The sequence below is a fragment of the Pteronotus mesoamericanus genome, unplaced genomic scaffold, assembly GCF_021234165.1.
Source record: "Pteronotus mesoamericanus isolate MK-2021 breed Mesoamerican mustached bat unplaced genomic scaffold, CSHL_Meso_final contig_164, whole genome shotgun sequence".
Taxonomy (NCBI): Eukaryota; Metazoa; Chordata; class Mammalia; order Chiroptera; family Mormoopidae; genus Pteronotus; species Pteronotus mesoamericanus.
Window position 1 is genome coordinate 17,687,481 of NW_026555065.1, and position 125,049 is coordinate 17,812,529.

At 37.4% G+C, this 125,049-nt stretch overlaps 2 protein-coding genes across 3 annotated transcripts; both read right to left on the reverse strand.

The window, feature by feature from the left end:
• Window positions 1-16,141: 16,141 nt before the first annotated feature.
• SLC12A1 (solute carrier family 12 member 1) lies at window positions 16,142-96,954 on the reverse strand. 2 transcript variants are annotated; one of them, XM_054564873.1, is made up of 26 exons: window positions 96,538-96,954; window positions 86,275-86,409; window positions 86,048-86,123; window positions 81,039-81,134; window positions 78,391-78,530; window positions 76,535-76,645; window positions 74,506-74,617; window positions 72,855-72,982; window positions 67,204-67,288; window positions 65,677-65,828; window positions 64,400-64,507; window positions 63,954-64,077; window positions 61,818-61,919; window positions 59,681-59,836; window positions 54,765-54,864; window positions 53,904-54,015; window positions 47,027-47,167; window positions 44,467-44,573; window positions 40,671-40,753; window positions 30,767-30,910; window positions 28,188-28,319; window positions 27,839-27,950; window positions 25,311-25,397; window positions 18,718-18,853; window positions 17,272-17,339; window positions 16,142-16,277 (listed from the first exon to the last, which is right to left on the reverse strand). In XM_054564873.1, exons 1-26 carry the CDS (start codon window positions 96,952-96,954, stop codon window positions 16,142-16,144), a joined length of 3,300 nt encoding a protein of 1,099 aa, XP_054420848.1. The 2 variants fall into 2 exon arrangements, with proteins under 2 accessions (XP_054420848.1, XP_054420854.1); XM_054564879.1 differs by lacking the exon at window positions 81,039-81,134 and adding an exon at window positions 81,665-81,760.
• Window positions 96,955-104,932: 7,978 nt separating this feature from the next.
• Window positions 104,933-105,178, reverse strand: CTXN2 (cortexin 2). Its single transcript, XM_054564892.1, has one exon. The coding sequence runs from the start codon at window positions 105,176-105,178 to the stop codon at window positions 104,933-104,935; it is 246 nt and encodes an 81-aa protein (XP_054420867.1).
• Window positions 105,179-125,049: the final 19,871 nt, after the last annotated feature.

A 125,049-nucleotide genomic window follows, 5' to 3' on the forward strand; every position in this document is an offset into this window, starting at 1 on the left:
GTGGAAAGGGGGTTATATGAACTAGAAAGCTATTCAAGATCTAAGTGCTAGAATTCTGCTGTCCTAGCTCATATGATCCCTCTCAAATTGTATCTTCCTCTTTCATCTTTGAAAAGCATCTGATTGGACTGGAAAATTAGCCATATAATGTATTATAGTGTAACCATCCTTACTGACTGGTCCCTGGTTGAGAGGTTAATTATGTGATCTATTCTGGACAGAGTGGCAGAGCTGGTTTTCCTCCAGCATACTGTTTATCAGCAGGGCAGTGTAACTAGCAAACACTGTGAGACTTTGTAAACCATCCAGTGTATTCCTACTGTTAAACATGTTTGGTGATGAAACTCCTGGAAAATTCTGTTGGCTGATCTCTCCCAGGAGTCTTTTCAGGTCATCTTCAGCAATATTCACTAACCTCCCAGCCTGACCCTTGGCAGGTCCAGAGGAGGTACCTCAGATCTTCTGGTATTCAGAGGAACTTAGTTTGAAAAAAAAATGCCATTTGAAGTCTCTTGAACAGAGAAGTCAAATGAATAGAATGATCTTTGACAAGTGTGTTTGGAGCAAGAGTTTCTAAGATGGCCTGGAGATTAGAGAAGCTGGAGAAACTGGAAATTTTCTATGGTGCTAATTCAAGCTTAAGGTGATGGAGACTGTGTAAGTTTCCTATCGCTGCTATAACAACTGACTACATCATATCACCTTAGTACTTAAGCAATATACATTTATCTTACAGTTCTTTAGGTCAGAAGTTGGACACAGGTCATACTGGGCTAAAAGCAAGGTGTTGCCAAGGTTTTGGTCCTTTCTGGAGTCTCTAAGAGATAATCCATTTTCTTGCCTTTTGCCTCTTCTGGAGGCTGACCACATTCCCTGCCTTGTGACTGTCAAAGTCAGCTACTGCAGGTTGAGTCCTTCCTTCTTATGCTGCCATCTCTCAGGGTCTCCAACCATTGCTGGAAAGCGTCTCCTCCTTTAAGGACTCACGTAATTAGGTTGTGTCTACCCAGATAATCCAGGAGAATCTCTCTAACTAAAGGCCAGAAATCTTAATCATATCTGCAAAGTCCCTTTTACTATGTAAGGTAATATATTCACAGGTTCCATAGATGTCTTTGTTTTGGGGGGTGGGGGGTGGGGCGCGTTACTCTGTCTACCATAAGCCCCTAGAACAGATATTTTAAGCAATCAATAGGACTTCCCTTTTAGCTGGGTTGATGGCCCATAAAGTCAGTTTGGTATGAAAATGAGGTGGAAGAGGTGGAAGAAGCTACTGAGATCAAGCATTATTCATCTGGGCAATGGCACCCCTTTCGACCATTCTAAGACACAAGAAGCTCTCTCTGCTGCCTTTTAGAGGAAAATACTGGAAGTTATGAACCAATGGCTATCTTGGGGAGAAGCTTCTAGATCTAGGATCAACAAGCCTTACAAAAGCAGTCCTGGTCTGCTCACGAGTGTTTTCGGGGATGGGCTTATTTTCTCACCTTCCCTGGGAGCATTGGCGCCTCTCCCACTGGCTCCCACCTGCTGGGGCCACGGCCCTTTTCTGTTCTCCTCTTCTCATATGGGCCCCCGCTCACTCAGGCCACTTCCTGGATGGAGCAAGCGGGACCCGGGAGCGGGGTATGGAGAATGACTGTGAAAACAAAAGAAGATAGGGCCACATGGAATCGGTTACAGGAGTGGGACCCAGTGGCGGTTGATTTGGGTGAGGTGAATGTGGTGACAATGATTCTGGGCAGAATGTGAGCATGAGAATCTTTCGGTACCATTGAGGATGGTGCCAGGAGAAAGACGCCTGGTTAAGGCACTACCTCAGACAGTTTTGATCTCTTTATTTCTGAATCTTGTGGGTTGCGCCAGATTTTCTCCATGACATTGAACAATGGTTGTATGGTTTTTCTGTTGGTAGTACACAATTTTTCCAAATTAAAAAAAAAAAAGAGGAACCAAAAAGTTATGCTTTTCATGTATGTCTGTGTAAATAAAGGCAGTAATTACCAAAACTCAAATTGCTGCTGAAATTCTCCATATTTTAATGTGCGCACTGCAATTCTTGCTGCTAAATCTCTGCACATATCCTGCAAAGTTAATCTTGAATTGGGAAACAGAAAAACTGATTAAAATAAAATTGGACCAAGTTCACGATTTTTATATTCATAAGATTCAAAATTTCTGTGAGGAGATATGCAATGTTAATTGACTTATCTTCCAGAGTAATAACAAAAAACAAAATAAAACAAAGAAGAAACCAAAATAGTGGTACAACATGGGTACCTGTGCATAGAGATGTATGAATTAGGCTTGCTGTGGTTTCAGTTGGTTGTGATTCAATACTCTGCGCCTGTCAAACAACCTTTACTTACTAGGCTGCACAAACTCCATTCTCTCCAGTCTAAAGTAGATATTATCCATTTTTCACAGAGCAGTATTCCTTCAAATTTTACACTTTCAATAAAAGAGGTTTTTCACTGAACTTTGAAGATAGTGTTAGTAGTCCTTATGATGTTTTAATCACTGTCTTTTTTTATTGCCTTTAGGACAAAAGAGCAGTTATAAATGTTCCAAGAAAAGTCAGGAAGGCGAAAGGCCATTGTTTTTGTGCCTGTAGGCATGAGCTAAGTGAAATTGAGTATTAAGGAAATAATGTAGGAAATTCAAGTCTCTACATTTTCTTTTAATAAATTGGACTAATTGGAATGTCTTTGCAACATATCTTTTTTTTTCCTTCCAGACCCACTCTCTGTCCCTGTCTCCCTTGCTCTCTGCCCAGGGGCCTGACCTGTGCTGACCTCACCAATAAGATCTCTTGTCCTTGGTTTGCTTTTGGGTTTGACTATAGAGAGCCTCAGCGGGAGGTCTAAGGGAGAGGGGAGGGTAAGGTCAGGGTCCCCTCTGCATGGCCCCACCCTTCTCTGGAAGACCAGAAGACTGCTGCTCTCGTTAACGTTGCCCTTTCTTCCAGGCTCTGGAAACTGCGTCCCCCTACTCCCCCTTCAGGCCTGGCACGGATGGAAGCTTCAGGAGAGTGCACTCTCTTCTGTGGTTTTGACTTCCCATATCTTGCCCACACCTGTATAAATACCCTCTTTAGTAAACCTTCCTTCAGTTATCCTACCTGGACTGGACTGTTTCATATTATGACCCTTGCAGAAACACAGTGGTTCATTTAGTTCCACATCTAAATTCTTCCCACATCCTGGAGCTGCCGTCATCTCTTACCTGGACTGATTAATGATCTCCCTGCATCTGCTCTTCATGGCGCAAAATCTTCTCAAGATGTCCCATCACAAATATAGTAAAATCCAAATTCCCTACCATGGCTCAAGGCCCTGTATGATCAGGCTCCTATCATTCCACTTCATCATCTTGAGTCACACTTATCTTTTGGGATCTAGGACACACCAAGTTCTCTTTTGCCTGAGGAACTTTGTCCACGTTATTCACTCTGTCTGGGCTCTTCTGCTCCCCGCTTTTCATTTGGTGAGCACCATCAAAGAAAAAAACAAGAAACTAAGAAGATAGATTTTATTCAGACTATTGCAATAGGGAAAGCACTCCAGATCTCAAGAATAGAGCATTGACTTTCTATGGTTGCTGTAACAACGACAAAATTAGTGGTTTAAAACAATGGAAGATTATTCTCACATAGTTCTGGAGTCCAGAAGTCCAAAATGAGTCCTAATGGGCTGCGCTGCCTGTGGAGGATCTGGGGGAGAGTCTGTTTTTTTTGCTTTTCCCCTCAACTGGAGCTGAATTCCTTAGCTCATGGTCCTTTCTCTGTCTTCAGAAGCAGTGGTATAACATCTTCTCTGACTCTGTTTCTCTCCACTTCCATTCCATGGCTGCCTGCTCTTCTGTCTGTAGTCAAGTCTCCTTCTGTGTCCTTCTTACAAGGATGATTGTAATTATATTTGGGGTCCACCCAGACAATCCAGGTTAATTCCCACATCTCAAGCTTTTCAATCTCATTTTTAAAAGCTCCTTTTCCACATACGGTAACATTCATAGATTCCAGGGATTAGGACCTGGAAATCTTTTTAGGGGCCATTATTCAGCCTACTTTAGTGTGTCTCAGCAGGGTGGATTTGCCTTAGATTTTTATAGGGAGGAGTAGGCAAGTTATAGTTTGAGTTATTTACGGTTAGGATTGTATTTCAATTAAACGAAGTTTCAGTGAAACAGGAAATGTTTGTTTCTGTGTCTAACTAGTTTCAGGGAACAAACAATTCAATTCTTTGCTGATCATCCATGAGACAACAGAGTCAGGCAAAAAGGGACCTGTCTGGGCTTGGTTTTGTCACAGGTAAACACAGATGTCTTCTATAAGTCTTGTGGGAATCATGGGAAAGAGAGGACAGCAAATCTTACCTACATCATGTAGGGAATAGTTGTTCATTGCAGTTAGCAGTTTTCTAGAACACAAAAGGATGGGAAATTGGGGAGAAAAGAAAGATTGGGGAGATCTCTTAATTACCAATGTCTTCTAAGAATATAGGGCTCAACTAAGGTTCCTCATTGTCAGTACTTTCTCATCAAATATTTTTTTCACAGATGCCTTCCCCCAAAACCTTATCTAAATCCTACCTTTTCCATTTTTCCCTGTCATCATTTCCTCTTTATTTCCTTCACAGTATTTTCAATAATCCATAATTCTTTTGTGGACTTGTTTACTCATCTATTTAGACCATAACCTTTTTGAGGTCAAGGAACATGATTATCTTATATCTTAAGAGTTTAGAACAATGTATCTTTATATCTTTAGAGCCTGGCCCATTTTAATTGAATTGACAAAAGAAGGCATACCAGATGGCCAAAAAACTCTTGAGATATTGTCTAGTCATTACCTCATTGGCAGTGAAATAAATGAGAATTAAAATAACAGAATTAAAATAAGCAGGAAAGAGTCAGAGATCCCCAGCGGGACGACCCACATGTTCAGAGACACACAGAGGGGTGTGTAGAATGTAGGGCATGACTGGTGTGATCTGAGCTGGTGGGGTCAAGTTCCAGATAATCAAGAGCAGCCCCAAAGGAAGTTGGGCTTTATACTTCCTGTTCCCACCGTGGTCCTGACTTATTCATTCTTTCAACAAATATTTTGTTGAATGCATTTCATGTGCTAGGCACTGGCCTAGACTTGGGGATCACAGCAGGGAACAGACCAGACAAAAATAAGCCTGACAGTAAATAGAAGTGATTAAAATAGTGCTGAGTGTTAAGAAGAAAAGCAAAGCAGGAGAGTGAGACGTGGAATGAAGGCTTGTGATTTATAGAGAGGGGCCAGGGAAGGCCTCAGTGAGAATATGCCATCCGTCAGGTGTGGGGATGGAGGAGCAGGAGGTGTTTAACCAAACTTGAAGGAGGTGCTGTCTGGGGGAAAGACATTCCAGGCAGAGGGCAGAGCAAGCACTCAAGTGCTGAGGTGCATACTCACCTGTAAGAAGTCTGGTCTAAACAGAGTGACAGAGAGGTCACACAGTTGTAGGAGATGAGGTCACAGATGTGGGGGAAGAAAGTTGCAGTTGTAGGGCGTTGTAATCTTTCGTAGGGACGGGCTTTTCCCCTGAATGAGATGGGAAGCCATTGGAAGATATTGACAAGAGGCGGGATGCGCTTTATTTCATTTAAAAAGATTTTAATTTATTTAAAGGCACGCCTGAGCTACTCTGCTAAACTGAGACAGAAAAGGATCGAGGACCGAGGCAGTGATCCAGGTGAGCAGTGATGGTGGTCACACAGGTCAGGGAGGTAGCAGTGGAAATGGTGAAAAGTGATTAGACTGTGGACATATTCTGAAGCCAGTAGGATTGGCTGATGGGTCAGATATGAGGTGAGGGAAAGAAGTCAAAGATGATTCCAAGATTTATGGCAAGGATGGGGTTGCCATTTATTGAGATTTGGAGAGTGCTGAAAGAGTTGCTTTGGGAAAGAAAAGCAAGAGCAAAGTTTTGGACATGAAGTTCAAAGTGCACAGGTAATACATTTTTTAAAATAGAATTCATTTTGTAAACGTACCTGTGAGCATTAGGAAATCATAGAACTGAGGATTATATCTTTCCAATGTGATGGTTACATTAGCAGCTAGAGTAGTTTAACATCTTTCAGGACGTGATATTGCTTACTTCTCTGAACTTTTCACCTTCCCTGAGAGTAATTCTACCATTTCTTTGTTGGGAGAAGTGCAAAAGGAATATTAGAAAATTTTGGAAATAATAGCTGAGAAGCTATATGTGAAATATCTCTGTTTCTTGCTCTCCTGGGCATCGAAAAGCAGATGAAGTGTGTGCAGGAGCTCAGGAGAGTCCCCTGCTCTGGAGAAAGAGCTGCAACAGAATAGAAGCCTGTGCTTTGGCCCCCTGGGCTCTGCAGCTGAGTCCACACACAGCTTGGTAGTTAGTCATGTTTTTGAAAAAGTTGGCTGCTTAACTTTGTCCCCAAACAACCTTCTGCTGCAGGATGTTCCAGGCTGAGAAAGAAAGCCGTCTCCTTGCTCCAGATGTCATTGTTAGTCACCTTCTCTGAAGCAATGACATTCATTACCTGGATCTTGACCTCAGCCTCTTGAGGTCCTTCTACATTCTTCATCTGGAACTACCCAACCTGAAAATACGCTCTTTAAGTCTTAACCAAGGGCGCCATACGTGCTGCCTTACCGCAGAGTCAATCCATGTAAATTAATTTTCCAGATAGCTGAAGCTTAGCTGTCCTACGATGTCAATCAAGGGAAGGAGAATTTTTCTGAGGATGAACTACACATATTATTGCTTTCATAACCATAGCATATGGAACAAAAATCAATTTTTTCTGCCATTAGGCAGTCCTCTCACAAAGTGATGATGTCCTCAGCCTCTAGTGAGGTATGTAGAGTCTGTGTCCCCTACATGTATGGCCGCAGACTAATGTGTCTGAGGCTTGTATTTGCTTTTTAAAAATGTTTTTGATGTTTTGCGGCATCATCCCTGCTGTTATTTATTGCTAGTTACTGCTCATTTTAATGGGGGAAAATACTGACTGCAAAACCATGTAAATGGATTGTGTACAAGTATTTTGTCTGAGAACCCCATTTTAGTAGCAGAGGATCTTTGATGTCCTCCTCAGTTTTAACTTACTTTTCTGGTTGTAGATTTCCTGAAAAATGGGCATGATATATTGTGCATAGATAGTGGAGCATTTACTTGGCTACTTCACAGGCCATTTTTAACTTACTATCCGATTCCCAGCTTGACTCTTAGTAGCCGAGATACGATCTTCAGAAATGTCAGATGGCACCTGCAGGAGGTGATGGTCCCCATCACCTCCTGCCCGCGTCATGTTCTTACTCTGTGTAGCCTTCTCCCCTGAGCTGAGGAGGGACCTACTGAATACGAGCAGATACCACCAGAATGATTAAGTTGGTTACCTTATATGTTTAGCAAAGGTGAAAAGATTTTGAATATGTCATTAAAGCCCCTAATCATTTGACTTTAAGCCAAACAAAAGGAAGGCGGACTTAAGTGGGCCTGACTGAATCAGGCAAGTCCTTTAAAAGAGGGGCTAGAAGTAAGAGGTTTCTTCTCCTGCTGGCCTGAAGGAGCAAGCTACCATGAGTTCTACAGCAGCAAAGAAAAGAGTTTGACCAAACCCCGTGAGCTTGGAGAAAGGCCCCGACCTTAGATGAGGCCACAGCGCCAGTCGTACCTTCGCCGCAGTGTAGTGAAACTCTGAGCAAAGGGCCCGGTTAGGCTATGTCTGTACTTTCAACCCATGGAAACCATAAGATAATAAGTTCGTGTTGTTTTCAGCTGATGCGTTTGTGATAATTTATTATGCATTAATAGAAAATTAATTCCGCATCCTCTTTGAATTTTGTGTTGAAAAGTGCAAAAGAACACATTGGACTTGCAATGAATGCAGGGGTTCTCACAAACTTTATTACATTATACAGTTAGCCCATCCTCCTATGCATAATATTTCTGGGTTTTATTCAGCCCAGGAAATAAAAAGCCCCAGAACCCATTAAGGTTAGACTTGTCATTCCTGAGTTTCAGAAAATAAAATATGCAGAACTTTAGTGGTAAATCCAACCCAATATTTCTCTTCTCTATCACTTTTTCACACAGGAATCATAATTTAAAAAAAAACCTTGATGTTTTGTAAAATAACCAAAATGAACTAAAACTAAACTCATCAGTAGGCATATGGTGGGTTCAACTTCTTTTCTTTACAGTGATATTTCAGTTGCTTACTTATTTTATAAATAAGTGCAACAGAATATAATATCTTATATTTTTAAGAGATTTATAAACTTTTAAAAGTTTATTATATACAACCTTTATAGTAAATGTCATCTCAAACATGAGTTAATAATTAAACAGTCTAGCAGACAAGTAGTTTGTTTATTTAATTTTTAAAATATTATTTTGAGGAATTATTATCAGTGTATGGTAAAAAGTAAATCTCTGTGCTCACATTCTTGTCCTTTATTAATCTCATTTTCTTCTCCAGAGCTAACCCTTACCAGTTTCTTCTGTATTCGACAGGTATTTTATACAATTACAAATAAATATTCAAATAATTATGAATATTAATTGTTAATTACTACTTAATGTTATAGATTAACTGATTTCCTAACAATAAGATCTTTCTGTATTCCTATATCTGTATTCCCAATTATGGTGATTATTTGAATATATTGACAAAATTGACTATATTATTAAAAATAAAGTACTTTATTTTGGCCTTTTACATAATTCTTCATATAAGAAAGTAATTTGTACTTTCTGGTTTTGTTAGTCTATCATGTTTTGGTATCGAGTCTATGCTAGTTTCACAGAGTAACTGAGGAAGGGAAAGAAAGTGTTATTTTGCTCTGTTCAGCAATAGCTTAAAAACAATGGTAATTATCTTTTCTTTGAACGTTTAAAATTAGCTACCTAGAAAAAAGTCCTATCAATCGATGCCTTTTTAGAGCTAATTCTTTGACAATCTTTGTGTTTTATTCTGAAGTATTAGAGTTTTATTCTGAAGAATTAGAGTTTATTGGGTATTCTATGTCTTGTGTTAATTTTACTAATTTATATTTTACTAGAAATTGATACATTTATTTTTTAATTTATAAAATATTTTAAATTGTTGTTCAATTGTCCCCATTTTCTCCCATTACTCTCCTCTGCCCTACCCGCTCCCCACCTCCCACATTCAGTCCTCCTCTCCCTTCCCTCTCACCCCATTGTCTTTGTCCGTGGGTCTTTACACCTGTTCCCTGACGACCCTTCCCCTTCTTTCCTCCATTACCCCTCTCCCCCATCCCTCTCTGGTCACTGTCAGTTTGTTCTTTATTTCCATGTCTCTGGTTCTGTTTTGCTCGCTTGTTTGTTTTGTTGATTAGGTTCCACTTTTAGGTGAGATCACATGGTATTTGTCTTTCACCCCCTGGCTTATATCACTTGGCATAATGTTCTCCAGTTCCATCCATGCTGTCGTGAAGGGTAGGAGCTCCTTCGATCTTTCTGCTGCGTAGTATTCCATTGTGTAAATGTACCATAGTTTTTTGATCTGCTCAAGAAATTGATACATTTAACTGGAACTTAATAACTTACCACTCTAGAGATTTAAAGAGCATTCTTCTCCAAATTTGTACCCAGCAGTCCCTTGCTCATTTGTAAAGTTTGTATTTCTATTTTATCCTTTGGCATTTTTTCTTTCTTTTTTACCATAGCAACAAACAGCACTTGTTTTTATCAGCAGTCCTGTTTTTTGTCTTCTCCAAAAATAATAAAGTCTAGCCCTGGCTGGTGTGGCTCAGAGGATTGAGCACTGGCCTGAGAACCAAAGGGTCACCAGTTTGATTCCCAGTCAGGGCACATGCCTGGGTTGTGGGCCAGGTCCCCAGTGGGGGCGCATGAGAAACAACCACACATTGATGTTTCTCTCCCTCTCTTTCTCCCTCCCTTCCTCTCTCTAAAAATAAATAAATAAAATCTTTTAAAAAAACCCACAAAAATAATAAAGTCTAACGTTTCATTATCATTAAGTGCTCAGCCAGGTACTGTGTTCAGCTATTAATACTTTTGATCTTACTTCCTTACAACAACCCTCAAAGGCAGATTCTTTTAATAATCCTCATGTTACATATGAGAAAATAGATTTTTTAAAAAAGTATGTTTTATTGATTATGCTATTAACATCTGTCCTGATTTTTCTCCTTTTGCCCCCCTCCACCCAGTGCCCCGCACTGCCTCAGGCAGTCCCCAGACCACTGTTCATGTCCATGGGTGTTGTGTATAAGTTCTTTGGCTGCTCCGTGGCTATTCTGTAACTACCAATATTTACTTCTTAATCCCCTCACCTTTTAGAAGGCTTGGTAATGATCACTCCACTAATGAGTGGGGAAACAGATTCAACTCTTTTTTCTGTGACTCTAGCACCTCAGCTTTTAATTTTACTTCTCTTCTTTCTTCCTTAGTTTCTTCTTTATATTTTCTTTTAGTTACCTGGCACCAATTCCAGCTTCTTGAGTGGAATGTAAACTTGCATTTTTCTTATTAATAAATGTTTTTATAGGTATAAATTGACCTCTGAGTACTGCTTAATGAGTGTAAAATACATTTTGTTATGTGCAATTTTCAATTTCTTTTTGGCCAGAGTCCAAAATTATATTTTTAAACCTGCCTTATTTAGAAGAATTTCCTTTTCCCAGTGAGTGAGGTTTTTGATATTATTGTTTATATACTTGTAAATAATGTTAGTTTTATTACATTGTGATATAAATGTGATATTTACTACTTCTACATTTTGTAATTTACTCAGTTATCTAATATATAAATTGTTTTTATAAGCACTCTATAGATTTTTAAAACATGGTGTATTCTCTATGGGTGAGCACTATTGTACCTGTTAAATCCATTTTGTTATATAGTTTGAATTCTCCTATATTTGATCTGTCAAAGGTGGTGATATAGGTGAGCTGTTTCCTAAGGAAATTGACTTTCTGTGACTCTCTTCTTATATTTCAAGCAATTCTTGTATTATTTATGTCAATGCCATGCTGTTTATTTACCTAAAGCTCTATTATTATTATAGCGATATTGTGCCTATGTATATTTTATAAATATAAAATGATACTCTTCTGTCCTTTCTAATTCTTTTTGTGTGTGTGTGTGTATGTGCATAATTCTTTTAGTCTTACACTTTGAATAATATTGCCAACTTTATTCCTTTTGTCTGAATATTTCTATATATTTTTCTTTATTTTTTTGTTTTTAATCTTTTGATATATAATTTGATATGAAGGTAGAGAGAATTTGATTTTGTTTATTTTTATTAAATTTGAGTCTTTAAGAAAGATAAACACATTTGTTTTTTGCTTATTTCTTATATGTACAGTCCTTATTCTACTGTGTGATCCTATTATGTTGTATAATTTCTTTCTTTTTAATGAGGGTTTTTTCTGACTTTCTAAGACTTTTTTTCTTGTTTTTATGCTCTTTGTGGATTGGGATTTACACACGATTTTAAAATTCCATTAGAAGACACATTTAAGCTATTTAAAAAAAATCATACTCTAATCTATAATTATGCAAATTATTGCCAATAATAAAATAGTGTCTGTTGGTTTGTCCTTGTAAGAAAGTCTGTGTCACCAGCACTGCTGGCCGCACAAGGTCCTGTAATGTGGAAGCATGCGGACACTGCACCTAAAAGCCTTTAAAAGGCACCTCAATTAATACAACAGAAATGCTAGCTGATAGAGTATTTTGTCATGGTTTAAATGACAGAGATTTTTCTTCCCTAGTGGGACCTAAAATAATGGTGTGTTTAGGATGTGTCACAGATGAGATGAAATCTTTTATGTTCTCTTTGAAAACACTTTTTCTGCACAAGGACAGGAAGACTCAAATTATTGTTTTCAACATCAGGATTTCTGAAAGCAGTAAGGTCGAGCTACACACCTTGCCATGGAGAAGAGGTTCCACCTGCCGACCAGGGCTGGCGCGGGGCGGGAGAGCTGCGGCTCTGTGAGAGGGCCGGGTCAGGTGCTGGGGCCTGCGGCATGGCTTTGTCCTTGTGGCCCTTCCTGCAGCTGATGGGGACGCCACGATCTGTCAGCAACTGGGACGTCTCAGCACCTGAGTCTCACCCAAAGAGGAATCTCCCCCTCCTCCCCTTGTGGAGTCCAGACAGATCTCATCCTTATGTCAGCATGTCCCCAAAATCTCTGCCCAGGAAAACGTTAGAAATATCTTAAGTGAATTGGCTTTAAGTGACCTCTACAGTGACATCCAGCCAGCAAGGCCCCTGCAGGTGCCAAGTCTTGTACACCACACTGCCAACAAGCAGACGTGGCTGGTCTTCTGTGAGTGGCACAGGGACCTCCACCCACCACCCGGCTTGGTAAGATTAGTCCCCCTGTTTAATCTTAGCTAGAGGCCTGGTTAGTATCAACTTGCAGCATGGCTTTAGTACCCCAGCAACCTGAGAGCGGTGAGATGCAGGGACAGGATTGTTCACCCCTGCAAATGTTCTTCTCTGTGTTAGGATAAGTCATGTGCTGAGAGCGGACTGTCTTTGGCTCAGCCTCTGTGGCAGGCAGCTGTCTCTCTGGGATCTTTCAAGGGCACACATAAGATGTCCCACTGCAACACCCAACTGCTTCATGGGCCCACCAAGCACATGGTTTGGCCTCTCTGAGGAGCCATCTCTGAACACTTGGCGCATTTGGCAAAAGGGATCCCACTCAGTGTTGCACTCTCCTACCTCGGGCTTCTCTCTTTCAGCTGCAGGTTGAGGGAGGAGTTAGTGCAATTCTCCCACGGTCTCCTGCAGTGATCTTCTGTGACATGTTTTTTTTTCCTCAGGAGCATTAGTTGCAAACTGACCTTTGACAGCTTCTTTCAACCTCTCCCAAGTAAACTATTTTTAAAAATGCTTCCCCATGGATGTCATCCTTCCTTAGCATCTTACTGTGATGCCAATTTTCCTAGTTTTATGTTTGTTCATTTCAGGGGGATCCAATAGACAACAGAGAAACAGAATTAGATGCTTTTGCTCCAGCTGTGTGATGTGAGGTGTTTTTTTGTTTGTTTGTTTGTTTTTAAACAGAAGTTGGGTCATCCTGCATTTAGGGTGTCTACAGGACTTACAAAGAGAAACACTACAAAAATTAGTGGTTGAATACTTTAATCTGAGATGCAGGGGTGGTCTGGGATGAAAATAGAAATTTGGGAGACACCAGCCTTCGGTGGCAGTCAGATGGTCACCGGAACAGGAAAGACTGGCTAGAGCAGCAGTTTCAGAAGCTCATCAGTCCCTGTCCCAGAGATCCTGATTTAGCAGGCCTATGGGAATCTCCAAGAATCCACAATCTTTTTTTTTTAAACTTCCATTGAAAGATTCCTAAAATTGAAAAAAAAAAAGAAAGAAAGAAAAAGAAAGAAAGATCTCTAAAATTGAGTATTAAGAAAAGAACTTGTAAGAGAATTCTTCCAGCCTGGCTCTATCCGTGTAGGAAAGTTCGATGTCTAAACTCACATAGACATGGCTATGTGTTAGGAATGGTAGCAGGGTCACCACTAAAAAAGTGAAGACTTTGAAAAGTCTTTGTGGGGGAAGCTGATGAGAAACTTAAACAAGGTGAGACGACAGAGATTGTTAGTTGGACGTTGGTGCGCATGCCTGTGCAGCTTTCCCCTTCTTGCTGAGCAAGCTGAGTGCGGACTTGGAGACGGTGGGCGGTTGAGGTAAGGGAGTTGGGTGGAGCAAAGGGTAAGGACAGGACACCCAGGGCTGCCAAAATCTGCTGATGCCTGTCCACCACGCTAACCTATTCCCAACATAGCTGCTCTTGACCTTAAAATCATCAGTCCCTTATCGCCACCCATCCCTTTTCTCTCAGTCCATGTCCTTCTCCTTTGTTAACTTCGAAACCAAAGGGCATTATTTTAGTCACCTTCTTGCCAGTAACCCACAGAAACTTAAATAACTAGTTTAAGGTCAAACCACTAATAAATGGTGAGATCAGTCTGAAGGGTGTGTGTGTGTGTGTGTGTGTGTGTGTGTGTGTGTGTGTGTGGTGTTGCTGTTGTTTACCTACTACTTTATATGGCCCTTTCGGTTGGCATGGTGATGGTCCACCCAGACCCTGTTTAGTGAAGGACTCAGTGCCCCAGCCGCTGGGAGTGCGGTCAGCAGGCAGACCTCCGCTCCCAGGCCCTGCAGGCTTACTGCAGCCGCAGAGAGTGCCGCACCCGTGTTCACACCCCTGCCTGGCTTGCTATATCCAATGACTGATTGGTGAGGGAGACAAAGGCCTAGCCCTCTCAGCCCTGCTTGGGGCTACTCTGAAGGGATCCTCTGTCTCCAGAGCATCCAGCAGGGTCAACTGAGGCTGTCTTTGGGCCTGGACCACCGCTCACCTTTTCCTCCACCCTTCCTGCTTCCTCCTCCTCCTCTCTTCCATGGGTGTTGATCCCAAGGGCACTCCTCACCAGACATGCTCCACACTCAACTCCCTCTGAGTCTGTTTCCCAGGGGACCCAAACCGAAAGAGTCTCTCAAAGAAATAAGAGTCAGACTGTGCTATTATAGAAGTCATTACTTCTCACCTTTCCCAGAGAGCCTCCCAAGTGTTTCAGAGAGCATCCAGCCCAGATGAGGCTGGGCACACCTGCCCCTCGTCACCATGTGTAGTCATTTGGGTTTCAGGTGCATAGGGCTCAAGAGAGAGGGTCTAATCAGGGCTGAGCTAAGTCAAATGCTCCCACACTTGGAATGGGGATAGCCTGCTGCTGAAGCTTTGCTGACTCTTTTGCTTCCCTTGTCATCCTCCTGAGCCAAGTCTGGGCTTAGAAGTCCTAATCTTAAACCCCAATTTTAAACAACCTTCAGATGAGGCAAATGATATATAGAAATTTTCAGGCTCACATCTGCTCCGTCATTGCACTGTGATCTTAGTGACTGAAAAATAAAAGCATGACCTAGGCCAAAGTCAATGAATTTCAGTGCTTTTATTTCAGGTTTATTGTTTCCCTTATATTTTATCAGTTAGAACAAACAGCTAAAACATGTCAGGAAAAAAATCATATCATTCATCAGAAAATAAAATTTTGTTGGTTTTTTTCAATGCGATTAAGTATTATAGGAATACTAACAAAAATGGGAAAAAAATCAGTACTTATATATTTCAAATTTTGCAAGTTTCTCCACATTTTAATTGCTCTCTTAAATCCATATAATCACTATATAAAGAAACTAAGTAAATGATTCAGGATATATTTCTTTATGGTGTTTAAAAATTTGTGGTTGTTGGTTCAATTCCTAGACAGCTATGAAGATTTCATCTGTGCTAACCACTTAATTAGAAAAATATGCAAAGTAATACTCTGATGGAAATTTCAAAATATTTAGTAGGGAGGAAAGTTAAGTTTATATATTAATAATGGAATATATTTCATTTAATTAGAATATATATTGCCTTCTAATCCAACTAATATGCATTTCAGTCAGCAGCAAATTGAAGCCGTATGTTATCTTCAATGACCGCTCAGATCACTCTAAGTATATAATCTGTGTTACATTAAATAACCTTATTTAGGTAACTGCTTTAAACATTTTGTAGACTCAAGTGCTTCTTAAAGTTTTCAGTTATTGATTTTCAAATCTTCTTTGTAGGTATAAGCCTCTCAGAAGGGCAAGCGTAATCACGTTTCCTGCCCAGCTGGTCTTTTCCTTTGATAACCACCCATGTTACTCTACCAGCCTGTCAATAAGCATTTAGTGAGAACCTGCTGTGGGGCTGAAGCCTCCATGGGGGCCTAGGAGCAAACAAAAGGTTAGTTTTGCCTGGAGAAGCTTACAATCAAGTTGCTGCTGCTTTTCATGAGCATAAACCAGGATGAGTTTGCTTAATTTTCTGGTTCATCAACAGCAACGACAAAGATGTTTTTCTTAGGTGTACCAGTAGCTTTGACACTGCTCTTAAGCTGATAGAAAAAAAAAAGCTTCTATTTACTAATAAAAACAATAATGACAAAGTTTATGTAGAATCCTTTAGCATAGTCTCCAGAGGTTGCATAACTGCAGATCAGATTTATAATATCAAGTAGTGGACTGGTTCTTAATTATTCATATGTTAAAATGTGCTCTAATTTTTCATGGTTTAAGAGTAAAATGTCAGGACATTTTTGTGGTTTCCTCTAACTAGTAAGACAGGAGGGAGGTTCTTCGTGAGGATTTCCAACCAAGCCATGTACAGCCAATCTGATATAGATCCTTTTCTTGCCACTGGAAGGCTCCTGACAATGTGGAAGAAAAATAGAAAACAAAGGTGAGAATTATTACTTGTAGTCAGTAACATCACTAGTTATCTGAGCTATTTAATAAGCAGTGGCCTGAAACTTTTATACTCCTTCTCCCAAAAATGAAAGCACTTAAATTATTTTGAATATAGGTATTATATATATAGGTATTATATTTCTCAGATAGTACAAATATCTGCAAACCAGGGAATTAGGCTTAAGCATTGTAGAGACAAAACACAGCTATAAATTTTCACTCCTCTTTAAATGGAAAATTTTTTATCAACCAATACTTCTTCCCATTTTTTGGCAGGCATAATTTTTCCCAATAGTTTAAAGCTCTTATATTTGGGAGAAGCCTCAGAAACCAGCTATTTGAACCATTCAATTCAGGAGACCATTTTACATCTGTGTTGGATAGGAGTCCAGGAGACCTTGCTTGAAGACATATAATCTTTGTACATAGGAGTCAGTTCATGAGCTACCAATGTGAGATAGTTGGAGGTTTTCATATTTAGTTATCAATCTTAGGTAAACAAACATTAATATTTTCAGCAGGTGCACCCCTAACACTCGTGGGGTGGAGGGTCTCCCCTTGGCCTCTCGCAAATGGAAAGGAGCCTTGTGGACACGTAGCAGACTCCACATCTCAGGAGCGCCTGTCTAGCAAATGGGCCTGTGAGCCTCGTTGGCCAACTTGAATGCTGTTAGGCAGGGAATTCCAGGCTCGGGCTCCTGGAGCATGGTCTGGGGGGGCCGGTGGGGTCACAGGTGGGCACTGCCCTGGAGCAATATGCTTGTGGGCCTTCTAAAGCCCATGGGCCCCAGTTTTCTAAGTCTCAGGGTGACAAATATTTTTTTTCATTGTCTAAAATCCCATAAGTTGCAATTTTTTTAAGTTTCCATCTGAATAAGCATGAGCTTTTAAATTGATTAACCATTTACCTAAGATTTCTCTGGAATATTCTTAAATATCTGCAGTGATACTTACAGGACTATGAGATTAGCAGCTCTTGAGTGCTCCTGTAAGAGTTCATTCAGTCGAACTTGGCGGTAACTCTGTGGACAACATTCAGATTTTGTTGAGAGCAGTTTTCCCAGAATTATGAATAAGAATTTCTCTTCTTACCTCAAATTATAGACAAGTAGAAAAACCTCACTCTTAAAAAATATTACAATGATTTCATTCAGGTTTGGAAACACACAGTGTTTTTAAAAACTCATGAGAAGTTTTAGAAATATAAAGTATAGAACCAAATTGTCAATGCGTGATAGTGGCTTGTTAAATTCTAGAAGGAAAAAACAAGCAAACAAAATGGGCAACAGTAGAAAGAAGATGACAATGACAATTCTGGGGACAGGGTTTGTGGTTGAAAAAAACTAACCTAATCTTGATACAAATTTGATATCTCAGGAATATCGATTATATCCTAATTTATCTTTCTTTAAACTCTTTGCATATTTGATCAGCATAGGGCACTGGTTTCAACTAAAAAGGCACCAAAAAACTAACTTGGGAAAATAATTACACTTAACTATTTTTGCAGTGATAAGAGAAATAATATATATTATTATATTTCACTGGTTTCAGAAATGTGATTCCAGATATGTGATTTGCTTAATTGTATGAAAAGTCTTAGAACTGGGTGGTTTGTTATGCACAGAGTTCATGATTCTTAGTAATTTTTCCACTAACTTTGAAACGCTTTTATTATCTCTTGCTCTAATTTGTTCTAACTTCAGCTCCTAATGCAATTTATTTAAATTTTGTAGTTTAGAGGTTTTTGTGGTCCTTCTCCTTGAATGTTCAATCCAATTCAAATGTCAGTTCTACTTTACTCCTATGTCCCTGCTTTTTTAAGCATCCTCATCATCACAGCTTCATTCAGTGCAAGCCACATGGGGGGTAACTCCCATCTTGTGTTTCCTAGAAAAGCTCACCATTTTACACCCATCCTGCCACGTGTGCCTTATCCAACTTTCATCTTCATTATTCCAATTTCGTATTTTCTCAGATCCCTGTTAGGTTTCACAGCTATCTTTATCAGCTTGAAATTATTTGTCATTGCATCAAATTATGAGTCAATCTATTGTTATCTACTTTGCATACACATTGACTTGACTTAATTATTTTAGACTGATGGGTCTGTCTCCTGTTCTATAAAATTAAACTTGAGAGGAGTTTTCATAATACGTGTCAATAACCTGTGTTTTTTTAACTTTTAAAAGGAATCGATTTTATACTAAATAAATAAAAACTTTTCTAAACCCTCCTATCCGGTAATATAATAGAAAAGCACTTGAAAAACTCAGGAATCCTGGATCTTAATGAAATTCTATAATAGATTCATTACTTACTGATTTTTAAATCAACCACTGTTTTCTTTTTTTGGCTAGTTAGACAGCACAGTAAAAATTAAGGAAGACAACTCTTTACCTTTTCCTTGACTGCTTCCAGTTCAGCATCTGTAATTTTCCATGGAGCTTCCCTCTTTAATTTCTCAGCAGTTGTTAAATCTTTGCAGCTTTCATGGAGCCGATATTGTTCTATCATCTCTTCAAAGACTTTCCAGCTGAAAATGGAATTATAAAGGAGGCCTCACAGTGAGAAACTAACTCATTATTTTACAGATACTCCAGGTTTGACTGGGCGGCTAGCTGGCTGCAGAATCAGAGCTGAATGTCATGCAAATCTTTTAAGAGTTATCTTTGCAAGAGATGTACTGGGAGTAAAATCACAACTACAGTATCAGCTTCTTATCCAAGGAAAGGCATTAACATGTTTGAGGACTTGTTCACCTTTTAGCTATTAAATCCTTAATATAACTACATGAACACATAAATAGTAATTTTTCTGGAAATACATTTTCTATATAGTATAGTCAAAGACACAGTTGTAATGTAGACACTTTAGCTCAGAAATGAATTTCCATCAGCTTAATTTACAGATTACATCAAAGACATGCATGAACCAATGTAAGAGATCAACCAGGTTCTTTGGGGGTTGGGATCCTCCTCGCCTTCAGTTCACGTGACAACTCCCACTCACGGCAGGCAGGAGGGGTGGGCAGGTGGGAGAACAGCAAGGGCTGCCACAAGTTCAATGGCCATAGAACAATTTGAATGTTTGATGCTAATAAGGCAGCCTTTGTCCTTCTGCTGTTATTGCCTGAGCTTTTCAAATGACTATTTTTCAGGTGCATGTTAGAAGAAAGGACAAAAATCAATAATGTCTAAAATTCTGAGGCCATTTTAGAGTAATTAAGGAGAAATTTAGAAGAGAACTGGGAGCAGCAGTATGTCAGTGCTGTGGAACATTAAAAAAATTGCTGAAAGATCTCACACTTGTCCTTCAAAACAATCTCACAAGATATATATATTTTAAAATGATAGCACAAAACAAAGCTTATGATTTATGAGAGTCGTTGTCTTTGGTATGCTACTCTAACAATCTCAAATATAAATAATTTTCCTTGGTTTTATATAATTTAGTTTGCATGTAATTTAGTAACTTTGGAATGAGTGATAATTAGATTCAATGTGCTATTAGGCTAAGAAATTAAAATATGAAGCCACCAGTTCAATGATCTCATCAGTTAGCATAATTTAGGATTTGCAGATCCAAGTGCATAGATTACAAATGAGTAGAATGTTCCTACCGTGTGCCTTTGTTAAGGGATTGGAAATATACTTCATGCAGTAGATTTCTGACACTTGGACTTATTTAGAACTGTAGACAATGACAGGGAAGAAATAAGACTGATATGCCCTATTGTTCTTTCAACTGCACAGTACTTGTATTCGCAGCTTGTTACCAAAGTGTCGGGCTCTCAGAGACCTTGGGCAGTAATGAGTGCAAAGGGGCTGGCCTCCGAGAGAAGAGCCTGCGTTCCCCCTCCGGCTCCTCCATCCCCCTCCACAACAGGATGGCGTCACCTTTAAAAGGGGGTGATGACAGCTGCTGGCATGGGGATTGGTAGGAGGGTCAGTATGATAATTTTGGTGACAGTGCTATGGAAAGAATGCAGTGCCCTGGAAAAGCAAGGAATTCATTCTGTTTAAGCTCCCCATATACTTATTTTGATCAGGATAAGAGTTTTCTTTGTATCTTAGTGGGCTTATTAGAAAGTCCAGTTCAAAAATAGTTTCCTAAGAAATAGAAGGTGGAATGGAGGTTGCTGGTTGTCTCCCAAGCGTTTACGCTACGCTTCCCCACTTTGGTCTGGGTGGGAATGACTGCATCCCCAGCCTCAGCCAATCCACACAATTCTATCCTTTCTGCCAGAGTGGCTGGCCAAGATGGGCACAGGACCCAGGTAAGCTTGACGAATAGGCACCTAGCATTCCACTGGACCATGGTGAGCAGTGCAGCAGCGTAGGTCGGAACTGCCTAAATAGTGCCCCTGCCCTGAATTCAGTGACTGGGGAAGAGACAAACTTTCTTACTGAACATTGTTAGCAATTATATAGGCCTGGTTGCTATGGACAGTCATCTTGTTTTTATTAGCAAAGTCAACTTAACTGATGGTATCATAATGGAAGGTAAAGTAGAGAGAATGAAAGAGGATCAGTCCTTGATTGCAAAAATTAACTTTCTAGATGAAGTTTTGCCTGAAAACCAAAATACGAGGAGGGACTCCCCGAAGAATGCAATTTATTAATAAGAAATTGTGTATTTATTCTTACATGTGTAAACTTCAGTGACCTTCAAAGTACTCTCCATTTGATGCAATAAACCTATCAATGTTTTTTCCACTGCTCAGAACAGTTTTTGTAAAAGGTGTAAGATTTATATGATCTGAAGAGAAATGAGTATCAAAACACTTTTTGAATTTGTAAATTTTGATGCCTTTTAGTACTTCTGTCGTTTTTTTTTTTTTTTTTGTTTCACCTTTTCCACATTGGCAAGACATTTCTCTTTGAGGACTTTTTTCTATCCAGGGAAACAAAGTCATTTGGGGTGAGATCAGGTGAATAGGGAGGGCGGGGTATGGGGGTCATATCATTTTTGGTCAAAAACTGTTGAGCCCTCAGTGGGGTGTGTGCAGGTGCATCTGTAAATCATCCATTGTGAAATGGGCAAATGCATTGAAAGAGTCTTCAAAAAAAATTCATTGAAGCTGAATGCAGCCTCTCACAACAACGCCACCTGGTACACGGATACCGATGGGTTCCTAGAGCACTCACCTAGCCGGGGAAGCCTGTAATACAGGGGGCCTGCTTGCCAGAAGATAATTCCATTTTTTTTTGGTGCCCCCATGTACACTTGTATTTTTAAGTCATGTTTGACAATAGTTTCTATTACTTAAGTCACTATGTTTTCTTTTACTTGCAATTGAAATATGATAAAGTGACACAAAAGGTTATCATGGGGTTGTATTTGCCCATTTGTTTCTCTGAACTCTTACTACTCCTTGACTATGCTCACCTTTGATTTCTTCATCTTAAGGCTCACCCTGAGCTGGTCATTTTCTATCTCCTAGCTGGGTAATACAGAGTTAGCTGAAGATTTTTATTTTAATTCTCATTAAATGTGATTTTTCTTATAAGTAGTTTTTTAAATGACTCAAGAAGAGGCCAAGCATTACATGCTATTAAAAATAAATGACATTTAATTCAATTAAAATATTACCTCTAGCTGCCCTGCCTTCTCCATCCTGTTCTTCATAATAACAAAGTTTAAAATGTTTTAATTCTATAAAATTTCCCCCTTAATTTATGTAAGATTTCTTCTTTCCAATTAATGTACTAGTTATTTTTATGACCACTCTAGCATCTTTAAGCTAAATTATCTAGTTAATTGCTTCTAGTTTCTCTTGATTTCTATATAAAGACTGTTGTCCTTTTGGCCTATGACTTTTAATTCAGTTACACAATAAAAAAATGAAATCCAGCCAATAGAGCTTTTCAGTTTTTCCTAGCTCAATTAGTTTCTCATTAACTTTGCTTTTGTACTCCCTCTCACCCTTGCTCTATCATATTATAGATAATGTTTCTATGATCAAATGTCCCCACCATGACTTACTGATGTTTTATGGTAGCTGAAAGATTTATTAAGCACAATTTAAGAACATTTAACATTAACCTCCAACACGGAAATCATTGACAAACTTTCTTGGACATTCTGCATCACCTGGTGACCAAAAACAGAAACAAAAAACCAGTGACCAGGCAACAGTTGTTAACATTAGATAAGGGCTGCTGGGCCCAGAAAGCCCAGGAGGGAGCTGAAGCTGAGCCTGTGTTCCAAGCTTTGGGCCCTGGGCCCAGGGCTGTGTCAGCCCATAGGAGGGGCTCTCTCTCCCATTGAACCACTCAGAGGTGCTGCCTTTAAAAAATTACCACAAAGGTATGATGTGCTACCAGCGGCCATATATGAGATTTACTGAATGACCATTCTCTGTTTTATAAAGTAACATGGCATCAGTTACAGCAGAAGCTGAAGAGCATAGGATAGCGCTTCTAGCTCACCTCCTCTTGGTGGCCTCCTGTCTTTGTGCCAGGGTAATTACTGCAAAAATTCCCTAATTCCAGTGAGAAATTTAATTTTAATTCCTCCCCTGCATCTTCCTCAAGACCTTGAAATATCAGAAAAAAAAAATCTCAGAGATTGTGAAAACTAGTTCATTATTTTTCCTGAGAAAGGGAAATAGATCTTTTCATTGCAGGATGAGGAGGATATGTAAGAAACACACAATTAAATTTGGTGTCTGAAATTAAATTTGGATACCATGAGACAAACAGAAATGCCTGGGTCTCTGCTTCTTACTACTGTTCATAGAGTTCAGTCCCTGAAAAGAAGAAACCATGGTACAAAGGGCAGAGTTAGTAAGATGAAGAGCAGCTAAACTATGCTGGGCAATGAAAGAATGTAGAGGCATGGTTAATGGAAATAGTACATCGACATTCTTGGTAATAGGACATAAATGATGGGTATCAGGGGATGACCATGGCATAGACTAGCATGAAAGAAGGGGAAGGAACCCTGGCCAGTATGGCTCAGATTGTTGGAGAGTCATCCTGTAAACCAAAAGGTTGCAGGTTCGATTCCTGCTCAGGGCACATGCCTAGGTGGTGGGTTCTGTCCCCGGTCAAGGTGTGTATGAGAGGCAACCCATCAATAGAGAGACAACCCAAGGGAGAGAGTTCCTTTCTCTCTCCCTCCCTTACTCTCTCTCTAAAATCAATAAGCATGTTCTTGGGTAAGGATAAAAAAAAAAAAAGAAAGGGAAGAAAACAAGGACTTGGGTAGAGAAAACCATATTGACCAGTGAGGAGGCAAAGATACAGGTATGAATTGATTATCAAGCATAGACTGTCCTTAGCTGCTAATAAGACAAATAACAACAAGAAGAATTCAGCCTCAGGTAGGTGACTAATTTGTGCCAGGACTGAACCAAGGCTTATAGAAAATTCAAAGGCAGCAGGGCATGTTGTGACTACCCTCTAGACAACAGCAAATGGCCCTGTGCTTGCAGAGCATTGCCAGACTCTGGCCTGTTGCTAAGTGGCACATACTAGGGAATCATTGGACCTGCCATGTTATGAAAGAGAATGCGTTTCCACCAATTAAAGCCATAAGATGAGCTCATTTGATCACATCATTGCAAATGCCAAGAGGCAAAGACTTAGACATTAAAATTCTTCCAATGAAATGTGGAAGGCTACCAGAGATTATTGCATGACAACCCAGTTCATATCAAAATATTAACTCCACTTACCAAGGAAAAATCTGTTAATTTTACTTAAGTACTTATAACTGTAGAAATACAGGAATGCAAGGAATTTGTGGAATACATGGTGTGAGGAAATATCCCATAGTAATAACCTATGTCTACCTCGACAATTTTAGCTTATCACAGTTAAGGTGTTTGTAAAGCCATTTTGAGTGACCCGTAGCCTTGGAGGGATCATGAATACCCTCCAATAGCATGAAGTTCAAAGTTGTTCTTCAGTAAATAAGAGTGCACCCGAAATTTGGATGATTTCCAGTTATTGATCTCATATAGGATAACAATGAATCAAAATAGAGAAGAGCAAGAAGACCTGAAGAATGTGGAATGGCAATCCAACAAGAACCGCAGGAGGAAGGAGAAAGGATGGTCAGCAGAAACGAGAAGAGGCCCAACAGGCAGGTGAAGACATAAGCCATTCCTTTGTGACTCTCTCTAACCTTACAAGCCCCCTTGCATGCCAAAGCAAACATGTCAAATTACATTCAGATACAGTAATAAACACGATTTTGGACCATAAACAATTGAAAACATTTTATAATTGTTAACTTATTGCTCTAAGTAGTTGACTTATAATCAGCTATAATTTCCATATAATCTTGCACCCCTGGGAAGTCCTGTGAAGATCTAACCTACAAATTGTTTTTAAATATCCTTGACAATTTAATAATTAAAGAGGGTTAAAATGATGTCATATTTTGAAGATATTTAAACAATTATTTCAGTTTTGCTATTTTTAAATTTTGGAGCCGATACATATTCTTGGCTGGCTTCAGGTAGTTTTAAAGACCCCCCTTTTGGGGCCCTCATAGACTCTAAGTGTTGAATCCTTCATGCCTAAAAGCTACAATGGCCACAGAGCGCTGGTACTGTCATTGTGCCAAGAAGACACAAGCTGTTTCCAAGTCTTCCCCACTGGAGCTCTCCATCCAGGATGCCCCACCAGTAACTTTAAATAACGGAAACTTGCCCTGACTGCTCAGGTCAGAATCCTCTCAGCTTATGCTTCCTGCTATCTTGCCACCATAGACACCAAGAACATGAAGGGCAGCTCTAAAATGCTAAGTGAACTGTTTCAACAATTCTGCCTCTCAGGCTCATCTTCACCATAGGACTTTTCCTTCCATTAGAATGTACTTGATAGTACTATGTCATGATTACTGGAAGTCCCTTTTTATTGTATCTTATAAGGAAGTCACTGCAATAAGTGCATAACATTTTTACCCTTTTAATAATCAATACAAAAGAGATGAGAGTATCACAGATTAAAAAATGGACCTTGTTAAATGTTTCATACCTCTCTTTGTTTGGCTTAATGTTGATGTCACCAATGATATGGATGTCTGCGAATTTTATCCTAAATTTGCTCAGAAGGGAAGCCATTCTGAAAATAAAAGGGAAAAAAAACCCCTTTGTCATTCCATATTTAGCTATGTTTCAATCAAAGAGTTTTGTGTTTAAGATATCAAAAGCAATCATGTCTTATTTTCACTTAGTTTTCAGACAAAGTCATTGGTTAGTGTTTGATTTTCATTATCTTGCTTGATGGATATATTAAGTGTGGACCAAGCAGGAAAAAAAAAAAAAATCCTAAAGGTGCAGACACTGGAAATAGCAAACCCAGCTCTGCATTATGTTTCAAGGAAAATAATGTTGAGCTGCTGAAATGCTTTTATCATTTAAAAAAAGAACACATTTTAATACTTTTTAACTGTTATTTTGCTGATAATTTTTAGAGTTTATTGTCAAAATAATGACAAACTAATAATTATAGTGTGGACCCCGAGAAAGAAGATAACCTATGGAGAAGGACTTCTGGTGGCTAACTGCACTCAAATTTAAAAGCAGAGCCAAGTAGCTCTTTGTAAATAGGGGCCTCTCACACAAACTGCACTTCGGGGAGAGGCCTGCACTAAACTGCCTGTCTGCACTGTGTTCCTGCCATCTGAGCCTGCTCTCACAAAGAAATTCTTGGAATTTTATTTTAACCAATAAGACTGAGACTTTCTCAGTCCAATTAGAGCTGTACAACGATAGTTGTAGCAGCATCTTCTCTGACCAATCAGAGTGGCTCCATTCTGACCAATCAAAATAGTGCTCTCCGGACCACTCAAACTGCAACTATTTGTAGTCTTCATTTGCATGAAACAGACCAGTCAGGGACCAGGGGTGGAGACTTCTTCTATAAATGTCCTCTCCTTTCTGATGTGGAGAGCGCACTCTCCCTTTCCGCCAAAGACGGAGACTGCCTTTCCCAGCTGGAGCTGAAGGAGTCTCCCTGAGGCAGAGGTGGAGCAGAATGGGGCAGAGCAGGGCCCCCTTGCCCCAGGGCCACCTTACAATTACGCTGCTTCACAGCTGTGCTGCTTCATAACTGAGCTGCGACACTATTGAACTGTTTCACAGCTGTGCTGCTCTTACAGTTGCGCTGTATCACAACTGAGCTGTTTGAACTGATTAGAGTTTCCTTCTTCACCACACCCCAAACTGGGGATTCCTGTTGGTGCTGAATTGATGCCAATGACCATTGGTTGACATATGTTATTATAGATTGGAGTTTTTTTTTTTCTCCCCAGCAATGGAAAATTTTGATATAATTTCAAAGTTGCAAAAAAATTGCAGGGATAGTGCAAAGAAATTCCAGATTCCTTAATTATTTATGTTCTGCCCCATTTGATTTATCATTCTCTTTTACTCTTGTTATACGTTTACATCTATCTGCATCTTTTTCTCCTCTTTTCTTTTTTTACTTGCTTTTTTGCTTTCTGCTTATCTGCCCACCTACCTACCAAAGACATTCTCTTACATAGAGTACAATTTTTGAAATCAGAAAATTTAACATTCATAACATGTTGTCATCTAATCCACTGACCATTTTCAGCTTTTATCAGTTGTCCCAGTAAGCCACTTTAAGAAAATATAGTTATTGTGGACATCATGTTTGTTTTCATTTTAATATGATCCTTTTTAAGAGAAATTAAATATACCTTGTAAGAAGGGGGAGAACATATAAAAAGGCATTACTGAATAAGAGCCCACTGTTATTTCGTGATTTCTGGACGTAGGTTCCAGAAGGGCTCAGGACTCAGACATGCCGTGAGGAACTGAACGCTCCTGAAGGCCCTTCTTCAGAGTCCCGCCAGGGACGTTGCGATGCACCACATTCTTGCTCGGCGCTCTTGTTCTCACAGCTACACTCGTCATGAGTACATTAATAAAGATACAGACTTATACTGTGAGACTGTCTTTGTTTTTATTTTTTAATTAGAAGAGTTCTCAACAGTTATCCATGTAAACTCTTCCAAACTACAAACAGAAGGTGGGGGCCGAGATAGGTGTGGTGCCTGTTGCAAAGCCCCACCGCTCGTTGGTGGCAGGGCTGGGACTAGGCCCAGGTGCAGCCTCTCAGTTCTCTTGTAAGTGAGCTGTGCAGAGTGACTGCTGGGAATTAACAAGTTTGAACCTCCCAGAAGAAGCTGTTGGACACAAATTCCTTCAGGCTCTTCCTTTCTCGGATACACTTACTAGTCAGAACACAATAAACTTTATACAAGATAATGATACTTTCATTCAAGACAAGATGAGTCTTCTGTGCCAAAGTCCTTTTTGAAAGCATTTGCGGCAGAGGATAAAAGGACCTGAAGACAGTGATTAGAAAACCTACACAGATAATATATTGACTGGAAAACCAAGTACCTATGAGGCCTGATGTGGTGGCTTTTTCTTTAAGTCTATTGTATCTCAAAGTCACTTAAAGTTCTTATAATTAAACCATTAGAACAACAAACATCCAAAATATTCTAACACAAGTGATAAGTTGCTTACGCAATTTTTTCTTCTTCAATGCGGTTAACCTTCCCTCCGACATAGATTCTTAATTTACAGTCTTTCCATTTTTTTCTGAGAGTCAAGATATAGGGGATAAGAAGTGTTAACCCTGAAAAAAAGAGTAAGTTACGACAGAAAAAATGAGTATATCTTACTGAAAGGAAATGAATGGCTTTTCATCCTTTTTCATTCCCACATTCACAGCTCCTAAATAATTTAAAGTCTTTGGAGAACACAGAAATGTTAATCTTTAACTGCTATCTTTTTCATATACCTTCCCATGCTGTTTGTTAAATTTATCAACACAGAAATTCTGCTTCCTAGTGTATATTCCAGAAAATTTTACCTCCATCATCAAACAGCCACCAAACATCAATTGTGCCTTTTCCTTGCTTCTTTTTAAATTGGGTGCTGGCTTCTACCAGCTTCTGGTTGAACTCCCCCACGTGCATAGACTGGATTGTGTTAATGCTGCTGTCTGTAATGAAAGAGAAAGCAGTATATCCATTTGTCTTTTCTAATAAATCTATTCAGAAAAATGGAGGAAGGGTCATGAATTAAAAGTTTTTTTTACTTATAGGTGAATAGTGAACTCTGTTCTCCAAAAAGGGGAAATAAAGGTTGAACACACAGTAATTTATATCACCATTAGTAGTTAAAAAAAAGAATGTTTTAACCTTTACTTGAGAATACATTTCAGAGAGAGGAAGGGGGGAGGGGAGAGAGACATCCATGTGAGAAAGAGACATCCATCAGTTGCCTCCCGTATGCTCCCCGACCAGGGATGAAACCCCAACCGAGGCATGTGCTCTGACCTGGAATCTTACCTGCAACCTTTTGATGTATGGGGCGATACTCCAACCAAGTGAGACACCCGGCCAGGGCCAAAAATTTTTGATATTGGTTTTATGGATTATTTTGAGGTCCTTAGTAATTGGTCTCAGAGTGAAATTATTACTTAGACATCGAACAATGCTAAATTAGCTAGGAAAAAAAATCCTGAGTTTCAAAAATTTCAGATATAACTCAATTCAATCATATTTTCAGATTTACTTGACAGTAGAACAAATGGTGATCAGTTTTTTTCTGGGAAGAAGCAACTGAATCAGGAGCATTCCTTCGTTGAACGATTCAATGATGTAAATCCCATGAGTGCAACTTGCCCAGGTGGCCAGGGATGATGTGCATCCTGACTGTGTGACCCTGTGGGCCTAGTGTCAGCCCGTTTTACTCCCCTGCTTTCTATTCAAGGAGTTTTGTGAAGCTAAAAAGAAAGCCATTTGAGCTACTTAAATCTCTGTGAATGAGATGAAAAACCCAAGAAATATGGAAAGACACATTTTTTTTACTTGAGTTATAATTAAGGGTGCACATAAAATACTTTAAAAATTTTTAATGCAATTTCCAATCTAACATGGACACAATGAAAGTGTTCCAGGGAACTAGGCCAGTGTTTGAATTGGACCCTTGTTTCCATTTGCCAGTAGGGATTTCTTTGCTACACTGTATATATTATTTCTTATTTTCATGTCTTTCAAAGTTGTGACTTTATTGCTTATTTCAAAGAGATGGTGTCACTGTAGAGCTTAGAGGAGAGCTGACAGCCGCTCAGAGCTTCCCTCTGATCTAAGAGGTTCTAAAGAGGCTTTGTTCTGTCTTTTGCTGTTTTCATGTTTTGGGCCTGTCCGTTCTGAAGCAATTATCTTATATTGTTTTTATCTCTCTAGGACTGCTGAGGGAGAAAGTAAGTGCATTTACAAAATGGACCAAACTCTGCCCCCACTTATGCGCACATCAAAGTGTCTAGAGGACTCAAGCATGAGCACCTGGAGGCAAAGTTGGTCTTGCTCTAGAGCTCAAAAGAGCTGTTAACCAACAGAAGCCCAGGGCAGTGCAGGGGCCTACATTAGAGCTGTGTCTGAAATTTTAGGTGTTGGGTGTAATATACAACATTATTTTGCTTTTCCAAACAATGAGACTTGTTGACTTTCAGAGGAGAACACTTTTGCCAAAAGTATTGTGATGCAGATGCAGGCTTCTAGAATAAATAACCAGTCCCCCTTCATTAATAAGGACATTAATGCCGCCCTTCTCACTGTCAGCTAAATAGTATTGGGCTATGACTTCTAAATTTTCCATTGCTTTTCCAGACCGCACTATTGAATAAAGCAGATTCAATGGCTAGTTAACTTGTCTCACAAATAAAACAAATATTGGGAAAGAAAAAAGATAATAGTTAGCATCCAGATCTTACTCTAATGTTACAGCCTTAAAGTCCTGATAATACCATCAATTTTAGATTTAAACATGTCATTTTCCTAGAAAATGGCATTTTCAGGGTAATAATACACAGTTGGCTTTCTTAATTGCCCATGCAATATTCCACATACTTAAGGGTATCTCTGGTATTTGAAGGAGTATATAAAAAATATATACATGTTATATATGTATATGTTAATTTCATCCTTGGGTTATAGTAGGAAAACAAGGAAACAAAACCAAATCTTTCCCAAGGTAGGAGATAGCCTCTTAAAAAGTCTGGATTCTGTCAGCCTAGCCCAGAAGTCTGCTAAATCTCAGTTTGATCTTGATATTTGACTTCAAGACCCTCCTACAGAAATCATCTTTCGTGGGCTGCAACACCAGTGAATGACTTCAGTAACTAGGATTATTTGTACCCAACAGAAATAAATGGTATTCTAATTTTATACCAGCAGAGGTCGCCGTGGACCTCATTAAACACAAAACTGCAGTGTTTCTGGAAAGAGCAATTTTCAAAAAAACAAAAACAACCCCCCCCCCCGCCCCCGAGACATTTGAATCAACTGTTTATGAAATTTATAGCAATACTTTTTTCATTTTCCAGTCTTCCATTCCTTGGATGTATACCTTATATTTAGATATGAGTGCTACTCAGCCACTTACCTTTTTTAGAAGTTGGTTTGGTAATGTTCAGTTTGCCAGCTTTTTTAAACAAGCCTCGGATGCCTCCACTTCCTTCCTCACTTTCATTGTCTTTGATAGTGGCTTCCAAAGCCAGCCTCTCCTGTTCTAATTTCTCTAACTCATCTGAAGAGAGAAGACAAAATCACATATTAAACTCAGAGAGAGAAAGTTTTTAGGAACACTCGTAAACTATTTTACTATTAAAATGGCATATCTGCAGTAAAATGATTATCAAAATATGATTTTTTCCTGAATGATTATTAAAAAGTAATGTAATGTCTGTAAATTATATTCAGAAAGTACATAACTACTCCCAATATAGCTCTATGTGTTAAATATAATATATGAAAGTTACTATGATTTTTTTTTGTAAGGGCTGATTAATGTCATCTTTGTTCACTTCATGCAAAACCCTAAAAGCCAGATCCACTGTACATAAGATGTTATACACTGAGAGCCACTGATTTACTGACCTGAGCTACTGAGTCAGATATTTTACCAGTGGAAGTGACAGAATTACAGAAATATACTAGTAATAGATCAGGCACACAACAATGCCTCCTGAATTGAAACACAAAATGAGAGAACAGGAATTAAGGAAAGATAATCACATCTTGTAATAAACTTTATGGGATCTGAATACAAATGACAGTGACAAATACCCACCAACGATTCTTCCCAATAAACAAAATACTTTCTGGAGTGCATGACCAAAGCGAAAGCAATAAAAGCGAAGTATATGCCTGTCTGAGTTCGAATTGCTAAAAAAGGCCTCATGACACTCGAGTCTGGAATAACAGTCAGGCTGTGCAGAATTTCCTGTCCATGGCTCAGACCCACTATCCAAACTCTGATGTTGTGTCTGGCTGCCTTGTATCTTTTGGGGATTCTGGTTGTGATGAAAAATTCCTAGCTGCTATGCAATGTGTTACATCGTTCTCTGACCTCGGCCTGCATTGGAGCAGGGAAAATAAAGACTGTAAGGGCTGTCATAGGGTGGTGCTAGAGTGATGGGCTTCCTGGCTTACAGGTAGCAAGGTGGCCCTCTTGCCAGGTCCCCTTGTCTTCTTGCCTGCTGAGAACAGAGCCTTAGAAAATGAGCAATGTTCTGAGACAGAGAGCGGAAAACCTAGATTCAATGTTACAAAACACTGGTAAGGCTCCTGCAAATGTCAACCCTTGGAGCCTGTTGCCTTATCTGTCTGGGAAGCAAAGCTATACAAACTCTAGATTTATCAATTATGCACTAACTAAATCTGTCAGGACAGTCACATCCCTAGACAGTGCTGTTATTCAGCTACGCAGAATTGTCTGGCCCCTTTCCAGGTCTTAGCAATTAATCTTTTGCCAGTGGCATGAGATGTAAGGTCAAATCACCCATGTGATTTCCCCAAAGCTTCAAAGGTTCTCAAGATCAGCAGCTATAGAAGATCTGAGAGATTAGACTGATGGTATTAAAGCTCATAGAGGAGTTTCTTACCCCTGACTTTTGAAAGGTGAACACAAGCTGCATTGCACTCGGGGTCATGACCGATTATAGCTCTGCTGCTGGCTTTCTGTGACATTAAGCAAGTCATTGACTTTTTCTATGCCTCTGATTTCCTATCTGTGAAATGGAAAACCGTAACCCTTCCCCCTTTTCCTAGCATTGCGAAAAGAATAAACAGCTCTTGCACAGTGCTTTGGAGCTCCTTAAAGAGCAAGGCAACCAGTACATTCTATGGGCAGTGCATTTATGCGGTTCCTGGAAATAGGCTTAGTTATGCAAAGCAAATTGAGTATTTTGGAAAGCCCGGGGGTTATTTTAGCAGTTACTATTTCTTACACACTCTCTAGGTGCCAGGGACTGTGTGCATGTTACTCCTCAGCAAACAACTCTGAGATAGTTACTGTGATTATCCTCATTTTGTGGAGGAAGGAACGGAGGCTCAGAAAGGCTGAGTAACCTGTTTGGTGTCACCCCGTACAAAGCGGTCTGCTTGATTCCAAATTGAGCATGCTTCCAGCATGGAAGACCTTTTGCTTTCAGCTTATTGTTGTTACTTTAGATTTGTCTTACTAACCTCCAACTCTTCCTCATCGGAGGAACCTGAACACTCCCAAGCACATGGCATAATGCCAAGTTAATTCCCCCAAACTATAGCCCCTCAAACATATCATTGTAAAAGGAGGGACCCTAAAGACTCAGGTTGCCAGAGTGGCAACATCAGCAGCATCCTAGCCCTGGGTGACAGCCCCCCAGCTACTATTACCTACACTTTGGGGTGCTGCAGGGGCAAGCTGTAGAGTAACCGTTCTTTGCAGGCATCTGGAAGGTGCGTATTTGGGAGCTTCTTTTGGGGCAACTATAAGGATAGGTGGGGAGGGGGTTCCTTTGCTTTCCTTTTTTTGGCTGGCTCCAGCACACCTTGTGATTAGCCAGTTAGTTGCCATGTTCTCTGTCCTCTCGTTCAGACAAAGGAGAACAGAAGATAAATACTCCTTTGTAACAGAGTCAGCTGGCCGGCTGCACTGGGAGCTGCTCCAATACTTTGCTTGAAGAAAGGTACACAGTCCCTTCTGGACAGAGCAAACTGCAGACTCCCAGGCCTGAGAGACAAAACCAGACTTTGCTTGAATGAGTCAGCGTCGACAGTTCCCTCAAAGATGACAGAGACCGAGTCTACTCTAAAGGCTAAAATCTGCTTGCTTGGTTGGCCATCTGGAATTTTCAGATCCACACAGTGGTGTGATCTTTGACACAGTGATTTTGCAAGTTTTCATTAGAGAGGATTCTTAATTATTCACTTTGTAGGTGATCTAAGCCCTCCTTCTGCGTACTCCCTCCTCGTCTCATTTCAGCACCAAGTAGAAGGGATGTTTTGATGCTCTGTTCTGAATTACCTATCTGGCGCACTGCTTGCCTATGTTTGCATAAGAAATCAAGAACAGACTGTCAACCATTTCTTTCAATGGGAGTGGGCAAGCTGACCATTAGGCACAGGCGGGTGAGCAAGGTAGAATGAATGGAGAAATATAAACTCATTTCCACAAGGCTGACAATTAAAATGCCTCATTTCATCACTGTGACCATCACTATCATTACTACTTTTGTGATCTTCAGGGTTCGCAGAGCCCTTTCCACATGGTATCTTATTTGACCCCCACGCCAATACTGGGATGCAGGCAGAGCTAGTACTATTCTCCCCCTTTTAATGTAAAGGAAATTTGGGTTTAGACAGTTTAAGTGACTTGTCCAAGACTGTACAGCTGGCAACCCGAGCCTTCTGCTTCCAATTATGGTATTCATCCCTCTTTACCATCGTTCTTCAGTGATATGCTCTGACTGCCAGTATCTCCTGTTGAAGGAATACCCAAACTGCTTTTTTTTAAGAAACCACCTCCAAATTCCCCAATCAGAGAAATTTATGTAATGTTCTACATTTCCATAATAGGCTGCCTCAAACTTTATCACTGGGGGAGACAGAATAGTTTTAAGATACATGTCTGTTTTACTTCCACTAGACTGCAAACTCCTGAAGGGTAGCTTAGGTTCTATTTTATTACCACCATTTACTGAGAGTTTATTTTGTGCCAAGTATGGTCATACTTCAGTACTCATTGGTTTCAGAACTTGTTAAACCCTGTACTTGTCACATTTTGAAGAGAAAAAACTGTTCTAGCACTCAGGACTTGTGCAGGACTCAATTGCACTTGTTAGAGCTTGTATTGTATGAGTCACGACATCGTCCTGCAAGAGGAAATGCTTCATCACTCGATGAGTACTGAGGTACCACTGCAAAATGTCAAACACTTGGCCACTGTTGTATCTTCTAATGCAAAATAATAAATCTATAAGGTAGGTATTATAATTATTCTAATTTGAAAATGTGTGAAGTAAATGTGAAGTAAAACACAGAGGATAAATAATTTGACTAAGGTCACACAGCCGAAGAGTGTCAAGCTGGGATTTGAACCCAGGCCTGTCAGATTCCAAAGCCTATGTTTAGACTTCACATACTCCCTCTCTCACGTTCTTAGTTGTACCTGCACTTCTTTGCTAGTGCCTACCACCATAACAAGTACTCAAGAATAGTTTGTTGAAATAAAAGGACAGGTCATTGCTATTAATACAGTTCAAAAACATTTGAAAGTATTTTCTCCAAAAAGGGAGAAAAATAAGGGAATAGTTGTCAGGGATGGGGTGTGTAATGTGTGTGTATGGTGGGGTAGGTACAAAAGACAATGTTGGAAAAAAGTGGAGTTAATGCTGTACACAGAGGTATAAAAAGAGGTGCTAACAGGGGTTAATGGTATAAACCAAGCTAAACAGTGACCAAAAGTGGGATTAATCAGAAGAATGAGAGGCAAGGAAAGGGTTACCACCTGAACATCAGATGGGAATTTTAATCTTCCACGTGAGGTAATTCCATACTCCATCATAATTTGCAAAGCCACAATACTAGAGAGAGAGTGTAAAATCCTGCCCTTTTCTCAAGCCAAGATTAAGAAAACCCCTGAGGTTGGATAAAAAAGTTTAGGCTTTAGATTCTCTCTGTTGAGTGAGTTTCTAATCAATTGTTCATACATAACCCCAAACAGTTCTTATAGTAAAAACACAGAGTGAATCCTGAGCTGCATCTTCATGAAAATGCCAAACCACTTGAATAGTAGTTATTTTATTTTCAAGTGCTTTGTAAGTTGATGATATGGTAAATAGCTGGAGTGACCATATTTTGAAATTCAGTTTAGTTGCCAAGATTGCCTCAAGTGTTCCATCCTCAGTCTTTTTTTTTTTTTTTTTTTTTAAAGATGCCCTTTGGAAATAGGCAGGAGTCTACACAGCACAATTCACTTTGAATCTTAAGGCGAGAGAGTAGTCAGTTATCTCACAACAGAAGGGAGAACAGGGAAACTCCTTGAGGAATTGCATCCCCTCCCACTTTGCGGCATTTTTTTCTTTATTAATTATTAAATCATGCCTCTTCCTTTGGTCAATCATCTCAAAGCTGTAAATGCTCACATGAATCAACATGCCATCGCACGGGCGAAGTCTAGTTGCACCAAAGGCAGGAAGCAACCCTGCAGCGGTCACCTCCCAATGAAGTAATTATTTACTACACTGCCATCTGTCTCTATTTTGCTAAGCCACTTCCTCAGACACAGCAGAATCCCTGTGCTCTGAGATGGCCATAAATTGTGCAGTTCTTACATGGACTACTTGACCGCAATTATCGCAAATCACATGTCATCACTTGATTTCCTACCAGAATAATTTGAACTCTGTGTTGAAGTTGGCAAACTTGCTAAATACCTCTGGGAAGTGAACAATATGAAATGCCAAGATTTTTATGTTGTTGGGCAATAAATTAATTTATTAAGAGACACTATCAGTCACCCGTATTGGATGAGTTGCTGCAGAGTACAAGTTAGAATGTTATGAGTATCGATCTTATTTATACAAAAAGTTATTCTCTTCATATAAGCCTGTGGCACAGAATAGAAATAATTGTCATTAGCAAGCAAATTACCTTTGAAGTTGATTTCTATTCACTGCTTTATTAACTACAGTGTATGGGCACTCTGAATTGCTAATATTTCCTTTAAATTATAATCTGTGATGACACGTTGGTGCCTGTGTTGGAAAAGCTATGATGATAATCATTAACATAGTGTAATGCAATACTTAAGATTTATCAGGCTTTTATTAAGCCTTATATTACAGTATAATATAATGAAACACAAGCTTATTTCTCCCAATTCAAAATCTAATATGAGGGTTGTGCTATAAATTAAATAAACTTCAAAACAATGTATGGAAATTTAGCGTAAAGTTAATTTCTATCATTATGCTGTTGTTTTTCTGCATGTTCTTCATGTATTTGTGTAATATTGTTTTTTTAACCTATGTAATTGGTACTTATAATTATTTTATTAGCATCCAACTGTACTTTCCCTTTCTTGACTAAGAAAGCAGAAATATTTCAAACATCAAAGTTGATATAAATCAGATGCTTCCCTTGGGAAATTAAAAGGGGATGCAGTTCATTGCCAGGATTCCTTCAGAAATACTACATGCAGAATGAGCTTCTGTATTGCTTTACAGAGCTAAATTGGTGGTGATCTTGGTGGATGGAGTAGTGAGGGGTGGGAGCAATATTTTTAAGCTACATCACACCTTTCAGTTTGAAGAGATCCACATAACATACAAAGCAAAGATGTAATCTAAACACAATTCTTTGTTGTATTCTCACTGTTTAGATGGAAAGACATTACAGCACAAAAGGCAGACAAAATTAAATAAAATATAGAAATTTAACAACACAACAAGTCTCAATAGTAGGTTCTTATACTTGTCCTCAATGTGATGTCTGTCTTAACACAGACAGGCTGCCCCTCTGTAGGGTTTTTGAAGAAATAGGTGGAAATAGCCTTGTTCCACTCCCATACCTCAGATTTTATCATTGTCTCTCATTCTGTATGTTGCTGTCTTCTCTAGCCTTGCTTTTTAAAAGGTAGAATAGTGCTTCAGACAGACATGTTTGAATCTCAGCTCTACCAACTACTAATATTCTTGTGAATCTTGGGTAAGTTTCAATTTCATTGGTTGTAAAATGGGGCTAATGATCGGACTTTTCTCACAGGGTAGTGGGATGACAGATGTCATACGTGTGAACATGAGACATAATACATAGCACATAGTAAATACTCAAAATTTTAGATATTGTTGCTACTAGTATATTAAATTCAGCTAGGAAGGAATATATATATATGTATGTATGTGTACATACCGAGAGGGAGTTAGTATATCTGGTCTCTAAATGTATTTTAAAAGGTTCATAAAAACAAAAAGGGGTCATGGAAAAGGAAGACTGAAGGTACCACAGATAACCTTTATGCTACAATTTTGCATAGGATGGACTCTATTCTCAATTTTTTAAAGCTTTTTGTACATAATCATAGAGCATACATATCACATGGTGATTCTTTATCCTATATAAACTGTTAATTCCTAGTTACTTCTTCCATCTCCGCTTCGCCCCTCACAATACACCAGATGGTTGCATGAGAAATTCACCTAATCCACTCGTTTCCTTCTGTGGTGATAGAGACAATCGTGAAATGGCCAAACAGAATCTGGACCCATCAGGCACCAGCACTCACAAATCCCTGGCAGGCTTTTCCTCTGTATTGGACCTACCCAGCAAAATCATGATCCTCTTGTACCCTGGAGGCCAAATGCTTCTAAATGGTAACTGAACAATGAGAGAAATTGCTCCAACTTCAAAAAAGGAATCGAGACTAATGTGCACAATCTTCCTCAAAACCACTCGTCCAAAACCACATATTCCATGAAGCATTGTTCTTCTGTCTCAGGTCAAATTCCATCCATGCCTTTCCCCTAATTCCTCCTGCTCCTCCAGGATTTTACTCCATGGGTCATCTCCCTCCCTCCCACACACGTTTTTTACCTTCATCTTCAACCTTTCCTACTCTGTTGGGCCTATTTTCTCAGCCTGAAAACATGGCTCTCTCTCTTATCCCAAGGTATATAGGTCTCTCTATAGTAAATCTCCTCAACATCTAAACTTCTTAGAATGGCTGCCCACATCCATATTCTCTGCTTCATCATCTCATATTCTCACCTCAACCCATTGTAATCTGGATTCTGTCAACACTGGTCTACAGGAATTATCCTCATTAAGATTATCTGTGCTGTGTCAATTACATTTTATTCATTAACCTTTCTGGTGTATTTGGCAATGTTGATGATTCTCATTTTGAGCGCTCTGCTGCCATGACACCGCAGACTTCTGGTAGCTCCTGGGAGCCTCTCTGATAGCTCCTTTCCTGACCCTTCTATAGGGCTCTTTTTCTGTGCCTTGGGGCTCTTGACTACACACACTCTTTTGGCTATATTTTCCAATGTCATAGTTTCAATTTTCACCTTCACTATGATGTCTCCTGTATTAATTTAGTAGGGCTGCCATAACACACACCACTGACGTGGTGGCTTAAACAACATACATTTTTTAATCTCTTTTTATAGGGACATCAGTCCTATTGGATTAGGGCCCACCCTAACAGTGTTATTTTACCTTACCTCTTTAAAGATCCTATCTCCAAATACAGTCACATCTGAGGTTAGGACTTCAACATACAAATTCTTGGGGGGTACAATATGGCCCATACTATCTCCTAAATCTACAGCTCCAGCTCACGCTTCTTCTTTAAGACCAGGACTGTCTCATTGCCTATTGGACATTTCCAATAGAATTTCCCACAGGAGATTGTTTCAAACTGAACCAGGCATCCCTTTATTAAACCTACTCTTCCAGTGTTTCCCATTTCCATTGATAGAGCCACAAGGAATCTTTTTTTACTCCTTTCTCTCCCATGTCCTATCCATCCAACCAACCAACCCCCAAATGCTTCTCTTTGTACCCCCAAAGTACTTCTGTTCTTCTCTCTCTCCATCCCTAACTCTAGTTCAGTCTGTCTTTGATTAATATGAAAATTTTTTTTTATTTCTATCTCTGTTTCCATTCACAGTCCTTATTGAATCCATGCCAATGTAATTGAAAGGATATAAGATTTAAAACCTAAATTTGACCACATTACTCTTTCACTTAAATCTCCTCAACAGTTCCTCATTGCTTATGGATTATGATCCACATTTTTTAATATGGCAAATGAGGTCTTTTAAAATCAGGACCTTATATCAACAGCCTCATATTTCATTGTTGTCTGCTTCAAATTTTCACTTAATTAACACTAATCTCCTTTTGGCTCTTCATACAGTGCATTCTTCCATATTGCCATGTCTTCACACCTTTGCTAATGCTCTCCTTTTTGCCAGGAATGCTGGTACCCAAACTCATTTTTTTCTATCCCAACATTGCGTAGTTAACTCCTACTCATCCACTAGATCTCAAAACCAAGGTAATTTCTTCCAGGAAGACTTCTTGGAGTCAGATACCTCTTTTCTTTTTCCCGCAATACCCTATTATACCCATCATCACACTCATCATATACTCATTTCCAGTACTAGGCTGTGAGTCTATTGAGGACAGAGACATAGGTATCCATACCCAGGACTGATACCTATGTCATGGCTGCTTCATAAGAGGCACCCCCCAAAATCTTTTGTTTTAGTGCCATGTCATCAGTGGACTGTGCTGTGAAGTTAAGTAAAAGAAATAAGCCATGGATTATTGTCCTATCCTAATATCTCAGTGACTTTTTAGATGTGTTTTTTATTCTATACACAAGAGAGTATATATTTAAGACTACACAAGTATAGTATAGTTGACCCTTGAACTACCCAGGTCAATTGAATTGTGAGATTCAGATGAACCATGGTCAATTGGACTGTGCAGGTCAATTAAAAAAAAAGAACCCTTTATAAGTGGACCTGCTATCCTCTGTAGAGAATCTGAATTAGTGTTTTTTCCTCTAATTTAGATTAGTGATTCATGGCATGATGCATTCAGGCTCATTTCCATGTTTGTTGTAAACTAGATCATAGACTCTTAAAAACAAAATACATGGTTTTCCAAGGAAAGAATTAATCTTCATTTTCTGAAACATCTTGTAGTTTAATTTACCAAAGGTGTTTATAGTAAGTGCTGCTGGCTTTGTGGTTTTGTGATAAGAAAAATAATTGATGACAGCTATGGATTATTCTATATTTCTGGTTAGCAGGACTAAGGCTACTTATGTTAGCAATGGGAAAAACACTGGGAAGCATACAAACCTCAAATCAGCACAAGAGGGTAAACTCCGTTGTTAGAGGGGTTTGTCTATACTGTGCCCTGCTCTATCCCTAGCACCTGGTACTCCATGCCAGCCACTAAGCAGGGGCTCAATAAATATTTGTTGATTGAATAAAGAAAATACCTACCTTGTACCTGAAGAACCTGAGAGATGTCAAACCCTTGGCTGATTCTGACTATGACCACACCAATCTCAAAATCAAATGCATCACTGAAAGTGGAAGCAAAGTGGTTAGTGATTTAAATGACTCTTTAATCCTCAAATTCTGGACAAATACTGAACTTGCTTCTAGGATTTTAATGTAATTGACCTAAGAAAATTTACTTTAGAATACAACCAAGAGCTGATGACTTTCCTTTTTAGTCTGTTCTCCTTTTATACCTTTTTAAAAAATACATTCTGGGTAAAGATAATTAACTCTTTTCCTCTGGAACCAATTTATTGAAATATACTATCAACTAGAATTCTGGTTAAGAGCTTGTAACACACTTTAAAAAACTGATTGTTTTCTACTGTAAACAAAACAATCATTGAAATATTTAAATCAGAAATTTTCCAGACTGCAGAACATCCTTTGAAATTATCAACCAAATCTCTTCACCCATTGAGGAGAAATCCTACAACATTCTGACATCAAGGTCCCAGTTAAAAATGTCTCCAGTTCCTCTAAGGAACTTTCCCCACTGCCTTGGGACAGACACAATGACAGAGCAATGCTTTTTCATGGCAACCCTATGCTGGTGCAGTTGATGGTTGTGCCTTCTCTACACCCAATCCCATAGAATTAGATTATTTAGATGGGAAAAAAAGGCTTGCTTTCTTTTGTCTCCATTCTTGTAGAATTTTTTTTCTCTGCCTATAAATATGGGGCAAACCAATTAGTACTTTGAGTTAATTTACAGTTCTCTCCTTGGGAGTTCCTTTGTTCACTCTCTAAGGATCTGCGCCCAGAACCATTTCCACTGGGTCGCCATCCTCCCTGCCCCCAGAAACAATGCAGTTTGTGATGAACTCACTACATACAAACAAAATTCCAATAGCTAACGTAAACCTGTATTTTCAAATAATGATAGAAAGATGTTCAGTATAATATGAATATGCATGTAAAATTCAAACCATTAAGTGATGTTCCCTTCACACAATAGACCCATTCTAGCAAAAGTTGCCACTAATTCTTGATAAACCTTGTTTCTAATCATCCTAGATTATAAAACGTAGACAGTGTGTTCCTCAAAAAAACAAAAACAAACAAAAAAAATTGGATGCTGTGTTAGGTGGAATAATTTCAGACCTCCAAAGACATTCACATTTTAATTCTTGGAGTCTGTGAATATATTATTTCACAAAAGGGACTTGGCAGATGTGATCAGGGTAAGAACCTTGAGGTGGGGAGGGTAGCCTGGATTGCCTGGTGGGTAAAGTGTAATCACCAGTGTCCTAGAAAGTGAAATTGGGAGGCTGAGGAGGAAGTTAGAGTAATGTGATGTGAGAACGATTTGACCCTTCAAGGGCTTTGAAGATGGAGGAAGAGAGCCAAGAGCAATGGGCAGCCTTTAGACCCTAGAAAAGGCAAGGCCATGAATTCTCCCCTAGAGTCTCCGGAAAGTAATACAGCCCAGCTTGTACCTCGAGATTAGCCCAGTGAGTTAGTGTCAGCCTTTTAACCCACACAACTGTAATCTAATAAATATATGTTAAGTCACTAAGTTGGAGATAACTTGTTAATGCAGCCAACCAAAATTAGTACAGATTCTCATTAAAATTAATCCATACTTAAGAATAATACAGGCACTTAAAACCTTTTATTCAAGGAAAAATTGTAAAATACTAAACTATTGTAAAAATATCCTTATGATAACAATAATACTGTGCTTGCTTTAAGTCATAAAACGAAACAAAACCAACATGTTTAAAGAGGAATCCAATGCAATATGGTTGTATGGTTGTCTTCCTTCTATATCAACACCATTGCTGTGTAGGAAGGCCATTTAACTTTACCAAGCCAGCTAAATTTTACACTATTACAAATTTGAACCACTTTAACACTGAACTTTATTATCAAGAAGACCAATTAGAATTTGATGTAAGTCAGAAGTATCTTTGGATTAATATTACTAGGTTTAATTATTTTGCTCCCTTACAAACTCTAGACTGGGATGGTGTGGAGGTTGGAAGACGATTCCAGTTAATTTTGTATCAAATAATGGACTCTATGGCGATAGAGTTACATATTTCTTCTCATAGGCTCCACCTTTTTTTCATTCCCAAACGGGAAGATAAAATATTTTCCCCTCCACCCCTTCCCCTCTGCCCAAAGGTAAAAATGAAATTGTACAGAAGAATCTGGATAACAGAGAGCAGATCTCAATCCATTTCCAAGAATGTCAGGTCAGCAGCTGACTGTGATTCTAAACGTATCAAAATGCTATTTGCTGAGCCTGGAAAAATTCTCACCCTGACCACCTGATTAAGGCTTAACCTACTTAACCTGGAGCACCAGCAGAAGCCAAATGGCAGTATGTGTGTTTGGACTTCATATGTTTGCAGAACACAATTGAGGAGTATGCATGTAATGCATAGGTTCCCTGTGTTGGGAAGAGTAAGTGAATTTATGTTTGATCAAGTAATGCATACACTTTCAGAAGATAAAAATTATTTTCTTACGCTTCTTTTTAGTAGCACTAATATTAGAATGTGCCTATCATGTTGCCTAAATCTCCCTCAACTGATGATAAACGTGGTGCTCATTCTAGCAGCGGCCAGAGGACATAGAGTCACTGAATATGTGCTTGTTTGATGAGTGAGGATTTTTTTTCTTGTGTGTTCTAGACTTTTCAGACCTCTCAGGGCATGTTCTTTACCCTGTGATATAAAATCAGAGTGAAATCAGCCCCGGACCAAGAAAATCTTCCATTTTCAGAGTTGTCGACACAAGAGATGGCTCCTGGCAGAACTAATTTTGCTTCCCTTGAGGTGGATCTGGTTATTTTCAAGCCTGGAAGAAAGGATCAATTTCCTAGAATGGTGACTGAGGGCACTCTGTGCCTCTCGGTAACTGTATCATTTGTTTTCTCTTATGCAAAGGGAGGAACCAAACCAGGTAATACTTAGGGATTATATGTACTTCTGGAGACAACATAACATATGGTCAGGAGTGTAAATTTTGAATTCAGATGGTCCGGGGGTGAAGTTCCGGTTTTGTCACTTACACAATTTGGTCATTTTCTGCACTTAATTTTTAATGTCTGTGCCTTTACTTATAAAATGCGAACGATAGTAGTACTCACTTCAAAGTCTTCTTGTGAGAATTAAATGGGAAAACTCACGTTGAGGACATGAGGCTGGGGGCTGCTCATCCTTTAATGGTAATTGTTATTGCCTTTACCCCAAATCTCTTCCAATACTTAAGCATAAGATGTCATGTACCACAGCATTGACAACTCACTTTAATTGCATAAACTAACACCGCCATGTGGCAGAGACAACTGGTATATGGGACCCTCGTATCAACAAAGGGAAATCTGAGGCTTTGGGCTAGCAACTCTGTTACCCAAGACCCAGAAGAAGATGATGACTGAATTGGGCACACCAGCTAATCCAAGATTCCAGTTGCTTTAAAAGAAAAAAAAATCCTTTCTTACCTAGCTGTCCTTTGCTTTTAATCTCATAAATAGGTTATAAGATTGTAACTCTCAATATTTACCTTTTTTTTGGACATCCAATTTCCCCCACTGTCCTTCCACTGACACTATGATTCTTTCAAGTTCTATTATTGGCAGTGTGTTTTCACTTGGGTAAAGAACTCAGAGTGCCAGGGGAATGCCCTCCTGTCAGGCAATTTAATCTAGCATACCAGTGTCTGTTAGGTGCCGTCCTGGTTGATGCTTTATAAACAAGAACACGTCTTGGAAGCCATCACTTACTGTATGATTCCCACGTAGTTCTCAATCTCTTCTAAGGGAGCCTTCCTCCAGTTTTTTTTATATCCAATCACCAGGGTGTTGGGTTTCATTCTTCCTAAGCCTGAGGCCTAAATACAGGAGATAAACACATGGGTAATCCTTACCACACCAGAGAACCACCACTGCAAATGAAAAATACTATGTCGAAGAGCACTGAAGTAATGTTCTGATGATTCTGAAGATTAGATTACACTTTAGTGCATGTCCTTCACGCCCATACCCAAGCATAAAATAGAAATACTAGTTCTAAATCATCTCAGCCATAAATGTAGTTTTTCTAAATTAGCAGTCATTTGCATTTCTTCTGACACAGTCATTAAAATGGTTCAATAATTTAAAATCAAGTGAGAGCTGGCTTAACGGTTGGCATGCGTGTTGTAACTTACTGGTTCAAAGCTCATTTCTACCTGTTATATCCATAATGTCTTTAGCAATAAAATCCATGTTTAGAAAATTCTTATATACAAAAAATCACTGAAACTTCTACTTACATTATTTATTGAAGACTAGCTGGGCTATGTTTCCAGAACCTAACTCTTTTATATGATAGTATCATTAATAGCCATCTTCCATATCAGAAAGTTTCATTCCCTCATTAAATGACAGGATATGGCTTCCAGTTAATTAACTTTAATCCAGCAAAGTACTATGCTAGGTGCTGTGGGCAAGAGTGAGGCATGTTTTTTGGCCTTAAGAAGCTTAGAATAAGGTGGAAGAAATAAGATATACACAAATCATTTTAATTCAAGTACAAATGCAGCAGGAACTCATCTGGAAGCATAAAGGAAGAAACCTTGAATTCCAGATGAGGATTCATGAGGAGAGGTGGCATTTGTTCTGGGTCTTGCGGGTTGGTTAGATATTGACAAGTCAAGATAAGGAGAGCAGTGGGAGTACAGGAAGGACATCCTGGGTCATGGGAACAGTGAAACAAATGATCAGAAGAGGAAATTTTAGAGAGGACAGGAGCAAGTGGAAGAAGACAGACACTGATGGAGGGTTCCTAAAATAAGTCCTGCTTCTACCGCATTTGGTGTATTGCTCTTAGAAACGTTCAGGTAACAGAACAACTTGTTTGGCCCTTGGCAGATGTATGGCACTAAGGATGGAGACTTTTCCGTAACTCCAGTTTGGAAATGTAACTCATACCATACTTTCTTAGATGCAAAGAAGGCCTTATCCCAAATGGTATCATTGGCAGTATTCCCCTTTATTACCATTCCGTCCTTCCCTTTGTCATGACCCCTCTGTTCACTTTTCTTTGAAAAACTCACGAGAACAAATTTATGCATTGTCATTTTTTTAAACAATTTCTTCTGGATTAGCATATGAATTGTTTTTCATACGTATGTCTTTTCTCTCCCTGATCTTATTCTATGTCTGTCCTATTCCCAGTGGAAATTTTTATTATTTTTCCAATCTCCTGTGATAATTTTACATTAAATGTGTAACCTTCCCAGCACATTTAACCAAAGAGCTACTGAAAATTAGCTCAGTAATGAAGGAAAACTCAGCATCTTGCAATGACCTCTATTTCTGTGGTTTAGCCAATTAATAACAGATGAAAAGAGGCTCATTGGGGGTAATAGGACCTTCAGAAACTGTTTCTCTGCATATGCAGCCACTTTACAAGTGTTCATCAGGGATATTAGTGACAAGAATACATCAAAGACTCTGAATCTCCAAAATATTACAATTTAATCGATAGTTTTCTTTTCTGCCTTCATATACATCAGAGTTACCTGGATGGAGTTTGGAATTTTGAGTCGCTTGTGTATGGCGTCTCTGAAAGCTAAATAATTCATTTGGTATGTGTTGAATAGATTCAGGGCTTTTCAACCATGTTAATGCCAAAATGATTAGAAACCCAATCTTTTGGATTATTTTAAGGAAACTCTGGCATTCTAAATTATGAAGATCAGAACATGGGAATGGTTTTATGTACTTACTATAGGCAGGGAAGAAAAATGAAAGAATAAGTGAGAAAAGATGGGAGAACTGTGGGCTTTAGTGTTGATCCACACAGATTATTACATTTTGTTCCACATTCTGGAAATAATTTAGAAGGACAGAGAGATTTTTTGTGTCCAGATCATGATGATGCACTTATTTAGCCCAGCAGCTGCCCTTACACCATTTGCAAAAGAAAAAAGATAGAGAATGCCTGATTCGAGCATTTCTAGATGCAGAAATAGTTTGATGTTTTAATAAGATGCCGAATGTCATCAACCATCAGGACAAATTGCATTTCAATAACTACAGGGACAGAATGTATGCTGTTGGCTAAAAGCAACGTCATTTTCCATTTCCAGTGTATCACTCATAGTTCATGGTAACAGAACCTCCTTGCTTTTGTTTCAGCTTTGACTGTCCCCAGGAATTCCAAACGAATTCCTTAACCATCTGCAGTGAGCTCTCATGTTGGAATGCCTCAGTAGAGCCACTTGCTCTGGGAACTTCATTAACATGCAGTGCTAATTGTCTTTTGCCTCTGTACTCATTCCCTCAATGCTAGCCTTACCTGAAGGAGACTTCGGACGCCATCCCTGAAACAGTCTGCTGCCACTGCAGCATAAAAAGCCTTGATTTTGTTCTTTATAAGCCAGGCCTGCTTCTTCGCCATGCCACTGTTCATCTCTTTAACACACAGCTTGCGCGGTCCCTGGATGACACAGTGAAGTATTGGTTAGAAGCCCTGTTCTTATACATCACTCCGCTGTTGCTCTCTAAAAGGCAAAAGTAGCTGGCAATGCCCCACTGGGTTAAGAAATGGGGAAAAGGGAAAACACCGCAATAAGTGGGGTTCACGCAGATTGAGCTTTTTGGAGAGGATCTGTGCTACTCCCATTACTCACTGTCTACCTAGAATGTCTAGATGTATTAATATCTGCTTAATTAACGGCTTCATGTGGAATGACAGAAAGCCAATTAAGTGAAAAGAAACAGGTAAAGTTAATTTTAATAATATATGTTATTTAATGTAATATATTCAGAATATTAGGTAAATAGTAAAACCATGATTGAAGAAGTTCAGAATAAATATAAAATAAACCTTGGCCTCAATAGTGAGAACCACTTTTAAAAACACCAAATTAGAGTTAGAGCCCAATTGCAAGAAATGGATGGCCATCTTGGGAACCAGAGCATGATGATTTGCAAATCCTGCCATGGACTACTATGTCTTGACAATTTCATTAGGTTCATCAGTTGCTTTTTGTGTGTGATAAGGATACCCTTGTATCACTTTTTCCTGTGTAATTTTAACAATCTCCCACTCAGATAAATCAGCATTTCCCATTCAATGAATTTGGTGGGAACAAAAGCTCACATACCTACAGCATAGAAAGAATAGAAGAGATTAAGAGAGAAGGAGGCAGGTCCTGTCCTAGTAGATGAAGCATTTTATAATTTCAAAGTTTGAGTTCTGGAAACTCATTTTTAATTAAAAATTTTATTCTTGTTTCTTCTACCTTAAAGGTCCAAGCTGGCTTTTCCTTGCATGTTTCACATCAATCCAAAAGATATTTCTGATTATTTACTATGTACTGACAGGGTACAAATCCATTATTTTCCTGGGAAATTATTTCAATTCATGGGGAGATTTCGAATTTTGTTGACTTGTTTTAGATTTCTTACAATCCACCTGGAATCTTGATAAAATGCAGTGTGTATATCTGGAATGGGGCTCAAAATTCTGCATTTCTAATAACTCCCAGGTAACATGGATCCTGCTGGTCCTCAGACCGCACTTGGAGTTGTAGTCGTAGGGGGTCTTTGATTTGAGAGGAAGGGCTTTGGATGGATGAAAAAGCTAGCAGTTTTTGTGGCCAGACAGAACTGATTTAAAATCTAAGCTTGGCCATGCTGGAGGTAATTGATGATTTCTGAGTTTTTAGATACTACTCTGAAAACAGGGATAAAAATCTTTATTCTGCAAAGTTGTTTTAAGTAATCATGGTAAGTCCTGAGTCCAAGGTGGATTTTCATTATCTTAACTGAGTGCTCACAACCTCATTGAAGCCCTTGACCTAATTCTACAACAGAGATGAAAGAGGGCTGAGCTGGGAACCAGAGTGTTGGATTGAGGCGTGGCTCTGGCACTGACTAGCTGATACCCTGGATATGCCATTTGTCCTCTCTTGATGTGGGCTATATGTTTAAAAGAATAAGGAAATTATCTAAGTTATCACTGCCCACAATGATAGCCCTTATCTACACGTTATTATTGAGCATTTGAAATGTGGCTGGTCCACATTGAGATATGTTGGAAATGTAAAATGCATACTGAATTTTGAAGCCTTAGTATGAAAAATAAAGTAGAATATTTCATTTATAATTTTATATTGATTGCACTTTGCATAGAGAGAAAGAGCATGATGACAGATATGGGGGAAGGTAAGAGGTGGAGGGATTGAGTGAAAAGGACAAAGGACTCAAGGACACGGACAACGGTGTGGTGCCCGGGGGAAGACGGTCTAAGGGGACCAAATGGGAGTCAAAGACTTAATATCCTGAATACATTATTTTAAATAAAATATATTATTAAAATTAACTTACCTGTTTATTTTTACTTTTTAAAATTGGCTACTAGAAAATTTGAAACTGTACTGTAGTATATATTAACTTTCCATTACACAATGCTAGATGATCTCTGGGTAACATCTACTTCATTATTCTATTTAAATTGGATCAGATCCTTTATGTACTTATTTTTACCAGGATATTTTCTAGAACATATGACAACTTTTCAAGACTGTTTGAATGACTTACACTAAAGTTAAAAAACAAGACCCTTTAATGAAGATGCGGAAGGTAAAGCTATGGAAAGGGCAGTTATTAAACCAGAAAACAGTCTAAGGAAAGATATGTCATTATTGGTCAAATTTTGCTCTAGGTTCTAGGCTGTCAATGTGTTTTGAACCACTAGTCCTTCTGGGCATTCTAGACTCTGTCAACTTCGAAAGAAAGAAGGAATATTATATTCACATAAGCTCAATGAGAACAACAGCCATGAAATAGAAGAAAAACCAACCGCTAGGAAAGGTATTGGACCTTCAGTGTATTGAGTTGTGCCACAATGACTGTGAACCCCTGGGGAAACTCATATTTATTTAAATAAATACAGTGTAACAGATGTCTATTTGTAACACAGAAATCCATATTAAACATTAATTGTGACAGAGAGATTTACTTTAATGCCTAAATTTGCCATATTGAGAAGTCATAAAAATACTTCATGTAGAATCTCTCTTGGCTAAAAAATATTATAATATCCTTTTAGCACACTTGTTAATGTGAGGCAAGGCTTGCAATACAAATGTAAGCAAAAAGCAAACTAACAGAGGGAAGACATACTAGAAAATAATTATTAAGCATTCAAATATGTAATGGTCATAAAAATGAATTTTACCACTCTGTTAATATATTATAGAGATTAGCTTAGTTAGGATCCAAGTATGAGTACATAATTAACCCAGGATTTGAACAAAGAAGCTCTACAAATCTTAAATATATTATAACTGTGACATCTATTGAGAAAAGGGTAAAGAAACTGTACTTATTTAGTCTGGAAGTTGAAGTGATACTACAAATAAGTGAATATTATGAAAAAGAATTTGCAAAGAAATTTCAATATCATTAGGATTAAACAGAGGAATTTGGGCCAAGTGCAGTGCCTTTTCAAACTTTTATTTTTCAAAACATTAAGAGTCCTATTGCTCTGTTTATGTTTTTATTGCCACTCTGCTTAAAACTGTGGGAAAGAGAGTTTTTCTTGAAAAGGTTGAAGATAGAAGAAAAATGAGAATTTTAGTTTTCCCTGGGTTATCTATGCTTGAACTGCGCTCCCTTACAATGAGAGGAAAGGACAGGACATCAAAGGTTTAAAGAATATTAAAGAGAAAAAAATTAATCAAAATAAATTTACATCTTGGTAGACATATGTGAAATCGCTAGGAGAATACCAACAAAGTTTGTATCACACTCCTTTTGGAGAGGCAGAATTGCCATGGGGCTAAGGGGTTATAAAGGGAACTTTAGCTTGATCTGTAATGGTTTATTTCATTCAAAAAATGAGTGGAAAGATCTATGACAAAAAAATAAACGGTTGTTTATTAGGAAAAATAGAGTATAAAGCTTCTTAGGATATAAGTATGTCGCTGACATACTACATGGTAATTCAAAGGAGAAAAGTAGGCAGCATTTTAAATCACCACGCTGGATTCCTTAAATAGGATCCCCAAATTTGTCTCGATGAAGGGTCCCTCATTTGAAATCTTTAGGCTGTGTAGGAAAAAGGCATGAGAGAAGGAAGAAGCTCTGACAGGAGAGTGTAAGACTGGGATAGCTGGAAAGGTACAGTGTAATAATAATTCTCTTCATATCAGTTTCAGCAGCGTCGAGGGCTATGACATGATGTCCTTTAAAAATGCCTTGGTTGTGGGAAATGGCAGCTGTCGCCACATGCTTCCATCTACCCACCAGCACCGAAATGCCAGTGAGGTCTGAATCTTGTCCCTTCCTTGTAGTGTACCTGCACCTCAAGCTGGCACTTCAAATACTGAAGGCCTCCAGAGGGACAGAGCACAGAGCCTTCTGTACTCTGATTAGTCATGTGGGAGCATATTATCTCCTTCTGTCGTTATCAAGCTGTTGGTACCTAAAAAGTCCAAGATCCAGTGCCTGGACCTGGTTTGTTTAAGAGAGGATGTTTTAGGTTTTTGTTGAAGGGGATATCCTCACCCAAGGATGTATTTATTGATTTTAGAAAGAGAGCAGGGGTGGGGAGAGAGGGAAACATTGATAACATTGATATGAGAGGAGCATTGATTGGTTGCCTCCCATACATGACACAACCAGGGATAAAACTGGATATGTGCCCTGACTGGGGATTGAACCCATAACCACATGAACCAATTGAGCCACCCAGCCAGGGCAAAGGGGATATATTTTTGAAATGTAAAAGACAACTATGGTATATATAAAAAATAATGATAATGATAATAACATCAACCAAAGTTAATTGAGCATTTGTTATTTGACAGAAACTCAGTTGAGTGCTAGAAAGCTTATCTTATATCTTATACAATTCACAAAACAACCCTGAGGAAATTGAGGCATAGGGAGACTAAATTATGTGGCTAAAGGACCCACAGCTAAAGGATGGCAAAACAGTGATTCAGATCTTGACTGCGTGTCTCAAAAGTCCATGAGCACTAGCTTCCTAGCATTAAACATTCAATTGTCATTCCTTAACATCGCTATTACTATTTAACCTTTTCTTCAAGGTTGGCCTAACCACCAACCACTGTGCTTTTGGAAAAATTTTTCTAATGGTGTGTCAACTTTCCCCACATCCAGCTTCCATCTGTTTCTTTGTAGAGATGATTGACGACTGAATGTGGAGTTGGAAAATGCTGACAGCATCTGCAGCCACAGGAGCTCCCAGAAAGTAACTAACTGGAAAGTCATTAACTGAAGCAATAACTGTGTCTTGTCCCAAAGAGAACCTCAGTACCTGGGAGTAAGTAAGACTCTTGGGCCTTACTCAAAGACACCAGCACAGTAATGTATAATGTGGTCAAATATATATGCCAAACAACCAAGGCTGTTGGTATATGGCCCAGATGCACAGATTTAGGTACCTACCTCACATGAAATGATATTCCAGAATCATACTTTTTTATTATAGTTAAAGCAGCAAAGGGTTAATTAAAAGCAATATCTTTTGTCTCTATAAAAAGACCTTTTCTCCCTTGCCAATATGTGTCTGTTTATACTCTCAGTTCATTTCTTCTGCCCTAAAGGTATCTTATTGCCTGCTAAACTAAGTTTTCTCTAAATTGCTGAAGAAGAAAAACACCCCAAACTGCTTATTTCATCAAAACCCACTCCTATATTATATTGGCCAAAATGAAATCCACTCATCCAGGGCACCAAAGTTGATAATATGAGAAAACGGTGCTTGATGAGATTGTTTAAAATCCTCTGGAGTTACAGTTGGTCATTACTTAACCTGTCAATCTTATGTAGTCAGTAGGATCCCCTTTACCTTCTACTGGATAATTGCACTGAGTCATATTGTTTGAGTTACTATCATATAAGCACCGAGAGGAAAGAGAATATGACCAACTGGCTTCATCTAGTGTTCAGAGTTCTGCCAAGTGTAAAAAGATGCTTAAGAGCTGGTCATGATGATGTGACAGATTAACCCCTGTATGATGGCACAGCTAACTGGCCCCAGGGTTGCACCGCTTCCTGACTGGTCCTGTTATTCTCCGGCAGGCATTGGGTGTTGAGGTAATGGTGCTTGATTCTAATAATGCCGTCAGGATGCAAGTCTGCTAAGGCTTTCCCCTCGTGATGTAACACAAAGCACAATTGGGTGACCTAGACTGACATCCCGGCTCTGTTGCTTTCTTGTCATTTGACTCTGTGCAGTAACTTACTTTCCTGAATCTCACTTTTCCAATCAGTAAAGTGAGAACAAGCCTTCTTTTCATTTCTGCCTCACTAGGCTGTTATGTAAATCAAATAAAAACTGTAGGAAAATGCCTTGAAGAATAGGTAACTTTTATAAAAACACGTTGAAGTAGCTAAGAATTTTGAGTGTGTGTGTGAGAGTGAGTTATGGGAATACAAGCTACAAGTAGAGGTAGACTGGTTTGGAGGACTTAGATTTGTTTTTTTGCTATAATTTTATGCTTTCTCCTCACTTTAGAGATTGGTTATCAAGCAATAATTATGGTTAAATTTTTAGCATCTCCTTTGATACCTCTTGGAAAAACCACTTAAAAGTTATTAGTCTATTACCTACTTCCTGAATAAAAAGGAATTCATTTATCTCTGAATGTTGATCTAAGACATGGGAAACCTGGTTTAATTCCCTAGATATCTATAGTATCATCAAGTTTGTCCAAATATTCAATCTAAATTCTATGTGCTCTCATTTAAGGCCATTATGTCTGGCTCTGTCCTCATCAGATAATCTATATAAGAGCACCCTCTGGCTCATTTCATCCATTTATATTTCTGTGGGCAGTTATGACCCCAAATGCCTTCATTTTATTTATTTACTTCTGTGCCAAAAGGCCATCATTTGGAAATATTTATCACTTTTAGTTGGTCTCTGATGAAATCAGAAACACATATTTTCTGCTAATTTAAATGCAGAACCACGGGCTCTTGCTAGTTCTTGCTATATGAATCAAGGAAAAGGGCTCTTGTCCAAACTGCCTTGCCATTGCTGACTCAAAGGCCATCATTTGGAAATATTTATCACTTTTAGCTGGTCTCTGATTTACATTCTCCTATCACTGCATGTACCTGTTTGGCTTGCCTAAAAATAAAACAAGGAACAGGGAGGGAAAAGCTCGTTGCTGGGATGAAGTGGCTCTTACCACAAAGACTTCACAGCATATACAAAGGCCACTGTTCTTGGTAAAGGCATGAGTTATGTCCAAGAGAGCCGGTCTTGTCATGGGTCCCCCTGTTAAGACAATGCATTGGGGCCTGGAAGTAGAAAAAAGAAGAGGTGAGAACTGATCATTGCAAGAAGCCTATGAGCTCAGAACCACTCTACTGGAAATGGCAGGTATAGGAGGCATGGGAAATGGAACCAACTCTCCCCTAAATATTTCTTGGGTTTCTCAACAGAAGTCTTGAATTATCCTACCTGTCCATCTTGCCTTCTTTGCATTCTTAGTTTAGTTAGAGACCACAAAAATGTTAACTAAGGAAAGGTGGTCTTGGGTTCCCCCCACCTTTTGTCCTCTGGACATGACCTTATTCCAAATTCCAACACAGCCTGTCCTTTTACACCCAGTATTTTCCTTCATCCTCTTTGCAAAACTTGTGTTTTTAGGGTCCAATCAAAACAAGATATAACTAATAAAGAGCTTAAATGTTACTTCTGAGAGAATTCAGTAAGCCACAGAGCATTCAGTTGAATGGAGATAGCACCAAGGAGTAAGGATTGTTGGGCATTTGGGGACATCTCTCTAAAATCATGTCACTTAGATCACCTCTTTTTCCCTATGCATGGGAGGTGATCCTTGGCACTATGAGGGTTTATAGTTGGAGGTGGGCATAGCTCAGAGTGGAAGAGAAGAAGCACTATTTATAGAAGGTAATGTCATGAAAATGTGGTTGTTTGTATGACTCCCTATCCTAGACCATACCCATAGACCATTTGTCCCCCATAAAGAAAAGCAACTTCTAATTTCAAAAAAATACCAGGATATCCAAGGAGCCAATTTTACCTGAAATTTTTTACATGGTCTTCCACTGTGGTTAATTCCAAAGCATTGTCTAAAGCACTCACGTAGGAAAGAGCCTGTGTGGAGGAGCCCCAGTTCACATCTGTGGACAAAAGAGGAATATGGCATTAAAAAAAAAGTATTGACCTTTCCTCTGTATACAGTGAATAATTTTTATAAGCAGTCACCTTCTATGATTTTCCCTTGCTATGCCAGCAGTGATGAGTACCCAAATTAGAGAATATATAATGTATTGCCTAGAAAGAGCATTGTTCTTCTAGGACGCTGTGAATTCTTAGAAGTGAGGTCTCTCTTTCTAGCTAAAGATCAGACTTGAAAGCTGCAGCCCCACAAATCCTGCTTTGTAGAGAGGTTGGGTGGTAACCAACTTGCAGATGACAGACTTGGGAACATGATCAGCCCCTGAATAAATTCAAGGGTTCTTCACAAACTCTTAAGTTGAAAAAAAAAGAGTCATTTGTATGCACAGATAGTGTGTAGCAATCTTTATACTTGGAATCCTAAAACTAAACAGCTCAGCAATTCTTACTTCTGGGTGTCCACAAATAGGGTTAATCTTTATTAAGCATTTTAGTTTGATCTTTTGGGACCTAATCTTTTTAATAAGGGAGGTAAGCACTATCATACTTTGCCTTTTTTTGAACAAATTAAATATTAGATAGATTTTTCTAAATTTTATAAGAGAAAGTCCCAGATGGGAATGTACATATTCAACCCAGATGGCAGACAGGGCCATCTCTCCAGTCTTGTTCAGGAGAGTGAAGGAAAGAGTTGGAGATCATTGTCTTGAGATAAAGAAGATTAAAACTGATTAAATGTTGACTAGACATCAAGCATTTAGCATACTTTGAGTTAATTTGTTCTTATAAAAATATTACTAGCCAATTGGATATTTATATGCAAAAAACTTGAAATGTTACTCATATACAAAAAAAACTCAAAATAAATAATAAACATAAGTTTAAAATCTAAAGCATTAAAACTTGTAGAAGTTTGTGTCCTTAAATTAGGGAAGGATATCTTGATTAGAAGCAAAAAGCCAAACCATAAAAGAAATTGGTAATTTAGACTTTATAGAAATTAAAACTGTCTACTCTTTAAAACAAACTATAAGAAAAATAAAGAGACAAGTCAGAAACCTATAGGTAATATTTGCAAAACACATACTGTAAAGGATTTGCACTCAGAATTTATAAAAAACTTTTACAACTGAATAGTAAGAAAACAACTCAAAAGTGGGCAAAGCAATTAAAGAGACACTTAGCTAAAGAAAATGTATGAATGGCAAATAAGGTGTTCAGCATCATTAGTCATCGAGAAAATGCAAACTAAGGCACAGTAAGATAGTACTTCACATCTATTTGATTTTTTTTTTAAATCAACTGACAATACTGAGTGCTGACAAGGACATGGAACAACTATGACAGTCATTTATTTCTGATAAGAATGGAAAATGATACTGCTACTGTGGAAAACAGTTTGGCAGTTTCTTATAAAGTTACATCTACATTTATTACATAATCAGAAATTTCACTCTAAGAGAAATGAAAACATATGTCCACATGAAGTCTGGTGTGTGAATGTTTATGCAGCTTTATATATAATCATTCCAAGATGGAACCAACCCAATGTCCATCAACTGGTGAATCCATTTTTTTAAAATTGAGACAGACAATGAACTACTACTCAGCAACATAAAAAACAATTACTTATACATATAACAACATGGGTAAACCTAAAAGCATCATGTCAAGTGAAAGGAAGCACACACAAAAGTGATATAATGTATGATTCCAAATAATATTCTGGAAAAGGCAATGAATGTCCTTATCAGGACAGGAATCAGAAAAGTGGTTGCCAGAGGCTATGACTACACAGGAGTGTCAAGAAAATTATAAGGATGATAGAAATGTCCTCTGCCTTGATTGTGGTGGTGCTTACAAGACTGTGAGTTTGTCAAAAGTTATAGGCTACATGGAAAAGGGGTGAGTTGGAGCAAGTATCACTCAAGTTCATTAGGATTCCAATTACAAAATACTTAATCTAAGGTGGGAAACTGTGAGGGAAAGGCTCCATCCAGTTTATAATGAATGCTGTCATTTCAAAATATTCTCTTTAATTAGATATCAAATAGTAAAATACATGTCAACATTAACCTGACACATCAAGAGCATGGTGACTATCTTGCTAATTGTATATTATCAAGATTTTTATATCTGAATTTGACTGAAAAGAAAAGAAATAATGAGAGCCATGTTTCTATAATACTTCAATAAAGGTAGATTTACTTGAACTCCAGAAAAATAAAAATAAATAAATAAATAAATAAATAAATAAATAAGTTTTGCCATATATAAATTATACTCAATGTTAAAAAAAATCCCATTTGCTATAGCAACAAGAAAAATAAAGTATCTAGGAATAAATTTAACCAAGGAGGCAAAAGACCTATATGCAGAAAATTATACAACACTGAAGAAAGAAATTAAGGAAGGCACATATAAGTGGAAGCATATACCGTGTTCATGGATTGGAAGAGTTAACATCCTCAAAATGTCCATACTACCCAAAGCAATTTATAGATTCAATGCAATCCTTATTAAAATGCCAATGATGTATTTCACAGACATAGAACAGACATTTCAAAAATTTATATGGAACCATAAAAGACCCTGAATAGCAGCAGCAATTTTGAGAAAGAAACAAAGCAGGAGGGATCACAATACTGGACATAAAACTATATTACAAGGCCACTGTAATTAAAACAGTTTGGTACTGGCACAAGGACAGACACATAGACCAGTGGAACAGAATAGTAAGCCCAGAAATAAACCTATGTCTCTATGGTCAATTAATATCTGACAAAGGGGGCAGAAGCATAAATTGGAGTAAAAATAGCCTTTTCAACAAATGGTGTTGGGAGAGCTGGACAGCCACATGCAAAAAATCTAAATTTGATCACCAACTGACACCATACACAAAAATAAACTCAAGATGGATAAAAGACTTAAATATAAGTCACAACACCATAAAAGTCCTAGAGGAGAACATAGGCAGGAAACTCTCAGATATATTTTCACCGATATGTCCCCTAAAGCAAGGGACATAAAAGAAAGAATAAATAAGTGGGGCCTCATCAAAATAAGAAGGTTCTGCATGGCTAAAGAAAATATCAGCAAAATGAAAAGGGAATCAACCATATGGGAAAATATATTTGCCAATGATATCTCAGGCAGGGGTTTGATCTCCATAATATATAAAGAACTCATGTGACTCCACTCCAAGAAGACAAACAATCCAATTAAAAAATGGGCAAAGGACCTGAACAGATACTTCTCCAAGGAGGACATACACAGGGCCCAGGGACATATTAAAGGATGTTCAGCATCACTAGCCATCAGAGAGATGCAAATTAAAACCACAATGAGATACCACTTCACACCAGTCAGAATGGCCATCATAATCAAATCGACAAACAACAAGTGCTGGCGAGGTTGTGGAGAAAAGGGAACCCTAGTGCACTGTTGGGGGGAATGCAGACTGGTGCAGCCACTGTGGAATACAGTACGGAATTTCCTCAAAAAGCTAAAAATGGAACTGCCTTTTGACCCAGTGATTCCACTGCTGGGATTATACCCTAAGAATCCCAAAACGCCAATTCAAAAGAACCTCTGCACCCCAATGTTCATAGCAGCACACTTTACAATAGCCAAGTGCTAGAAGCAACCTAAGTGCCCATCAGTAAACGAGTGGATCCAAAAACTATGGTACATTTACACAATAGAATACCATGCAGCAGAAAGAAAGAAAGAGCTACTACCCTTCACGACAGCATGGATGGAACTGGAGAGCATTATGCTAACTGAAATAAGCAAGGGGGCAAAAGACAAACACCATATGATCTCACCTATAAGTGGAACCTAACCAACAAAACAAACAAGCAAGAAAAATATAACCAGCAACATTGAAAGAAAAAAGAAACCAACAGAATCAAGAGGGGAGGGGCGTTGGGGAGAGGGAAGGGAACGGTCAAGTCAAGGGACATGTGTCGGGGACCCATGGACAAAGCCAAAGTGGGAAAGGATTGAGGGAAGGAGGTGGGAGAGGGAGGCAGGGGAAAGTGGTGGGGGGAAGGTGGAGACAAATGTATTTGAACAATAAAAATTAAAAAAAAAGTAATTGAACTGTAAAAAAAGTACATGAAGTAATAAAGATAAACAACAAACACACACCTCCAAGGTAGTTGCTACCTCCTCTGCTTTAACTGTGGAGTAAGGGTAAGGTGAATGTGGGGTGATTCAGGCCCCTGAGACAGGACCTCTCAGTACCTGACACTGTGGTCTCCAGCCTCTCCCATCTGCAGTCTCTCCATTTCTCTCCCTTTCTCAGCAATTCATTCATGACAGTCTTGTTTTATCTACTCTTATAATTATAATATTTATAATTATGAATTATATTATTATATTATTCATTGCTTATGTGTGGATCTGTGAACTCCTTGAAGACAGGGTCTATATCTCATTTATCAGGACATTAGAAGGGGACATAATGGAAAGCTCATGGGGTTTGGCATCATACACACTGTAGTTAAACTGTCAGCTCCATTGCATCCTGACTGTTACCTTGGCAAGTGGTCAACTCTTTGAACTCCCATTTCTTTGTCAGTAAAATAGGTCTAATAATACTTAATGTACAGCATTATTGTGAGGATTAAATGAGCGCATGACACATAATAGAGGCTCAACAAGGTTAACTATTGTATCATATTATATTATTAATATATACCATATACATACACACCTAAGAACATAAGAGCTGCTCAATAATACTTTGTTGAATAAATGGGTAGTTACAGCTTGCTTTGTAAACCCATTTTTACACATTCCTTCTTATCTTACCTGGCTTCTTATAGGTCACATAGATGTAGAGGAAGAACTCAATGACATAGGTGATGACAGCTGCCCACCAGTTGATGACAAACATGACTGCACAGCACAAAACAGCTCCAAAGAGAGATACCCACATGTTGTAAATTCTATATGCAGGTCTCCATCCTAAAAGTAAAACAACAACAAAAAATGTATGTGCAGAAGAAAAACTTCCACATTATCACCATCATGCCACTATGTATTATTAGAATATAGGTAACATGTTTTTTTTTTTCCTAGCATAAAAATCAGAACTTCTAGATTAAGTTTGTGTTATTAGTTTTTTGTGATCTTGCGTCCCTGGCCTATGAAGGTGTAATCATATCAAATAAGGATGCTGTGAAATACAGAAAAATGTGTTTCTCATGGCCCCTCCCTAATTCTGCATGCCTCGTGATTGTCTTTCCAAACTACGAAACCTTAAGCATCTGATATCTATGCCATTAGGAATTTAAAGGAGGCAAGAGGGATGGAAAAGGGGGGTCTTGTGGGAGAGAGGTGGGAGGAATGGCTTGGTGGACCAAGAAAGAGAAGTTTAAGGCAATGGCTTATTTTCCCATGAAGAAGGCAGAACAGTCATCAATGGACTTCCCGCTAGCTCTTCCTTTACCCTAAGGGGATACTGCTTGCCCTTTCAGAAATAATAATCGATGGGTTGAGAGGGAGGAATTTGTCTGCAAGTCTCCATAAACCTGATGCATTAATATGTTTTGCATTTGCAATGAAAATATTTCTCATGATTCATACATGTTTTCCCATGTTTTGTTAGTTCCTTGAAATTAAAGAAGTTGAGAGACAGTACGGTCAGGATGGGGAAACTCTGATTTGAAGGGTACATTTGGTCTATGGATAAAGTGCATTTTAAATTTGGAGTTGCCAAAGCACAACAGAGCTTTCAAAGTCTGCTAGAGCAAATCCCTAAATGGCTACAAGATGGATATAGAACTTTGAGAACATCACTGAAAATGCCCTTATTTTTCTGAGTTTGGCTGCGTACGTGTGAGCATGTGTGCACATGTGTGTGAAACTAACAGAGGGAGGCAGAGAGCGAGGTTGGGAATGGTGTCAGTTTCTGAGCCTGTGTATTGACGTGTCCCCCTCTATGTGCTTTTCTATTTTCTTCTCTTTTTCTCTCCTCTTCTTTCCTTCCTATTCAATCTTCCTTCTGCCTATCTCTGTTACTTCACCTTATTTTTCAAAAATGAACCTAACAGGGCATGGAGGCACGCATTTCTGGGATTTGTTGTACTCTCTAACTAGGGCTTTTTGTTCTCTGCTTAAAAGGAGACAACAAAACAGAAACAGAAAAATCCTCAGTGTTTTCTGGAGCCCAGCGGCCTTGGGAGAAACGAAGGTTCCCTTTTTTTAAGTCTACCTTTTGTTTTATTGGCAGCAGCTTTTCCAAAGGAGGTTTGATTATGGCAGGCCCTAAAAAGTGGAAGTGTGTTTATATCCCTGATCTAAGTCCTCATGGAGAAAAACTTTCTGAAGGTTGATAAAGACAAGTCTTTCTTCTGGTAGAAAGGCAGAAGAAATCCTATTGGCCAGTGTAAGCAAAGACGAGGTGAGGGATGACTGGACACGGGAAGGCTCTTTGGAGTGAAATTTTGCACCACTTTAAACCACAGTCTGAGAGGGCAGGGATGTCAGCAGCTTCACTGTGAATCTGCATTGACTATACTCAGCAGGTAATTATGGGAGCTACTCATCCTTCTCTTTTGCACCATGGGCAGGAAACAAATTGATAGTAAGGAAGTTTCAAATATATACATTTATTCCACTTCTGTGGTCACTTTCACCCTGGAAATAAATAGTGGTGTTTTTCTACTGCTGAAATAAATGTGGTTTCTCTTGCAATGAATAATTTATTGCCGCAGGAGAAAATTGACTTTACGCTTGGTCAAAAAGGCCATTGCTCAAATGATTCTTTTTCCATTTCAGAAGTCATCCCCCAACTCACGAAAACAAAGTGGATTACACTGCCCACTAGGATAGATATATATATAAAAGCAGATAAAAACAAATTAAGCACTTCCCCTGACTTATTTCATTTTATTGACACTAACTGTTGGCTTAGGCTTATTTCAGTTTTGAAAAGTCCACTTACCTGGCGATTTGGCATAAGAGGCATGGAAGCAGGAGAAATTAATAAGTGCGTACGAGGCCAGGAAAAAGTTGGAGATGATGGGGGCGATGGTGTTCAGTTCCGCTGTGAACAAAGCAGAATTGAGCACGTACATATGAGTGATGAGACCAGGGCCTGAAACAGCTGTTGCAGCCTGGAAGCTTGACTTCATTTGGAAATTGAAAACATAGCTAGAATCTGTCAAAGTTTAAGAAGTTAGTGATTCTTCTTTGGGGCCGTACTCATTTTAAATCCTATTCTTAGACAGCTTCTTCTCCATAAAGAAGCCAGAAAACCACCCTGGCTGGTGTGGCTCAGAGGACTAAGTGCCGGCCTGAGAACCAAAGGGTCACTAGTTCGATTCCCAGTCTCAGGGCACATGTCTGGGTTGAGGGTCAGGTCCCCAGGAGGGGGCCCATGAGAGACAATTACACATCATTGTTTCTCTCCCTCTCTTTCTCGTTCCCTTCCCTTCTCTCTAAAAATAAAGAAATAAAATCTTTAAAAAAATAGAGAAGCAAGAAAACCTACCGATCAGAAAATAGGCAATCAAAATATCTACGTGAAAAAAATTTTTTTTGTGGGAATGGATAGAGGGTTTGAGGAATGGGCAGATGATAAACTCCCCTGTAAGTATTTCAGAGGTGCCAAATCCTGTGTTCTTTATCTGCTATGCATGCCAGGGCTCTGTGGGGTAACAGATAAGTTAAATACCAGTGCAGCAGAAATGCCTACTTGGAAAGCTCTCTGCATACACCCAACTTGCTCTCTCTGACTTTTAGAACTCTTGTTCGTCATTTGTACTTTTCTATATCTCTAGAGAGATCTACCTCTCAAGATTTGTCAAAAATGTTTTACTGCAGTAGCTAAATATCCAGCATGATTTAATTCCAGCTGACTTGTTTACTTTGTGATAGAAGTAATAATTTAGAGATAGTTCTACTTCTCTGAATGTCAGGTGTCTATCAATCTCAGTGATGCAAATGCAGGTGGCAGCTGGGTGTGTTTCTAGAACATGGAGACCAGCAAGGAAGCAGGCAAAACAGCTGCCACAAAGCTGGTGCTGTGAAGCTGCGCTGCATTGTTCTGAAAGAGTGATTTTTAAGGATATTATTTAATTCATACCATTTTTAAAACTTTGTCTGTTTAATCACTTAAAGGCAGTATAGGGCCATGATTGGAAGTCTTAAAGCTTACATTACATAATTGAAACATCTATACAGAATCACTTTTTTGGTATAATTTTTAAAAAAACCTAACAAACCTTATTAGCTGTAACAAATATCTTCAGCCTTGTGGAAATCTCATGAGGATTCATGTATTACAGTCACTTGCTGAGCTCATGTGATGAGGAGGAGCCCTCATTGTCTGGCCGCTCTGTGCTGAGGCAGGCTCTGCTCACCTATGCACAGTTGCCATCATCCTTACCTCTCGCTCCCTTTCCTCCGCTATGCTCCCTGGCAAAACCAATGCCTCAGGGAGCAGTGAGGAATGTGCTGGCTACACTGATACATGTGCCTCTTCAGGATTATGTAATTGTTTCTATATTGTTTAGGGAGAAAGAGAGAAGATTAAATTCTAGGTTAAGTGATTCTTAAATTTTAATGGTTTACGAATCTCTCGAGGAACTTGTAAAAATGCCGATTCCTTGTCATCGGAGATTCTGATTCTAACTCTTGGGTTGTGCCTAAAAAATCTGCACTTTAACAAACCCACAGGTGGTTCTGATCCTGGCACAGGTGGTCAACAGACCACACTTGGGGAACAGACACTTCAACTCTCCTGCTCCCTACCAGACTAGGAGATGTAAAGACCAGTGGCAACTGGAGGAGACTCTGGGATTAGACAATAATGGGGAGGTTGGAGGATGGATTCAGTTACACTTGGTTGGATAGATTTCCAACACTCAGATTCAAAGAGGAGCTTAGAGTCCAAAGAACAGCTCAAGTCTTCAAAGGCTTGGTTTGTACAAGGATTTCTCATTTCCTTCTTAAATAGACTCTAATATTCCCAAATGGAATATTAAACATAAAACAGGTAACTTCTCAAGCTAAAAGGAAAACTTAGGAGTATCAGAAGAATTATTTGGTTTTCAGTAAGAACAAGGACTCTACAAACCGATAAGAATGAATGCCATGGCTATAACAAAAGTGAGAATGTATCCTCTCAGTGGCTCATTGTTTTTCCCATAGCCTTTTGCAAAGAACTGCAGGGCTTTGTAGATGTTGTCCTTGCACAGAGCCTAATGGGAAAAAAAGAGGAGATATTCGTCATTTATATCTATGTATGATCATTTTCCCTGGGTGATTCAAACAAGAAGATAAGGCAAAAGATGGAGTAATACACAATACGAGGCACAAGTTAATACTGCAGTTCATCATTCTTTATATTATTTGAATCGATCTTGACCATGTGGCAGACATAGCATTTGAGCCAGATGCAAACATTAAACTGCTTCGGAAAATGATGGAAAATTATTGTTGGTGAGAATGAATATTTCAGCTTGATCCATGTTCAGTGGCAACAGCAGGAGGGAGAAACGCATGCTCTTACGCCCGCATTACCTGGAACACTTTGGGGGCGCTGACGAGGGAGGCCAGGGCCGAGGAGAGGGTTGCGGAGAAGATGCCAGCTGTGATGAGCGGGCCAAAGCCTGACACCATGCTCATGACCTTGAGAAGAGAGGTTCAAGTAAGGACACACATCCAACAGACAGTAAAAACTAACAAACCAACAAATAAAAATAAACAGTCACATTTTTATTTGAATGCTTCCCTTTCCACTTCTGTGATTTGGAATCTCCTTTATAAGGTAAATGCTTCTAACTAAAATCCCCTCCTCACTTTCTCCACCCATTTCATTTCCGAGTTCTTAAGAGTTGTTTTTTTTTTTTTTAATGGAAATGGACTTTTTGTTGATTATAAAAATAATCAATGCTCAATATGATGCTTTCAGAAGATATTATAAAGAGTAAAGTAAGAGGTTTCAAGGATTTTGACATTTCCCCTCTTGCCTTTTTGAGTATATGTTTCTTTCAAAATAGGAAATTCTATCTTACAGAAAGTGGTATTTTAATAAGGTTTGGGGAAGGACTCAGCTGTTTACTGGTCTATTTATAGGCATTGGACATTCTTGTTCTTCTTGCATGTAGAGGCTTTTAAAACCTTTGGTTTTTATTGTGCTCATTAAAAATAATTTTAGATCTGAGACATGATGAGATTCTATCATTTAAGTCATATTTTGGAATAATGACTTCAGCTGAGTTAATTTCTTTCTGTTGGTTGTTAAAAATAGATGAATAAAGCCTCCATGACAAATTTGCCTCTCCCTCTGCTCATCAGTTGTTCAGACAAATTAATATGTTTCAAGCTCTACAGTTTTCCCAACTTCCCTGTTCTTTCCCCCTTACCTACCCTTCTGACACTCAAATTTCCCTCTTGGCCTTGTGTTCCAGGCACTCCAGGTCCACCGCATTGGTTGTTCTTAGGCCAAGGCCTAGGTGTGAAATGCATTCCAATGCTAACTAATCTCTAAGTCTCTCCTCCCCTCCATGAAACCTTGCACAACGATTGGAAGATGCACAATGTTGGGTGGTGACCCTTCCTTGGTGGAACAAGTTGTACAAGTGCCTGTTCTCTCCTCAGCACAGTAAATGCAACCACAGCATTTGCTACGACTCAATGTCTGTGTGATTCCCTTCCGTCCCACACTATGTGTTCCTTGCTGAATTCAAATTAATCAACTATCAATAAGTTGCAGCATCATAAGTTTCATTAAACACGATGTTATAAAAATGGAAACAATGGCAATAAGCATCATTGCAATTACTGCGGTTTCGAACCTGGAAATTGTTCATCAGTCCATACTGACACGGCTCGTGTCGACATCTTGAGAAGTCATAGCCCAACCCGCAGGCTGCTGAGCCGTTGCAATTCATCCCGGAAATGATGGTGTCATTCATGTTCCCAGTGGCATCTCGGACCACGCAGGCCCCTGAGGAAGCAATAGTGGCTGGTCATTTCTTTACATGAAGAGTACTCTTCCCTTAGGGGTTTCTTCTGAGAACACACTTAGTTTACTTGGAGTCTGAGCAGGTCCATTGACTCTCCTGTCTTCACTGTCAGTGCTTCCTGGGATGTGGAAGCTGAAGGCTCCTAATCCCTGAAGCCTGGGAGCATCCTTTGTGTCTAACAGGCTGCCACTTCTACTCTCTTGGGGAGTTTCGGTCCTAGCTCTCACCTGCTTCTGTAAGACACTTGGATATTAGAAATACCTTACTTTCTGATCCCCTAAAATGCACATACAGTTCAAGTTTCATAATATTCAATTCAGATTCCTGGCTCAGTACTACTGATTTCAGTGTTTTTCAAGTATGATTTATTGCCTCACGTGTGAGAGAACCAAGAGATGGCCTTATTGAATTTGGATAATTAAGGGAACCAAGGCCCTGCCTTCAACTAATGATATTCCTTGTGTAATTTTTTAACAGTTGTAATTCTACTTGACATACAATTTTAATAGTTTAAATAATAAAATACTTTGGGATAAAATATTAAGATTTCTTAAGTAATACTAATGGTCAAAAATACTCTATCAAATATTTGCTTCAGTTTATTCCATTTTTCATACATTTAGGTGTTTCTGTTATTTTCTATTATAAATGTTCTATGAACATTCTTGTGCATACATTTTTCCCTGTATATCAAATATTTCTCTAGGATAGGTTCCCAGAAATGGAGTTATCAACTTTCCAAAGCTCTTGGATATATATTTTAATCACCAACACACCTTATGAATTTTTCTAACTGTATTCTCTGACCATATACGTTTAGTAGGATTATTGAAATATATGAACATGAGTGTGAAATATATATAAACTCTTCTGAACTACCTGAAGGATAAATACTTTACAAACTAATGCCAACCAATAAAACTGTTCATTTTGCTTTTCAAACTCCAGCTGAGTTCTCACTCCTTGCTAACAACTATCAGAGAGGTACCAGTGATATTTAGGTACTAATGAGAACCCTTAATTTTAGCCACAAATTCATAGTCTTTAAATCTAGGAAAGACTTAAGAATTATAGAATTTTCAAATTGAAAGAACCACTTACAATAGTCAGTGCAGGAATTTTTCTCATAAAGCCCTGAGTGGTGGCCTGGTTGATTACCTTTACTCTGTCCCTGGCCCAGAGACACCTGTGTTACAGTTTAATTGCTTTCAAACCCTAGAGCAACTCAGAAGGGAATTAAAATTGTTGCCTTTTAAAAAATGTTCTGCTTATGTTCCCCTGAAAGTTCATTGGACATAAAACCCCATTAAACCCTTTGTAAATCTGGCATTCCAGCACCAGAGGCACAGTACTTACCTACACAGATAGCAACTCCTATGTAGGCGACAGTGGTGATGAAAATGGCTAGCATGGTTCCTCTGGGGATGGCATCTTGGGGGTCCTTTCAAATAATAATGGGGAGGTACAAGGAGACAGGGTGCAATCAGAAACAGAGGTCACTTGGAGTTATTTCTGTGTTTCCAAACTTTTAGGCTACTCTTCCTGAGGCAAGTTCTAAAGAAAAGATCAAGCTGATAGAAAAATGGTGAACTCAAATTCTTTTGGTACAAAGACAAAGTGCTTGGAGTGAATAAGGAAATATGTGAAATTTTGTGCTGAACAGAAGAGATCTCCAACTGTCCAGGAGAGAGTTTTTATAGAAAAGTATACTATTTAGTTCACTCACTAATGCCTCTCTCTCCTTTATCTCTGTGAATTTCCTGCTGATTTATTAAACCTTAAATTATTAGGAGAAATATCCAACCATACTTGGCACATTGATGATATCAGTGTCTCTGTGTGATTGTTTGATACTAAGCTTAAGCTTGCCTTAAAAAAAAAATCACTTTAGACTAAGCAAAAAGGATGATCTGCTAAATTCTCCAATCTTTCATATTTCCCATTTGGAGTCTCGTTCAGGAATGACTGAAGTGGGAGATACTTAATTTCCATAAGCAGGCATAAAGAAAGAGGCAAATTTAAGCTTATACCAAAAAGTGGGCTTTTCTCTTGCTTGTAAATGTATATAAATTCACTGAGCTGAACCCACATCATATATAATATACCCTTTTATATCCTATTTGGGGAACTAAATCATATCATAATCAACTCCAAGCAGCGTAACTTCTAAATAATTAAAATCAACTTAACGTGGATTATTAAATAGATATTTTAATATATTTATTGATTTTACAGGACAGTGCCTGGCAGGTAGTAGGGGTCAATAAATATTGAATCGAAGGAAATGCAGTCTCAGTAGGCTGGTTCTTCCACCAGAGGACATGAGACTCATCAATACAAATAAGCAATCAATGCAGTTAAAGTATGAAGTTGTTTTTTTGCTTATTTTGGTTTTTTAGCTTAAATTTGCTGATCAAATTCATCAGAAAAGTAAACTCATGGTGAATGTAGACTCAATCTGACAGCTGCATAGTCAAGCAAATCTGTCCCCACATAGGAGTGCGCCATCTCTGTGGAGTCACTTTGTGATCATTAATTCCTTCCCACTCTTCAGGAATATCTCCACACTTGCTTTGTCTAATACAATGATTTTCAATGTTTTTCCTCTCATGGCACTAATAAACTAATTAAATAATTAGTTTAATAAACTAATTATTAAAATTCTATGGCACACCAAAAATATATGCATTTGCCTATCTGACAAAAAATAGGTATAATTTTGATTCATTCATACTGGATGGCTGTTGTTGCGTTGGTGGTTGTCATTTTTTAATCTGACAATCTAAGGGAAAAGAAATCAGTGCTTCTGACTAAATAGTCAGGTATTACATGCTTTAAAAATTCTTGTAGCACATTGGTTGAAAATCACTGGTCTAATACATACATAGGCAGCCTCTTCCTCATAAGCTATTGTCTCTAAAAAGGAATGTGGCAAGTGTGTGCAGTTGAGAAGCATGTACAAGGAAGAAGATTATTGTGGCTGAAATGGGCCCCACTCAATCTCCTAATTCATGTTATGTTTCAACATTTATTTTACTGATTAAGGATTTCATGAGATTTAAGTGAAATGCAAAGAACTGATTTAAGTGGGAAGAAAGGAAATATATGTAAGAATTAAGAGATATGAAGATGGAAGGCAGTCTTGTACCTAAAACACAAAAACTTAGTTTTTATTTAGAACAACCTGCTACAAACTCTAAAATTACTTATTTAGAACTTACATGAGGGTCAAACTAGACCCGAATGCCAATATATTAACGTATGATCATATGCTTACATTGTCTGGCCTGGCTACATTTCTTCTAGACAGGGCTGAGGACTTGGACAAATGCTTAGTTTTCATACTAAATCTTAGTTTCCATCTCCTTGGCAGTAAACCCAAATTTACTTCCCTTCACCTTTCTTTGTTAAATATTATATATAATGTATATATGTATACAGAATACAAACATTTTATTAGATTGCTGTTTTTGGAGTACATCAACCATATCCTAATCTTGCATCTCTGATGCTGCACCCTAACTCTTTTGATTTGACTTAGATGCCTCCCAAATCTTCTCCCAGGCACACATTTACAGATTATCAATTAATATGCTAACAAACAGGAAGTTCAGGCTGGAACGTCATGCTAACTCTCATTGACCGCCATCTTCAGAAGAATGCTGGGTTGTGAGCAGAGGCAGCATCTTGCATATTCTTATAGTGCGTGAAAAATGAATGTTTACCAAGTTGAATTGAATCCATTATGTTTTGATTATTTAGTTTCACCCTCAGAGAGAAATATGTACAGAAGTGTCCTTCCCACTTCCCAATATGCTGTCACTTCTCAGTCCTTAATATGCTTGACCACTCTGGCTTTTGACCATAAAGTATTACTTCTCAAAGCATTCTTTCCCTTGGCTTTCAGGACCCCACACTGCCTTGGGTTCTCCTATGTCCTAGGCAGTTTTTTCTCTTTCTTCTTCAAAGACTCCTTTTCCACCATCTGTACTTTCCTATGCACAGACTCGGAGGAACTCATGTACACAATGCCTTCTGGCCTTGCACTAGCTCGTCTTCAGAGCTCCCGACCCCTAAGTCTAGCTACACACCTAGACATTGCCACCCTGATGTCCTTCTACCAGATCAACCTCAATGGCCAAATATGAGCTAATTTTTCCTCATTTATTATGCCATGGAATTAATTCAGTAGGTTGCAACCAGCATGAAACAAATGCAGTGGAATAGAACTGATGTGGAAATAATCAGAAGACATCATTTTTAGTAAAGAACTGCTTGGGGAAAATTTTGTATGCATACCAGTTGGTTGTGATGGAAATGTTTTCTTACAGCAAATCATAGTAAAATAAAATGTGCTTTTTACTTCCTCTTCTAACTCTAACAAAAGCTGACCATTTTGATCCATTTCCCCTGCCACAGCCTTAATTCAAGCCCATGTCACCTCTTGCCTCAACTTCTGTTACATCTCCTAATTGATCTTTTTGCCTCTAGTCTCCCTATCACACCCCTCCACCCCAACCGCCTCTCAATACGCACACCAATGTGCGTGCGTGGGCGTGCGAACACATACACACACACACACAGACACACACAACACCTACCCTTCACAATCAGCTAGGGGGCTCTCTCCAAAACATGTATCTTAGATAGTGATTTTTTTTTTAGTTCATTGCTTACTCAGTGCCCAGGACACAGAGAAGTTCCTTTATAAATATGTTTATTACTATAATGATGAAAAGATTTTACTTGTGTGCCCCATTCCACATGTAAAATCATTTCCATCAGCAACATCTACCTCTGCGCCTTCTTACATTTCATTTCTTCTGTCCCAAATATCCCTCTCTTCTTTGTTCTGTCGATGAATCTGGATAGAATGTCCCTCCTCCGAAAGCCTTCCCTTACTTCTTTACAGACAGCAGTTATTATTTCTTCTTTTCCCTGAATGTGATGTTTTTGCTTCATATGACTCCATTGGAGTTAAGTCTATCTCTCCAGTAGACCAAGAGCTCTGGAGGGAAGGACTGAGTTTTGCTTTGCCTCCCCACTGCCTGGTATAAGTGATGGATGAGCTGAACTGACCAGAAAGCATCTCATACAAAACTGTCTTTAACGAGTCTTAAAAAAGCACAGTATTCTTTAATTCAGATGTGTACTCACAGTTGACAGAAACTTAAATAAGTGGTACCTGATACTTTTCCAAATCTGAGAAACTGGAAGGTCAACATCCATAGCTAAATTTCACTAAGCAGTGATACTTACTACTTGAATCATTTTGAAAAAGTTACTTAATTTTTCTGAGCCTCAGCCTAATCTTTTTTTGTGCTATATCTCTGCTCAGGAATTTACCCTGACACTATGGTTCTTAATATAACAAATGCAGAAGCCTTTATTCATTCACTCAATAAATATTTATGGAAGCTTTACTAGCTCTGAGGATACAGCAATGAACAAAACCAAAGGCGAAGGCTTCACTTTCACAGAGTTATATTCTAGGGTGAGCACTTCTGGCTCAGGTCGCTCTGACACTGACACCTGCTTCTCCTCACCTTACAAGGTTATCCAGCCTCATGAGGGCTTCTTCAGCTAAACTGGGGGAGATGCTTCCTGTCCCTAGCTTTCCCCAGGCCTTACTGTTCTTTTGTCTTCGCTGCCTGTAATACATTCTTCTCACCAATAGTCAGTACTTAGCCTTTCCTTTCAGTTCACACTTCAATGCTGTTGCTGTGAGGATATCATCCTTACCTTAATCGTTATTTGTTCATTATTTTATCTCACAATCCATTTGGACAGTGCATATCGTTTTAATTTACACATGTCTCTCTTTTTAAATATATTTCATGGATTATGCTACTACAGGTGTCCCAATTTTCCCTCTTTGCCCCACTCCACCCAGCACTCTCCACTCCCTCCAGCAACCCCCTCTCCCTCAGTTCATGTCTATGGGTCGTGCATTTAAGTTTTTTGTATACATATCTCTTGATGGCCCTTATAAATATTTCTTGTCTTCCAAAGTAAATTATAGATTAATTGAGGTAAAACTTGTGTCTTTTCCTTTGTGTGTGTGTGTGTGGTAGATACTGTTTACTGCCTCATGTTCTATCTCACCTTCTTCCTTTTATTATTAGAACCCTGCAAAATTTTATCTGGACACACGGCAACCCATCTAGAGATTACATTTCCCAGCCTTCTTTACAACTATGTAAGGCCTCAGACTAACTTCTGGCCAATGGAATGTCAGCAGAAGTGATCCACTGAAGGTCCAGGAATTGCTTGTCTTCTGCTTCCTTATTCCCCTTCCTATGGACTGGAATGTGACCTTGGAAACAAACAGTCATCTTTGGCCTTGCAGATGAGGGCAACCCCCAAGGGAACAATAAAACAAGGGAGGTTATCTGAGTTTCTGGACTACATTTTGGGACATTCCACTGGGTGGCTATGAGCTCAAATTTTTATTCACTAGAAAAACTTCTATCTTTTTTAGGTCAAAATTACTGGTCTTTTATAAAATATACAAACCAATATCCTGACTAATACAGTGCTCCTTACAGTAGTTAACATAGAAAATATGAATGAGCATAAAATAAACACCTATTAAATGAGTGACTATGTCCCTGAATTTCATATCAGCATTTAGCAATAAAGTAATTTGTCTTTGGTTTTTGTTCTTTTTCTTAAGCATTACATGTTCTTACACATTATATGTTTAAAAGAGAAAATGGTAGTTCCGGTATTTGTTTCACTGAGCTGTATCTATTTTGTTGGAAATGTGACATACGGTCATAATCTGTCCTTCTGATATCACTGAATAAGACTTTTGGAAGGGCTATCAGGAATAGGATAGTTTGGCATTACAAGATAATTTTTAAATAATGAGGAAAACTTACGGAAATTTTACGGTTTGAGAGCTTTAGAGAAGCATGATTACTTTCGATCTCTACAGCTCTTTGTTCTGCCTGCCAGCTTCACCACCACCTCCCAGGACTATACAAGCAGAGAAAACAACATACCTCCAAATCTCCTGAGATATTGGCACCTGCAAGAATCCCAGTAGCTGCTGGGAAAAAAATGGCAAAGACAGAGAAGAAGCCTTCGCCTTTTGTGAAGCTCGGCCCAAAGTTTTCTGCAAATATTGATGCTGCAACACAAATAATAAGAAAATGATCATGTAGACCTTCTTCACAGAGTGGGAGATCAAGCTACCTTTGGCTTCTATAGCCCTAAATGCAAACGAGTGCCCGTAATCTAAATGAAACTCAAAGATGTTGGTGTTCTCCTGATGAACCTCATGTTTCTATTTGTCAAAGGTCAAATACACATCACAAGGTTATAGATCTCTAGGACAGAGCTCTGAAAAATCCATCAATTTTGTACCAACCAAGGCACCTGAATTCTTTGCATCTAGAAGACTGAAAAATGAGGAAATGGAGAGTTCTATCATGGTACTACAGGCATACTCACAAATATACCACACGTACACACAGTACACATATACAACTACATCCTTACATGCATAAATACCTTAATCAACACACTGCTTTTCCATGTCTTTCTTTTTTGATTGCAGAAACTTGTGGGTAAGGCTACCTTACACTTTTGCTATTAAGGTTCTACCCTACCCACCCCTTGCTGAGACTGAATTTTAAATTCTTATACCAAATTCTCACATATAGGAGAATAATATCATGAGGAGTTTTGATCATAAAATAATACCATCCCACAGATTGTCACCAAATTACTTAAATGAAAAGAATAATCTAAAAGAAATAATGGAAAAGGAAAGAAAGAAAGAAAAGGAAGATAAATGTGAATGAAAGAATCTAGAATAATGCAAAAATAAGAAAAGAAGATTTATAGCATGAGAAAAAAATATAGCAGGAGCTGGAGGGGAAAAAAAAGAATAAAAAGGAAAAGGATGTTAACATGCAAAGCAAACAAGACAGTTTTTACAAAGAAAAATAATCAGAAAGAAAGAGTTGATATGATATAAAAAGGAAATGAATACTGGCAACTGAAAAATGAAGAAAAATATTTTTAAAATCTCAGCAGTGGATTCTTGGGTAAGTTAGAGTGGAAAGTTAGGAGAGAGTAGATAGGTGAAGCCAAGTAGGGGAAAGAAGTAAAATTCTACTCTCAGTGACTTTATCACAGGATGCTACCCTAAGTACCTCCTACAGTCATTTATGTTTGAAAACCTGACAGTGATGCTTAACTAGGTAATGCTGTTAAAGACCAAGGTGCAAAAAAGCCTAGCAGGAAAAAAATGACTATGTCTGACTTTAGTGCTCTCAGTGGTTGAACAAATGGTCTGAGCTTTCCTCTCTTTCTCTGTATGTGCCTTTTTCTACTTTTTTGACAGCTACAAGTTGTCTTGTACCTTAAGGTTTTCAAAATGCTTTTACATCCACTGTCTTATTTGATTTTTAAAAATCCCCTCAGGAAGTTATTACCACTCACACCCAACGAGGAACATCTGAGACCTGAACAGGTTAGTGAGGCCATCTAGCTGTAAGGAGGAGGGCTGAGACTCACTCTGGCTCTCCTGAACCCAACCTCTGGCTCCCCCTTGGATCACAAGGCTGGAGTGGGGGTCACAGGGACGGTGATGGAGGTGGGCAACGGAGGACCATTTACTGCAAAGCCACTCACTGTCACACATACCTTGGTAATTAAAGAAACCTCTGGACTTTTTCTCATTGTTGGACGGAATGACGGTTCCAATGAAGAAGTTTGCAATAGCAATAAGAAGAATGACCAGAAGGATCACTTGAGCCTGGAATGGCAAAGAAAAAAAAAGCCAAACTACATTTATTTAACATCTTTTCACATAATCATAAAAGTTATGTGTCCACTGAAGAAAGACTATATCTGGTTATTCCAGTTAAGACTCTATTACCCAGATTAGGTAGTAAGTGGGCCCTTACAAAATGGCATCTTATTGAGCCTTATTTGGCCTGACTAGAGATATGACATTTTCAATGGGACTATGTGATTGGGCACTTGAAGTTGACATTGCAAGAACATTCTAAGTACTAGGAAGGTACCTTACTGCAGTGTCTTCAGGAGTATAAATGGAGCCCAAAGTTTTAACACTGATAGAGTTTATTTCCTTTTTAAGCAGAGCAGCACAGATTCCTCTTATTCCCAGTGCTAACTGCAGGAGTATGAGAACACAGAATGACCCAGAATCACCCTGACACTTAGTGCATTTGATATTAGGCTGCCAGTGTGTGTCTAGCACAAGCAGCCTGCAAGGTTGACCAGCCAAATTTTCTTCTTCTTTTTTTTAAGTTTCCCATACATTTAGAGGTATTTATTGGCTTGGCATTTCCATGTACTGCCCACTCTGCTAAGAAAGCATTTCCACTCTTTGCAAAACTGTTTCCTTCTTCTCATCTTTTCAGTCTTAGTTACCTCCTCGGACAGGCCTTTCTTGATCACTGAATCTACATGACAGCTAACGCTCACCAAGGGCTTTCAAATAACAGCTGCAGGTTCAACTTTACCAGTATTCTTTCAGATAAATAATACTACCAATAACTGTGTGAAGTCAGTAATGTTATCATCATTTAAAGATAAAGAAACTGAGGCACAGATAAGTTAAGCAATTTACTAAAGGTCATATGAATATAAACTAGATTCAGATCCAGGCATTCTGAAGGAAGAGCTGGAGCTCTAAATTCTACCCTTTGCTCTATGGAACTGCATTGCCTCCCTCAGGGAACAAAGTCAATGAAAGTAGATTCCCCACTTTTTCTATCTCAGTGCCTTGTTCATTGCTTTTATAGTACTTTTACAATTTACCATTTTTTTATGTACTTGTTATCTCCTTGATTATTACTCATATCCTCATAGAGCATGTACTCAGCTAGGGTAGAAATTGTGCCTGTTTTATTCACAATGAAATATCCAGTGCCTAGCAGAAGCCTGAACACATGTAAGCACTTAATCCACTTTTGTTTAAGGTGTGAATGTATAATCCACAGATAAGTACTGTACAGGAATGTTTCCTATTGCCTTATGTAGGTGGAAAGCTTAGGCCATCTTTCCATTGCTAGTGACCATGAGAAGTCTAGTCCTGCATCTCCAGGCATAAAGGTTCATTTTCAGTTGTACCAGTCACTGTACAGAATTACAAAGTGCGCAAAAAAAACATGCTTCCGTCATTTAGAAATTTATTAACCGTTTCTTTACTATTTAAATACAGGTATTCACTAGTTCCAAGGCCTGTGTTGTCCTCCAACTTTTGCTGAAGGACTGGATTTCAGAGAATGACAGTCTCTGCCTCTATTACCTTCTCTGAACACGTCTGCCATTTCTTTTGGTTTCGGCACCGACAACCACTTTGAAAGGAGTTATGAATGAGAGACACAAGCTTCCAGCCTGTGCTATTGCTACTATCATAAGGCGATCTGTGCATAAAGATGGCACCACCCTTGGTGGCCGTGTCACTATGGTGAGAACATAAAGAAGGACAGAAGACAGGGCCGATCATGTCTCACGTGAGCTGTGAGTCAGCACTGCTTGGACTCTTGCTCTGCGGGCTTGGCGCTCCACGTGGTGCTAACCTGCAAATTCTCCATAGCAAGTGATAACAGTAATTCTTTCTAAATATGGGGTCCCGTCTATCCCTGCAATTTATTAAGGGCCTGACCAGCAGTTGTGGATAACCTCATTTGGAGAAATTCACCTTTGCTTCCCATTCCATTCCAGCTACTGAAATTCCTAAAAGAATCACCACCGTGATTGAGCCAATTATCCGGATATCATTGGTTGGATCCACCATCATTGAATCACTCTCCTGGGGGAAAAATCACAAAAATGGTTAGAGTTGGAGCCTTTTTTTTTTTGGTATATTTTATGGTATCATTTAATAGTAAGATGAACATTAATATACTAATGTCTGGGGCCATATAGGATAATAGAAAAATGAAGTGTTCATACACCTGAGAAGATAAAAAACTTAATATTATTTTTTTCCTATAATAATAGGCTTTTGATAGCCAAGGTTAGGAGTCAGAAATTTTAGAGATTCATTCTAGTCAGAGCTTTAGAAGCTATTATAGCACTAAGTAAAAGTATGTGCATATACACATATCATGTTTTGATTCAGAAGAATGACTAGTTATTTTTGTGTGTCGGGGATATCCTAGAGGTATAAAAATGAGTGGTTTCCAATGTCTATATTGGAGAGTGTTATTCAATTAAAGAACAAACTACACAAAGCAGATAATGCATCTCCTGAAGATAACATACCTGATGAGCTATATAACCCACTCATTTATTCATCTAGTTTTTAAATAGAGGTACGGTTAACAATTAAATTCAGTGAGTACTACCATTACCACAAAGGAGGACAGAAGTGAGTTCATATGCCAGCTAATTCATGTTCTCACATATGCACCATCTATTACAGATGGGGCACCTCATCTAGGAAATGCCTAGTTTCCTGTGGTGAGTTATTCTAATATTTGAACTTCCTTTCTGTTTGGAAATCTATAATCATAATGGTAATACAGTAGTTTCTCCCTTACTGGCGGTTTTGCTCTCAGTGATTTCAGTTACCCACCGTCAACCATAGTCCAAAAATATTAAATGGAAACTTTCAGAAATAAACCATCCATAAGCTTTACATTAACTGCCATTCTGAGGAGCGTGACGAAATCTTGTGTTGTCCTGCTCTGTCCCACCTGGTATGTGAGTCATCCCTTTGTCCAGTGTGTCCATGCTGTAGATGCCACCTGCCTGCCTGTTGTTACCCAGGAGCCACCTGGGTTATCAGAGCAACTATCACGATAACTTGGTGCTTGTATTCAATAACCTGATTTCACTTAATGACTGCAAGGAGCAAGGGCAGTGATGCTGGCAGTCCAGGTACGCCAAAGTCAGAGAGAGCTTCCTTTAAGTGAAAAAGTGAGCACAGCCCAATAAGGTATTTGGAGAGACCATATTCATATAATTTTTATTACAGCATATCCTTCTAATTTTTCTATTTTCTTATGAGTTATTATTTTCAATCTCTTACAGTGCTTAAGTTATAAATTAAACTTTATCACAAATATGTATAGGGAAAGCATAGTATATATATGGCTCAGTAATGGCCACATTTAGGTATTTGCTGAGGTCTTAGAACATATCCTCAGGGAGTAGAATGGGACTACTGTATTGTTGCTGGTAATAATACCCATTATTTTTTGATGGTTTGTATTTTATGTAGTATTTCATGTATATTATTGTATTTGATGTGAACCACATTTATATGAAATGTATAAAACAGTATTAGCCCATATCAAACATTTGGAAAACAAAGTTCAGATGAATAGAAGGCCTGGTCCAAAATCTCTCAGCTGGTAAATGTGAGAGCCCAGATTTTAAGTCAGTTCTGATGCCAAACCTAGGGCTCCTTCAACTATATCCAATTTCCACATTCTGCAGAAGAAATCAATTTCTTCTCACCTTGCCATAATACCATAATATGACCTAGTGCTCTGAAAAGGCTAATTGAGCCAAATTATCTTGCTTGACTGAAGAAAAGCTTTTACTTACCTTAAGAAGGTCTACCACAGTCTCAGCAAATCCCACCACATACATAGCAACAGCCACTGCATTGGCAAAAGCAAAGATCAAGCCTATTGACCCACCGAATTCTGGCCCTAAGCTTCTGGAAATTAGATAGTAGGCTCCACCTGAAACAAAAATGAATATGCTTTACTCTGAGAAACTGCTAAGGGATTTAGTTTATAGGACAAAATAATTTTGAACACTGAGAACATTTGAAATATTAATTATTCTAATAAAAAGACTGTAATTTCCTAACAATTTTGGGTATCTTGTTTTACCTTAATGACTAGTGGAACCCTTGCTTGCACTCTGTATATAATCTACAATAGAACTATCCTGACTTAGTAAGACCCAATTTATTGAAACCTAATTATACACAAATGTTACAGATAAGAATACAGCAAACTTTACCAACAATGCTTTGTCTTTTACAAAAATTCATTGGAGAGTTCAGATCAATAATGTAACTGAAGTAAAATTTTATATCTGAAATTCCTAAAAACAGGCAGGCCTAGGCAAAAAATGAAGTGGGTGAAGTTTGTCATTTTTATTCTAGCTTCCTTTCTGTTATAATTTTCTGGTACATATTTGCTCTATAAAAAAGGTACACGTATAGTGCTTTGTATTATCCTCTCTAATAAATCAGACTTTTAAAAAATGTTTTTAGCTCAAGAAGGCATGGTGTGTGTGTAGGTGAAAAATGGGAAGAAAGGGAGGGAGAACCTAGAGCAATTGCTTCTCCCTTGGACCTTGAAAAGGTAGCTCTACATATGGCTGTATCTCCGTGCACATGAAAGACTGAGCTGGGCTGGTTAACTGCTCAGAGGGCACTGAGAGCACGTCAGTGACGGTAAAAAGGACTAGATGTTGAGAGGCCTGGATAACTAGATGTTATCACGGGAAGAGTAAATTAATAACTTCCTATACCAAGCTAGTGTTTGAGGTGGACGGGATTGGTAGGGAAATGACATTGAACAAACATATCCACAGCTAGTGGTGGGGGTGGAGGTTAGGGGACAGAGGGATTGAGCAAAAAGGAAACAGGACTCAGGGACATGGACAACAGTGTGGTGGTTGCAGGCGGGGGAGGAACTAAATGGTAATGGAAAAAAATTACAATGCAGATTAAATTAAAAAAGTAAAAAAAAACGAAAATACATCAAAATGATCTTTTCCTGAAAAGACATTTCCTCCACTGTAGTAACTCATGGGTTAGGGGTCAAAGTCCTCTTTAAAAATGTAACCTATTATCTAAGCAGGGCAAATCCCCATTATTTCCTTTGCCCAGATTACATTAAATAAATTGGCTAGCCAGTTACTTAAGCTTGGTCAAAATGAGATTTTGCGACAGGCAGAAAATTGTGAGAGAGGTGTGTTGTCGATAGGATGGTGCTTTAAAGGCCTTGGGTGGGAGACCTGGGTAAGATACCCAAGTAGAGACCCTGAAGGACCAAAGCAGAATGGGAAGGGAAAAGAAAGGAAATTAGCACATGGATCAACTTTACCCACTTCATTTTCCACTTAGGCCCGTTTGGCCCTGGGCGATCTGAAATAAACTCTTTGTTTTGTTTTTTTTTCTTTTTAAAGATCTTTCATGGCTGTTGGCCACTGGAAGTTGAGTGCTGGGGCGAGCGCTGAGGACTGACTGAGCGGGAAGTGTCAGCAGTGTTGGCCATGGCACCGGGGAAGGCCCGCGCTGAGGGTACCTGGGAGATGGCCCTCAGGGCTGGTCCACGGCTCGAAGAAATGCCTTCTTTCTAGACACCTGGTCACGCTCTACTTTATAAACATGTTTACTCACTGGAAATGGGTTGAAGAAGTCTTTTCTGGAGATCTCTTAACATTAGTTGAGAAGAATTTTGCCTTACTCCTTGCCTTTTGGGTTCTTTTGTTTTATTTTAAATCTTTGGAAACTAATGAGCAATATACAATTTTTATTTCCAACATTAAACCAACTCTAGACATTACCACGTAACCAAAGCCTGCAGTCATAAGTAAATGAATTGGCTTACCTCCTCTTACTACTCCATTTGTGCAAATGGCAGACATAGAGATACCTGTGAGTGTTGTCACTACCACACTCAGGCCAATGATGATGACTCCAAGACCTGCAAAATCCCCCAAGAAAAGTGTTTGGCTCCAGGACTTCACGAAGTCCTCAGTACTTCAGGAGGCAGCAGTCTAACTCTCGTCATGGAAGGATCCGTCTCCCCGTGCAAAACCTGGAATGTTCTAAAGAAGCCCATTCCATGAAGGTCTAGGAAACACCTGAAATGTACTAAACTTTAAAATTGAGGCCATGTCCAGGCATCATTTTCCAAGGAACGCCAGGCAAGAGGGATGCAGACTCATCTGAAAAATGAAATGTTTACCCAAGAAATGTGAACATCCTACCACCGGGACCTGCAATGTGCTGGAAAGGTCAGTTAGAAAGGAGACCACAGCTGACCAGAGTGAACCAGGACTATACTCACAGTACGTTATGTTACCTTAGGCATCCAGCTCATCCCGGCAGTCAGCCAGCCTTCAAGAACACTGGGCTACTTTCTTGTTCCCATCAAAACAAAAGTATATAAAAAGTTTTGCCTACCCGTAGCAAGTGATGAGAGCATTAGATATTTTAGAAATTTTACCTCCACGAACAAACCCGTTAGTTGCTATTGCGGAAGTTGACAACCCAGTAATAGAAGTTACCATGGTGGAAAGAAGAATTATGAGAACTCCAAGACCTGTCAGCAATGAAAGATAAAAGATATTATATTTTACTTTTCTTCCTTGGATTCCCTATTGCCACAAACTATACTGCCTTTAATTCAAGTTTTTATGTCCAAGCCTTGGGCCCCAGTGGAGTTCCTTTGTGCTAAAGAGAAACAGGTTTGCCTGGCATACAGATCAAGTCGGAAGACCGCTCATTAGGATGAAGGATGGTTTCCAAAAGTAAAAATCTGAACTGCAGCCCTGGAAAGGAAAAGTTGACTTACGCTGGTGTCCTGGGAGAGAAACTACCCTGGCTGTGAAAAGAGAAAACATGACATTTGACCTTCTCTCTTACTCGAAAGGAACCTGAATGAGAAAGTTGGGGGTTGACAAAGGTTAAATCCTTCACCATTCTTCTTCCATTTCTCTTGCCTGGGGCGGGGGGAGTAAGGAACCAACTAGGATTACCTTTTAAAACACTCCAGAAAGGTCAGTGGTGAACTATGTGAGCCTGTGTTGCTTTCACCTTACAAATGATCGTGCGGGTCACAAGTTTAATTACCTCCTCTGACATATCCATTTGTAGCAATAGCAGAGGTGGATAAACCAGTGATACCAGTCACTGTCACGGCTAAGCCGATGATAATCACACCAAGACCTCAGTTGAGAGAGGAAAAACAAAGGCAATTAATCGGTGGAACAATCCATTAGATCGTTTATATAAAAGCCAGCAAGTCTAGGGTAATCACCAAAGGACCACATTTGAGTTAATGAGTTGGCTTAAAAATCACCACAGAGTAAGTGCTTGGCTGTAAAGTTTTCTGCCTATAGCAGCACAGATCCTTGAAACTCAAGAGCTAAGATGTGGAGTGCGAAGTTGCACACAACTAAGCAATGATGGCTGGTCAAAATTTAATGTGATGACAAAGTTCTAAAGACACCTATAAACATAATAATTCGTCTACACAATACTCAACTGTTAACATGACTAAAGAGTAAATGTTCCTCTTTTCAGGTATCTATTTTTTATGTACATTTGATTGTGCAGGAGTGGAAAATTACATACAATATAGCAAATTGTTCATTTGGCAGGTAAGTAATGTGGAGAGAATCAAATTGAACTACTTTCACTCCCTGGCTGTGTGACCTCTGACAAGTTACTTATTTTCTGAGTCAAAAATGGCAATAAAATTAGAAAGAATGCATGGGTAAGTGGCTAGCACAGTGCACAGCATACAGTACACAAGTAGCAGCACTTTTTTTTTTTTAAATCAGATCCACAGTAGCTATAATAACTATTGTTTATTTAAAACCAACTGTATATCCAGCTATGCGTTAGGTAACATGAGAAGCGCAAGGAGCAAATAAAATGAAATAGAAAAAAAAAAAGCTTCCCTTAAGAATCTTATGGTATAGAAGCCAATAATTATGAAAGAGAGAGAGTGGTAAGCCAAAATTTAAAGGAAGGTAAGGGTACCTTTAGCTAAGGATTATTTTGAGCTAAAGACAATTGAGAAGTAGATACCTTCCTATATTTGCCTAAAAACAGAACATAAGTTTTTAAAGGCACCAGAGACAATTCTAGACCCTTATAAGCTGGAATTGATACCAGAGAAACATAACAAACTTTCCTCATCTTCCATTAGTTCCCCCATATACTTGCCTTCCCACAATTTGTCACCCTAGAAACTCAGTCCTTTCCCTTTGACATACTTCTCTAAAATTGTATCATTCTCTTAAGATGATGTATAAGCCCAAATTCTAACCACCACTTTGTTACTCATTGCTGAGTCTTCTCATGTGTATATACACTTCACATGTTAGTAAACTTTGGATTGTTTTTCTCTTGTTAACCTGTCTGCTCTCAGTCTAATTTATGGAGGTCTAGCCAATGAGCCTAATATGGGTAGAGGGAAAACAGTTTTCTTTTGCTATAATATCCTCCTCATTGAAAGCTGACCCAGAATTCAGGGAGAAAATGAGGGGTCACAGGCACTGAAATCACCATGGCACCAGGCAGAATGTTTTTGTCTGGGTCTGTTTTGTATGATCTCTGACATAAAATGGATTCTCCATAAATATTGGCAGTCTCTCTTGTTCCGAGAATGATTGGAAAGATAATCAGTCAGGAGAGGCTGTGATCTCTCTGGACATTTCCTGGGAGAAAGGGAAATCTAAGGAGATTAAAGACAGAAATGGGAATGAGGTACTGGAGGCTGGCCCTTTTGATGCTTTCAGCTATATTCTGGCTCTAGCAGAAATCTCTAGGCTATTTTATAGGTTAAAGTGCAGTAGCAAGAGGTTAAGTGTGGGCACAACATGCAAATCGGGACCATATAGGTTTGGCCCTAGACACTCTTGAAAGTCTGGTGAAAGAAATAGTTGCACTAAATTCTTCACATCTATTGCAGGAATCCTGGGGTGAGAATCACCTCTACAGCACTATGTGACCTCAGTTCTTTGTATCCCTAAAAGTGACTTCTTATGATCTTTTGCACATCATTTTTCTCTTCATTTTGTTTTGAGTAAGTTTGATATCAAATGTTTAGCTCACCCTAGCAACTGTACAGAACCATACAGTTTGCATTTCAGGGCATTAAACCAACTCTGATTTTATTATTTCCCTACTCCTGCCTCTATATTTTCAACAATTCTTAATTTATCCTTTGGCATTGCATACATTTCCACAAATCATATTAAACTCCGAAACACATTTTATACATTTAAACAGCAAGATATTTGCTTCTCTCTCACAAACATGAAATCTTAGTGTAAAAGGCAGCTTAGAGACCATTCAATTCACAATTTTCTCAAAGTACCGTCCTAGAACCTCCTGCTTCAGGAAATGCCGGGGTGCTTATTAAAAATGTCCAGACATATTGAGTTTGGATCTTTCAAAGTAAAACCCTGGATTCTACAGTTTTATAACTTAATTTTCTAGGTAATTCTTATGCATCCCACTGAAAATTTCACTACCCTCAGCCTGTGTGTGTCTGCCTATTCAGCAATGTTCTTTAGAATCATCTTCAAAGAATTAATTGGGAAACAATTAATCCAGCTCCCTAATTTTTAGATGAGAAAATAAAACTCACAAAGTATAAATGACCTGTTTCAGGTTGCACCTGCTTTTCACACACTTCTTCCCTACCTGATGGTTATGTTTATGGGAAACCCCAAATTATCCCCAAAGCAAAAAGAAACTACTTGCATTGTTTCTTTTCTTTCCCAATAAAGAGGACTCCAACGGGACCCAGGTGGTGACTTAATGAACTCATTTAGCTTTAAGTTTAGAGCAAAGGCCAGTAAAACTGAGTAAGAGTGGTAATAAGTTTCTATTACTCACTGAAGTCTATTTTCTGAGAAACAAAAGAAAAAACTCCACCGTTCAAAGGAAGGGGTAGCGCAAGACTTAATCCCCATTTAGTTAGAACTCTACTCTCTTCTAAAGTAGGATCAAACTACTTAAAGAAAAGGTCCTTATTAAAACAACACTGATGTCTGAAAACATAAGAAACAGTTTAGCAGAAGATAGGATTCTTCAGATTTTATGGTTTTGCAGTGAACATGAAACTGGATTGCCTGTGAAGAGTAATGTAAGATCTGATTAAAGTTCAGATTATTGTGCAAACATATGGATGTTAAATAAGTTGCATTAAAAAGAATTACTCTTGCCCTTGGCTATGTTCACACCTCCAAACAAAGTAATGTTTCTTGATGATCTCAATAAGTTACTAAACTGCCCTTAAAAACCTAATTTTGCATGAAACCCTGGAGCAAAAACTTGGCAATATTAAGATGCAGATTTTCCATGGACCGGCATATACTTATTTTGGACCCTGTGGCTGTAAGCATTCATTTGATATGCATCATAAAGCCAGCAAGCAGCCCTTTGTCAGGAACCTAGCAGTTGCCAAACATGAAACATGGAGAAACTATGGGAACTGGTTCCAGTTTTTCAATTTACAACCCAGCCCTTTCTTTTCCTGAGTTAGTCTTCTGGTGATCCTGAAATGTGTTTTGAAGAACGAAGGCAGTAAATAATGGCCGAGTACCTTTTAAATGTGAATTGAGATATATTCTGGAATAGTATCTGAAAACACATCCAAATCTGTATGTTTTTGATGCCAATGATTTATAAGTCTTCCCCCCAGAGTAAATCCATAATGTATTTTCCATACAGAGAGTAGAACACCATTAGTTTTTATCACATTAAGTCAGGAACTTTGATAAAATTCAAATAAATTTTTCAAAAAAATTTTATTAATACACTCTCAATAAAAAGATTTGCCACAGGAAATAATACTTTAAATAGAATGTAATATTTGAAAACATTAAATAATCACTCATAATAATTTCAACATCATCAATTTTCCATTTAGAAAAATTAGCAAGACTTATATACATTATCTCAGTCATTTTATCTATCCTTTTAAGCTTCTATGTGGCAATATTTTGTTAACCTTTTTTCCTTACTGCTGATAACTGAAAGTAATACAATTATTTTCTTTGGAAAGTGTTCAACAATTCAGCATTTTTATTAGTCAGGTCACATTTTCACCTGTTTTCCACAAGTTATTTTTACTTAGTGAAGTTTTGCCAATAATCATAAAGGGGATACTCTGATAAATGTCAGTATGTCTCCAAATATGAATACTAGTATTTAAAATGAATGTACACGTATATACCTGTACACCTAAAACTCTATGAAAATATAGAAATATTTCCCTGAGCATCTATCTGGTTGGCAAGCTGGAAAATTCCAGTCTCCCGGGGGTTAATGCTTCACCTTTCCTCTCTGACAAACATGGTCTAAGAGGAAAAGTAAAAGAGCTCAAATGCTCTTCTGTGACCTTCAGATCATATTCCACATTAATGATGAACACAAGTTGCTTATTGAGCTTATAATTTACATCAAAAATTATACAAGAGAGGAAAAAGTGCTTACCAATTCCAGCTTCCCCGACAATCCAGGAGAGACGAATGAAGAGCATGACACCCCAGATATTGAGCATGCATCTTACCTGTGAATCGAAGGCACATTGAAAGGACATGAGAAGTGAGAGTGGGGCAAAACCCAAGCCTTTGTAACTCTGGCTTCAGGCCTTGTTAACACTCCGTCTACTAGAACATTGAACGGATAACTTTCATTTGTAAACATAGGAGCTTTCTCACCAGCACACCTTTCACCCATCCAAACTTCACAGCACCGGATTTATCTTCTTCCTCCTTGTTTTCAGCTTGTTCATCTCCAGGCATCCCATCTCCATTAGCAACCCTGTCAGCCGAACCTGGGGCCACTGCCACATTCTGCATTTTTACAGAGAGCAAAAACACAGTTCATGGTCAATAAACACACAGTTCCTTAAAAATTTCAGAGCCAATCAAAACAATAGGCATAAACTTAGAGATCAAAAAAAAAATCATAGACATTTTAATAAGGTAATTTAACTTTTGCCCTGGGAAGCTGAGTGATGATAGGCACCAAGACTGCAGGTGTGGTGAAGGAGCCTGGGCAGCTCTACCAGTGAGAATATGACCTTAGAATAATGGCCAGAATTGGATTTGTTGAGAGCACAAAAGGAAAAAGAAAAAAGATGGGATGCAATGAAGAAAGGAAAGCCTATCACAAGTAAATGAGGGCCTTTGAGAAGGGTTGGTAAGAGAGCCTGAAAGTTAACCTTCCTTGTATTATTGAGTACCTGGCCTTCCTTCCATCATACTCTCTGGGCTTCATTTTACTCATAAAATAATGATGATAAAACTTATCAATTCACATCAGAATATCTTTAAGAAGGTTCAGTGAAAGAATATAGATGTTTTTATTATATTTTTAAGAAAAACATATAAAGGTACCACATGGCTACAAGAATGCTATTTCTGTAGAAAAATTTTCTTTCAGATGAGATATGCCTTTGCCCGGGAACTGTTGGCTGTGCTATTAGTATTGTACAGAAGGAGAGAAGTCTCATGATTAGAAAAATAGGCTGAGTAGAAATAAGTAGTGTACAAAAGGTTAGACCTTTAGTTATTTATTTTCCCTGTGGCCTAATTTTCAAAAAGAACTTCCTCATCAGTAGGAAGTCTATAAATTCAGTGGGGGAGAAAACACCTCTGTTTGTCTCAAGAACAACTCCCTAATTTCTCTTTAAGGTATGACTTTTATTAATTTCAGATGCATCCACTTGATTTAGCCTATTTGACACCTATCCAACTCATTAATGGTTAGACTACACCCCAGTGTATTTCCCAAAGCAATCTTTCCCAGGAAGGGTTTTGAGACAATCGGGGAAGTCTTTCAATGCAACATTTAATTACCATTATTAGAGAACAACTTTATTTTGTTTAAATGTTTTAAAAGTGATTTAAGCCCAGAATGATGCGTTCTGATATTACTAGCTAATAGGTCTTGGACAAGGGCATTTCCCCCCCCTCTAAAATGGAACTGGTATGAAATAAATACTCAGTCCTTATTATAAGAACCTTATCTGGGGATGGTGGAAGTTCACTTGCCCTTGCCATGCTCAAGGATTCTTGCTGCTTTTTGCTTTGGTGTATCATTAGTCTACTCATTGTTCACTCACCCCGATTTGTGTTGTTTACTCTAACTGACTCTTACTCTTTGTCTACTTTCTCCAGCATTTTTTTTTTTTACCTCTCTCTGTAAGTAAGGATTTCCTCCAACTTTGTTCTCCCATAAGACTTTTTTCATGATACTAGTGTGACACTTGGGTAGTGAATGTAATCCAATGCAATAGGAGTCATTGCATGTCAAACAAATTGAAGGAAGTTGGAAGTTGGTTACTCCTCCTCAGTGCCAGTCCAGTGGGCCATCGATAAACAGCACTGCATCCATAAAGTGAACCTGAAGGCCACCTGATCTCTATCTGTTAGCTGATAACTTAGCTTTTTATCCATTCTTGCTTTCTATTTCCTTTTTCTTCCTTCCCTGTTGAGAAATGACTGCATTTCTCACTGTTTCCTCTGTGCAGGGCACATTAAGAAAGAGAAAGAAAAGGATACATCCCAAGCCAGATTATTTTATTATCTTACAACAGCATTGGGGAAAAAAGTTGAACAACAAAGGACACAAACTGATAATTTAAATTTAGTTCTGAATTACCTGAGGTATATCTTAATTAAGCATCCTTAAGTCCCGATTTGCACAGATAATTGGCAGCTGATATCATATATTCACATCAGTATAAGATTCGAATAAACAAAGTCCATTGAAATGGAGGCTGAACTAGTAGGGCAGAACCTATACCAACCACAAATGCAAGTTATATATGTAATTCACAATTTTTCAGCAGTTACTTTTTAAAAAGTAAAAAGAAATTAGTAAAAAAGAATGGGTTCAGATGTGGAATCTTAAATTTAAAATGTATATTTAATTTCTATAGAATATCATATTTTTAATATTTGCAATGTAAATATTCATTGTTATAGCACCTCACCTGGCAGGAGGACCCTGAATCACAGACCATCTTAATAATATAATTTAGTTAATAGAATCTATATAAAATAGTATCCTTTCAATGTATAACTGATATAATATATTAATGAGATATTTTACATTCTTTTTTTCACACTATGTCTTTGAGACCTGGTGTGTACTTTACTCTAACAGCACGTCTCCATATGGACTATCCATATTTTAAATGCTCAATAGCCACATATGACATGTGGCTAGCATATCAGATGACACACGTCTATATAATATAACCAATTGCAGATGATGAAACAGTTAAGATGGTTCTCCAGTCAATTAAAAATTCAACTTTTCTCTAAAAAATTCTACACACATAAGGAGGCTGAGTAGGTCAATTGTAACTTTCATTTTCCACAGTTGGAAAGTTGGTGAAAGAAGGGAATTGAGAAATGTGTTAAAATGTCCATGAATGTTGAAGAGATTATTTGGTTAGGAGATTCATTTATTGACTTGAGAAAAAACTTTAAAAATTGTCAGTATTCTAGTTAATCAAGATCCCATGGCCAGATTAAGAAGTACAAATTACCAATTATAAAAATAGTCACGGGGTTATAAAGTATGTAACGAGGAATATTGTAATAACATTTGTAACACCTATATATGGTGTTGATGGGTGATTCTTTTATAAGGTGTATAAATGTCTAATCACTATATTGTACAGTGTAAGTAATATAATACTGCATGTGACTATAATTAGAAAATAAATTAATTTTAAAAATTGTTATTTAAATGTTAATATGCTTTGGGGGAAAAAGAAATACCCATAGCCAGACCATCAGCAGCTACTCATTCAAGGAGGAGGCAATTTCCTTTCCCTGGATTAATTGGGGATCCCATGAGACAAAGCCTTAATCACTTGCTTTATAAAGGCTGTCTTGGGAATAAAACCCATGTTTTATGATTAAACCTGAACTTGAGTGTTTAGTCCAGGAAATTGCTCTGCTCCCTGATGAACTCTGAAGGTAACTGTGACCCATAGATATGGATGAATGAGAATGCTAATTCCTGCAAAAAACATCTTACAAAGTAGCCCAAAGGGTGAAGAGATAGTTAACATTACTCCTTAAATGAACATTTCTATCTGATCGATGCCCTTCTACTCATGTTCAACAATTCTTCAATTTATCACTTAGACATCATAATATAAAGCAAAAAGAATATTCTATAAGGCATGTCAGGGAAATACTCATATATGGAAATTAGTAAGGCAATAATTTTCTTAACTCTTCAAAAATAGAGTCAATATAAGATGTCTAACCCTCCCTTAAGTAAATATATTCAACCTGCTGGGGTTTCAAAGTTTTAAATATATTTATACCTTAGAGGGGGGAAAAAACCTCAAATGCATAGATTTCTTCTATTGACTGTAAAGGCCTGATAGTAAATGTATAAGTACAGAATGCATTTCCATTGCTCACTATCATGTGGGAGCTGAAACATCGTTGCGCCATATAAATTAGAAGATGTGGAATCTAGTTTTGGCTATGCAATTAATTTGGGGTATGTCCTCCAGCACGTTATTTAACCTTTCCTGGATACTGCAAATGAGGGTAAATCCACTGGGTTTTCTGAAAATCTTACTTTGAAGTAGTTTACTCTAACACAAAATAATTTTTCTATGTTTGCCATCTTCCTGTTCTGACATGCTAAAGCAAAACTTGGTTTCACTTCTTAATAAATGCATCTTTTGCGAGCCCAAACAGCAATTATAAAGTCACCTTTATCATCCAAGTACTGAACAAGACTGCGGGTGCAGGGTTTCTGGGGACTTGGTGGCTGTGAGCTATAACTAGTGGCAAGCAGACTCCTGGTTGCTGCATGTTCTTGGGACCAAAGTCTAAAAGACTAATAAAAATTTTATGATTGCTGCATGAAACCAGTTTTTTCCTATATCTTTTGAATTAATTTGTTTGTTCACACTCCATTATCATAAATGATGACCCACAACCTTTCATAAATGCATTTTAAATTGCATAGCTTTAGGGAATGATTATTTATTTACTAAGAGTTTTTACCTCTGCATTAAGTATTCAGAGAAGACAAAATAAAGTGACTTAGAAAGAAAAAAGGAAAAAAAAGTAAGACCATTTGATAAAAACCTTTGCCCAACTAAAACTGATAAACTAGTAAAGCTTCAGCCACATACAGACTAAGGGGTAAGCGAAAAAAAAAACCAAAACAAACGTATTTATTCTGTAAGTTCTAATTAGATACATGTTTTCAAGTTTTTAGCCTGTCATCTAGGGATAGCAGAAATTTAAGAACACTACTGAGAAGTTGTTCCATAAATATTTATATGTACATGATACCTTCCTCATTGTTTTAAACTTTCTTTTATTATTGAAGTATTTAAACCTATGCAACAGTAGGAAGAATAATATATCTCATGTACCCATCACTCACCTTCAACAATTATCAACATATGGCCAATTTTATTCCACCTACGCCTCTCAGACTGCTGCCACTGGATTGTTTTAAAACTAATTCCAGGAAGGACCAGATAACCCCTAAGGTTCATTAAAAAAATAATATATATATATGATTATACTTATATTTTATATCTGAATGATCAATATTATTATGTTTGTACATTTCTAGCCCTTGTGATAAAGGAGAGCATTTTAAACTATGAAAATAAAACAAAACGGAAACAGACTCACAGACACAGAGAACAAGCTGATGATTGCCAGATGGGAGGGTGAGAAGGGTGGGTGATAAACGTGAAGGGATTAAGAAATGCAAACTGCTAGTTGTAAAATTAGTTACGGGTATGTAATACCATAGGGTACATAGTCAATAATAGTATAATAAATGTATGGTGACACCCTGGTGGTCAACATTTAAGGTATGTAAGTATCTAATCACTATGTTGTATACTTGAAATTAATGTAATACAGTCAACTATAAATAAAAATAAAATTTGAAAAAGGAAACAAGAGGGTGTTTTTTCTTGTTTTAAAAGTTATTATAAACCAATGGTATAATTTATAATCACAACATTTTTACTATATCTGAAAACACATGGCTCACATGCAAATTGACATATTTTTGATAACTTGGGCCAAAATGTAACTATATGTGATAACCATGATAAACCACAATAAGAAAATGAGATTAAATGATTCTTAACATTTTCCAAGTGTACTTTAAAGGAACTCCCACTCTACTCACCATCTATCACAAAACTATTTATAAAGGGAAATTAATATTTCTTGTTTGTTTTCACAGAGCATTTTTAATAGCGAGAGCTCTCAAGTGTGGCCTTGGGTCCTAAAAACTCTAACAGGTGTGAGAATGAGGCCTTAGTTGCAGAATTTTACTCCTATAAATGTTTTAAGGGTAGCTTCTGGTCATCACTGGCCTTCAAGGAATTTATTGTCTCAATTTTAATGTCTATTTTATTTGTCTCAGTAATATTTCTATTATCCCCAATTTGAATGCTAAAAAGTTCCCAATTTGAACTTTGAAACACTTTAGAAAAAATTACTTTCTAGAGAAAACATTTGTATATTTTGTTTGTCCTTTTTTAGAAGATAAGCATTTCTACATACTTACATAGTTTAATCCTTGTTAACTACATATCCTTTATTTCTACCCATAGCAATGCCATTTGACTTATAAAATAAAATTTTAGAGAGTAGAGGTCAAACCTCTTTAACACTTTATACAGCAGCTCTTGTAAATAAGTGGCTAATAAATGCTTTGATAATGATAATGAAAATTGAGACCTACAATTAATTCTGCAGGGAAAGCACCATAATCTCTTGAAACAGTCCCAAAATAAGGAATGGGGATCTCCTGCTGAACCCATCAAGACTGAGGTGCAATTTCTCCTTTGTGTCTGGGCTCCACCACTTTCTGTCACCATGGAATGAGCTGAGGCAAAGAACTATGGGAGAGTAGGCTGAGGACAAAATAAGGTTATAAAGGGCATGGACTCCGGAGTGAGGTATGCATGGGTTCAACTTATTAGCCACATGACCTTTGCTTCTTGACCTTGGAAGTGTGAGTTCTCTAAATGATTGTTGTCTCTTCTACGGTCCACAGGATTTTATAAAACTTTCACCATCTATAAAATAAAAATAATAGTAGGACCTAACTTGAAAAGTTATTATAAGGATTGAATGAGATTTTGTTAGGTGTGAGCATCGCGCCTGATACATAAAATGTTTATTATGTATATCAGAATTATACTTAATGCTTTTATTCATAAATTTCTTTAGTTGTTAACAACCTAATGACCCAAATGTGAAGTCATTCTGCTGTTTTTGTTTTGAGTCAATTTTAAAACAGTTGGCTTCCTAAGCATATTTCCATTTTAATTTTTGTAATATTTCACACTTTTCATAGATAATTTATGTCAATGACATCAGAACACTGACTTTGATAGAAAGGCTATATATTTTCCTGATTCCCTTGTAATTATATTTTTTCTGAAATGCTAACAGCAATGGTTGGTAGTAAGGCTGAAAAGGAGTTGGAAAGGCAGCTATAAGAATTAGGCTGGATACTAAAAAAGGGATTAGTTTTACACAGTAAAAATACTAGATTAATCTTTGCTAGATATATAATAATCATTATACATGTTTGGATATGGAAAGATCTCCACAGTATACTGTTTAGTGAAAACAGCAGAGTGTAGGACAAAGTGCAATTTATATATGTACATATAAGCGTAGAAAATTTCAGGAGAGTTTTATAAGAAACCCTCAGTAATAAGTCCCTTGAAGAGAATAACCAATAATTTACATTATTTAAGAGATATTTCATTACATATATTTTAGTACTTGTTAAATATTGGATCAGTGTATATTTAACTTTTTAAATAACATTTTAAAATAAAAATTAGCTAGTATGAAAAATATCATAATCATTACCAACAAACATTATTGAGTTTCTATCCACTGGAGGCAAATTACTAGGCTTTATATTCATATAAACATTAGTATTCACAAGCATTTTGCAAAGGTCATTTGAAGTTATGTAGCTTGTATAACTGTAGAGCAAGTAAGGGATGAAATATTTTTTCTCTGCTTTTAATTAGAGTTTTCAGAAATCCTTAATTCATAGTCACCAATATAGGCATTTAACTCTTTACTACATAGAAAATGAAAAGGATTTCTTCAAATATGATCTCAAATCATTAAGATTACAAATTCTGTCAATATCTATCACTGCTAGAGTTTCACTTAAGATAGAGACTTAATGTCTTTCAAAACTTAATTTCTATTTTATATATTAGGACAAATTTGTCATGTAATTTTTCTAACTTGAAAATTATAAACACAGTCGGCACAAAATACAAGTGGCTCCTTACTAAATATGTTCTGCCATTTAATATAAATGTACTATTTTTATGTGGCTTTTTAAAGCAATATAATCATGGATACAGAAAAAATCACCAAACTTGTAATATGTCAACTACTTTCTACTTTAAAATTAAGTAAACACTATCATTTACAATTTTTATGCATACAAAATCTGTGACATATCTTAATATTACCATATAATGTTTGCTCTACTTGTGATTTGACATAAAAATGTCAAAGTCTACAAGGAGGTGGCAGTATAGTTACATTACATGGCAGGTCTTCATCTTTTATTTGGGGGTGTAAGCAGGGAAAAGCAGGGGAAATAGTACTAGCAAATTCACTGTCAAGGAAGAAAGAGTTGAGTCAAAGAATGTATGACTGTTAATGTCTGCAATCAAAGGATATCACAGGGTAGAAAATGAAGAGAAAGACTTGTCCCTACAACTTTAGTGGTACTAAAAGGATCCTGGCTATAGGAATGTGCCCATTGTAGATTCTGTGGGTGTATTTGAATTCTGCTCCCAAATTGGCTAGGTGGATACTTCTGTGTGATTTAATCAAAATGAAGTACCCTGGATACTAAGGGTCAAGTTCATAAAAAGTAACTTATTACTATACTAATTCAGAATGATTTTTCAGGGCATAGGACATAAACCTAATTTTTAATTTATTTAATTTGCTATGTCTTTGTATCTGAGGAAGACAAATGCTAAAAGTCAAAGTTCAGTGCTCAGTCTCATTTTATCTTTTAAAAAGAATCTGAATCCCAAACAGCTACCACATCTGTCAAGTGTAGCTATTGCATTCCTACTGAATCAGATAGCTTTTAGCAATGTTCCCTCAGAGTCCCCCCACCATATATAAAGATTTACATGTTATGGCTTTAGAAACTGTAAATAAGCTACTCCTCTCTCTCCAGGATATCAGTCCCAAGAAGAAGGTAAGTTTATTCCATTTCCCTATTAATGGAGTTAAAATTTTATTTTCTTTGGTTGTAAGTTGGGGAAGGGGGTGAATAAGAATATTTACATTTTAATCACAATTTTATGAAGGATGCAGCTTTAAAAATGTGTACTGATATACAGTATGGTGGAATAGAATTTCAGGTCTTTTTGAAGAGGACTTTTTTTACTTTTCAGAATAAATTGAAATCTCTTATAATCTCTTTCTGCCCCTCCCACATCTTGGAAACTCTTTGTACCCTCTTCTCTCGGCCTTCTTTTCCCTCTTTCCTCTCTCTTTTTTCTTTTCTCCTTACCTTTTCCCTCAAATAAAAAATGAAAGTGACACCTCAGTCTGATTTCAGGAGCTTCAAATTGCCTCCCTTCTCAAAAATCTTCATGGGGGCTGTCATTTGGTCCAGCATTGTCACATTGCTAACTTCTTTTGATTATAGTATCAAACATCCCAGATAAAGTCTAAATCTTATGACTATAAAGAAGCCAGCCGTGCAGCCGAGTGTTGCCGATACAGCGCACAGAACAGCCGGGTTTGGTGGGGAGGGGATGCAGCACGGAGTCCAGAGCACTGGCTCCTCCTGTTGCTCAGTCTGTGATGGTGGACCCCAGAGTCGGGAACCCTAAACAGCCAAGGGGAACAAGTTTTGGAAATGGGTTTCTTTGTGAAAAGAAGGATGAGCAGAAGCTAAAAGGAGATTTGCACCTTTATAGCATCTTTCATGAGATCGGTATTCCTAGAATCCCCAGAGTGGATAATCATTTAACTTAAAAATTGTTGAATGAATGCATGAATTTGAAAGAGATTGTTCCAATCAATTTTTTTCCTTATCTCAAAACTTGGGCAAGAGTAAACTATATTTGGGTATGTGACAGCTAATTATTCTACTTAGCAAGTAATTATTTTCATAAAGAATGATATTTGTTCCCAACTGTGTTCCAGAAGAACAAGAAGATAAAGTGCATCAGGGTATTTTAGAGCAAGATGTGGAAGAAAAAAATCTACAAAGCTTACAAATGATTTGCTACCAGATAAGAAAAAGTGCTGTGTCATGTTTTTTGGCAAATTTGGGAACCTTAACTATATTTCTTAAATAATAAGAAGTTTAGGCACATCTGCTGCTTCTATGCTTTAATTTAGTTACTTTTACATGCTTAAGTGCACTTGGGAGCCTCAGGCAAAGCTTTGAAGAGGAAGGGATAAAATTCTGAGTCTTATAAATCTCTGTTGTCTCTTTAAAGAATGTGAAAAATACCCATGTGAACTAAAGGCTGGCACCACAGCTTTAACTACAGCAAGCACCACGATCTCTCTCTCTCTTTCTCTTTTTTTTTTTTTACAGCTGTTGTAGAGGTATTAATCCTAAGGTGAAATCAGTTTAGTATTCTGTTTGACATGTTTAACCAAGTGTAAATCCAGTAGACTACAATTGCAAAGAAGCTAGGACATATTGCCTGACTTTCAGAGTCAATTCTCTAGTTCTTGGTCCTCAGTAAACATTTGTGAAACACTTTTGTGTATTTTCTGTTTATTGGAAACTAGGGACAGCATGTAAGTAAGATGGATGGTTTGAAATAGACCTCTTCATTGGACGCTTTTATATTCCTAATGTTGCTAAAGAACAGGAAATCACCTGAAGGAAGGAGAGAGGTTCCCTGCTTGTGCCCTTAAGCTTACCTTTGCAAGTTGCTCGTGAATCTCAAGCAGGCTGGGTCTGTTGACCTTGGGCCCACTGACGCTGCCTGTGTTGCGATAGTACTCGATCTTGGGAACAGCATCCACAGTGTTGTGGCCAAAGGTTTGTAGGTAGTATGTGTTTGTGTGAGAATCATAAGCATGAAAACTAGCATCTGTTTTAGCAGTCTCTCCATTTTGGAGGAAATTGTCATAGCACTCCTGTTTCCCAGGCCTAAAGCTGATTCTGCATCTGTTCTGGGCTTCCTCCCCGAAAGAGGTCTCCTCATAATGTGGAGGGTCGGTGCTGTCCGCCGCAGCGCTGCTCTCGTGGCTCTCGTTTATGACATTAACTTGAAAGCGATTGGTATTACTGGGTACTGAGTCCAGAAACACGCTGGAAGAATTGTTTAGTGACATCTTCCAACTAGATTCTTGTTTTGGACTCAGGTATTTACTTTATGGTGGTGGCTGGTTTTTTTTTTTTAAATGTATATATTTCCTCCTCAAAATAAACACTAGTGTGTTTACATTAGGGAGCTCCTGGCTTTTGTTCTGTAAGCACGCAGTAAGTAGATTCTCGATGTATTGTCTCCTATACAATCTTCACATTATTCTTCAAAGCTGTTATTGAAAAAGAAAATTAAAAGTGTTCAAAGGTATTTATTTAAATAGCAATGAGGGAGTGAAGAAACTGTTCTTTCAGAAGACATACAATTTAAAAATTCATTTCATTAAAAATCACCTGTCCAGGAACCCTGATCACCTGAACAATTAAATTTCATAATAAATAACTGAGGACCTGTTTCAGCAAACAGAATTTCCAATGGAGTCATTACAATGTTACCTGGGTTTGTAGTATTTGCTTAGACTCTGTGCAGTTGGATTTAATATGATATTAGAAAAGATATAACTACTGATTTAGTACAGTAAAAACTGATGAGAATATCCTTAGCTTAAAACTCTGTTCTGAACATTGAAACTGCAAAATGTTTCATGATTGATACCTATATACATTACATGATAAGTATAATATTAAAATATTTAATCTTCCAAAAATATATCCTTGTTAGTTTATAAAAACATATTGTCAAGACGATGTCTCTCTAAATTACCAGATCTTTCACTAGCCTTCAAAATGTTTGATTTGCTCATAAATTTGTCTGTTTTACAAATCCTATTATAAAATCTTTAAAATAACATATGAGTGTTCAGGGAAAGGATATAAATCACAGTCTTCAGTAAAACCATATGCAATATTTAGGTTGAATAACCATGCTCCACTGATTCGCTTTAATGAAATAATCTCAATCTTCACTGAGAAATTTATATTTGACTTTCAGATAAACAGACAACATAATCATTTTCAAAATCCATGGTATAACCGCATCATAGAGCATCCTTTTATTAGAATAATATCTTTTTATTTATACCTTAAAATTTGTCTTTTCAAAGAATGTTCTAGGAAGATAAATGAATAAAAAAAACCTTGCCTCTCTTATGAAATTACTAAAACTATTTATTTTAATTAAAAAAATTTCAACTTCAACTCCCAAATAAACTTTCCTAGGGAAATCCCAAGTGAATCTGTTATATCTTCAGTTTTTATGGAATATCCCACTTCTCTTTATAGTCCTTGATAACCTCACTCTTACTCCACACTTCAGAATCTCCTTTATGACATAATATTAAGTGTAGTTTTTACCCTGCTTAGAAATGTTTAACTTACCACCTGGAGCCTTCTTCTCAAAAAGCGTAACCTGCTTCAGCATCACCCAGGCATATATGGGGCACTCAGCTTTTAGCTCAGAACCTTAGACTTCTTCTTATTGGTTAGAATCTTCCTTGAAAGAGATGACTGAGCAATGATTGGCCTGGAATAATACCGTATGTCCTGCCCAGTCATTAGCCCTGAGGAACCTTAAGTACTACATCAACTAGTAACTAGTAGTAAACCATTAATCCTTTTAGACAGAAAGTAAAATAAATTTTCTTTAATTCATAAGGGGAGTTGTATTACCCAACAGCAATTACCAATAATATGTGAGCAGAGCTTTAGTTGTTTGAAACTAAATGAATTGAATCCTGTCTTCTTATTTCCCATGATTCTTAGTTACCTCCTATTGCTCAGCATGTGCAGAAAATACAATCCTCCAGAGGTAATTTTTATATTTTGGAACTACAAAATGCTATTTGAGATCATTTCATCTTGCTTATAATACATATTACTTAGACTCTTCTCTCCATGAGAAGCGAGCAAATTGAGAGTACAATCAATGATTTATTGAAAATATTTCTACCTAGTGAGAAAATGGTTCCAAGAAGAAATCAAACTGTCGGTAAGTTTCCCAGTGGCAGTGCTAAATGACCTTTTTGTCTCCCTTTGTGAAGCATTGTTATAAAACCTAGTTTTTGAGCTTTGTAGAGAGAAAGGCTTGGCTCACATCCGTGATGTGGTGATCATTAAGATGGTGGTGATTAGTAAGATAGCACAAACAATTCCTCCATGCAGGTTCTGTCACGGTTTCCAATTGCAATGACTGAATGAGTCCTCCTTGTGTTTTATAAGAAATTATCCAAGTGAGTTCCAGTTGCCTGAACAGAATGATTTTGGTGTGAAACTGTGGTTAAGAGCAAGTCTCTGGAGTCAGAATTCTCCATTCCCATCCTGACCCCGCCATTTCTTATCATGTGATCTTTGGCAAGTTCCTCAATCTTTCTTTGCCTTAATTTTCTCATCTGTAAATGCAGTTGTGGATAATAGTTGTGGAGTTATTGCAAGGATTGAGCCAGTTTGTGTTTATACTTAGCACTTGCTTTTACTATTTTAGCAATACTTACAATTGGTGACTTTTACTTAGTCACATCCAAGATTCTGGGGTGACTCATTAGAGACTAGGATAGGTACTATGCCTATTGAAATAGGGATAAAAATGGTTGGTGAACAGATAACCAGATTGTAGAAAGGGGACTGGAGGTACCTTAGTAAAACCCCTCAGATGCTGTTAGTCAGGTAAGTGTCATGCTACTTAGGCCAATGCTTTGAGGTTGTATCATATCAAGTTCTATCCAGAAGGTATCCAGCCATGTAATATGAAAAATAGAGGCATTTATTGAAGAAGATACAAGAAGCATTGTACATAGGAAAAGGATGTCTCAGTCCCCTTCAAAGTAGGCACCTTGGGACCTCACACAGTTGTCACAATTGCCATCAGCTTCCCCCTTCATATTTTCCTGAATCTCACTGATGTTTTGAAATCTCCTCCCTTTCAAAGGTGATTTTAGTTTTGGGAAAAGCCAGAAGATGAAGGGCACAAAAGCTAGGCTGTAGAGGGGCTGAGTCACCTAGGTGATTTGATGTTTCACCAACATCTCTGCGTGAGACATGATACATGAGTGGGAGCATTATTGTGATGAAGCTGTCAGTCACTAGTTGCCCATAGCTGCAGCCTTCTGAAATCATCTGAATAGTTTCCATGGAGGAATATTCAAGCTTAATGCAAAATTTGATGCAGATTCATTGCCCTGCTCACTCAGTCATTTTGAATACAGTGGGTACCCACTACACATGCTCACTCAATGGTGACTGCGCTCCCCACTGACTAGTAAAGTGAAGTTGTCATTGTTCACACATGCACATTCCAGTCCACTCTTCTTGGCTTCCAGGTTACATCAATGTCACACAAAGTTTCTCATTATATTAACGATGGCTGGACTTCTGGACATACCATTTTATATATATTTTTATATATAACACACCATTTTATATATATATAAAAATATATGTATTTTTTTATATATAAAATGGTGTGTCCAGAAGAAGTCCAGCCATTGTGCATATTGTAATTCTCTCTCTCTCCATATATATATATAAACTTAGTTTATATATATATATAAACTTAGAACTTCTTCTGCTCCTAGAGAACACTGGGACAAGGCATTTATCTGTTCTACAAAAGATTCCCACTTGCCATACATAAGGTAGTCAGGCATAGAAATTAGTCACATTTCAGATTCAGCTAGGTGGGGCTGGTTATTTAAATCAGCTGAGATAAGGCTTTAACCCAAAACAAGTTCGATTCACTGGCCCTGGACAGGAGCTGTGGACTTACTTGCAGTTACTTCAGCCACCTTTACTCTCCCGTCTGTTAACTGTTCCCCCAGCACCTGCACTCTTTCAGGAGACTACCTATTTTTCTCTCTTTTTATTTTTTTGGGGGAGAGGGATAGAATGGATATTTATTATATTCCATGTCTCAGATATGGTGCTGGGCATGTTTGTTGTTGTGTGTTTTTGCTTTTGTATTTTCACTGTGGTAAAACACACATAAAATTTATTGTCTTAACCATTTTTAAGTGTATGGTTCAGTGATATTAAATGCATTCACATTGTTGTGCAACCACCTTTATATCACCACGTTTATATCCTGTTAAAAAAACTTCTATACCTATTAAACAATAACTTCTCATTCTCTCTTCCCACTTCTCAGTCTGTTTCTATGATTTTTACTACATTAAGTACCTCATATAAGTGGAATCATATTTTTCTTTTTGTAAATGGCTTATTTCACTTTGCATAATGTCCTTAGGTTCACTCATGTTGTAGCATATTGCAGAATTCCCCACTTTTTCAAGGCTGAATAATATTCCATTGTACGTCCATACTACAATTACTATCCATTGATAGGCACTTTGGTTGCTTCCACATTTTAACCATTGTGAATAATGCTGCTATGAACATAGGTGTCCAAATATCATTTCAAGACCTTGTTTTAAATTTCTTGGGGTATATACCCAGAAGTGGACAAACTATAGTGGCCAGAAGAGAGGCATAGGGGTATGGGTGAAAAAGGTGAAAGGAAGTAAGAGATATTAACTTCTGGTTACAAAATAATGTATACAGCCAGGGAATATAGTCAATAATATAATAACTTTATATGGTGACAGATGGTTACTAGACATATTATGGTGATCACATTGTAAGGTATATAGATGTAGAATCACTATGTTGTACACCTGAAACATATAATATTGTATACAACTATACTTTAATAAAAAACAAAATTACCATATGATCTACCTATTCATTTCTTAAACTTTTTTACTTTACCATAGACTGTGAATGCCTTTGATAGTGATCAATTTCCTTTTTTCTTGATGGCTGCTTGACTACAGGGTAGTGCTTATTAGTTTTATTTTTGGTCTTACATCAAGCAGACATTTAAATCCTAGGACTCTTATCTCTAATTGTGAAATAAAAGTCTTTGTTCTCTGTTAAAGGGATTCAGATATCCTGGAGCTGGGGAGATGGTTTGGGAGATATGAATGAAACTATACCCTCCATAAAGCCAGCCTTGAAGGTAAACCTGATTTAGGTATTTCAGATTGGAGGGTAAGGTACCAAGAAGAAACTGTCTGGAGGTATGCTCCTCCATCTCTCTTCCTGTCCTCCCTGACAGGGCTCTTGGAAAGGGCAACCAGGGATGATCTGGCTATGACATTGGACATCTATCTCTGGAAGGCTTAACATTTCAAGAAACCGCTATATTGTGTCCATACTAGACCCAGCCTTATATATCTTTTATGTTGTTTCTTGCTGTGAAACTATAGATGCTGACCTCTCTTTCTTCTCTCCCCTAAAAATGTCTAAAGTGCACAATAGGCCATTAATATATTCCATAGCTGAAGGCACTTCTGGTTAAAATAATTTCTCTTTAGAGGGATTGAAATAATATTATGGTGAAGTTGATAAAATCTGAAAAATTTGTGGAAGTTGAGCTTTCAGAAATAATGCTCATACTTGATAAAATTTTCTTGTCGTTTGGCTTGGGGAACTTTTTTTCCTTCCAAAATAGAGATCTGGCCTTATGTTCTAGCCACCAAAATAATGGGACTTGGTAGCTCTTTTCCCTGGGAAACAAATGGAGCATCTGGCACTTAGACATATATTCTAGTGAGTACTTTAAAAGCCTGGGTCACAAAGAAGGTGCTGAGTGTCCTGGCATATACAACTTTCAGTGTGTCTCGCTAACGTGGCTCAATGAGGTGTTCTTGGACAAAATTACTAACTGGCTACAAGATGTCCCAGGCTGACACTCTTGTACCTACTGGGTTTCAAAGACCCTTGTTAACGCATAGGTTTATTTCAGAAGATCCATAGCCAACACAGATGTTTTCTAAATCCAGTAGGAGATAGAAAGTCTGGGAATCTCAGTGAGGCAGCTGGTTTTGTAGTGCCATAGACCTGAGAAACAAACATGTTTATAAATATGTAGAAGTATGAGGATAGTGTTGGAGTACAGAAGGATGTTTAGAAACAAGGACTCTGACATTAGATGTCTAAGTTCATATCTAATGCAACCACTCCCTAGGCTGGTGACTTTGGGGTATTACTTTCTCTCAACTTCAGTTTCTCATCTGTGAAACTGAGATAATAAAATGGAAATAGTAATACTGAACTCAAAGGATTGATAAGAGTATCATATAATATAATACATTAAAAAACACCTAATTTAGTGTTCATTCTCAGTAAATATCAGTCATTCCTTTTAAGTATGGTTAGCAGTTCTTTGTTCTCAAGTGACACAAATATTTTTGTCTTTGTTTATCTCCTGCTAATCATCTATTCAGTGATCACAGGGAGTGAGAATTTTATAGTTGGAAGGAACTTGGAATTATATAATTCTATCTTTTTACTTAACAAATAAAGAGATTGAAAACTGATGAGGTTGAATAATTTACACTAAATCAGTGCTTTTTATGCTTTGAGAACCTCTACTACTATTACCAATGAAGAGAGTAATGATAGTAAGGTATGTCTAAACAGGGTTTTATGGTTTTCAAATTGCTTTCACATTCATTATACCACTTAGCATTGCTGCAAGACATGCAGGGTGTATTTCTTTATTCTTGCTTTGAAGATGTGGAAAATAAGACTCCTGTAAGTAAATTTCTAGGTCACAAAACTTGTTCATGGCTGGACTGACATTAAAATTCATATCTCTGAGTTTAGGCTCCTAAACTGAAAAAGTTTTCATCACATTTTAAGCCCTCATTCATCTCAGATGTCTGGGTTTCCAGGCATGTTTGAAGAGTTCACAGGACACTAGGATCCAAAGGGCCATTAAAGATCCTGTAGTTAGTTTCTTCACTGTATTCCCCAGAGTTAGCTTAACCATGTTCACAAAGCTGTAATAGTAGCAGGGCAGACACTGGACTTCTTGTTTCTGAAACAATGCTCTTTCCACCAGATCACACTGGAAACTCTCTGTTTTATAAACAACATGAAAAGGGTACTCTCAAGTTTCATCTATGTTGTCACAAATGACAGTATTTCATCTTTTCTTATGGCTGAGTAGTGTTCCATTGTATATTTGTACCATTTTATGCTAAGAGAAACAAGTCAGACAGAAAAAGTCAAGCACCATGTGATTTCCCTCTTATGTGGGATATAAAACCGAAAGCAACAAATGGACAAACAACACAAACAAAACCCCCCCAAAACTCATAGACACAGACAACAGTACAGTAGTTACCAGGAGGAAAAGGGGGTGGGGAGTAGCGAAGAGTAGAAGGGTTCAAGTGCATGGTGACATCAAGGAAACTTGACTTTGGGTGGTGAGAACACAATGCAACATACGGATTATATATCATAGAATTGTACACTTGAAACCTATATAATTTTATTAACAAATCAATGTCATCCTAATTAATTTAATTAAGAAAGGAGGAGGGGGAGGATGCATTGTGAGGATGGAGCAGGTCTTGTTTGAATCTCAAGCTAGGGGGTTTTATTGCAAGCGATTCTTAGAAGGAGAATAATTAGAAGGGTAAGGGTGCTCTAAAATTTAGGAATCTTTAGGGCCTGTCTCTATTTTTAGGTTTGTGTGTTAGTTTCATGAAAATTTCTTTCACCTGTGAACAGTTTTGACCAATGGCTATTATTAAGAAATTCATATTGAATTTATCCTTTGGACAGAGGGTCCCTTGTTTAAGACACCTGATTTTCTAATATTAAGTGAACTGGAGTTGGGAACATGGAGAGGGTGTCTTAGCATTGCAGAGGGGCAGAAGCAGGAAGGCTCTTGCACAGTCTGTAAGCACAAAAAGGAAGCAGAGATTTAAGGCAGATGTTTGAGATAAGAATAAAGATGGTATATATGGCTGGAATAATCCTTTTACTACATTTATCAGAAACCTCAATTTTGGGGGACAGAGGAAAGTAAGGAAACTCTACAATGATTACTCATTTACACAGCATAGTGGATAAATTAATGACACATGTTTATTGAATTTAGTGAATGAAATGAGCCTGTCTCCAGCACTCTCAAGGTAATTATAAACTGGAACCACCACATGTCCCAACAGCATAGCACTAAAAGCCATAATGCTGGCGCTATCATGCAAGTGCGTATTCAAATGTCCCTTTGTCAAATTCTTCCACTTCATCTTCCCAAGTAGAGGAAGGCATGCTACTATACGGGTCTAACAGGATTTTGAAGCATCTGATAATAAGAAGTCCCAAGAAAATACATAAAATCCCAACAAAAGCAAAGCCAGTTTTTTGCTCCAAAGTCAATGAGAAAGCTGATACTTCGTTGACACTCATTTTAGCTGAAGAGTTGCCACAGTAGGTACTACTCATTATTCACTGTCACATCATCATGGCTCTTCAGAATTCCAGCTGGAGTCACCTCTTGGCCTAGATATAAAATTAGAATCAGTTTAGTTTTATCTGTGTGTGGTATTTAGCAGGTAATTGTTTTATAAAATCTGCCAGTTTTCAAACCATCTTGACTTACAAAAGATGTTTGGAAATATCATTAGATATGAATCAGGGTCAAATTAGCATTGCAGAAGACACTCCGATTGTAGTAACTGCCTTTGTGGACACATAAAACTACCTATATATGCTAAATATAAAGCCAAGTATGCAGGTAAATATTCAAATAATTAATCCTAAAAGCTTTTGACTAAAAGCTTTTGATTAAAAGCTTTTTTGATTAAAAACTTTTTTTGATTAAAAATTTTGTGACGTGGTTAAGCCACTGCTTCTTTGAAATGAATTGTCATCTAATTTGACATGTGTAGATGCTACTATAAATAAATAATTACAGGATATGAGCCAGTCAAATTCTCTAAAGTCCATGTTTCAAGGTCTATCTCCAGTACCATTTTGTCTGATACAGATTCTGATCCTTTTCATGTCTTCTCTCTTTTTCACTCTTTAGCCTTTAGACTTATAACTATGTATTTTCTACTACTATTCCCTACCCTAAATCTCAGTTTGTTAAAGAGAGACATTGTATTTTTAAAATTTTGTTTGTAATGCAATACCTAACATAGCAGCTTGCCAGTAACAAGCAACAGCAGCTGTGGACCATTACCCATCTCTCCACCATCTCCATTAGCTTTCAGAACATCCTAAATAAACATAAAATCCAAATTAAACAGCATGTTTTCTATAAAAATGCAGATTCATGGCAAGCTTCTTGGTCCCCTCCCAACCAGATCCCCACCCCCAAAATTCCCAGTATGCTCAGATTCTAAAACTACAGCACAAGTGTTGGGAAAGCATGTGTCAAAGAGAAGCAAAAAAATTTTCCCAAATTTGATGTCTTAAAGTTAACTAAATTAATTACAATTCGAATCAGTTAATTAAATCAATGGTTACTAACCCACAGCTATCCTTCTTGAGAGGACTGTCACCAAATAGCTTGCCATCCAATAACTGAGAAATATTCTTAGTGTTTTCATTTTTGTTTGTTGTCATTTTGAAGGTTTGTTTCTGGTTTTGGTTGTTGTTTCTCCTGATAATTTTTAAGAACTATATTTATTAAAATGACTGGCCCTTCAGATTTCTTTTCGGTTAAGAGGTAAGGAGTAGAGAAAGGAAGTAATTAATAAGAACAAGCCTTGTAGCTTTCAGAAGTATTTGTCAACTAATATGCCAGTTAATATCAAAAAGCATTTTATTTTATAATGACTTGGATTACAATACATTCTGGAGTGTGCTGGCTATTTGACATTTTTGTTTAATAAAAGGAAAAATGTTGTTTCAATTCTTCTGTTGAAGTTCTTTCCATCAAATCATTATATGTCCCAATAAGTATAGTGTAGTGAATATACTTAAAAAAAATTAGAATGAGAGTGGCTCAGAATGGTTTTTCTGAAGATTGAGTTCTTGTTCTACAATTTATCCTATAGAAGGCATAGGAGATGGTACTGAATATCTAATGACCTTAGGACTTAACTAGAACTTTTTTATGTATTAATCCCTAATTTTATTGCTTTTGTCACTTGAAAGTATTTTGCTGAGATCCATACATGCTCTCGTTCATTTGTTTAATGGATAAAGAAACAGAAAAGCATTATGTTTCTACTTGGAGATGCTGGACCAAACATTTGTCATGTAACTGACTGATTCAGCCAAATAATTTATTTGAATTATTTTTTCATTAAAGCAATGACCTTTCTAGGCTATACCATTAGAATATTGCTGAGGATATGTGGGTAAGAGGAGGCAGTAAACCTGGTGACTGGTGAACACTGTGGCGTGCCCAGCAGCCCCCTTTCACTGAATGACTTACTGCCAAGCAGCTGGGAGGGCTGCCAGCAGCTGGTGTTCAACCCTTGGCCCCTTCCACAGGTGGCCTCGGTATCAGAGAGCTGCCTCACCAAGGTCAGGACACTTCCTAGGGAAGACCATTTTCAATGACCAATTGATGTAAGAATAAAAAAACCTGGCTCTGTTGACACAAAGGGGCACAATCCTGAAGGGCAATTCTAGTTCTAGAGGTCCACATGGGAAAAACCAAGGCTCTTGTTGGTTCACATCACAGTTCAACTTCTGCCAACTCCTGCTTAATTCCACACTCTTCCACAGGGTTGAGCCCAAGGGCATTACTTAATAAACATTCTGCGTGCTAAACTCTCTCTCACAATCTCATTTCTGAGCACCCCAACCTGCAACCATTTGTATTACCAAAGTTAAAACATCTGGGCAGTTTCAATGATATGTACATTTTTCAGCTAGTTCATTTTGCTATCATGTAGAAACAGCCTAAATAGACTGTAATTATGCTGTTTGCTAAATTTATTTATGTGTCTTTAAAAATCATAGTATAGACACAGAAAAAGGCTGACAGCTGATCGTTAGGAATTAAGACCTATTAAGTTGGCTCATAGTCAGTGATTAATCCACTAAACTCTGTTTTTCTTATTAAAATCTACTAACTGACCAAACAAACAAATAAATAAAAAGGTGTTTTCTAGCTTTGACAATAAAACACAACTAATTTGTCACTGTTAAATTAGAACAAGGTATCTTCCTATAAAAAAGTAGTTACAAAATAGTCATAAAGATGTTAAGTACAGTGTAGGAAATATAGTCAATAATATTGCAATAACTATGGTACCAGGTGGGTACTGAAAATATCAGGGGGGATACTTTGTAAAGTACATTTTCTAACCAGTATGCTGTACACCTGAAACAAATACAAAAATATTAATAATATTAAATGTGAATAGTAATTGAAGAAAAGCAAGGTATCTTCCTAATTAGAGATACAAACACCCTTATATTTTATATTATAATTTGTCTAACATATATCAGATAGTGCTTAGTTCTTAAGAGTCTTAGTCTTTAAATTGAGTTACTTATCATTTTTAATGGAAAAATAATTACTTCTTAAGTCATGTCCACACTTATTGGCATATTGTAAGTACCCAATAAATATTTGAATTGAATTAAGGTAAATTTATATAAATATAATATCGGATGAATAAAGTTCTGGTTTTTAAAACATCTAAATTTTAAACATCCAGAACCTGAAAATACATTTAGTCAAAATAAAAAGAATAAGAAATTTGGTTTTATTTGATTTTTAAAAAATCATAAAGTTACCATGTAAAAATATTTACTAAGTTGCTACTAATATGTTCTATAGACATGGACTTCTCTACTCAAAGAGATTCCAGCATGTAAGGGGAGGTGGGGGAAATCCATGCATAAACAAGAATGAAATGGTGTAGGCTTCTATAAAGAAAACAAACCTGTATTTCACATAAATTGTGTACCAAACACTGCTTTATACATTATTTTATTCAATCTCTGTAATAACGATACAGAGTTGATATTATCTTCAATATCTTGATGAAAAAAGAGATTCAAAGAGAATAAACAAATTTAGAAGGAATAGAGATTTCACCCATTTAGGGATCAGGGAAGCTTTTCTTGTAAGGCATTGCATTTGGACTGAGTCTTGAAACAAAAAAGATTTAGATATGTGTAGAAGGAAAGAGCATGACAATAAATAAGAAGGCAGAAAAGTTCTGGATTTGTTCAGAGAATGGTGAGCAATTTGGCCCAAGCAAAGGAGAGTAATGGAAACATACCATTGGAAAGGTAGTATAAGCTAAAATGTGAAATATCTTGACTGTCATGCTGAGTTTGAAATTTATTTGCCTAAAGGCAAAGTGGTTTGATGATGAGACTGAAGTAGACATAAATTTCAGGAAGGAAGCATCATGGAAAAGGAATGGTTTAGGTGAGAAGCAGTGAAGGCCTGGACTACGAAGTAAATGTGTGGAAGATAGTTATGGGTTTGAAAGATATTTATAAAGATATGAAGGATAGGATGCAGCAACTAACATAGTGGGCCATGAAGAGAGAGACATCAAAGGTGATGCCACTCCATGAAGACTGGACAAGTGTAAAGACAGTGTTTCCATTAACCAAAATAGAGGAAAAATGAGCAAAGTGTGAATTTAGAAAGGAAATGAAGTATTCTGTTGTGGACATAGGGAATTAGTGGATCATAGTAGACACTTTAATAGGCAGTTTTAAATAAATTAATCCAGATCATTTTGTCCAGCATAAAATGCTGGTAGGGAGAATATCTTAAGGGCATTATTTTCAATTAAAGTTTGTGTAGAAGAATGCATCCCAGATGGAGCATCCAATACATAGATACATCAAAATTTTGCAGATCAACATAGAGGAGATGGAAAGAACTGCTGAGTTTTGACTAGGAAGGAAAAATGAAGGAAGATGATAGCTGCATTCAAATATTTGAAGCGTGATCTTGTAGGAAGTCAGATCTACTTGTTAGGAATTGACCCGGAAGGCAATTCTGTTGTAATTCCATTAAGATTCTATCTGCAAGTACTAGAAAGGGTTGAAGATGAATGCCTCAAGGAATGTTTCTTTTACAAAGAGAAAAGAGGATCTGCTTGTGGAGTTGTATAGGGAGTGATCCTACTACAAGCAAATCCATAGGAGGGAATTCACCTGGAACAAAGGAGCCTAGAGTGTCTAAAAGGTGTGGGTGAACAAGTGTCAGATTCTTCAGTGGTAACGGGAGGTAAACACTGAAAAACAGGGCATTGCCTTTCTGAGTTTTTGTATCATTTAAACATTTCAGCTGAAAGTCCAGGAGAGACACTAAAATGAAGAGGGCTTAGGAGTGATGGGTAAAGAGAAAATGGAGTCAGGTGGTAAAGGAAACTTGACAGAAAGGACGTTTTATTTGCACAAAAGTTGAAAGTGCAGAAGTTGAGATCATTAGATAAAGAACTTTCAACAATAAGAACATGACTATATATTCAGCTTTTAAAAGTAGAGCCAAGTAAATTCTCTTGGGTTTCAGAAGAACTATGACATTTCCATTTTTAACAAAAAATTTGGGGTAAGAAAGAACAGATGTTTTGTTAATACCTTAAAAGAAAGACCTTAGACTTTTATATTAATCTTAAAATTCTACCTTCTAAAAATAAAAACAAAATACAGGTCAAGAAAAAGAACTGAAAGCATAGTATTTAAGATTGAAGAAAGTCTGGCCATTTCTGTAAGCTGTTTCTACACAAGCATATAAGTAAAAAGTTAAACAATTGCCTAACAATATATTCAACAAATAGATGCTCTTGATAATGTAAGCTATATATGTAGAAATTGAAATACTAGTATTTTCAGGCCCAAATTTCCTAAATATTTGCCCCAACTTTCCATTTTTCTTGCTTTGTAAAATGAACAGCTTATCTCATTTCAACACAGAGTCTAAAGTGTTTGAGGATGTGCTACGTTTGCTGAGCTTTGCATCTTTATATTGGTGGTAAGGACAATATAATATAAAAGCAAAGTCAACAACAAGATACTGTTAAGAATAAATAGAAGGCTTCAGTTACAAGACTGATTTCTTCATAATTAATAAGTATCCAAAATTACACTACAACTGTGGATAAATGAGAGATTTTCTGTTTCTCTAATCCCTGGAAGAGATGGGAAAGCAAAAAATACACACATACACACACACACACACACACACACACACATGAGCAGTTTCTTCCTGCACAACAGACATTTTAATGCTTACCTCAGAGGGAAACTATCATCTTAATATCCTGTTTACAGGGAAATAGTAAATGAGAGAAATCTAGGCCATGAAGTTACAAAACCATAAATAAATAAATATTTATGAGAAAAAAAGTTAAGAAATGCAATTTACAAAAAAGAGTAGAATGTAAAATTGTGTGGTAAAAGTTATTTTTAAAATACTGCACAACAAAAAAAATGGGTAAAATTATCAATATTGAACAGTTTAAATATCAGGGTCTATATTTATTATGATTAAAGCACTTAAGTACATTTTTTTTAGTACTACTGCAGATAATAAGATACTGCCTTAAGACATATTCATTGAAATAAATATTTGGGTACTTCTAGAAATGATCAATTGACTTAAAAACACATCATTTCCTACATGGCAATTGTCAAAAACTGGGATCTCTATGTCCTGACAAGTCACAGGATTGAGCTAAAGGTATATGTATAGATACCAAAAGGCCCAAATCTCACTGTAGTTATTGACCAATAAATAAAATCTTTCCATGTTAAGTCTTATGAAATTCACCATTGTGAGTAGTCAAACAAAGAGAGCAGTATTTTTTATACCAGATATATAACCTTTTGTAAACATGAATGTTATGTGTGATGTTTGTTTATTCTATGACCTAAGTTTACTGATTAGAGATATAAAAAGTCATTTTTCAGAAACATAGTTATTTAATTTGCATGCAGCAATATGCAGTGGGAGAACCAATATTGAAGAGTACAATATGTGCCCATTAAAAATTAAGAAACTCCTATATTTTATTTTAATCAACAGGTTTTTCCCCATTTATTCATCTATTAATAATATACCAACCAGTAAATTGGAAATAACAACTATTATAGTGGAATACGATGTTCTGGGTGAAAAGTATTTTGGTATTGGTCATTAGATATAATAATCTCTAATGCTAATCATATGTACATTTTCTCTATCTATTAATATTCAAAATAGCAAATTGGAAATAACTATTATAGAGGAATATCGTGTTCTGGGTGAAGAGTATTTTGATATTTGTCATTAGATATAATAATCTCTAATGCTAATCATATGTACATACACAGTTTCATGAAATGAGACATATAAGAAAACCCAAGCTTAAAATATAATGAATCCTCCCTTACACATACATATTTCTACATCATATATCAAGGTAATTAAATCCCATTACAAGTAGAGGGAAAAGAAATATTTTTGAGACTACATCTGCACAGAGCTAGTTAATCATTAGGAATTGAATGTGTTGGAATCAAAAGAAAACCCTAAATTACAAACCCAGATGTCTTCATCATGATGAAGTGCATACATTTCAGGCCTTCCAGGGATGCAAAACATTGGGGTCTGCCAAAATCCATCCCCCAACCTTTCAGATTTGATCCTTAAGAGAATTTCCTTCTTAAGAGAACCTTTGGGTAACTCCTCAAGGACTCTGATATTTGTTCCTTTCAAAACACTGAAAACCTTGTCTGTAAATTCTCAAAATGTCTCACTAGAGAAACCTAGACTACTATCATTCTATCTTGATTGTCTGCAGTTCTCTTTGGACATATTAAACTGAAGAAGCCTAGAAACCTCCTGAAAAACATGGGAGAAGCATCAGCAAACTGCACACACACATGCTCTTTTGTTTTGTTTTGCTTTTTTTGGCAGCAGCAGCAGCAGCAACAGAAACATCTGTGCTCTTTCTCCTTTAGAATTTGAACTCACCAGACCTGCAGGCTCCTTCCCTCCATTCCCCCACCTCCTTTCCCTCTTCCTAGCTTCGGAAATACCAGAGAATGAGGACATGCTTCTCATCAGGACCTGCCCTGGAACCCTTCAGTTAATGCGCAGGTTAGGGGGAGAAAGTTACTTCTTAGGCAGGGTTGTCTCACCTTCCATGCTTGTTGCCATGGAGATGAAATCCAGCGAGTAGACTTAGGTGTTGGCAGGTTGTCTGTGTTCGCTGATCGGTTCAGTAATAATGTAAAAAGCGTGTCCTGGGAACCTGCGTGGAGTCACAGGACCGTGGTTAGCGCTTTCCTGGCCTACGTGTGTAAATGTCTGAATCTGTCAGTGAGAGGCAGAGGACGTGGGCGCCCGCGAAGTACGTGTGCGCGCGCGAGTGTATTTGCAGGAAAATGCATGGGTTACTTCGATGTAGCAGTGTGTAAATATTAGCCCCCGCGCGCGCGTTTGTGAGGGCTCTAAATTCTTATGTCTTTCTTCTTCGATACAGGAAAGACACCGTGAAATGTTTAACTGGTGACTGTATGCGGCATTTCGGGTTATTTTCCCCTGCTTCCCCTTTTATCCTCTACGCAAACCCAACCGGATCCCCTCCCTTTCTTAGGAGTTAGGTGCCTAGGCGCTGTCCGTAGTGCTGAAACATTGCGTAGTAAGCCCTAGCTCCAACACAGGAGCTGGATGACACCAGGCAAGGAACGTTCTGAGAAAGCGCATACGCAGTTGTGAGGCACGTTTTTCTAAACAGTGTTAAATATATGGAATACAAGCCTAAACCACATTGAAAGCAATACAAAACAAAAGCAGCAGAAACCTCTCACCTCATCCTTATTCAGGGGACTTGTTCTCCAAACTCAGTTAAAAGGTTCCAATTTTATTCATATTTGTATACGATATCCAGAACCTACAAGTTGCAAACACCTGTAGACTCCCTAAGAACTTAATTATTGACCTTATGAATTATTAAATTGTCAGCGATTGGGGAAGTGTAAATACAGAATTGGGCCATTATTCATGTAAAAATAAAACAATGTAAAATCGTGTTATAGTTTAATAATAAAGTGAAGTCAAACTTTGTGGTCATTTAGAGTATTTACTAATTTAGAAAATTTTGTGGTCTTACAAAAATGGACAATGTATAACTTGGAGTTCATACATGACTTTATTAGAAATAAAAAGTTATTCCTTTTCATTTAAAACTAGTGAACACCTTATAAAATGGGTGAATTAACTGCCCACCCAGGAGAAAAAACATAGAAGTATCTTCTTCCAGTCATAGCCATGGTCTTATTGACTTTTTTAAAGCTCACTAACATCCTTTTTTTGTGTTAGATGCTAAAGGGTGCCTCTTGAAATTTAATGTGCATATAAATCCCCTAAGTGTCAAATATATTGAATCCAAGCCTAAACCACATTGAAAGCAAAACAAAACAAAAACAGCAAAAACCTCTCACCTCATCCTTACTTAGGGGTCTTGTTCTCCAAACTCAGTTATAAGGATCTTGCTAAAGTGAATGTTCTCATTCAGTAAATGTGAAGTTGGGTCTCAGATTTAGCATTTCTAACAATATCTAAGGTGATACCAGAGGTTGCTAGTCTCACAACCACACTTCAAGGTGCTAAAAATACTGTATTCTGGCAATGCAGTCACCTATAGAGTATGGGGAAGGAGGTCATTTTCTTTCATCTATTAGTCTATGTATGTTTCCAGCCTGTTGCAAGAATATTCTATTCATATTAAGTGCAGGGTTTGACCATTTTTTTTGCACAGTATTAAAAAACTTTATGAATTTGATCATTTGATTTTGATTTTGATATTGTCTGGACACATGCTATAGTTTATTCCACTCTGTATTTCCATACTATGATCTGCTCTCAGTATTCTCATTTCAAGCCCAGGTCAAGGAAGCAGGGCTAAGTTATATAGTTCTACTGTTACGTATGGGCCCAACTCAAAGAATTTATTATAATTACAGAACTTGACTTGTAAAATTATGATTTTAAATATGGCTTAATAGTAAATGCTCCTGCTACTGATTTTAAAAATCTGGATGTTACTGGCATAATTCTCACCCAGTTTAGAAAGTGGGATACGGCCATTGTCTCATTGATCATTTGAGTGGATGCTGGTCTGCCACATCATTGAGATAATAAAGATACAGTTAGATTTTGTAGGTTTCTCTGGATTATTTTCTGGTGTTTAAAAAATCCATATCTACATCAGTTGATACAGTGCTTTTAGTTAGTGATTTTGAATTGATGCCAAAGGAAATTTTTGACTATAAATTAGATTTCTTGGTGTTAGTTGGTGCATCACCTTGACCCCTTTCCAGCTATATCAACAAAGGTGGTGTTCTGAAGAGCCTGAAAAGTGGCTCATTCAGGAAAGAATAATGGATTAAGAATCCATTATGTTTCACTTCTTTGCTAGATGCAGGGATACAAAGACAGATGAGATTTGGTCTCTGTGCTTGTGAGATACATTGCTCAACAACTTGGCAATTTCTACACAGTTGTATAGAAGCACTGAGATTAGTAATTTATATTTTTATTCTTTATTGCCAAAGGAGTAATAAAGAATAGAATAAAACACAGAATACCTGTATTTTAGATTCTAACCAATGTCTTCTGCCCAACTTTAATTTTTAAAAAATTGTTGAACGATATGAAATATCTGAATACTCTTCTAAATTACATGCAGTTAACTTATGCTTCTGGATAGTCTATGATGTATTTTCAGAACAATTTAAATTATTAGAAAGGTAAATATGTGGGTGGTATTGTTTCGATCGTCCCCAAACAGAATCGCCTTCACTATGCTTTGACATTATACTTTCAGCTTATACACAAATATTTTATACAAAACAATCCTCAGCGTACACAACCTACTCTATGTCAACTATAGGATTGTTACTGAAAACTTGCCCAACATATCACTTTCTAGTCCTCTGTGACATACCTCCAAAAACCTTTCTTTTAATATCAATTTCATGACTTGGACTCTCACACCACTTCTCACCATTGAAACCATCCCAAGGTAAGTTGTGTGTTCTCCTTTTGCATACAATGTATTACTTCATATAATTGATCACATTTGCCTTTACTTTCAGTTACTAGAGATGTCAGAGTCAAATTAAAAGCTATAAATTAGTAACTATATATGACTATAAGGCCTTTATGTTTGTGTTTTTTTCCTCTTTTTTTTTGACTGATGCAATTTTGTTTCCCCAGATATTGGTACAATATTTTCTTTAAATTACTTGTTTTAATATATGTCTTCATGTAAATGTCCACATAAAATCAGAAATGGAGTCAGTAAGCAAAAATTAAGTAAATAAACACATTAATTTCTCTGCTTTTTGGTGAAAAATTTTGACTACTGGGTGGGTATATATGGTTTTTTTATAAATTTGTTTTTAATAAGATACTAAAATATAGGAAAAATGACCACCTAGTTTGCTATGAAGATGAAATCTAATTTAGCATGGCTAAATAATGTTTAGCTACCAGAAGAAACTTTCAACTTATGTATAACTACAGATGAGCCTTATTTCTAAACATTTTGTTTCCTTTTTTTTTCTCTTTCTATATACTACAAATAGTGTCTCATATCACTAGGACTTTTTGTTATGTCAGAGAGTAGAAATGTTAATTATCTACCTTGTTAGAAGACATGGTAACTATAGAAATTTAAAGAACATGACAGCTCTGCCCTAATGAATATACTCTAGAATAAGGATGTCACAAAGGAACCGAGAGAAAGAGGTTTCCTCTAACAAGTCAGCTCAGTGTTCTTTTCAAAGGAAAATTTTGCTTGCAATGAATACTTGCCACCCTGGCTCCAGTTAACTGGACTTCCTGCTCTCATTTATTATATAGTGGGATTATCCCTTGGACTTATTGTATCAACCTGTTACCTTCAGCGTTTTATCGAAATCAGTCTACTGAAATGTGATTATTCTTTCTGAGCTAAAATGTTTCAATGTTACTGTGCCTTTTTGCTGTTATTTACTTAAACATTAGATATTAAAACTTGCAAATAAAAAGTTAAAAATGATTAGAGACAAATATGAATTACTTTTGTTATAAACATTCACAAAATTAATCCAATACTTATTTGGCTTTAAATGGTATTAGATAATTAGCTATACCCCTAAATCAACTGTTTATGTTTATTTTAAATGCATTTTTACTTATTTTGAGTGTCATTTGAAGCTACCCATACTTTTTTCTACAAAAGTGGTTTTTAATATTTTTGGAGGATCATGAATGATTTTGAAATTCCAATAAAAAATATATGCCCTGTACCTAAAATACATAGATACAGATAATTTTGCTCACAACTCCAGGCATTCATGGGCCCTTGGAAATTCATTTTTATAATTTTAAAGTAATTCAAGGAGCAATTTTAAAATTTCTACTGTAAGTAAATAATCCATTGTCTCATTCTCAGTTTTGCAACTGACTTAAAGACCTATGGTTGTGGGGATTTTTTGGTGTGGGGTTTTTGTGTGTGTGTGTGTGTGTGTGTGTGTGTGTGTTTGGGCATGTGTTGGATGCCCCCCACCCCCATTCCATTAGTTTTCTGTTTTTTTTTCCTTAGATTTCCTTGGAAACCAGATGGCATCACTTTACCATCTGATCTCTAGAAGGTGGCCAATGCCAAACACACTGAAATAGGATTAGAGAGTACAGTAGTAAGACGATTAAATTTGATTAGAAAATGGCTGTGTGGGATTTTTGTCAACAGTGAAGAAATTATCTAAGTAAGTGGACTCATAAGTGAATTGAGCATGGTAACACTTCAGCGTAGGTAATGATCTACTGCTGTTTATTTGATGAGTCCCACTGAAAATGAGGTGTTATATTTTGCTGGTAAACTTTTTTTTACAAAGAAAAGTATGCTAAATATTTCAACTCAGAGTAATCTATGAAGTTTTATTTAATTGGTTTTAATTTTATTGTTCATAAGCCTTACATTGATTCATTTAAAGTGTACTTCAAATCCTCCATGATATTTACTGTTGAATCTAAGGAGTATGATAAGGTATCTTGGGCGTAATCTCCATGAATGTATGAGCCATAACTACACTATATGTAATTGGCTTAAGTTATTTTGCTGGGTTAAAGAAACAGGGAAACAACAGCAGTTTATTTTCCTATACCCTATGTTTCTGTAATACAAATCAGTTATTGGCAAGTAGGGATGTCAATAAAATGTGGAAATCAATTGGTTTATTGCCAAGTATATTCTTGACAAATATATATATATATACTTTTCTTGGCAAATTATATTCTTGGCAAAATTCTCCAGTATATTAGTGTTTTGACTACCAAGTAAAAGCAGCTTAACTCTAACTCCACCAACACAGCTGGGTGGAGTAAGCAGTGGACGGAAGCAGTCCTACACACTCTGCCTTTTCACCACTCCTTCCACCTCTTGGCTCAGTTTTGCCACACCTTCTGTCTTGAAATGCATATTGAACAGTTCTTCCTAAACCTTGTGCCTTTGCCCCTATTTTCATAAATCAACCTTTCCTCATACTTTTGCATCATTCTTAACAAAACTTTTTTTTGTCAAGTTCTATATATTGTAATGCATGTTTTGAATTTTTATTTTTAACTGCACCAGTATTTTCATTAGGATTGTAAATGTTTCTGTAGTGCTTGGTTGTGAAGTTGGGGTGGGAGTTATATTGGATTTTTCCTCAGCATGATTTTTTTCCTTAAATCTTTCCAGTTGCTTTTTTAATTGAATGAATTTTAGTTACTAGAGCAGCTTTAGAATTATAGAAAAATCAGCAGAAACAACAGAAATTTCCCATATACCTCCTTTCTCTTATCCCACAGTCTCATCTGTTATTAACATCTTGCATTAGTATGAGGCATATGTTACAACTGATGAACCAATACTGATACTTATTATTAAGTAAAATCCATAGTTTACATTAGAGTTCACTCTTTGTGTTGTTCAGTTCTGTGGGTTTTAACAAATGCATAATGTTTTGTATCTACAATTATATATCATAACAGAATAGTTTCACTTACCTAAATATTTCCTGTGCTCCACTTATTCATTCCTCCCCTTCCCCCCAACTCCCCTCGTGAACCTCTGGAAACCATTGATCTTTTTATTGTAGCTGCAGTTTTGTCGTTTCCACAACCTATGGATAGAGTCATGTAGACTCTGTTAACTTTTCAGACTCGCTTTTTTTCTTTCTTTTTTCTTTTTTTACACAGCAGTATGCATTTAAGTTTCCTCCATGACTTTTCATGCCTTGATAGCTGATTTCTTTTTATTGCTTAGTACAATTCCATTATATGGATATACCACATTTTGCTTAGCCATTAACCTGTGGGAGCATATCTTAGTTGCTCCTAATTTTTTGAAATTATGACTAAAGAGGCTCTAACATTTATGTGCAGGTTTTTGTGTGAACATAAGTTTTCAAGTCATTTTTGTAAAGAAAAGTATGATTGCTTAATTAAGTAAAAGTATGCTAGGTTTTGTAAGAAACTGTAATACTGTGTTTCAGAGTGGCTTTACCATTTTGCATTTCTACCTGCAAGAAATGAGAGTTTGTGTTGCTTCACATTCCTCAACAGCATTTGGTGTTCTCAGTGCTTTGGATTTTAGTCATTCTAATAGCTATATAGAAGTGTCTCATTGTTATTAATTTTGATTTTTTAATGATAAAAGATATTAAACGTCCTATGCTTATTATCTATTTGCATATTTTCTTTGGTGAGGTGTCTGTTCAGATTTTTCCCCACTTTTTAATTGGTGATTTGCTTTCTTATCATTGAGTTTTAAGAGTTCTTTGTATATTTTGGATATATGTCCTTTATGAGACATGTGTTTTGCAAGGATTTTATCTCAGTTGTAGTTTGTCTTTTCATTTTTTTAGGTTGTCAGTTATTTTTAGTGCATGATTTTGTGGAACATAAGGTGTTTTTTTCATGATTGCATGCATTGTTAAAGAAGAAACACTTGCATATTTTATATCAGATTTCTAAAACTAAGCTAGTCTAACAAAACTCACATGCCTCACATTTTAAGCAAAACAAAACTGAATGAGTATTTAGTAAGGTATAAAATTGCTTTTGGCAACTACAGAAGACAATTAGAAAGGTCTACAAAGAGGCCTTATCTCTCAATGTTACCTCAAAGTCAGTATAACTTAAGTTGAAGTTAGTGGCTATTTTACAAAAGAATATTTAAAAGAGTTTAAGGACAAAGTATAAACTTCATGTTCTGAGGACTAGTTTTTGTTTAATATTTTATATATAGCACAGAGTTCTTTTTGTATGATTGTCCCAGAAACTTAGGTGATGTGCAGTTGGGAAGAATAAGGTCTGATTTTCCAGAAATGTTTTTGACAATAGTTTCCAGAAATATCAGGAGGCCAGGAGCAGGAATATAGGCAGAAGTAAACAGATGCTTATGCAAGCTTGTATTTCCTCAACAACTTTGGGACTGTCAGACCGCCTACCGTGACAGTACTACCATGCAGTCACCTTAGTAATCTGAAGAATAGATAGAGGAACTCAAAATTGAGCTTTGTTAGTGGAGTCAAGAGAATAACATAAGTTATAAGTGTTTTTACATACTTAATCTTATTTAGAAGTACACGAATTCTTAAATCTAACAGATGAATGAATTAATGAATGTAGGAATTCTTTTCTTTGTATTTGAGTACCTGAGAACATATGCTGTATGGCTTAGAAATTGTGCCAAATATTACTTACTGATGCTCAGCATTATCCTTATCCTTGGAAGCTCTCCCTTGTATAAAACGTTTTGCAGATTCTGTCGCCAGCAGCATTCCAACTTGAACTCTACCAATGAGAGGCATTGGTGCAAAATTTTGGAGAAGGAAGAGAAAGAGAAACCATTCATCTCAGCAACAGTAACCTTGTAGGTACCAGCAAGTGGCTGATGAGAAGAGATGTTATACCAGTAGCTTTCAGATAGAAGAAAATGTTGAGGCTTGCTGCCACAGACAACAAGGACTGTCAGTGATGGATCCCCAAGATTCCTGCCCTTCCTAATTTTTTAAACTCTAACATGTTAATCACTCCTAGACCTTTGCTTTCCTCAGTCCTACAAATTATCATGGTAAACCTCTAAGTCTTTGTGCATTTAATCCTACATGAAATATTTTTACTTTTTGACTTAATTCAAAGCTTTATTTCTTTCCCTTGCTGATTGCTGAATAAAGTAAGACATGAAAACTATGGACACACACCTAATCAAGTTTGTTTAAGTATTTATTTTTATGAACATATGTGCATATATATACACACACATATATTTCAACATGTTTAAACATTTGTGGATTGAAATATAAGAACATGAAATCATTTCAGCCTACTATTCTACAATACACCATGGAGAATGTATCACATTCATGTACTACTGAAAAATCACTGCTTCTAACAAATTACGTTCATAAGCAACGAGCAGGAATGGTGTGGCTCTTGCAAAAAAAGCAGCTTCAAAGCCCTGGCTGGTGTGGTTCAGTGGATTGAATGCCCAAAGGGTCGCTGGTTCAAATCCCAGTCAGGGCACATGCCTGGGTTGCGGGCCAGGTCTCCAGTAAGGGGCACGTGAGAGGAAACCACACATTGGTGTTTCTCTTCCTCTCTTTCACCTCTCTCTAAAAATAAATAAATAAAACTTCTTAAAAAAGGGATGCAAAAAGGGAAAATTTTTGGATTCTGTTCAGTTTCATGAAAATGAGGTAGCAGAAATCTAATGGCAATAGGGGCTATTTTTCTCTCAAAACAAGAAATTTGGATGCAGGCAATCCAGGGCTTATACAATGAGTGCTTCTCTGAGATCATCGATGTTTCAACCTGCTGGACTACTGATCTGCCATCCTTAGCTTGTCGCTTTTGTTCTCAGAACTGTTGCTTCATGGTTTCAAGAGGAACATTACATGTTCTAGTCTCTCAGGGAAGAAGGAAAGTAAAGAACTTACTAAAAGATACCCTTCTAGAATCTATAGCATATTTCTTCTTACAATTTCTCAGACAGACTTGTGTTCTATGGCCTCATATTTCAGCTGGGCACATTGCTACTCTAAATAAAATTGTGGTTCTGTCAATAACGACAAAAGGGGGAATGGCTATCAGACAGGAAACCTGCAACATTCTACAGCAATAAAGCAAAGGAACAAAAGCCAATGAAAATGACATTTTCGGAAAAAAAATGTTTAAAGTAGTAGTGTTTTTGTGACCACAATGTAGAAGAAACCATTGAAGCAAATCAGTTATTTCAATAAAAAAATGATCATCAAGATTAGGTTAAACTAGGTATAATAGAAGGAGTCTAAATAATAGCAATTTAATCAGGATAGAAATTTATTTCCTACCTTGAAAACAAGTTTGGAATGGGAATATGGGTGTTGTTACTATGTGGCTTCATGGTACTACCAGAGACCCTAAATCTATATCCTCTTACACCATCTTCAGCTCTAGCTTCCAATTACAAGGTCACTTCATGGTCCAATATAGTTGCTATTGTTTCAGACATGATTTGTTCATGCCAAGGCAGCAGCAGGAGGAAGCAGAAGAGGACAAATGAGCTATTCTCCCAGTTAAGTGAGTTTCTTTCAAGAAACCTCTTCACAACATTTCTGCTTATATCTTACTGGCCAGAACATAGTTATGTGGCCATGCATAGTTGAAAATGTACCTAGGAAATGTGGACTTTTAGCAATATTCACAGTCATAATAAATTTCTATTATCAAATAAGCAGAAGAATATGGATCATGTTGGTTATATCTATGATCACCACTTACAGGATTATCTTCAAATGCACAGGACAGCATGTGGATTGAACTTTATTACTCATCACTTTAAGAAATCTATTTTCTCTTTTAAATATGGTAATTGAAAATTGAGATTGATATTGTTAAGTGGATAATCATTTACATTTAAAACAATATTTGCTAGCTTATTTTCATTAATACAGTTTTGCTTTACCTTGGTTTCAGTTGCCTGTGGTCAACCATGATCTGAGAATATTAAATGGGAAATTTCAGAACTGAACAGCTCATAAGTTTATATTGCACGCCTTTCTGAGTAGCGTGATGAAATTTTGCTCTGTCCTGCCTGGGATGTTAATCGCCCCTTTGTCCAGAATATCCACACCATGCAATTTACCCACCACCTGCCCCTTAGTCACTTAGTTGTCTTCTCAGTTATCAGATCAATTACCATATTATCTCCTTACTTGTGTCCAAGAAACCTGTATTTTACTTAAGGATGACCCCAAAGCCATTCATATAACTTTCATTGCAGTGTATTGTTATAAGTGTTCTATTTTATTATTATTGTTAATCTTTTAACTGTGCTTACTTTATAAATTAAACTATCATGGGTAAGAATGTATAAAACAAATAGCTTATACAAATGATTCAGTGCTATCTGCAAATTCAGGCATCTACTGGGGAATCAGAGAATATATCCCCTGCAGATAGGGGGAACTACTGTGTTTTGGGGTAGGACGTCAAATTTAGAATATTAAAAATATTACCAATATGCCCTGACTGGTATGGCTTAGTTGGTTGGGCATTGCACAAAGCGAAGTGTTGCTGGTTTGATTCCTGGTCAGGGCATATGCCTAGGTTGTCGGTTTGGTCCCCAGTCTGGGTGCCTGTAAAAGGCAACCAATTGATGTTTCTCTCTCACATTGATGCTTCTCTCCCTCTCTATCTCCCTCCCTTTCCCTCTCTTAAAAAAAATAAAATCTTTTTTAAAAATTAAAAAGTAATACCATATGAGGATCATGGCTTTGGACAGAGAAAGCCCAAGTCACAGACTTATTAATGAGGAGGGAGTAACCATGCACACGGGGAGAGAAGTAGGGCAGAGCTCCTCAAAATTTGCTCTGCTGATCCTCCTTTTAATGGAGTTACTGGGGTGAGATTGCAGAAAATTTTAAAAATTAAGAAATTTAATTTAATTAAAATTAAATTAAGTAATTTAAATTAAGAAATTAGAAAAATGAATAAATATTGAGACTCAAATACATATATGGGAATTAAAGGAATCTTTCATCTTCAAAAATCTTAAGTAAATTTGTTATTGGGTAATAATCCCAGCATTGTATGGTTGAAAAATGTAACAATTATTTAAGGAATTCAATCAAAACCCTTGGTTTTATATGAATTATTTGAATCATGGTGGTGAAAGTAAAATTTCAGCCTGAATTATTCACATAATTGCCTTATTTCTAAATTTCACTTGGCTGGTGGAGACCTTTCTTCAGGATGTATTTTTAGAATGCTAAATGCTAAAATATAGATTCCTAAATTAAGCAGAGCAATGGGGGTGGGAAACAGAGAAATACTAAATAGTTGATTGTCAGACTAAGACTATTTTTCTTTCTGGTGAATATAACCAACATCCACTTTTTCATCACAGAATGAACTTCCGTGACGCAAAAGGAAACTACATATGGATTCCAAATACAACCTGTAATATTTTTAAAGTTATAATTTCATTTTAAAGTTTTAATTCTCTGAAGTTTGGAAACTTAGTAGCTCCAAATTCAGCCACTTAATTTTATTAAACCAAGCAAATTGCCTTAAAAATCATACTCTACTTTTTGTTTGATTTCATATTTTGGTCTTTGATTCTAATTCTTAAGTTTTTTTAAATTTTTCAATTACAATTGACATACAATATTATATTAATTTTAGGTGTACAACACAGTGATTAGACATTTATATTACTTAGGAAGTGATCACTCTCATAAGTGTAGGACCCATGTGAAAACATGCATAGTTATTACAATATTATTGACTATACTCTCTATGCTATACTTTACATCTTCATGAGTATTTTAATAATGGGTAATTTGTAATTTTTAATCCCTTCATCTTTTTCACCCATCTTCCTAATTCCCCTCCCATCTGGCATCCATCAGTGTTTTTTCTGTATGTATAAATGTTTCTTTTGTTTGCTTGTTCATTTTATTTTTTTTTCTTTAGTGAAATTATATGGTACTTTTCTTTGTCTGATGTATCATTTAGCATAATAGCCTCTAGTTGTTGCAAATGGCAAGAATTCATTCTTTTTAATGGATGAGTGATATTCCATTGTATGTATGTGCCACAAACACAAAAATAAAAGAATGATCACGTTTTAGTTGCCACTAGAGTCTCTTGTTTGGAAGTAGAACTCTGGTCAGTGAGCCCAAATGAAAAGTTATTTGCCAAGCTTCCCTATAGCAGGGTGTGTCATGTAACTAAGTTTTGACTGGTAAGTGGAAGTGTTGCGTGAGAATTCTGGATATAATCCTTCTTTTCTGGACTCTAGTGTTGACAAGATGCCCAGATCTCCAGCAGCCATCTTGGGCCATTGGGAAACCTTAAGAATGGAAGCCTCACA

Bases quoted from the DNA above. Each gene is read 5' to 3' on its own strand.
- SLC12A1 (XM_054564873.1), bottom strand. From the start codon at position 96,954: ATGTCACTAAACAATTCTTCCAGCGTGTTTCTGGACTCAGTACCCAGT. The intron at 67,289-72,854 runs GTATGTTGTTTT...ATTATTTGAAAG, and splicing joins ATATCTCAGGAGATTTGGAG to GACCCCCAAGATGCCATCCC. The intron at 28,320-30,766 runs GTAAGTGGCTGA...CTTTCATTACAG, and splicing joins CAAACCAACTTCTAAAAAAG to ACAGCAGCATTAACACAATC.
- CTXN2 (XM_054564892.1), bottom strand. From the start codon at position 105,178: ATGAGTAGTACCTACTGTGGCAACTCTTCAGCTAAAATGAGTGTCAAC.